General features: G+C 44.3%; 3 protein-coding genes across 3 annotated transcripts in view; 2 read left to right on the top strand and 1 right to left on the bottom strand.

Moving 5' to 3' along the window:
* Positions 1 to 26447: 26447 nt before the first annotated feature.
* Positions 26448 to 27365, bottom strand: LOC142312637 (olfactory receptor 2B6-like). The gene has a single exon (XM_075351634.1). It carries the CDS (start codon positions 27363 to 27365, stop codon positions 26448 to 26450), a length of 918 nt encoding a protein of 305 aa, XP_075207749.1.
* Positions 27366 to 49659: 22294 nt separating this feature from the next.
* LOC142312638 (olfactory receptor 8A1-like) lies at positions 49660 to 86641 on the top strand. Its single transcript, XM_075351635.1, has 7 exons — positions 49660 to 49664; positions 49863 to 50050; positions 85153 to 85226; positions 85333 to 85399; positions 85842 to 86047; positions 86144 to 86327; positions 86421 to 86641. The coding sequence occupies exons 1-7, from the start codon at positions 49660 to 49662 to the stop codon at positions 86639 to 86641; spliced, it is 945 nt and encodes a 314-aa protein (XP_075207750.1).
* A 54000-nt stretch (positions 86642 to 140641) lies between these two features.
* The window catches only part of LOC142313299 (uncharacterized), a 4728-nt gene continuing 1190 nt past the window's right edge, over positions 140642 to 144179 (top strand). Inside the window, exons 1-3 of the mRNA XM_075352298.1 lie at positions 140642 to 140794; positions 143397 to 143773; positions 144089 to 144179. The exon at positions 144089 to 144179 is cut by the window's right edge and continues 78 nt beyond it. Of these exons, the coding sequence (XP_075208413.1) occupies positions 140731 to 140794; positions 143397 to 143773; positions 144089 to 144179 (532 nt within the window). The 5' untranslated portion in view covers positions 140642 to 140730. The remainder of the gene's footprint in view (positions 140795 to 143396; positions 143774 to 144088) is intronic.

Genomic DNA, 144179 nt, shown 5'->3' on the forward strand with positions numbered 1-144179 from the left:
TCATCAGGATTCAGGAACACTGTCCCCATTGGGGCTCACAATCTAAAGTCCCTATCTGTATGTCTTTGAAGTATGGGAATAAACCGGAGTAAACCCACACAAACATGGGGACAGCATACAAACTCCTTACAGATGTTGTCCTTGGTGGAATTTGAACCCAAGACCCCAGTGCTGCAAGACTTCAGTGCTAACCAATGAGCCACTGTGCCACCTTCTTTGTTTGTTTCTGCAAGGAAAGTCCATGAAGGATATTCATGGTGATATGTCGCAGACATTGGGGGATCAATGCCCTTCATATTTTACAGTTAAGAACTGGGTTGCAAAATTTAAAATGGGCCACTTCAGCACCAATGATGAGGAACGAACTGAACGACTGAGAGTGGTTGTTGTTCTGGAAATCGTTGATGCTGTGCAACAACCTCATACTACAGAATCGACAAATTTCAGCTAAAGCAATAGCAGACATCATGAAGATTTCCCATGAATGTGTTTGTGTCATTATCCATGAACATTTGGACATGAGGAAGCTATCTGCAAACTGGGTCCCCAAATATTTGACAACAGATCTAAGAAGCATGCAAGTGAAAACTTTACAGCCCAGTACTCAGCATTCTGGACTGAACAACCTGGATCGACTGGTCACTATGGATGAGACCTGGATTTATTTGTAGGACCCTAAAAACAAGGAGCAGTGAAAAGAGGGGAAGCACAGTGGTTCTCCTCATCTAAAGAAGTTCAAGGTGCAAAAATCAGCCACTACAGTGATGGCGTTTGTGTTATGGGATAAGGAGGGCGCACTGCTAGTGGACTACCTTCAAAAGGGTTCCACCATCAATGCAAGGTATTACATTGAACTTTTGGAGCAATTGAAGGCATCTCTGAAGGCCAAGAGGTGTGGCAAGCTGTCCGAAGGAATCTTGTTCCTGCAAGACAATGCCTCCGCTCACACTGCACAAGCGACCACGACAAAACTAGAAGAGCTAGTTGACCACCCACCTTGTTCACCAGATCTAGCTCCCTTTGACTATGATCTGTTTCCAAACCTGAAGAATCACCTCAAGGGTACTAAATTTCACACCATTTCTGATGCCTTGGCTGCTACGGATGCCTGGTTTGAGGCACAACCAAAATCCTTCTTTTTCCTAGGCTAACAGAACTTGGAATACCGATATAAGAAGTGTGTTGACATCAGTGGATAATATGTAGAATAAAAGTAAAGTGTTATCATCCTATCTCGTTTCTCTTTCTGGGTAAAACCAAAGACTTATCAGCAGCTCCTCCTATATCTATTAATGTTTGACCAACCTTAAGCAGGCTTTACACGCTGCGATATCGTTACCGATATCGCTAGCGTGCGACCCACCCCCATCGTTTTTGCAAAACAGGCATATCGCTGCCCGTTGCGCACACAATCGCTCACCCCCGTCACACATACTTACCTGCCTAGCAACGTCGCTGTGACCGGTGTACCACCTCCTTTCTAAGGGGGTGGTCCGTTCGGTGTCACAGCGACATCACTAAGCAGCCGCCCAATCAAAGCGGAGGGGCGAAGATGAGCGGGATGAACAGCCCGCCCATCTCCTTCTTTCCGCATTGCGGCCGGCAGCAGGTAAGGAGATGTTTCTCGTTCCTGCGGGGTCACATACAGCGATGTGTGCTGCCGCAGGAAGGAGGAACAACATCGCCCAAATATCAGTAACGATAATTGGGAGGAGGGGGGCATGTCACCGATGAGCGATTTTGAATGTTTTTGCGACGATTCAAAATCACTCATAGGTGTCACACACAACGAGATAGCTACAGCGGCCGGATGTGCGTCACAAATTATGTGACCCCAAAGAGATCGCTGTAGCGAAATCGTAGCGTGTAAAGCCACCATTACTTTAACCACTTGCTGATTCAGGATGCAGTCACATGTGGGAGTATGCCATGGGCTTAGTAACCAAGCATCCTTCATACACAGTAGGTGCTGGCTGCATTATATATTCAGCATCCTTCTGTAACAGCAGCAACCAGAGTAAGATCCAATCTCTGTTGTTTATCAATTTAAATATTGCTGGCAGTCTTTTACAGTAGAATGAAAACACTGGAGAGCAAAGGGTGAAAAAATAGGGTTTAATCTGGTGGAGCAGTGAGGAACAAACGAGAGTACGCTCACCTGTGTTGTTTGCGTGTCATACAACAGTACGTGGGTTTATGAGGTCAAGTTGCTACAGATCCACATATGTGAAATAAGTACACTGCAATGGATGGATAAACGTTAAATGTCATAGGTGTGTCATGTATCTGTTTGGCACTCTTATTCAAACACCAAAGACGTATACATTGGAACCTTGGTTTATGAGAACAATCCGTTCTGACTGTGCTCGTAAACCAAGTTACTCGTCTAGCAAAGCAAAATTTCCCATAGGAAATAATTGAAACTCAGCCAATTCATTTCACAACTTGTAGCAATGTCCCATCCTGGTCTCTTATTGTGCCATTGCACACACGCACAAACACACAAGCACACACACATATTATGCTCACCTATCCCCGTTCTCTTGGTGGCCTCTAGCCTGGTTCTTGTAGTCCATAGTTATGTGTATCTGGTAACCATCACGACCGATGCAGGAGCTTCTATTGTTAGCGCTTCAGCAGCAGACGTCATACACATGAGTCGCTTGCCTTTGAAAAGAGCTGACAGTGGAAGTTCCTGCATCGGTTGCGATGGTAACCGGATACACATAACTGCGGACTACAAGAATCAGGGAAGAGGCCACAGAGGGAACGGGGATAGGTGAGCATAATATGTGTGTGTTTGTTCGGACTGCAAGAGCGAGTCAGAGCGCTATTAAAGTACGGAACCGGAAGTGTGTGCGGTGAGTCTTTGCTCGTACAGCAAAGCATTGCTCAAAAACTGAGTTACAAATTTACAGCAAGCTTTGCTCGTATAGCGAAATATTCACACACCAATTATTTGTAAACCGAGGTTCCACTGTAAATCTTAACACACCTGTAATGTCATTCTGATCCTGAAAAAGAAACTGGATAGCTTTGAAACGTATAGAATTAAACTGTATATCTTTCATTGATGTGTCCTGGATTCTTCTATATTAAAGTCTTCTACAGCAGTGCAGGAAAACACATTTATTTCGTCACCCAGTCTTTGACAGTGGCATTTAAATTGACTGGTTACTGCTCCACTACCATTGCCCATCGATTTTCTCCATATGTTTGCAGGGTGCTAATAGGAACTTGTGATAGCTGACCGAGGCCTTCTATGAACCGTCAAACCATTTTTGTTTAAGTTTCCCAAAAAATTTCAACACACAAGTTTGAAACTTATACAAGTTTTTGTATAGTTGGAATCAAACCGACCTGGAGAATTGTGTAAACAGGAACTCTATAAAATAAGAAACCAAAAAAACACAATAGCAAAAGGGCCTTTTTTTCCCCATTTCACTGCCATTTTTTTTATTATGTGACAAAATAAGCGGTGTTAATGAAAATAAGTTATGACACTTTGAAGAAAGGGAAGAAAAACAAAAGTGCAAAAAAAAAATTGGCCGTGGTGGGAAGGGGCTAAATAGATATATTATAATAAAAAAAGGAAGTCAAACGTATTTATTATTTACAATAAGGAAGAGCTTTTTTTTTTTTTGGAAGAAGTTAACTTACCAGCAATTACTAGTTAAACTAGAACAGCAGTGAGTGTAGAAACGTAATGTGTTTCTGAAACTGCATTACAATAAGCAGCCAACCTATTTTATAAATCCTTTCCCTTGCCCATTGGGGAAACTAGTAACCATTACACACAGTCTCTGGGGAAATCCTACCAGAATTAATTATAAATTGTGGTAATCATCATTGGGTAATTTTAAGTAACCTCAGCAAACATTTACAATGGAAATCATTAAAATGACTAGTGCAATTGATTATTACAAAGCTGCTTATCTGAATGCTATTAATAAATGAAGCATCTTACAAAGTCAAATCAGATGTCCTGTTTTGCACTTATGAGGGGCAAACAACCTGAAATAAATGGCTACAAAGGGAGTTTGTAGTTTGTAGTTTGGCTTCCTATCGATGATCATGTGACAAAGCTATTTAAAAGGGTCGATACTAAAGTTCCTATCCTGCAATTGTCTATTTGCATATATTGTTGCCCAGAGGAGCAATGAATGGCCTATAAATTTCTCTATACCAACTTTGCACTCTCCACAATCCACAATGGGAATTGTTCCCAATTATATCCCCAATTAGAAGTCTCTCACCCCTCCTCCCATCAAATCATATTTCCTGCTTTACATTGATATGGGGCAAACACCCCAAAACATGTTTACAAATTAAGTTTCTGGTTTGGCTTCTTATCTTTAACCCCTTCAGCCCCCGGGCACTTTCCGTTTTTGCGTTTTTGTTTTTTGCTCCTTTTCTTCCGAGAGCCGTAACTTTTTTATTTTTCCGTCAATCTTGCCATATGAGGGCTTGTTTTTTGCGGAACGAGTTGTACTTTTAAATGAAACCATAGGTTTTACCATATATTGTACTGGAAAACAGCAAAAAAATTCCAAGTGTGGAAAAACTGCAAAAAAAGTGTGATCACACAATAGTTTTTGGGATGTTTTATTCACCGTGTTCACTATATGATAAAACTGATGTATCTATGTGATGCCTCAGGTCGGTGTGAGTTTGTAGACACCAAACATGTATAGGTTTACTTGTATCTAAGGGGTTAAAAAAATTCACAATTTTGTCCAATAAAAGTGGTGCACGTTTTGCGCCATTTTCCGAAACACGTAGCGTTCTTATTTTTTGGGATCTATGGCTCAGTGATGGCTTATTTTTTGCGTCTTGAGCTGACGTTTATAATAGTACCATTTTTGCGCAGATATTATGTTTTGATCGCCTGTTATTGCATTTTGTGTAAAACTTGCGGCGACCAAAAAATGTAATTTTGGCGTTTGGAATTTTTTTGCCACAACACCGTTTACCAATCAGATTGATTGATTTTATATTTTGATAGATTGGGCATTTCTGAACGCGGTGATACCAAATATGTGTATATTTATTTATTTTTTAACCCTTTAATTTTCAATGGGGGGAAAGGGGGGTGATTTGAACTTTTAGTTTTTTTTTTGTTTTTTTTTAAATTTTTTTTTTTACTTTTTTTTTATTTTACTAGTCCCCCTAGGGGGCTATAGCGATCAGCAATCCGATAGCTATTATCTATCTGCTGATCACAGCAATACAGCTGTAAACAGCAGATTCAGTCACTTTGTTTTTCCCTCTGCTCTCGACCGAGGGAAAATGAAAGGGAAACATCATAGCTGCAGGCATCATCACATGACCCTGTGCTACGATGGCAACCACCGATAGTCACGTGATAACACACGCATGCACTTTGACACCGGGGTTGACCTCTGACTTATCCGGGATCAACTGGGGCCCATCACGGCAGAAGTCGGTACTCCGAGGGTGGCTATTATAGAGTGAGTAAAGACCTTGAACTGCAACCACAGTGTCAGCCCGTCCTTGCCAGTGTCATCGCCCAGTGCTTCGGCGCCAACGGCCACTACCACCATCATCATCCTCCCTGGGGCCTAGCTCTACCTGTGGGAAGCCAAACCATCTGAGTTGCATTACCACCTGCCCCAGAGGACATCACCACCAGCGGCGGCTAATCCCTGGCCGCACACCACAGGTGGCGTCACGAGACAACTACTTCCAACATCCTCAACCCCTTCATCATCATCATTCCCATCTTTCATCTCTTTTATTGACTCCGAAGGGGTAACGAAACTGGGCAGGGCCACCCATGATATCCCCTGACCCTTTTCGGCCCAATGACGAGTATTCCCAAGACCCTGTGGAGCCCATCACCTAGCTACCACGGTTTTGGATGTGACCATCTCTCTTCTGATTTTGGAGGATCTGCTCCCACCTTGACTTACTTGTTTTTTTCCTGTCTGGCAAAGGATGATCATGACTTCACAACATACGCTGCCCAGTCTCTGCAGGATCCATGACAAGAACACATGAATAACCCAGTCCATATTTTAGAATCTATATGAAGAGTCACCAACAAAAATGCAAATTCCTACAAAAGACCTCCATAGTTCATTATTATATAGTCAAATGCAATATCAGTCTGTATAGTTAGTTAGAAAACACAAGATGTGGACGTGCATATATAAAACTGCACTAATAACAGGGAGGTGTGTCTGAAGGGTCAGAGCCTAGGGGGTGCATAAAGGCATCCACAGATATAATCACAGTCCCTCATGAGTTAAATACAGATCAGTGCATAGGGAATACAGGCATATCAATCAGTTAGGTTCATAAAGAACCATTAGTAAGGTGCACCTATACAAATAATCTGTCTAATCAATAATCAAGTAAACAGTTATGGGTATCAGAGTACAGATTACACAAAGATACAAAGTTTGTACCAAAGTAAAGGTCCAGTAACTACAGAATACATAGAAAAATTGTCATAGTAGACAGTTTGCAGACCCTCTATATACCAGTGAACCGTAACACATGGAGGGATAAGAACCAGGTGACCAAGGACAAAGTAAAGGTTTAATAACCTACCCAGGTACCTCCTCAGACCCCACACAGACACACCACCCTGCACCTCATGGACAAAGTAAAGGTTAAATAACCTACCCAGGTACCTCCTCAGACCCCAAACAGACACACCACCCTGCATCTCAAGGACAAAGTAAAGGTTAAATAACCTACCCAGGTACCTCCTCGGACCCCAAACAGACACACCACCCTGCATCTCAAGGACAAAGTAAAGGTTAAATAACCTACCCAGGTACCTCCTCAGACCCCAAACAGACACACCACCCTGCATCTCAAGGACAAAGTAAAGGTTAAATAACCTACCCAGGTACCTCCTCGGACCCCAAACAGACACACCACCCTGCACTGCAGGATCCATGCCCTGTCTCTGCCAGACACGCCATTGAAGCCACACCCAGTCTCTGCCAGACCTACCTCCTGCTGCAGCCTCTCCATGTAGCACACAGTGCAGGAGGCATTAGGGTATGTGCGCACGTTGCTTTTTACCTGCTTTTTACCTGCTTTTTTGCTGCTTTTTCTTCTGCGCTGTTTAATGCCAAAATGGATGTGTTCTTCTATTCAAGCAAAGTCTATGGGAATTTGGGTTTCTTGTTCACACTATGTTGTTCAAAATGCTGCCTTTTTGAGGCAGAACTTTGGTCAAAAATTCAGCTTTTCAAAGAAGCAACATGTCAATTGTTTTTGCCATTTGGGTTTTGCACTGCAAAGCTGAGTTTTTGACCAAAGTTCTGCCAGAAAAAGGCTGCAGTTTGAACTGCATAGTGCGGACAAGAAAACCAAATTCCCATAGACTTTGCTTGAAAAGCAGAACACATCCAGTTTGGCATTAAACGCTGCAGTTGAAAAAGCAGCAAAAAAGCAGGTGAAAAGCAGATAAAAAGCAACGTGGACACATAGCCTTAGAGTGATTCAGCTGATTGGACTAACCAAACCAATCAGCTGTTAGCAGAGACACTGTTGAATTAAATAGTAAAACATAAAGGTGAATGATTTGAATGTTTTTTTCCAGGATTCAATTTTAGAAAAGCCTGAAGATCCTGCCAGGAGCTTAGTTAAATTGACAGTCTCATGTGACTGGAAGAAAGAAATAAGAAGGTGCCAAATACCCAGTGTTCTACTGAAACCCCAGGAAAGAAATTCTACATAGATGAGTATAATGTGCTGTATGTATCTATCTATCTATCTATCTATCTATCTATCTATCTATCTATCTTTTAGATATGTACAGTGGCATGCAAAGGTTTGGGCACCCCTGGTCAAAATTATTGTTATTGTGAACAGTTAAGCAAGTTGAAGATGAAATGATCTCTAAAAGGGATACAGTTAAGGATGACACATTTCCTTTCTATTTTAGTAAAAAAAAATGGCATCTTTTACATTTTAAAATTTACAAAAAGGGCAATGGGTTGATACAACAGTATAGATACGGGTTTAACACTGCATAGTTCACATAGATAGGATAGCGATAGTTTACAATAGGGATGTGCAGTGTAGGGAAAGTTGTGTGTGTGCCCCATACTGTATCGGCACATTTCATGATCGAAATAGGGATTGGTACTTGTAGTGCCGGCTAAAGAGTTGCCAGTGAAGCATGTAAATAACTATTGCTACGTGTTACTGGCTTCTGAAATGTATGCAAACACAGTCATGGGTCTTGTTACGTGAGAGTGTGCGGCCTAAAAAAATAGCAAGTGAAGTATCTAAAAAGTGGTTCTTGGCAATTTTAATTGTTTGGTGAAAAATCTGCAAACACAGTTAGGCTGTGTGCACACGTTGCAATTTTTCATGCGTTTACACAGCGTTTTAAACTGCAGCATAAACGCATGTGTTCTGTGTCCCCAGCAAATTTTATGACAATTAGCAAATTCCGTGCGCACGTTGCGTTTTATTTGTCACTCCAGAACCCAACATGCATGCATACCCTTATAGGTCTTGTTACTTGAAAGTGTGTGGCCTAAAAAATTACAAAGGAAGTATCTAAAAAGTGGTTCTGGGCAATTTTAATTTACTGCTGAAAATTACTAACACACATTTATAGGTAGAAGTAGTTAGCCATTTGTGGCCAAAAAAGTTGATAGAGAGCAATCTAAAAAGTTGTTCTTGCCAATTTTAATTGGCTAGTCAAAATTCTGCAAACAGTTATAGGTATTGTTACTTGAAAGTGTGTGGCCTAAAAAAATTGTCATGGAAGTATCTAAAAAGTGGTCATGAGCAATTTTAATTGCCTACTAAAATTACGCAAACACATTTATAGGTATTGATAGTTAGCCGTGCATGGCTGAAAAAGTTGCTAGGGAAATATCTAAAAAGAGTTTCCTGCGAAATTTAATTGCCTGCTCAAAAATCTTCAAATAGAGAACTGTGGAAAGAAAAGCACAATAGGGTCTTACCCCAATAGGAAAAGGGGTTAAATAACGTGGTTCAACTCACCAATGGAAGTTGTGACAGTCAGAACTCCTATATACGCATGTAACTCCAGGTCACGGCAGCAGTCCCCACATCGGCTGATAACAGAAAGTAGTAGAGAAGGGTTTTTCAAAAGCCACGCCAATGACTGAAGGACGATGGAAATATAAGATTAATGTTGCTTTATTTTCATATTAATTATTATTAATTATTAATAATTAATAATTATTAATTATTTTCACCATTAATCTTCAAACACAGTTATATGTATTGCTACTTATTAGTGCCTGGCCATATAAGATGAAAATAAAGCAACATTAATCTTATATTTCCATCGTCCTTCAGTCATTGGCGCGGCTTTTGAAAAACCCTTCTCTACTACTTTCTGTTATCAAAAATCTTCAAACACAGTTATATGTATTGCTACTTATTAGTGCCTGGCCATATAAGATGAAAATAAAGCAACATTAATCTTATATTTTCATCGTCCTTCAGTCATTGGCGCGGCTTTTGAAAAACCCTTCTCTACTACTTTCTGTTATCAAAAATCTTCAAACACAGTTATATGTATTGCTACTTATTAGTGCCTGGCCTAAAAAAGTTACTAGGGAAGTATCTAAAAATTGTTACTTGCCAATTTTTAATTGCCTGTTCAAAATTCTGTAAACACAGTTATAAATATTGTTACCTATTAGTGCCTGGCCTAAAAAAGTTTCCAGGGAAGTACATTATTTATAGTAAAAGTGGTTCTTGGCCATTTTAATTGCCTGCTCAAAAATCATCAAACACAGGTATACATATTGTTACTTATTAGTATCTGGCCTATAAAAGGTGCTAGGGAAGTATCTAAAAAGTGGTATACTGTAGTATACAGACACTGTTACATGTCTTTCTTTTTCTATTTCTAATGCCAGACAAAAGGCCTGTGTGTTGAATGCACTGTCTTTCCCTGGTCTTTTAACACCCCAGGGGAGGGAGGAAATTGATTCTACTGTACCGCTGTGTCCCTGGAAGAATTTTTAATGTTGAGACTACTATATAGGTCTCCAAGTTGTGTCTTGTCTGTACTGCTAGGGGTATGGGAGCACCAGCCCTATATGTGTCTCTCATCCACCTCTATATTTCTTCTGTCAATAGCCTAGGAAGCTAATTGTTATGCCAAAACAGTGGAGTTGCACTGTAAAATGTATTTTTGCTGATTTGGAAGCTTTTTGACCCACTAAAGGTGTTTTCTATGCCTCATGTTTAGTCTCCCATTAAATGTAATGGGCTTTGGAAAGGTCCGATAAAGGTTTGAAGTATTGTTTGATAAATTTTCGGAGAGCGTACCCTTTGTTTGGTTTGGTGAACCAAACCGCGGGGAGGGGTTCGCTCATCTCTAGTAAAGCCACAACATTTTTTGTTAATTATTTTTTTTATTATTATGACAGCTCAACTTCATTTCGTTTCAAGGGGCTATCCACACCTCTACATCAATTCCTTAAGGGGTCTACTTTACAAAATTGGGTGATTTTTTTGCGGGGTTCCACTGCTTAGGCACATCAGAGGCTCTGCAAATGCTACATGGTGGCTGTACTCAATTCCAGCTAATTTTGCTCCTCAAAAGTCAAATAGCACTCCTTCCCTTCCGAGCCCTGCCGTGTGTCCAATTAGTAGTTTTCCACCCCATATGGGATATCACTGTACTCATGAGGAATTGAACAACAAACTATATGTTTCTATTTTTCCTTGCTACCCTTGTCAATATGTAAAAGATGTGGCTAAAGCAATATTTTTGTAGGAGAAAATTAAATTTTCAGTTTTTTTAATCCACATGGCTTTAATTCCTGTGAAACACCTAAATGGGTAAACATAAATTCATTCAATGTGGTCTTGAGTACTTTTAGAGGTGCAGTTTCTAAAATTGTGTCAATTTTGAGTATTTTATGTCACATATGACCCTTCAAAGTCACTTCAAATTATGTTGGAAAAAATTTGACATTTATGATAAATGTTTAGCTCTTATAATGTCCTAACAAAAACAATTATGTTTCAAAAATGATGCTTATGTAAAGTAGGCATGTGGCAAATGTTTTATTAATGATTTTGCATGATATAACAATCTTGCTTAATGGCATAAAAATTCAAGGTTAAAAAAATTGCAACATGTTCACATTTTTTTGTTAAATTATTTATATTTTCATAAATAAACACAAATAATATCAACCAAATGTAAACACTACTGTGAAGCTAATGTGTATCGAGAAATCTGTAAAGACACTTGTCAGTAGAGTTGAGCACGGTTCAAGGTTCATGGTTCTCCAGTTCGTGGTTCGCGTGATTTTGGGGGGTGTTCTAGATACAACTAGAACTCAAGCTTTTTGCTAAAAGTTCGGCAGCTTGAGTTATCTTCGAGAACGGTTCTATCAGCAAAAAGCCTAGCTAATTACTAGCTGGCTTTTCACTGTAATAGTGTGAGTCACTCTGTGATTCAAACTATTATCAAATTTCAGCGTATATTGTGCGGGGGGGGGGACGGGGTTTAGATCTGTATTGCTGAGAGAATGCCGATCGCCATTTTTTTTTTCTTCCTTCCCTAAGCACGCGTATAGTGGGGCGGGCCAGCATGTCAGCCAATCCCAGACACACACACAGCTAAGTGGACTTTTTGCCAGACAAGTAAGGGCATGTGTCATAGGCTGTCCATGTCACATGTCCTTGCATTATAAATATGGACATTTTCCCTCAGGACGCTATTATGTGCCTTCTGCATTTGGGTGTCAGTAATCGCTCACGCAGCTCCTGTTGCCAGTCCTGCTGTGTACGCTATACACACAGCGCTCTACTGATTAGGGACAGGAGTTTATTTCAGCCCTTTTCAGGGCTAATTACATCTGGCTCAGAGCCATAGGTGACAGTCAGGTCTGTGGAAATGCTGTATTTAGCTTCAGATAACAGTGTCTGTGTAGCTAAGCTAGGGGAATTCCTTGCTGCATTGCACCATTAGGAGGGATAGAAAGTGAGGCTTCCTTTCCTCTACACTGACCCACAACCCAGCCACTGTACCCTCCTGCACATTTTTGCAAAGCCATTTAAATTGAAAAGAGTGCTGCCAGTTAGTGCCATCCAAAGAGTGGCTGCTATACTCCATTATTGTGCCACTTGTGCCAAGCAAGTCCCACCACCTCTGCATTCTCCCCTCCTGCACATTTTTGTAAAGCCATTTTAATTGAAAAGAGTGCTGCCAGTTTGTGGCATCCAAAAAGTGGCTGTTGTACTCCATTATTGTGCCACTTGTGCCAAGCAAGTCCCACCACTTCTGTATTCTCCCCTCTTGCACATTTTTGCAAAGCCCTTTTAATTGAGAAGAGTGCTGCCAGGTAGTGGAATCCAAAAAGTAAGTGGCTGTTGTACTCCATTAGTGTCCCACTGGTGCCACGCATTTTCCAGCACCTCTGCATTCCACCCTCCTGCTCATTTTTACTAAGTTATTATAATAGCAAACACAGCTGACACTTAGTGACATCCAAAAAGTGGTTGTTGTACTCCATTCCTGTCCCACTGGTGCCAAGCAATTTCCAGCACCTCTGCATTCCACCCTCCTGCTCATTTTTACTAAGCTATTATAACAAACACTGCTGAAACTTAGTGGCATCCAAAAAGTGGCTGTTGTACTCCATTAGGTTTCTACTGGTGCCAAGCAATTTCCAGCACCTCTGCATTACACCCTCCTGCTCATTTTAACTAAGCTATTATAATAGCAAACACTGCTGAAACTTTAAGGGCCATAGTTGCATTGTCAGGGATAGTCAGTGTTGTTTCTTCAGCTGTCAATAAAGCTAGACCACCTCTGCAATCTACACCACCTCTCAATTTTTACTACCACATTTTAAGTGGCCAATCTTGTCGCTATCAAAATGAGTGGCAAAATGACAGATGCTGGTGGGAAGGGGAAGAGGCGTGTTGGAAAAGGAAAAAAAGTTTTTGTCCGTGGGGAAGTTGGCAAAGCTACATTAACATCTGCTGAAGATAGGCCATCTTTCAGCAAAAGTAAGATGTCTACTACTATCCATGGACAATCCGATGTGCTCCTTTTTTTACGGACCCGAGCAACTGGAACAAAGGTAGCTGATGCACAAAAAAAGCACATGCTTGAATGGATCTCAAGTGCTCCAACAAGTCCCCTCTCCTCCACCTCAACTACCGCATCCAAAAAAAACCAGTCCTCTGAGTTGTCATCCCAATCACACTTGCTTTCTCCCAGCTTTCAAGTCTCCATACACCCTGCACAGTATGGTGGAACAGAGATAGCTGAGCCTGCAGAGCTGTTAAGTCACATTATAGCCTGTGAATCAGAGGTCTGCTCCCAAGCTACAAAGAGTACAGACCAGGAAATGGTCTGCAGTGATGCCCAGATCCTTTGTGACTCAGATTCAGGCCGTGATGACCAAGTTTCTGAGCATAATGTTGACCCTTATTCACAAACTGTAACACCTCTTGTTATAGACAATGAGGAACATACTGATGACGATGAGACGCAGATACCAGATTGGGATGACAACTTAAATATTCGGTCAGGGCAGCAAGAGGCTAGGTCTGAGGGTGAGGGGAGTGCAAACACAACGCTTGATGAGGAAGTTCTAGATCCCACCTTCTGTCAACCCACAGTCAGGCACTCGAGGAGGTCAACAGAGGCGGTGGAGGAGGATGCAACTGACGACGAAGTTACCGTGCGCCCTCCTGGACAGAGAAGGAGTACTGGTAGCACGTCTACAACTGCATCTTCAGCCACCACTCTGCCTCTGAGCACCAGTCGGGGTGGCTCAGCAGGTCGCATGCCCTCTATGCCTTGCCTAGCCAGGTCCTTTTTTGACATAGCAAAGGATCGCCCAAATCATGTGATCTGTAAAATTTGTCTGGAATCTGTAAGAAGAGGCAAAAACCTCAGCAGTTTAACAACATCTTCCATGAATCGTCACATGAATAAATATCATAGGTCCCAGTGGGAAACTCACCGTGCTGCTATGCGGCCTAGCAGAGCGGACCATCCACCTCCTGCCACTTCCATTGCGTCTGCGCGCTCTGCATCTTCTAGGAATGGGGGGACAGCTGTCACACCTGGTTTTCCACGCACACCTTCCACCACTGTAACTGCAACAGGCAGTTTGCTTGGTAGGTCATCAGTTGGTTTGGAAGGGGAAACAAGTGCGTGTGTACAGCTCTCTCAGACATCGATAGCACCAACGTTGGATGAAGGCAACAACATGTCTACGCCTGCACTTTCCTCACAAACCTGCATTTTTCCAGGGACACCCTACTCACCACCGTCTCCACACAGCAGCAGATCTCTGCCCCTCAGATGTGGACAAATAAAAGTCCTTTTCCTCTTAGCCATGACAAAGATAAGAGGTTGACTTTATCCCTCTGTAAACTCTTGGCTACCGAAATGCTGCTTTTCCGCCTTTTGGACACAGTGGATTTTCGAGACCTTATGTCCGTTGCAGTGCCCCAGTACCAGATGCCCACTCGCCACTACTTCTCAAACAAAGGTGTGCCTGCGCTACACCAGCATGTCGCACACAACATCACCGCTTCCTTGAGAAACTCTGTGTGTGAACAGGTGCATTTCACCACCGATACTTGGACCAGTAAGCATGGACAGGGACGTTACATGTCACTGACTGGGCACTGGGTAACTATGGTGATAGATGGTGAAGGGTCTGCTGCACAAGTATTGCCGTCCCAACGACTGGTGCGTCAATCCTCTGTATGTCGAAGTTGCACTACTGCCTCTGCCTCCTCAACCTCATCTGGGTCCTCCACCTCTGCCCCAAGCCTGCCTGGTCAGGCCACCAGCGTTGTAACTGCGCACAAGGAATCACGCACACCTCATTACTATGCTGGCAGCAGAGCGCAACGGCATCAGGCGGTCTTTATCTTGAAATGTCTTGGAAACAAGAGTCACACAGTGGCTGAGTTGTGGGCAGCTCTGGAGACTGAGTTTGGTAAATGGTTGTCTCCACTCAACCTGCAGCCTGGTAAGGCTGTGTGCGACAATGCTGCAAACCTGAGTGCAGCCCTTCGCCTGGGCAAGGTGACACACTTGCCTTGTATGGCTCACGTGTTGAACCTTGTTGTCCAGCATTTTTTAACACACTATGCCGGCCTAGATGGCTTTCTGAACAGGGCACGAAAACTGTCTGCTCACTTCCGCCGTTCAACCGCCGCAGCTGAGCGACTTGCATCGCTCCAGAAGTCTTTCGGCCTGCCGGTTCATTGCCTGAAATGCGATGTGGCGACACGCTGGAATTCGACTCTCCACATGTTACAGCGACTGTGGCATCACCGCCGAGCACTGGTGCAGTACGTCATGACGTATAGCCTGGGCCAACGAGATGCTGAGGTGGGGAAGATCACCCTCATGGAGTGGTCTCAGATCAAGGACCTATGCACCCTTCTGCACAGTTTCGACATGGCGACGAATATGTTTAGCGCTGACAATGCCATTATCAGCATGACAATTCCAGTCATTTACATGCTGGAGCACACGCTAAACACTATTCGGAGTCAGGGGGTCGGACAACAGGAAAGGGAGGAAGTACAGGAGGATTCATATGCGCAAGGGACAACAACATCACCAAGGTCCAGACGTTCATCATCTTCAAGGTGGCAGGCATGGGACCATGGGGGACAGGGATCAATAAGGGCGCATGGTAGCAGGCAAAATGTTGAGGAAGGTGCAGGAGAACATGAAGAAATGGAGGACAAACTGTCCATGGACATGGAAGACTCAGCGGATGAGGGAGACCTTGGTCAAAATTCAGTTGAAAGAGGTTGGGGGGAGATGTGTTACACGTCGTGGCTCTCTTATTGCAAGGAATGAGGTGGTCCCCCATTCCTTGTCTGCCACGAGCCCTCCTGCTCAGCAGCGCCAAAGGTCTGCGAGACTGCAGGAGTTGCCTTCTCAGAGACACAGCAGAAGGGTGACACCTAGTGGTTCTCCCCTTGCAGGGAATGGAGCGGTCTCTCATCCCTTGCCTGCCACGAGCTCTCCTGCTCAGCATCATGGAGGCTCTGGGAGGTTGCGCAGTGTGCAAAGAATAGATGCTCAGTGAAGCAGCAAGACTTCCCATGTCTCTGCACATTGTGAAACCGGGGATCCCGCCTTTATGACCCAGAGGCAGGAAGATGAGCATGTGCTCCACGTGACGTCTTCTGATTCGCTCACTGATATCACACGGCCCGATGACGAGGCTGGTGATGTGCTGAATCCTGACTGGCTGGGCCAGGACGTCACGAATCCTGATTGGGTCACGCCCGTCTCGCGCCCACCCTTGGGTGGAGCTACACCTCCTTAAAAGCTCCCCCTGCCATCATGGCGGCGCGCGACCATCCTTCTATGTTTGGATGTCTGGCAGCGTGCTGCCACGCCACTGCTCAGGCATTACTGTCTTTTGTGGGCTTGGCCCTTGCTGCTTAGGCAGTACCTCGTTTGCAGGCCGTGTTCCTGCCTTGCTGCTCCGGCAGTATCCCCTTCAACAGGCCGTGTTCCTGTCCCAGGTGAGCTCCTCAAGTCTCCACCGGACTCACCTGGTTATTGAAAGCACACATGCGTGGGCACCTCTGTGCTACCCTCGTGCCATATTCTTGTGACTTCCACTGGCACACGTGCGTGGGCACCTCTGTGCTTCCCCGTGCAACAGGTACACCGAGCCGTGAGATCCATGCCATACAACCCTCACGGGTTAGGGCAGATCGGTGTACATAGATCGTCTGTGACATTCCAGATGATCGCTAGCAGCAACCCGCTCACTCTTCACCCACCATAGCGGCGGTCCCTTACACCGCACAGTGGACCTTGACCGGCGGAAGCTGTCCATTTCCCATCTTGGCACGCTTCCCCCTCGTAACAGATGTCAGAGGAAGAAAGAACGGTTAGCACCTCTACGCCATAAACACAGCGTGGACTTGGTCCGCATGGCTGCACAAGACACATGAGCGCCTTCTTGCTGCACTACCTCCAACATGACCCTCGTATTGTCAAAATTAGAAGTGATGATGACTACTGGCTTGCCACACTATTAGATCCCCGGTACAAGTCCAAATTTTGTGACATAATTCCAGCCATAGAAAGGGACGCACGTATGCAGGAGTATCAGCAGAAGCTGCTACTCGATCTTAGATCCGCTTTTCCACCAAACAACCGTGCAGGTGCAGGGAGTGAATCTCCCAGTTGTAACTTGACAAACATGGGATGGTCTCGTCATCTTCAACAGTGTAACCATACCAGCAGCACCTTATCTGGTGCTGGTAACAGCAATTTTATTGAATCTTTACATAATTTTTTTAGACCATCCTTTGCAAGGCCACCAGAGACAACAAGTCTGACACATAGTCAACGGCTGGAGAGGATGATACACGAGTATCTCCAAATGAACATCTGCCACTGAAGGGGTGTCTGTGTGGCCCAATTTTTGGAAAAAAGGGAGACTCCGCTTGGAGTAACCCTTGCTGTGTTTTTTTAAAAAAAAGTCAAGATGAACAAGTCATGGTTCAGCAAAGATGTTGATCTCCCCGAGGTCAACCATCCTTACCTATGTAGTAAGGTGAAAGCAGGTGCAAGAGTGAAGGGTTTAAGTGATGTTATGGTCTCATTGGTGGTTGGGGTTTAAATATATAGGTTGTATATTGTTACAGACATGGTTTGCATAAGTTATACATAAAAAAAGAGATCATCAATACTATGTTACAAGTAGTATAGGTAATGATTCTAGTGCCTCCTATACAGAATAAGTGTCTAGTAATTAAGGTAACAGTAGCTTCTCTAAATATCAAACCTAATACCAATGAAGGGCACATAAAGGATAGTACAGCAATTAAAATTGCTTAGTTCCACATTAGATACATAAATTTTATTTGACACAACCCAAATCATACACAGGTTAGCTTAAATTTCTCTTCACTAACGCTTACAGCCTGCAAGGACCCCACTTTCTCCTCGCCACTGGAGAAGTCACAACCTCCCCAACATACTTTCTGCTCCCCATTATCCTGCAGAAAGTAAGCCCACAGGGGCAGGGTCCTCTCCCCTCCCTGTATCAGTATGTGTGCTATAATTTATATCTGTATTTTATATGTAACAGAAAATAAATAATAATAATGTTCAGGTGTCATACATGACAGATCCAAGAATATAGTCCGCAGATGAGATTACGGTTTGAGAGATGTCATACATCAAAAGTCAATGACTATAACTCATAGGTGAGATTAGGTTGCAAGATCGTACTCCGAGCAATCATTCATGTGACTGTCGCAGTGCATAGAGTGTTCCGGCTGGTAGCGATGCTGAATACACGTGATCCTGGTGTGTGTCATCACTGAAGAAGACTACAGTTTACCGAGGTGGCCAAACAGCAACTTGTTTCAAGAGAACACAGTCCTTCTTTTTAAAGCAATCTTCTTTTATTCAATATTTGGAGCAATGCCAGTCTTCTCTTTATTGATTTAATTGTTAGAAAAAGACCTACCTATTTACTGAGATGAAAAATGTTGCTTGTCTCCTCTGTATTGGAGAAGGAAAAATAAAGGATTTTTTTGTACCATAAATGCTGTCACCATCATTACCTGTCAGTTGGATCTCACAATAACATTGTGATATTATTACCCGTCTTGTAATAGCAGACTAGTCGACAGCAGGACAGTTGAGCAGCGAGATTTTTTATTCACCCTTATTATGGCTTTCCCTATGTCATCAAAATAGTGGAAAGCTAAATGCATACAAATAGAGTCACAAAAAATTACGATTCAGGAATATTCAATTTTTTTTGTAAAACTCTAGGCTGTCATTTTTCCTGAAACAGATTAATTCATCTCTGTCCATAGAAAAATGAAGATGGCTAAATCCATTTGTAAAAATGAAAAAATCTTTATTTTTCTACCCATTAAGAAGGGAATTTTGTTTACTTACCGTAAATTCCTTTTCTTCTAGCTCCAATTGGGAGACCCAGACAGTGGGTGTATAGCTACTGCCTCTGGAGGCCGCACAAAGAACTACACTTAAAAGTGTAAGGCCCCTCCCCTTCTGGCTATACACCCTCCCGTAGGAGTACGGATTCCTCAGTTTTAGTACCAAAGCAAGAAGGAGGAAAGCCAATAACAGTTTCAAAAACAAATTCAATCCGATAACAAGATCGGAGAACTTAAGAAACAACATGAACAACATGTGCACCCGAAAAACGAAACCCTAAGAACAAATAGGGCGGGTGCTGGGTCTCCCAATTGGAGCTAGAAGAAAAGGAATTTACGGTAAGTAAACAAAATTCCCTTCTTCTTTTTCGCTCCTAATTGGGAGACCCAGACAGTGGGACGTCCAAAAGCAGTCCCTGGGTGGGTAAAAAGATACCACATGAACGGGCTGTCAGACAGCCTCTTCCTACAGGTGGGCCACCGCCGCCTGAAGGACCTGTCTACCTAGGCTGGCATCTGCCGAAGCGTAGGTATGCACTTGATAGTGTTTGGTAAACGTGTGCAGACTCGACCAGGTAGCCGCCTGGCACACTTGCTGAGCCGTAGCCTGATGCCGCAATGCCCAGGACGCACCCACGGCTCTGGTAGAATGGGCCTTCAGTCCAGATGGGATCGGAAGCCCAGCAGAACGGTATGTGTGAAGAATTGGTTCCTTGATCCACCGCGCCAGGGTGGATTTGGAAGCTTGCGATCCCTTATGCTGACCAGCGACTAGGACAAAGAGCGCATCAGAACGGCGTAGAGACGCCGTGCGAGAAATGTAAATCCTGAGTGCTCTCACCAGGTCCAACAGATGTAAACCCTTTTCAAATTGGTGAACTGGATGCGGACACAAAGATGGCAAAGTGATATCCTGATTGAGATGAAAGGAAGAAACCACCTTGGGAGAAAACTCTGGAATTGGACGCAGTACTACCTTGTCTTGGTGAAACACCAGGAAGGGAGATTTGCAAGATAACGCCGCTAGCTCGGACACTCTTCGAAGAGACGTGACCGCCACAAGAAAAACTACCTTTTGTGAAAGCCGAGAAAGGGGAACCTCTTTCAAAGGCTCGAAAGGCGGCTTCTGGAGAGCAATGAGAACCTTGTTCAGATCCCAGGGTTCCAATGGCCGTCTGTAAGGAGGAACGATATGACAAACTCCTTGGAGAAACGTGCGTACTTTAGAAAGCCGTGCCAAGCGCTTCTGAAAGAATACGGATAGCGCGGAGACTTGACCCTTAAGCGAGCTAAGCGACAAACCTTTTTCCAACCCAGACTGCAGGAAGGAAAGAAAAATTGGCAATGCAAATGGCCAGGGAGAAAACCCTTGAGCCAAGCACCACGCTAAGAATATCTTCCACGTCCTGTGATAGATCTTAGCTGAGGATGGTTTTCTAGCCTGTCTCATTGTGGCAACAACTTCATGAGATAAACCTGAGGCCGCTAGGATCCAGGACTCAATGGCCACACAGTCAGGTTCAGGGCCGCAGAATTCAGATGGAAAAACGGCCCTTGAGACAGCAAATCTGGACGGTTTGGTAGTGTCCACGGTTGGCCTACCGTGAGATGCCACAGATCCGGGTACCACGACCTTCTTGGCCAATCTGGAGCGACGAGTATGGCTCGATGGCAGTCGGACTTGATTTTCCGGAGAACTCTGGGTAACAATGCTAGAGGTGGGAACACATAGGGGAGTCGGAATTGCGACCAATCCTGAACCAAGGCGTCTGCCGCCAGCGCTCGGTGATCGTGAGACCGTGCCATGAAAACTGGGACCTTGTTGTTGTGCCGTGATGCCATCAGATCGACGTCCGGCGTCCCCCAGCGGCAACAGATCTGCTGAAACACGTCCGGGTGAAGGGACCATTCTCCTGCGTCCATGCCCTGGCGACTGAGAAAGTCTGCTTCCCAGTTTTCCACGCCTGGGATGTGAACTGCGGATATGGTGGACGCTCTGCTTTCCACCCACGTCAAAATCCGCTGGACTTCTTGAAAAGCTTGGCGACTGCGTGTTCCCCCTTGGTGGTTGATGTACGCCACCGCCGTGGAATTGTCCGACTGAATCCGAATCTGCTTGCCTTCCAGCCATTGTTGGAAGGCTCGCAGGGCAAGATAGATTGCTCTGATTTCCAGAACATTGATCTGCAGGGTGGACTCTTCCTGAGTCCACGTCCCCTGAGCCCTGTGGTGGAGAAACACCGCTCCCCACCCTGATAGGCTCGCATCCGTCGTGACCACTGCCCAGGACGGGGGAAGGAATGACTTTCCCTGTGACAATGAGGTGGGGAGAAGCCACCAACGCAGAGAGTCCTTGGCAGTCTGAGAGAGGGAGACAGTCCTGTCGAGGGACGTCGATTTCCCATCCCATTGGCGTAGAATGTCCCATTGTAGAGGGCGCAGATGAAACTGCGCGAACGGGACTGCCTCCATTGCTGCTACCATCTTTCCTAGGAAATGCATGAGGCGCCTCAGTGAGTGCGACTGGCTCTGAAGGAGAGATTGCACTCCACTCCGTAGCGAGCACTGCTTGTCCAGTGGAAGCCTCACTATCGCTGAGAGAGTATGAAACTCCATGCCAAGATAAGTCAGAGATTGGGTCGGGGTTAGATGAGACTTTGGAAAGTTGATAATCCACCCGAAACTCTGGAGAGTGTCTAGTGCCACCTTCAGACTGTGTTGGCATGCCTCTTGAGAGGGTGCCTTTATAAGCAGGTCGTCTAGATACGGGATGACCGAGTGACCCTGCGAGTGCAGAACAGCTACTACTGCTGCCATGACTTTGGTGAAGACCCGGGGGGCTGTTGCCAGACCGAAAGGTAACGCTACGAACTGTAGGTGTTCGTCGTGTATGACGAAGCGTAGGAAACGCTGATGCTCTGGTGCAATCGGCACGTGGAGATACGCATCTTTGATATCTATTGATGCTAGAAAATCTCCTTGAGACATTGAGGCTATGACGGAGCGTAGGGATTCCATCCGGAACCTCCTGACTTTTACGTGTCTGTTGAGCAACTTTAGATCCAGGATGGGTCGATACGATCCGTCCTTTTTTGGGACCACAAACAGATTGGAGTAAAAACCGTGACCTTGTTCCTGAAGAGGGACGGAGGTCACCACTCCTTCCGCCTTTAGAGCGGCCACCGCCTGCAACAGAGCATCGGCTCGGTCTGGTGGTGGAGAAGTTCTGAAGAAACGAGTTGGCGGACGAGAACTGAACTCTATCCTGTACCCGTGAGACAGAATATCCCTCACCCAACGGTCTTTGACGCGTGACAGCCAAATGTCGCCAAAGTGGGAAAGCCTCCCACCGACCGCGGGTGTGGGAATCGGAGACCGCAAGTCAGGAGGACGCCGTCTTGGCAACGGTTCCTCCGGCTGTCCTTTTTGGGCGTGACTGAGACCTCCAAGAATCTGAGCGTCTCTGGTCTTTTTGAGTCTTTTTTGACGAGGCGAATTGGGACCTGCCCGGTCCTCGAAAGGACCGATAACCAGACTGACCCTTCCTCTGTTGGGGTTTGTTTTGTCTGTGTTGCGGTAAGGATGAGTCCTTACCCTTGGAGTGTTTGATGATTTCATCCAAACGCTCTCCAAACAATCGGTCACGAGAAAAAGGCAAATTGGTTAAGCACTTCTTGGAATGAGAATCTGCTTTCCAATGTCTCAACCACAGGGCCCTACGCAAAACAACGGAGTTGGCTGACGCCACTGCCGTGCGGCTTGTAGCGTCAAGAACAGCATTAATCGCGTACGACGCGAATGCCGCCATTTGCGAGGTCAATGGTGCTACCTGCGGGGCAAATGCACGTGTGACTGAGTCGACTCGCGCAAGCCCGGCTGAGATAGCTTGGAGTGCCCATACGGCCGCAAAAGAAGGCGCTAATGACGCTCCAATCGCTTCATAGATGGATTTCAGCCAGAGCTCCATCTGCCTGTCAGTGGCATCTTTAAGTGCCGCTCCATCTTCAACTGCAACCAAGGATCTAGCTGCAAGCCTGGAAATTGGAGGATCCACTTTTGGACACTGGGTCCAACCCTTGACCACCTCAGGGGGAAAAGGGTAGCGTGTATCTTTAAGCCGTTTAGGAAAACGCCTTTCAGGATAAGCGTGGGGTTTCTGGATTGCGTCTCTAAAGTCAGCGTGGTCCAGAAAAGTGCTTAATGTACGCTTAGGGTATCTGAAATGGATTCTCTCGTGCTGCGAAGCTGACTCCTCTACAAGAGGAGCTGGTGGGGAAATATTTAACATCTTATTGATGTTAAATATAAGATCATTAACTATGGCGTCACCATCTGGTGTATCTAGATTGAGAGCGGTCCTAGGATCAGAATCCTGATCAGTTACGTCCGCCTCATCACCCATAGATTCATCTCGCTGGGATCCTGACCATTGAGATGAATGTGAAGGCCCGTCATAGCGAGCCCGCTTAGGCTGCCCGGGGCCATCGTCCGAGTCAGAGTCTTCACCCTGAGGTGTATGTGCCCGTCCCGGAGCTTGGAGGTAATTCAGCTGAGGGGGACCAGGGGGCAATGATTGCACAGTGTCCGTGGCTTGAAGTACAGGCCTAGCTCGCAATGTGTCAAGAATTTGTGACATAGTGAGAGACATTCTGTCAGCAAAAGCTGCAAACTCAGTTCCTGTCACCTGGACAGCATTCACAGGTGGTACACCCTGGGTCACGTCCAGCGGAGGTCCCGGCTGTGCAAGCGCCGCAGGGGCCGAGCACTGCACACAATGGGGGTCCGTGGAGCCTGCCGGTAGAAAAGTCCCACATGCGGTGCAGGAAGCATATAATGTCTGTGCCTTGGCACCCTTGCGTTTTACGGACGACATGCTACTGGCTCTCTGCAATGTGAGAGAGTCTATAGCCAAAGGGCGACCAGCGCTATGTAATACCAAGTATTTGTAGAAACAAAATACTAAGAATACTACTGGCACAAGAGGGGGTGAGCCCTGAGGGCTGCTTACCGCCCGCTGAATAGCGGGTAAGAGGCGCAGAATTCCTTGTCTGGGTCTCCCCGGCTCCCCTCTGCAGCTCAGCGTGTCAGCAGGAATGGCTGCCGGCGTCTGTGGAGAGGGGCGGTCCGTGGGAGTTTCCAAACAAAAGTGCGGGAAACAGTGTCCCCTCTGTGCCGATTGTGAGGGCTGGAGTATGTAAAAACGACTCCAGCCCTCGGCGCTGATGCACTGGCCAGCGTCCCGCCCCTCTCCTGACTGGCAGGTCTGGGGGCGGGAACGAACGGAAGCAGGCCGCAAAAGCCGGGGACTCGAGTTATCAGCGCGGCCGCCGTAAAAGCGCGGGCCGCGCTGAAGTCCCCGGCGCACCACAAGTGCCAGCCGCGCCGCAGTCCCAGCGGCCGGCGCGACCGATTCCCAGAAGTGGCCAGCGTCCCGCCCCTCTCCTGACTGGCAGGTATGGGGGCGGGAACGAACGGAAGCAGGCCGCAAAAGCCGGGGACTCGAGTTATCAGCGCGGCCGCCGTAAAAGCGCGGGCCGCGCTGAAGTCCCCGGCGCACCACAAGTGCCAGCCGCGCCGCAGTCCCAGCGGCCGGCGCGACCGATTCCCAGAGGTGTGCCTGCTTCAGCGAAGCTGAATGAGGCCATGGCACAAGCGCCGTAGCGCTGATGTCCCCCGGCGCACTACAACACCCAGCATGCTACGGTGTGAGCGCCAAATGCACGGGGACACAGAGTACCTTGAGGAAGCAGGGCCATGTCCCTGATGTACTCCGCTCCATCCAGCATCTTCTCCAGGGGCTGTAGATGGAGCACGGTCTCAGTGCCTGGAGACCAGTAAATCCCACTTCACCCAGAGCCCTGTAAAAAGGGATGGGGAAGGAATCAGCATGTGGGATCCTGCCGCCGTACCCGCAATGGGTACCTCAACCTTACAAACACCTCCGACATACAGTGGGGTGAGAAGGGAGCATGCTGGGAGCCCTGTATGGGCCCTCTTTTCTTCCATCCGACATAGTCAGCAGCTGCTGCTGACTAAAAACAATGGAGCTATGCGTGCGTGTCTGACCTCCTGCGCACAAAGCTAAAACTGAGGAATCCGTACTCCTACGGGAGGGTGTATAGCCAGAAGGGGAGGGGCCTTACACTTTTAAGTGTAGTTCTTTGTGCGGCCTCCAGAGGCAGTAGCTATACACCCACTGTCTGGGTCTCCCAATTAGGAGCGAAAAAGAAAATATGTTAATGTGACGTAATTTATCTCTGAGATAAACTATGCTAAATAAAAATATTTTAATATTTTAATTGATAAAAAATAAAAAAAATAATTTTTAGAAGTGGATATATCCCTTCTAATTTCTTCTTTATCCCTTCTAATTTTACTGCTGAAGCGGGATCCACAATGAAACTTCATAATGATTTGTAGTCGATGTGGTGAGTTCATACACTCTTTCTGTGTTTATCTCATCTCTAGTGGTAACCAACAAGAGTCAGAATACAACTCAAGACTGTAATACAGAGAGTAACTTAAGAACAGTGCAAAGTATGTATCACACATTAATTGCAAAGTTACTCATTATTTTTTTATGTTATAGCTATTTATTAGATGGAAGTGGCTGATTATGTCAACAATTAATTTCAGATAATCCACTAAACACAAATGGCTCAATTAATCAAATCTAAAAGTCCAAAAATTTGAGCTCAATTCTGCATTGTGACAAAATTTTTATGCTTTTGACTAAAGATAAGTGAACCCTAGACTCGAGGCTTGGGGTTTGGGCTCAGAAAATGACATGAAAATCACCAAGAGGAGTATAGCGCTGTGCTTGTGTGGGAGTGCTGCTCAGCATTGTGCGCACTGTGATTGGTGTTTGATCAGCTCAAATTTGGCTTACATTCAGCATTCTAAGATGCATTGTTCATGGAAAATAAAAAAAATCAAAATCAAAATCAAAACACCTCCCACCCACCTTCGGAAATGTTTTGCTATAGGCCAAAAGCAAAACATTTTAGGAGGTGGGTGGGCTGTGTGTTTTTTTCTTATTCTCCATGAACAATAAATCTGAGAACACTGAATGTAAGCCAAATTTGAGCTTATCAAACACAAGCACAGCTCTATAGTCACTTTGGTGTTTTTCCACATCTTATCTGAGATGGAGCTCCAAGCCTCAAGCCTATGGTTCACTCATCTCTACTTTTGATGTTGTCCACCTGCTTTTTCAGCTGTGGAAAAATGTGGGTAACTAGTGTGGGACTGGATGGGACAGGGAAAGGCAGAGTGGTAGGCCACAGCTGGTCTAATCCATGAAAAGCTGAGGCATTCCAAACACCAAAAATCTCACTACAGTCATTGACTGGAATGAGATTTGAGGCATAGCAGATGGAGACCCATACTGCTCATCAGATGCTCCAGATTTGTGAAGAGGTGTGCACCTCTTTATGAAACAGGAGCATCTGACTCCACTATGCCCCCTCAACAAGACCGGAATATTTTCCCTTAGAGGTGGCAATACATTACTTAGTTGAAATCTAGTTTTGTTTTATAAGTTTCAGAAATGCATTTTTCACATCTTTGTTCCGGAGGCTGTATAAGACTGGGTTTAGCATTGGAATAAGGACTATATTTAGAAGTGAAACTGTTTTAGAATCATTGATAGATTGACTTGTTGAAGGCAAAAAATACACACAAGTCAGAGTCACATAGAGCATAGATACAACTGTTAGGTGGGATGAGCAGGTGGAGAAAGCTTTAAGTCTTCCTTTTGCTGTTTGGATCTTCAGAATGACGGAAATGATAGAGACATACGTATATAATGTAAATAAGAAGGCTGGTAATGCCAAGATGAGACCCTCGATAAAAATAACAATTCCTAATTTAGTGATGCTTCCACAAGAGAGTTTCAGTAATGGAACAGAATCACAAAATAGGTGGTTAATCTTACGTGACTTGCAGAATGGTAACTTGGTCACTAATCGCATGATGGGGGCTGGATCTACGAAACTGATCAGCCAGGTGACAACAGCTAGAATTACACAGAACTTTTTATTCAAAATAATATTATAGTGGAGAGGATTACAGATGGCCACATAGCGATCGTAGGACATGACTGTCAGTAAAAGATACTCCAAGCTTTGGAATGCAATGTAAAGATAAAGCTGGCCCATGCATTCATGGAAGGATATTGATCTCATATTCAGAAATGTCAGCAAGAATTTTGGATGAATGAGAGTGGTCAGGCAAATGTCTAAGAACGACAGGTTACAAAGAAAGAAATACATAGGAGAATGAAGCTGAGAATTAAGACAGACAAGAATAATGAGAATTATGTTCTCCAATATGCACAGGAAATAAGCAGTCAGAAATGCAAAAAAGAGTAAAAACTGGGAATTTGGGAATTCGAAAAAGCCCATCAGGGTAAATCCTTCTGATGAATTTTCGTAGACCATCTTTCCTCGATACAAAAAAAACACATTGTGTAAATTAAAGATGCTGCAACTAAGTTGTATCTGTGAGATGATCTAGTAGTTAAGTTTATCGGATTTCAGAGAGCATTGAATGTGAGTAAAAGAGAAAATACCAGAGACCCTAAAACCAACCTAATTGAAACCCAATGAATATCAATGGGGTCCATAAAGCACCACTGGGAATATACAGTAGATCTTGGTCATGACTTGTTATAAATGACCACTTAATAGATTTAAGAAGAAAGCTTAAACGATAAGCCAAATTGGTGGAAACATGTATGTAGTAGACCATACTGTTGGCACTGCCACCACCATCCATCAGCTGGAGTTACAATTACAAGCATTAAGTGGTTTGGTTGTTTTTGTTTGTTTTTTTTACAGTGAAAGGTGTCAGCTCTTAAAATAAGTCCAACAATGTTTTCCAGGAAAAAAAAAATATGCGACACTCACCAAGAAGCAGTAAAATCCATGAAGATATTTATTTATTCCATGGATCAAAAAGTCCAGAGACAAAAAGCAATAATGAAAAGCAGGTTGCTCTTTTATATATATGTTCATGGATTTTATTATTATGCGGTGTGTGCTGTGTATTTATTCTTTTTGGAATAACCAATATTGGAAAACCCTCTTAAGGTGGAGTAACAAATCTAACCAACAGATGTAATATTTTCCAATTTGCCCCATATTCTGCAAAATGTGCAGAAAGTGGTAACTTACGACTAAAGCATCATTAAGATTTGGTTTTGGCTTGATTTTCACAGATGGCACTCGTACCCATAATAGTGAATGGGGTCATTTACATGTCCGAGATATTCCTTTGACCAAGTGGTCCAAAGAGTATTGCAGTGAGATGTATGATTTTGATCTAACCATTGGATAATGTCAGCAATGCATGTCTATGGGTTCTTGAAAAAGATTGGGCAGCACTTAGATGCCACTCGAGTGTGGTCTAATTTTCATAAACTTTTGGATTGGAAAATAATGAAGAAACGTTTAGGGTTTTTTTCACGTAGAAGAAAGACTAAAGAAATTTGGACCAAAGTCTAATAAAATACAGGTGATACTTTGATCGAAATCACTCATGAAACTTGGCCAGTTTTTTCTTCCCTATATGAAAGAATGGTATGAATAAAGCCTTAACTGGTCATGTTAATAGGCTTGTGCTTTGTTAATTCTCAGCATCATGATATACATGTTACGTGCTAGGTAAAAAAAAGAATGATTCTCTATATCAAGGAGTTTTGGAGGTATGGCTACTTGGAAAATCAAATTTGAGGTAGTTTTTATTTGTTATCTTGTCAGGTTTTTAATAGGACACTGTTGTTTAACCCCTTCAGCCCCGGGGCACTTTCCGTTTTTGCGTTTTTGTTTTTTGCTCCCCTTCTTCCGAGAGCCGTAACTTTTTTATTTTTCCGTCAATCTTGCCATATGAGGGCTTGTTTTTTGAGGGACAAGTTGTAATTTTAAATGAAGCCATAATTTTTACCATATGGTGTACTGGAAAACAGCAAAAAAATTCCAAATGCGGAAAAATTGCAAAAAAAGTGTGATGGCACAATGGTTTTTGGGATGTTTTATTCACGGTGTTCACTATATGGTAAAACTGATGTGTGGGTATGATGCCTGAGTTTGGTGCGAGTTTGTAGACACCAAATATATATAGGTTTACTTGTATCTAAGGGGTTAAAAAAAATTCACAAGTTTGTCCAATAAAAGTGGCGCACGTTTTGCGCCATTTTCCAAAACACGTAGCGTTCTTATTTTTTGGGATCTATGGCTCAGTGACAGCTTATTTTTTGTGTCTCGAGCTGACGTTTCTAATGGTACTATTTTTGCGCTGATGCTACGTTTTGATCGCCTGTTATTGCATTTTGCGTAAAACTTGTGGCGACCAAAAAACGTAATTTTGGCGTTTGGAATTTTTTTGCCACTACGCCATTTACCAATCAGATTAATTGATTTTATATTTTGATAGATCTGGCATTTCTGAATGCGGCGATACCAAATATGTGTATATTTATTTATTTTTTAACCCTTTAATTTTCAATGGGGGGAAAGTGGGGTGATTTGAACATTTAGGTTTTTTGTTTTTTTTTAATTTTTTTAAACTTTTTTTTACTTTTTTTTTTATTTTACTAGTCCCCCTAGGGGGCTATAGTGATCAGCAATCCGACCGCTATTATCTATCTGCTGATCACAGCTATACAGCTGTAAACAGCAGATACAGTCACTTTCTTTTTCCCTCTGTTCCGTGCCGAGGGAAAACGAAAGTGAAACATCATAGCTGCAGGCGTCATCACATGACCCTGTGCTACGATGGCAACCACCGATAGTCACGTGATCACGCACGTGACTTCCGGTGGGTGCGGCGGTAAGTAAAAAACATGGCCGCGCGCATTTAGATCTTGCTGACAGACTTTGGCAGCAAGGTTTAAGGGGTTAATGGCCGCGGGTGGAAGCGATTCCACCCGCGGCTAGGAGGCACACATGTCATCTGTTTAAAACAGCTGATATGTGTGCCGACCGCCGCCGCCTGCCCGCGGCAGGGGGCGGGGCTTAACGGGACACGCTCCATGACGGATATATCCGTCCATGGTAGTGAAGGGGTTAAGAGCATAATATATGATTATCTCACAGATACAACTTAGATACTAATATAAGTATATGGAAGTATCTCTGACAATTTTACACAATGGGTTTTAAAAATGTTTAAAAAAAATACATACAGTTGTGCTTGAAAGTTTACATACCCCGGCAGATCATTATGATTTAAACAGAGAAAACACAGTAGTTTGACAATAAATGGCTTCACCCAGCCACTAACCATGAGTGGAAAAAAAATGTTGTGTTATCATTCATATTCTCTAAAAAAAAAAGGCTAAGAAAGAAAAAAATCTGCCGCAGTATGTATACTTTGAGGACAACTGTATATCATTATTTGACCAATGTTCCTTTCACTACTTTCTTATGGAGGATGCAATTGAAAATCCTGTTAGTTATGGATGTATGCAGTGTGCTGGCTGCGTTATACAGTCGGCATCCTCCTGTAATAGCAGCAACCAGAGTAAGATCCAATCTCTGCTGTACCATTTAAATTTTACTGACAGTCTTTGACAGTGGCATTTAAATTGACTTGTTACTAGAGCACTACCATAGCTATTTCCTCCCTCCATGTGATTTAAGGGCACTAATGGATTATGATTAGGGATGATCGAATACCTCAAATATTCGGCTTCGTGAATATTTTCCGAATAGGCCGCCGCTATTCGACTATTCACGAATATTCGATGCGCAATGTAAGTCTATGAGAAACCCGAATAACAACTATTCGGAACTATTCGTGCTTCCCATAGACTTATACTGAGCATCGAATATTTGCATATCGGAAACCTATTCGGAAAATATTCGCGAAGCCGAATATTTGAGGTATTCGATCATCCCTAGTTATGATACCTGCCTGGAGGCTTGTTGAAGCCCAACCATCAAAATAATTTTTTTTTTATTATTACTAATATAAGGTTCAAAATTTTCGCCACCACTTAAATAAACTAAAACTATACAAGCTTCTAAAATTCATACTCATACGGGCTGGATAAATACGTTAACAGGTCATTTTTACTGCACAAGGAACTATAAAAATTAGAAATTAAAAACATTAGAAGAGTAGTTTTTTTCACTATTTCACTGCACTTTGAATTTTTTTTCCTATGGTAAAATGAATGGTGTCAATCAAAAAATACAACTTGTCCTACAAAAAACAAGCTGTCATATTGCTATTTTTATGGGGGAAAAATGTATGACTCTTTAAAGACAGGGAGGAATAAACAAAAGTGCAATAATGAAAATTGGCCATGGAGGGAAGGGGTTAAATAGATATATAATACAGCATTAAGACATTATTTACAAAAAGGAAAATAACTTCTTTTTTGCAAGAAGCCAACTTACCAGGAGTTCCTGGGAAAATTAGAAGGTCAGTGAGTCTGGACACGTAATGTGTCTGAAACTGAATTACAATAGGCAAGCGAGCTGTTTTATGAATCCTTTACGTGGCCCATTGGGAAAACTAGAAACCATTACAAAATATTTCCCCCTTTAGTCTTTCTCCCATGTGTTCTGGGCACAGAATTCCTACCAGAATTGATTCACAATTGTAATAATCATCATTGGGTAATTATAACTAACCACTGCTCTAATTTACAAAAGAAGCCATTAAAATAGCTTGTGTGGTTAAATATTACAAAACAACAAAGCTAAATGATATGAATTTATCCCATATAAGAAGCTTTTCACCCAGTCAAATCATATTTCTTGCTTTGCACTGATGAAGGGCAAACAAAATAAATGTCTTGGCTTTTAGGATTGCCACTTCCAATAGGTGACATTACCATTCCTATCTGTGACAAAGTACTACTAAGTGTCACCAGAAGCAACTAGTGATGGGGAAGTCAAATAAACCGAAGGTTAGGAGCCAGAAGGTCACGTATCGAACAAGGATGAAGAAAAGCTGAGGTCAGGTCAGAAGCCAGGAAGTCACGTAATGTACACTGTGGGAAAGCTGAGCCAAGGTCAGGGTACAAACTGGAGGTCAGAAGCAAGGAAGTCTCATAAGGTAAACTGGGGAAAAGCGGAGCCGAGGTCAGGGTACAAGCCAGAGGTCAGGAGCTTGGAAACAACATCAGAGTCAGGGACATGGGAGGAAAGGAATAACAACCGGTTAACAGGGTAGGAGGACAAAATCAAAACACAAACGGGAGCCAAAGCACTTACTGCAGGCAGGAACTACGACTAGCAGCGTTGTTCCAGGTGAGGTTGCTTCCTAATGAAGCAGGACAATCATCTGGAACAAGGCACCTGAAGAGAGGCCCCTCCCAACACCAGTGCAGGAACTAAGGATGGGAAACACCCGTCCACCGGTGCCAAATACAAAACAGAACACCAGCTGTTTTGGAGAGCAGAGCAGCACGGATCAGAACCATGACACTATCCTTTTCTTTTATGTATAGGCTATTTGCATATAATATTGCCCGGAGGAGCATTGCATGGCCAGTAAATGCCCTATTAGACAGAAACCTTTTTTAACGCTAGCGATTGAAGAGAGAATATTTATCATGTCATTATCATACATACAAGCTCATTATTACTAAAGGAAATGTTAACTCTAAAGATCATTGTTGCGGTTGGTGTAAAATCCCTAGTTGTTCATAAAAACATGTTTACAAGGTGGTAGTGACTTATTACGTGGGGAAATTTTATTCCGACAAGCAATTATTTTTAAGAAAGTTGAAAGATCGGGTTTTGCAAGAGTCAAAAGATATTGCTAGTAGCTATTACAAACTGCAAATATTGCTCTGTTTTGAACAATATTGTGATTCTCGATACAATTTTTGCCCTTTCCAAAAAAGCCTTAAGTCACGCAGTTATTTCAGATCTCTTGGTTTACACTGATAGGAGCTAAAAACTCCAAAATACGTCTGCAAATGAAGTTTCTAACTTGGTCTCTTACCCTTAATTATGGGGCAAGGCCCTTTAAAGCAACGATATTGACTTTTAGGATAGCTACTACTAATAGGTGGCACTAGAGTTCCTGTCCTCTTCCTTCTAAAGAGACAATTTGCAGATCAAATTTCCCAGAGAAGCATTGCATGGTCCATAGGTCTCCTTATGTTAGCTTGGCACTCTCCACAAGGAGAAACATTCCCCATTAGACCTCTAGTAGTCAGAGGCCTTCCACTCAGCCAAATCAAATCTCCAGCTTTGCACTGATAAGGGGCAAAAAAATATGAAACACTGCAAATACAGTTACTTGTTTGACTTCTTAACAAAAGTCATGTGGCAAGGCCCTTTAAAGGCTCAATATAAACTTCCTCCATAAAGATGCTATTTGCATGTTTGCAATTCCGATACATTGTATATGAAGAATTTTGTATTGGTGATTTGGAAGTGGGGGGTTCTCACGAATATTGTACACCTGATTAAGACCATTCTATTGTTCACTTTAACCATAGTATTGAAGTAAACAATATGCTTCCAAAAGATATACATAAAACTTAACATAACATAACACTGAAGACCTATAGTAACAAATGAGGGACTGATTTTGTTTTCTGCTTGATTACATATAGGGGTAAAAAAAAAAAAAAATCTTATAGTCACCTCTCCTTACCCTCCTTATACCTGGTCTGTTGACTTTGACTCTTCTATCTTCTATTTCCTTTTTCCTATTTTCTATACGACTGGGCTTTTCTCTAACTAGGCCCCATATAACTGCACATGAAATATCACATATCAATGACATGCATCACACCACAACATGACAACATGAGGCCTTGCAAATATAAAAAAAAATGATAGAAAAAGAGGATAGAAGAGTTGATAGGGGGACCAGATGTGCTGGAATAGGAGAATAGAGGGCTGAGGACAGGTAAGTATAAGATTTTTTTTATTTTTTTTTTAACCTCCTCCTGGATGATTCAAATGTCACTGATTGTATCCAATTCAAAACTAAACCTCTCCCCTTACTTTAACAATTCTATATTTCAGAAGATTCACTCAACTCTAAAAAGAACATACTGTTCTAAAAATAAAAATGAAAAACCATGTTGAAATTATAATACAGTTATAAAGGTATTTCCATGTTAGACATTTACTGTATTTTCCATATTATAAAACACACTTTTTTCACCAAAAACTGGGGGTAAAATGGGGGTGTGTCTTTTAATCCGAGTATGGTTTACCAGAGTAGCGGTGGTGGAGTAAAGTTACAGGAGGCAGGGTCAGCGATACTGAGGGCTTGACGGAGGGGGTTTAACTGCAGTGAAGCAGCTCAGAAGGGTCACAGGACAGCATTGATCTGACAGCGGGTTGCGGGCTCCATTGAATCGTCCATGGTTGATGCGATGAACTTCAAGAAAATGGTCACAGAGGCAGCGCATGCGCACATTGACACAATGGACTTCAAGAAAATGGCTGTAATGTCCTATCTGTGGACGTGTTGCATCCACGGCCATTTTCTTGAAGTTAATCTCGTCAACCTCGGGCGATTTAATGGAGCCCACAGTTCACTGGCAGATCATTGGCACCTGCCGCTACCACACTCCCTGGCCCACAGTATTGCCGACCCTCCATCCATTGACTCTTCTGAGACACTACACCCCCTCCTCTGTGCTGGCAGCATCGCCGACCTTGCCTCCAATGACCCTCCTGAGCCGCTCCACCACTGCCCCTTCGCAATAGTGAGATATTATAAGACACACTAGGATTATAAGACGAGCCCTCATTTTATCATTAAAAGGGTTTTTTTTCCTGTTTTCCTCCTTTAAATTTGGGGTGCGTCTTATAATCTAGTGTGTCTTATGAAACAAAAAATACGACATTTAGATGGTTTTGTTCCTTTCTTGAACAGCAATTCATAAAGCTTAAAACTTTAATGTGTTTTTTTCTGTGCTGTAATGATTGGATTTCCTTTCATACAGTGCTACACGCTTTGACAGCTGGAAAACAGTGTGAATGTGTTGAATTATTTATCAATCTCAAAACTCAGTATATTGTGGTGTTATGTAAAAATTGTAAGATGCAGAGTACAGATTTTAGTGAAAAATATATTACCCCATTGCACTTGCATCCATGTAATGCGCAAGTGAAGTGTGTGTTATAACTAGAGATGAGCGAACCGGTCGCGGTTCGGCTCGAGGTTGGCTCGCTGAACGGGGGTCCCGTTCGAGTTCGGTTCGTCGAACGTTCGACGAACCGAACTTGAACCTATAGGCTATAATGGGAGGCAATCACAAACACATAAAAATGCATGATAAATGTACACAAACAGTTAATAAACATTGCCATAACACTTACCGGTCCCCGCGATCCCTTCTGCACTCTGTCTCCTGCCGCTATTCCATCCGATGATCGCTGAATCCTCCCGTGACCGGCACTGCCAGCAGAGATGCAGGACCTATCGTGACGTCAAAATAGCCATGTGACCAGTCACGTGGCTATTATCTCATTGGCTACAGACTGGTCACATGACTATGACGCGTCATGTAGGACCTGCGAGTGCATCTCTCCGGTACACGGTGCACATATGTGTATCGCCGTGTACCGGCGACATGCTCTAGCACACGGTCGACTCCCCGTTCCGTTAGGGACCGGCTGACACAGCCGGTCATTAACGGAGATCACCGTTGCCATAGCAACGCAGTTAGCGGTGACGTCACTGCTAACCGCAGCTCCGAGAGCACCGTTGCTATGGTAACGCGTCTGTCAGCGTTACCGCTATTACCGCTGACAGCCAGTACTGATCACTCACGGAGTGAAGGTTGCACGCTGCTTCCCGATTGTAGTGAGGATTGTACTGAGGATGAGGTTCCCCAGCCCCAAGTGATGGGCTGGTGAACCTCATCCTCACTACAATCGTCACTACTACTACACTAGAAAGAAAGAAGACAGAAGAGCAGGATCGTGGAGGGCTGACAGGGGGTAATAAAGATGGAGTCTCTAATGTGTCTGTGTATTTATTTCTATTAAAGTATTTTTTCTCTGTGTGGTGTCTTTTTTTTAACCCTTTATTGGAGATTCTTAATGGCCGGGTCAAACGTGCCTGACATTAAGAATCTCTGGCTTAATACTGGCTAGTAAAACAAAGCCAGTATTAACTCATGATTACCCAACAAGCCACCCGGCTCCAGGGCTATTGGAAGAGTTGGATACAGCGCCAGATGATGGCGCTTCTATGAGAGCGCCATTTTCTGGGACGGCTGCGGACTGAAATTTGCAGCAGAGGCGCCCAGAAACCTCGGGCTAACCTGTGCTGCGGATTCCAATCCCCAGCTGCCTAGTTGTACCCGGCTGGACACAAAAATGGGGCGAAGCCCACGTCATTTGTTTTTTAATTATTTCATGAAATAAGTGAAATAATTAAAAAAAGGGCTTCCCTATATTTTTGGTTCCCAGCCGGGTACAAATAGGCAACTGGGTGTTGGAGGCAGCCCGTGGCTGCATGCTGTACCTGGCTAGCATACAAAAATATGGCGAAGCCCACGTCATTTTTTTTGGTGGGCAAAAAACTTCTGCATACAGTCCTGGATGGAGTATGCTGAGCCTTGTAATTCTGCAGCTGCTGTCTGCTCTTCTCCATACAGACACACAGCAGCTGCAGAACTACAAGGCTCAGCATACTCCATCCAGGACTGTATGCAGAAGTTTTTTGCTGAAAAAATTATGTGGGCTTCGCCATATTTTTGTATGCTAGCCAGGTACAGCAGGCAGGTACGGCTGCCCCAACCCCCAGTTGCCTATTTGTACCCGGCTGGGAACCAAAAATAAAGGGAAGCCCTTTTTTTATTATTTCATGAATTTCATGAAATAATTAGAAAACAAATGACGTAGGCTTCCCTCCATTTTTGTGTCCAGCCAGGTACATCTAGGCAGCTGGGGATTATAATCCGCAGCACAGGTTGGCCTGAGCTTTCTGGGCCCCACTGCTGCGAATTGCAGTCTGCAGCCGCCTCAGAAAATGGCACTTTCAGAGAAGCGCCATCTTCTGGCGCTGTATCCAACTCTTCCAGCACCTGCCTGCTATACCTGGCTAGCATACAAAAATATGGCGACGCTCACGTCCTTTTTTTGTAGTTTTTTGGCAAAAAAAATAAAAAATGCTTCCCTGGATTTTCCATTGCCAGTGAAGGTAACACCAAGCAGTGGGGGTTAGCAGCCAGTAGCTGCTTGGATTACCCTTAGCTAGCAATACAAAAAATGCAGCGGGAGCCCATATATATTTTTTTTAATTATTTATTTAAATAACTAAAAACAAAATGGGCTTCCCTGTATTTTGATTGCTGGACATCACAGTGCTGTAAAAATAAATCTTTAAAAAAAATGACATAGCGCTCCGCGGTATTTTTGATTTTCAGCGCAGATAAAGCAGACAGCTATGGGTTGCCACCCCCATCTGCCTGTCGTTACCTTGGTTGGCAATCAAAATACAGGGAAGCCCATTAATTTTTTCTATTTAAAAAATAGTTAAAAAAAAAATGACGTTGGGTCCCCCCATTTTTGATAGCCAGCTAGGGTAAAGCAGACGGCTGTAGCCTGAAAACCACAGCTGGCAGCTTTATCGTGGTTGGGGATCCAATGTGGAGGTCCCCTCAGGCTCTTTTTTATAATTATTTTATAAATATTAATAATTACACAATAAAAGTAGGGTCCCCCTCAAATTGGATCACCAGCCAAGGTAAAGCAGACAGCTGTGGTCTGGTATTCTCAGGGCAGGAAGGTCCATAGTTATTGGGCCTTCACAGCCTAAAAATAGCAGGCCGCAGGCACCCCAGACGTGGCACATCCACTAGATGCGCCAATCCTGGCGCTTCACCCCAGCTCATCCCGTGCCCTGGTGCAGTGGCAAACGGGGTAATAAATCGGGTTGATACTAGCTGTAAAGTCACCTGAGATCAAGCCCAGCAGTTTGTGATGTCATGGCGTCTATTAGATACTCAACATCATAAACTGTCAGTACTAACAAAAACAAAAAATCGACAAAAGAAATTTATTTGAAAAAACAGTCCCCAAAACATTTCCTCTTTCACCAATTTATTGTAAGAAAAAAAATAAAGGGGTCCCACGACGACTCTGGACCGTCTAGAATATGGGGGGGAGACACTCAGGGAACGTATCCCCCATTTTCTAGGAGTGCGGACCCTTCATGTGAGGAGTGTGGGTGCAATGAATCTGCACTCACTCTCCCCGGGTCCACAGCAGCAGAGTCCATGTTGTAATGGTTGCTACCAAAGCTGCAATGCCCTGCTCATGAGGTAAGGGCATGCCTAATCAGGAGAACTACTGTAGAGGAAGCTCTGCTCACTGGTATATAGGTGCTCAGAGGTAATAATAGATAAAATTAGTGAGTAACCTCGGCACTCTAAATCTCCCAGACTAAGTCAGTTAGTCACAACGGATAGTAATGCAAAATCACTCTTTATTGGTCCGTATTAAGAAACATTTTTTTTTCTTAAGCATATATGTTTTTGTCCAAAACAAGTTACAAATGACGTTTCCGCCTGAGCCTTCGTCAGATTGGACTTATCTGCATGTAATCATGAAAAATTACAATAATCAGTATCACATAAGACTGAGAGAACAATAACATAAACTCGAACAATGTAGAGGTACAATTGGGATGCAGCAAAAAAATTGCAACACAGCAAGAAATGAAACACATGATACAAATGTCATAATACAGTACAAGGACAATATAGTAATGACAAATATGGGGTCAGAGTAGGCTTAGACAGCTCTGGTACGAAAGAGATGTCAATCATAAAGTAACATGTGCAGTAGGTGTAGAGCTACACTATGCATGGCAGAGCTAATGGGTAGACCGACCATAGAAAAAGAACGGTGAAAAAGTGGAGAAAAAATGTAGAAAAAGTGGAGAAAAAGTGGAGAAAAAAATGGAGAAAAAGTGGAGAAAAAGTAGAGAAAAAAATGGAGAAAAATTGGAGAAAAAGTGGAGAAAAAAATGGAGAAAAAGTGGAGAAAAAGTGGAGAAAAAAATGGAGAAAAAGTGGAGAAAAAATGGAGGAAAAGTAAAGAAAAAGTGGAGAAAAAGTGGAGAAAAAGTGGAGAAAAAAATGGAAAAAAAGTGGAGAAAAAGTGGAGAAAAAGTGGAGAAAAAGTGGAGAAAAAATGGAGAAAAAGTGGAGAAAAAGTGGAGAAAAAGTGGAGAAAAAATGGAGAAAAAGTGGAGAAAAAGTGGAGAAAAAGTGGAGAAAAAAATGGAGAAAAAGTGGAGAAAAAGTGGAGAAGAAGTGGAGAAAAAGTGGAGAAAAAATGGAGAAAAAGTGGAGAAAAAGTGGAGAAAAGTGGAGAAAAAGTGGAGAGAAAGTGGAGAAAAAAATGGAGAAAAAGTGGAGAAAAAGTGGAGAAAAAATGGATAAAAAGTGGAGAAAAAACGGAGAAAAAATGGAGAAAAAGTGGAGAAAAAGTGGAGAAAAAGTGGAGAAAAAGTGGAGAAAAAATGGAGAAAAAATGGAGAAAAAGTGGAGAAAAAGTGGAGAGAAAGTGGAGAAAAAAATGGAGAAAAAGTGGAGAAAAAGTGGAGAAAAAATGGATAAAAAGTGGATGAAAAAGTGGAGAAAAAGTGGAGAAAAAAATGGAGAAAAAGTGGAGAAAAAAATGGAGAAAAAGTGGAGAAAAAGTGGAGAAAAAGTGGAGAAAAAGTGGAGAAAAAAATGGAGAAAAAGTGGAGAAAAAATGGAGAAAAATTGGAGAAAAAGTGGAGAAAAAATGGAGAAAAAGTGGAGAAAAAGTGGAGAAAAAGTGGAGAAAAAGTGGAGAAAAAAAATGGAGAAAAAGTGGAGAAAAAGTGGAGAAAAAGTGGAGAAAAAATGGAGAAAAAGTGGAGAAAAAGTGGAGCACCCTTTGGTGCCTTTCATGTGGCACTAAGGGGTGCTTAGCTTTGTATTTAGCCAAAAAAATGAAAAAAAAAATGACGTAGGGTTCCCCCTAGTTTTGTAGCCAGCTAGGGTAAAGCAGACGGCTGCAGCCTGCAGACCACAGCTGGCAACCTCACCTTGGCTGGTAATCCAAAACTGAGGGCACCCCACGCTGTTATTTTAAATTAAATAAATAATTAAAAAAAAAAACACATAGGGGTCCCCCAAAATTGGATCACCAGCCAAGGTAAAGCAGACAGCTGGGGCCTGATATTCTCAGACTAGGGAGGTCCATGGTTATTGGACTCTCCCCAGCCTAAAAATAGCAGGCCGCAGGCGCCCCAGAAGTGGCGCATCCATTAGATGCGCCAATCCTGGTGCTTCGCCCCAGCTCATCCCGCGCCCTGGTGCGGTGGCAAACGGGGTAATATATGGGGTTAATACCAGATGTGTAATGTCACCTGGCATCAAGCCCTGGGGTTGGTGAGGTCAGGCGTCTATCAGATACCCGACATCACCAACCCAGTCAGTAATAAAAAAAATAGACGACAAACACATTTTTATTTGAAAAAATACTCCCCAATACATTCCCTCTTTAACCAATTTATTAGAATGAAAAACAAATCCAGGTCTGCTGTAATCCAAGGGGTTGCCATGACGATCCACACTGTCCCAGTCAATGAAGAGCAGGATGTTCCCCATTGGCTGGGAGAGCAGTGCAGTGACCTGAGCTAACATCAATGGGTCAGCCCAGGTCACTGCAGGGGATGACAAGTGCTGCTGTCAGTGAGGTACATTACCTGCGCTGATCTCCAGCACACTGACAGCCCCTGTCACTGAGTTCAATGACCGGCGCCTTCACACCAAGTATCGCGAGAGGCCCGTGACGTCACCGCTAGTCAGTCTCGGGTCGGAAGCGAGAGGTGATGTGACAAGCGGCGGCCATGGAGGACAGTGACAGCGCTGAGGTCGGGATGGCGGGACTTCATCACCGCAGGTAAGCCGAGCGGGACCATGTGTGTGTGTGTGTGTGTGTGTGTGTGTGTGTGTGTATGTATGTATGTGTACATGCCACGGGCAGGAGGGGGCGGAGTGAGCTGAGCGGGGAAGTGTGGGCTTCCTGCACGTAACTAGGATAAACATCGGGTTACTAACCAAAGCGCTTTGCTTGGATACCCGATGTTTATCTTGGTTACCAGCTTCTGGCAGGCTGCCAGCGATGGCTCCTGCACACTGTAGCTGTAAAAAGCCCTGCTTTTTGCTGCTAGAACCGTTCTCGAACGTATCTAGAACTATCGAGCTTTTGCAAAAAGCTCGAGTTCTAGTTAGATCTAGAACAGCCCCCAAAATCACTCGAGCCTAGAACTGGAGAACCACGAACCGCGAACCGCGCTCAACTTTAGTTATAACATCAGGCTTTTAAACAAAGGCAAATTAAAAAAAGTAAAGGAAAAACATACTGTAGATACAGTAATACATATTAAAAAATATATACCAGCAATTCCTTCTCTATACTCCTGTGTGTAAAGAGATTAGTCATGTACCTTTGCTCGTTTATTAGTTGATCGTAAAATTTATTAAAGAATTTAAAAAGGGAGAAAAAGAAGATACTTGTTTTAGAGATGTGGGTTCAAAGCGTTTGAGATTGTCTCTGGCACAGATGTCCAGTCTTGTCATACAGGTATCCCTTAAGACTAAGGGGTACTTTAAATGTTACGACATCGCTAGCATTGGCTAGCGATGTCCAGCGCGATACTACCTGCCCCCGTCGCACATGCGATATCTTGTGATTGCTGCTGTAATGAACATTATCGCTATGGCAGCATCACACGCACATACCTGAACGACGACGTCGCTGTGACTGCCGAACAATCCCTCCTTCAAGGGGGAGGTGCGATGGCGTCACCGCGACATCACTAAGTGGCCGGCCAATAGCAGCAGAGGGGCGGAGATGAGCGGGACGTAACATCCCGCCCACCTTCTCCCTTCCGCATTGACGGTGGATGCAGGTAAGGAGATGTTTGTCGCTCCAGCGGGTTTATACACAACGATGTGTGACGCCGCTGGAGCGACAAACAACATCGTACCTGCAGCTGGAGCGACATTATGAAAATGACCGACGTGACACAGATCAGAGATTTTTGACTGTTTTGCGCTCGTTCATCGTCGCTCTTAGGCTTTATACATTGCAATGTCGCTACCGGCGCCGAATGTGCGTCACAACAACCATGACCCCGACAATATTTTGGTAGCGATGTCGAAACGTGTAAAGTACCCCTTAGTTTGGTGTTCCTTGTACACCTGCATTTGTTTATTCAGGTTCTACCTTGAATCTTATTGATCATGACTTGACTCAATACTGTGGTTATGATTTCTCCTCTCTCATCCTACCCATTCAGATCTCTATTAGTGATAATTTTACTCTTTCTTAAAGGTTGAGAATGTATGAATTTAGGAGGATTACACATGGAATCCATTTCATTTATTGTGATACTTTTTATACTTTAAAAATTGGTGCTTGGTCTGCCATGGTTATTTAAACACATTCCAGTCATCAATTGTGAGACTCAATAAATTAGGTTATGGGGTCACTCCTGCTCTTCTGGGTGTCTTTTGAGATCATTGGCTCCTGTAAATCCTTAAATCCTTGATCCTTAAATGATCGCAAAAGAGGCAAAAATCGTTGGTCTGCGATACGTCGTTCATTTACCAAAAATCGTTGTCTTGTCAGTAGCGAGGTTGTTTGTCGTTCCTGCGGCAGCACAAATCGCTATTTGTGACACCACAGGAACGAGGAACAACCTCGTACCTACGGTCGCACGCAATAAGGAGGGAAGGAGGTGGTCGGGATGTTCGTTCCGCTCATCTCCGCCCCTCGGCTTCTATTGGACGGCTGCCGTGTGATGTCACTGTGACGCCGCACAAACCTCCCCCTTAGAAAGGGGGTGGTTCTCCAGCCAAAGCGACGTCGCCGGGAAGGTAAGTTCGTGTGACGGGTGTAAGCGATGTTGTGCGCCACGGGCAACGATTTGTCCGTGATGCACAACAAATGGGGCGGGTACGCTTGCTAGCAATCTCACTTGAGAGATCGCAGCATGTAAAGCACCCTTTACTGAATCTAAAATTGCTAGGTCTGATATTTTGTCTAGAAGCATTGCCCTAGAATTGTGGAACAAAGAACCAGTCACGGTTCCTATTGAAAACGTGGTACTGAGTACTTTCAGGGCAGATCTCAAACAACACATTCTGAATGCTCAGGATGGTGCGCCAGAAGATGTACCTATATACAAACTCTATGTACCTCTCTCTTTGTGAGTACGTCTGCTTAAAGAAATGGAAGATATTGTTTTAGAGGTGCATTCAGATTTTTCTCCCATGTGTAAGGGCGGCTTTGCACGTTGCAACATCGCACGTGCTATGTCGGTGGGGTCAAATCGAAAGTGATGCACATCCGGCGTCACTTTCGACATTGTAGTGTGTAAATCCTAGATGATACGATTAATGAGTGCAAAAGCGTAGTTTTCATATCATCGGTGTAAGCTCCGACTTTTCGAGAATTACGCTGACATGACAGGTACAATGTAGTTCCTCGTTCCTGCGACAGCACACATCGCTGTGTGTGAAGCCGCAGGAGCGAGGAACATCACCTTACCTGCCACCGGCGGCTATACGGAAGGAAGAAGGTGGTCGGGATGTTTACATCCTGCTCATCTCCGCCCCTCCACTTTGATTGGCTGCCTGCCGTGTGATGTCGCTGTGATGTTGTACGACCCACCCCCTTAGGAAGGAGGCGGGACGCCGGCCACAGCAACGTCGCAGGACGGGTGAGTGCATGTGAAGCTGACGTAGCGATAATGTTCGCTACGCCAGGAATCACAAGATATCGCTGCTGCGACGGGGGCGGGGACTATCGCGTGCGACATCGTAGCATCGGCTTGCGATGTCATAATGTGCAAAGCCCGCCTAAGTCTTTTTCTACATCTTTTTGTTGCCAGAATGCTCATAAGGATGCTAAATACTATGTCCATAACTGCAGAGTATGTGCCAGGGCTAAGACCTCTCTTCTAGTCCAAGCATCTAGTCTAGATAGGTTCCGCTTTGACCTGGTACGCACTTGACAAGTGAACAGGTCAGAACAGGTGCCAACCACAGATGTATTCTTATTGGGCCTCCAGCCTAAAAATAGCAGCCTGCAGCTGTGGTGCCCCTGAGGCTTCAGGAGCCACAGGGTACTGCATCTCCTTTAGGGTGTAGTACTTATCCCGTGTCCAAGGAAGGTCGGCACCAATTACACCAACACATACATACATAAACAGTGTGTTGCCCTCCCCAATGGGGAGCGGGCCAGAGTCGGGTCAGAGAAGAGGCTTATCACAGCGGTTGGGTTTCAACAGAGCGAGAGATGGCGGTACAATCCAAAGAGCATTTATTCCAAGCAAAGCAAATGGTCCATAACATAATCCACAAAGCAGAGGGTAAAATTAGTCCAGTAACACAAATATAGTCCGGTAACCGATAAATGTCCAGGTCTGAGAAATCTCAGCTTCTCCCAGAGGATTAATCCTTCTCCCTTCAAGTTCCCAACAGACTGCCTGAATCTCCCAGGCCCACCTCCTCCTACACCCAGGGAAGGAAGCGTGTCAAGAGGCTATGACCTTGCACTATAGGGGGTGATTACTTAAGAATCTGTACAGCAAGATACACCTCAGCCTATATCCCACCATCACAACCTCTCCCTCCTTCTGAATAAGTGAGTATGCCATGAGATCTACACAGACCTCTGGTCATCTCACTTAAGTCCATGTTGCTCAACTGTGGATAGTCTATGATTCTTCTTGCCGGTACAGTCCATCAGCATTCTGGTGTTGGCTTCCACGCTTGTATTGGATAGAGAAGCTGTAGATAGTCCCTTGTACAGCAATAGTTTTGGAAGGACAAGCTTCCCTTTGTGTCCTCCTGCAGTCAAACTGTGTTTTCTGCATCCACAAATCGGCATTGTAGATCTTCCACATTATTTCCTAGGAGAATATCTGCAGGCAGGCCGCTCATCACCCCAACCACACATTGCTTGACTCCAAAGCCAAAGTCCAGATCTACAGTCGCCTTTGGGACATTTCTCCTTTGTCCTCCAGCCAGTTCAATAACAATCCCTGGTCCATGATGTATTGCCTCTGGCCGAAAAACTCGGGAATCAGCTATTGTCATAAATGCCCCAGAATCACAAAATCCAATGACTCTATGTCCATCCAGCATAATCTCCTGTAAGTGCTTACTTTGATGGTGAGAGGAACTCAATCGACTAGCAGGGCAAATGTTTTGAAAATGCCCAGGCTGCCCACATCGATAACATCTCCTCTGCATCGGACTCCTTCTAATGTGCATTCTGGAGAAGGCAGTAGCAGAACCTGGTGACAAAGGCCGGAGGCCATACACTCCAACAGGGGCATCTATGGTGCAGGGGTCAGTGGTACACTCCGGTGGAGGTGGTGGTAACTCTTCCTCAGGTGGAATGGAATGCACAAAATGTACTGGACGAGATGGAGGTGCGTGGGGCTCCCTCCGAGTCCTTGTGGGACAACTGGATTGCAGGGACCTAGGTTGTCCACACCCATAATATCTCCTCTCTGTGATCCTCCCAGGGGGTGGTCGGAACTGTTGGGGCCCAGGATTGGGAGCCGTGGTTGTCATCGGCCTGCAGCTGGGTAGAGGGGCAGATATAACCAGAGAGGGCAGGGGTGCAGGAGCATCAGAATGTGGCTTATTGTCCATAAGCCTCTTCCATTGTGGTCGGATAGTAAGGGCCTCAGCAGCCAGGGCTGCAGCTCCATCCAAGGTGCACTGCGTGCGCTCTCTGACCCATTCCCGTATTTTTGAGGGACACTTGTAAAGAAATTGTTCTATGAGAAATACCTGTATAATGTCTTCCACAGTGAAGGTGTCTTCCGCTTCCAGCCATCTTTGACATGCCTGTGACATCTTATGGACATGCATCCTAAATGATCCCCCCGTGGTTCATGTAAGGTCTTGGAACTGTGCCCTATGTGAGTCAATAGTGCGATGAGCCTCGGCCAGGCTTCCGTTCCAAAGTCCCACTAACAAACGCACCCAGCCAGAGTGGGGAACCTCCATCATGACACACTGCTGCTCAAAGTCCTTGAAGAACCCTTCCAGATTTCCGGAAGCCTCAACAAATGGCATGAAGCACCAAAGTATTTCTCTACGTTGGGGTCCCTAGCTAGTGTGTGTACTCTCATGCAGTTAAAAAACTTACCATGTTGGGAAGCTGAGACCCAGGCTATATATGCGTATAATGTGGACTGGCAATAGGTGACCCCAACGTAGAGAAATACTTTGGCGTAGTGTTGGGGCTCTGTTGCATTGATCAATTCAATAGCTAAATTTCTCTTTATTCATATGTTCATGGCAGTAATGCAGATTCCATTTTCATATTTTCATTCTTACATATAGCTATTGGATTTTTCATGTCAGTATTCACACAGCAGTTTCTGCTTTTCATATATTCCCCTTATATAGTCACTGGTCTGCATACCTTCTCTCCATATAGTGTAGATTGTTTTAGGTTTTTGCACCCAGTTCAGACTCAGAATGATGTTCCAGACGTTATTTCTTGATTGATTTGTAGTCTTTCGTTTGTGAACCCGGCCCCACCACACCTATTGCCAGTCCACATTATACGTATATATAGCCTGGGTCTCAGCTTCCCAACATGGTAAGTTTTTTAACTGCATGAGAGGACACACACAAGCTAGCGACCCCAACGTAGAGAAATACTTTGGCGTAGTGTTGGGGCTCTGTTGCATTGATCAATTCACTAGCTAAATTTCTCTTTAGTCACTGGTGTGCATACCTTCTCTCCATATAGTGTAGATTGTTTTAGTTTTTTGCACCCAGTTCAGACTCAGAATTGGTGTTCCAGACGTTATTTCTCAGGTGATCATGAGGGGACTCTTTATGTGCCTGCATGATCGCCTTGACGTAATTGTACGTCATAGCAAGGGAACCCCTTCCTTTCATGATGTTTGAGAACGTTAAAGGTAGTGAAGGAGTTAAAGTGAACCTGATAGCTAATTCATGCTGCCCAATCCATGCCCAATACTGCAGCATTTCATAGAAAAACATACTTTGATAGCTGCTGGGGACTGAGACCATGCTATAGATCACACAGACTTGCGGGTCCAGCAGCCTCTCTCTTCACCCGCTGCCCTGTAGTGATAGATCTCTGCCTACCTGAAGGTGTCTCTGCCTACATTTGCATCAGTTACTGGCAGTGGGTGAGATGAAGCTGCCAGGGACCTGCCTGTCTGACTAATCTATAGCATGGAATCAGTCTGCAATGGCTGTTAAATTATGTTTCTGATACACTGCAGTCTTTAAGAACCAAAAAAACCTGGCTGTGCTCATACAGCCTAAACCTAGTACATTCTGCCCACGGATTGAGCAGCATGAATCAGCTGTTAGATTCACTTTAAGGCTATGTGCCCACGGGGGAAAGTGTCCTGCGGTTATATCCGCAGGACATTCCGCAGGATCTCCCAGAAAACCGCAGCACAACTTTGTCTGTTTACATGCTGCGGTTTATTTGCGGAATGTCCTGCGGATATAGTGCGGGCATTCTGCATTGAGGATACAGTACCATGGCTTCGGCACTGCATCCTCAATGCAGAACAAGTACTGAGTGATCGGGGCGTTCATACCTCCATCATGCAGCACTTCTCTCCATCTCTGGTTGTGTTTACACTGTGAAGGAGAAGGTGGGCGGGCCTGAACTAGCTCCGGCTGTCACATGACCGGAGCTCGTACAGGCCCCGCCCACCTCCTTTTTCCTGCTCCTGTGTACCGAGGGAAAATAACCAAGTGTCTGCTATCAAGGCAGGTAAGTATTGGCCAAAGCAGGGGATTTCCGCAGGTAATGCCGCAGGAATAATTGACATGCAGTTATGTGCGGCTGCGGGATATCCGCAGTATATTCCGTAACCGCACATTCCGCAACGTAGACACAGCACTCCCCATGTCCCATAGGATAACATGGGGAGTGTCTGTACATGCTGAAACCTGCGGCTTTATCTGGAAAATCCAGATAAATGTGCAGGTTTTCCGCAGCAAAATCCGCAGAAGCAAGCTCCCATTGGCACAGGGCCTAAGGTTATGCAAACTTACTATTTCAACTACATTAATCTATCTTTCTATATATCATCATCTGTAAAAAGTCCTATATTGACAGTTACACCAGTCTTCTAAAAGTTAAGTAAAAGTTTAGACTTGTTAACTTTGATAAAGCATCAGAGGATTTTTATTTCCCTAGGGTCAAAAATATGTATAAACTAATAGCTGCAGTTCTTTTTCCGTCTTCTCTGTTGCATAAATATGTGATGCTTTACATATAACATGGCGATTTACACCATCATACTCTAACGAAAGATGTGGAAATCATTTTGAAGAATTTGTAACTGTAAGTTATGCTTTTTCTTTTAAGAATTATTGACATCATATCATCATTATTTCTTTTTTGTAAAATTTCACTCCAAATATTTTATTCTTGAATATTGATATTTCAAGGTTTAGATATAAAAGTTTAAGCCACTGGAATGATGCCAATGCATTTTAAATCCTCTCTTACCCTATGAATTCATCAGTAGAAAGTTTACCCTTTACCTCGCTCATGATCAATTGATTCAATCAATTTTTATATAAGGCAATTGGCTTAATATGGATGCTAAAGAAATTATTTAATAATTTTTTGTTCATAATAAGAAGGCAAATTTGTTGTCTTTCTGGGGAAGTCATCTAGATAATGGCACTGATTTACTACAATATAAAATCAAATAGAGCCTCGCATTGTTCCTCTTCAACCCTCAAATGGTAGTATGGTCCCTTACTAGATAGACTGCCTTTCCTTTTAGTCAGATTCCCAACTAGCCAGAGCTACATGATGAATACAGAAATGTAGGTCAGGATAATCAAGAATTACTACTAGAATGGCAGTCAGGGATGGGTTAAAATTAGGGATGATCGAATATCACAAATATTCGGCTTTGCGAATATGCGACGAATAAGTCGCCGCTATGTGAATTTTCGATGCGCAATGTAAGTCTATGGGAAACCCGAATGGTTGCTATTCAGCAACTATTCGGGTTTCCCATAGTCTTACATTGAGTATCAAATATTTGCAAATAGTTGAAAAGCGGCAACCTATTTGGCGAATATGGGTGTTGCCGAACATTTGAGGTATTCGATCATCTAGTAGATAATTCTAGTAGAATTGACTGGGATGTTGCCAGATGCTGTCAGAGGACAGGGCGTTGGATAATGAAAATGTCATATGTAAATACAGAGGGGCAAGGAAGGAGCAATGTCAGATAAGGCCAAAAAGGGACAGCGGGAGTTTATAGCAGCACAAAATCACAGAGAGGGAAGAAAGCTGCCAGAAAAAGCAACATAGCTGGTTTGTGGATAGTTAAGTTATATTGCAATTTTCTGCATAATAATATAATTCATTTTTAAGATTGTGGCACTTATAGCTCTATATTTCATTGTTAAAGGGTTATTCCCAGATCCTATCCTGATATGTAGGAGGTATACTATTGTTATTATTATTATTATTATTATTATTATTATTATTATTAATAATAATAATAATAATAATAGCAAATATCTCCAATTTGAAAAATAGTATAGTTCTTCTAATTCACTTTGTCACTTACCTCGTTTTCAGGGCACTGCAGGACCTTAGATAGCAATGGTTACGACCACACATGTAGTCACAGTTAGGTAATTAGTTAGTTGCTAGTGGTCATAACCATGGATACCTAAGCTCCTGTAATGCCCTGAACATGAGGTAAGAGACAGTGAATTAGAGGAACTATACTACATTTCTAATTAGAAGTATTTTCTATTATTATTATTATTATTATTATTATTATTACACCAGCTACATATTAGGATAAGATCTTAGAGATGGGACTACCCCTTTAAGATACTCTATAGAACAGTGAAGTTAGCTTGTTTTTCTGACTTTGTATTTTCTATTCATTAGAATGCTGGTCAACACAACAGAAGATGATGGATTTATCCTGTTGGGATTTTTTGAATACCCAAACCTAAGAATTCCACTATTTGTCATCTTTCTTCTTTCCTATATCCTGAGTGTGGTAGAGAATGTAACTTTGGTTGTCCTAATTTACCTGGATTCTCATTTACACAAGCCTATGTATTTCTTCCTATGTAACTTGTCATTTATAGACATTTCATTCACTTCACTAATTATTCCCAAATTCTTATGCACTTTTTTGAACATAAGAAGGATATCCCTTTTGCAATGCATGGCGCAGGGCTATGTCTTTATTGCTTTGCAATCAGCAGAACTTTTCACATTAACAGTAGTGATGAGCGAGCATGCTTGTAACTACTCGGTACTCGCACGAGTATCACTGTACTCGGGCTGCTCGGCGGGTACCGAGTAATTTTGCAATACTCGTGCTTTACTCGTGGTCTTCATCCCTGCATGTTGGCGCTCTTTTGAGAGCCAGCCCTCATGCAGGGATTGGCTGGCAGACCACTGCAATGCCACAGCCCTGTTAGTTGTGGAATTGCAGTGATTGGCCGGCCTGCACAGCGTGACCGAGCCTTTATACCGGCCGGCGCGCTGTGCTCTGTACACAGCCATCTCATATTCCCTGCTTTCCACGCCCACAGGCGCCTATGATTGGTTGCAGTGAGACACGCCCCCACGCTGAGTGACAGGTGTCACACTGCACCCAATCACAGCAGCCGGTGGGCGTGTCTATACTGTGCAGTAAAATAAATAAATAAATAATTAAAAAAACGGCGTGCGGTTCCCCCCAATTTTAATACCAGCCAGATAAAGCCATACAGCTGAAGGCTGGTATTCTCAGGATGGGGAGCCCCACGTTATGGGGAGCCCCCCACCCTAACAATATCACTCAGCAGCTGCCCAGAATTGCCGCATACATTATATGCGACAATTCTGGGGCTGTACCCGGCTCTTCCCGATTTACCCTGGTGCGTTGGCAAATCGGGGTAATAAGGAGTTATTGGAAGCCCATAGCTGCCAATAAGTCCTAGATTAATCATGTCATGCGTCTATGAGACACCCTCCATGATTAATCTGTAAGTTACAGTAAATAAACACACACACCAGAAAAAATCCTTTATTAGAAATAAAAAACACACACATATACCCTGGTTCACCACTTTAATCAGCCCGAAAAAGCCCTCCTTGTCCGGCGTAATCCAGGATGATCCAGCGTCGCTTCCACCGCAGCTGCATGGAGGTGACCGGAGCCGCAGCAGACACAGCCGCTCCGGTCACCTCCACACAGCAAATGAACACAGCCGCGCGATCAGCTGCTGTCACTGAGGTTACCCGCTGTCACCGCTGCATCCACCGGTGGCCGCGGGTAACCTCAGTGACAGCAGCTGATCGCGCGGCTGTGTTCATTTGCTGTGTGGAGGTGACCGGAGCGGCTGTGTGTGCTGCGGCTCCGGTCACCTCCATGCAGCAGCGCTGGATGCGACGCTGGATCATCCTGGATTACGCCGGACATGGAGGGCTTTTTCGGGCTGATTAAAGTGGTGAACCAGGGTATATGTGTGTGTTTTTATTTCTAATAAAGGATTTTTTCTGGTGTGTGTGTGTGTTTATTTACTGTAACTTACAGATTAATCATGGAGGGTGTCTCATAGACGCCTGACATGATTAATCTAGGACTTATTGGCAGCTATGGGCTGCCAATAACTCCTTATTACCCTGATTTGCCAACGCACCAGGGCAAATCGGGAAGAGCCGGGTACAGTCCCAGAACTGTCGCATATAATGTATGCGGCAATTCTGGGCGGCTGTTGGCTGATATTGTTAGGGTGGGGGGCTCCCCATAACGTGGAGCTCCCCATCCTGAGAATACCAGCCTTCAGCCGTATGGCTTTATCTGGCTGGTTTTAAAAATGGGGGGAACCGCACGCCGTTTTTTTTAATTATTTATTAATTTTAATTATTAATTTTAATTATTTATTAAATAATTAAAAAAAACGGCGTGCGGTTCCCCCCATTTTTAAAACCAGCCAGATAAAGCCATACGGCTGAAGGCTGGTATTCTCAGGATGGGGAGCTCCACGTTATGGGGAGCCCCCCACCCTAACAATATCAGCCAACAGCTGCCCAGAATTGCCGCATACATTATATGCGACAGTTCTGGGACTGTACCCGGCTCTTCCCGATTTACCCTGGTGCGTTGGCAAATCGGGGTAATAAGGAGTTAATGGCAGCCCATAGCTGCCACTAAATCCTAGATTAATCATGTCAGGCGTCTCCCCGAGATTCCTTCCATGATTAATCTGTAAATTACAGTTAAAAAACACACACACCCGAAAAATCCTTTATTAGAAATAAAAAACACTAACAAAGTCCCTCATTACCAATTTATTAACCCCGACAAACCCTCCATGTCCGGCGTACTCCACGGACTCCGGTGTCGCGTCCAGCTCTGCTGCATGGAAGTGACAGGAGCTGCAGAAGACACCGCCGCTCCGGTCACCTCCACGCAGCTAATGAAGACAGCCGTGCGATCAGCTGAGCTGTCACTGAGGTTACCCGCTGTCACTGGATCCAGTGACGGCGGGTAACCTCAGTGACATCTCAGCTGATCGCGCTACTCACCTCATTTGCTGCGTGGAAGTGACCGGAGCGGCGGTGTCTTCTGCAGCTCCGGTCACCTCTATGCAGCAGCGCAGGATGCGACGCTGGAACATCCTGGATGACGCCGGACATGGAGGGCTTTTTCGGGCTGATTAAAGTGGTGAACCAGGGAATGTGTGTGTGTTTTTTATTTCTAATAAAGGATTTTTTCGGGTGTGTGTGTTTATTTACTGTAACTTACAGATTAATCATGGAGGGTGTCTCATAGACGCCTGACATGATTAATCTAGGATTTAGTGGCAGCTATGGGCTGCCATTAACTCCTTATTACCCCGATTTGCCAAAGCACCAGGGCAAATCGGGAAGAGCCGGGTACAGCCCCAGAACTGTCGCATATAATGTATGCGGCAATTCTGGGCGGCTGCTGACTGATATTGTTAGGCTGGGGGGCTCCCCATAACGTGGAGCTCCCCATCCTGAGAATACCAGCCTTCAGCCGTATGGCTTTATCTGGCTGGCATTAAAATGGGGGGGACCGCACGCCGTTTTTTTTTAATTATTTATTAATTTATTTTACTGCACAGTATAGACACGCCCACCGGCTGCTGTGATTGGGTGCAGTGTGACACCTGTCACTCAGCGTGGGGGCGTGTCTCACTGCAACCAATCATAGGCACCGGTGGGCGGGGAAAGCAGGGAATAGGAGATTGTTTAATGAGCGGCCGGCTTTTTCAAAATAGTAAAAGCCGCCGGTCACCTCCACGCAGCTAATGAAGGGAATAGCGCGATCAGCTGCTGTCAGTCAGGTAACTCCCGGCCACCGCTGGATCCAGCGGTGCCGCGATTAACCTCAGTGACAGCAGCTGATCGCTATACTCACCTCAGTTGGTGCATGGAGCTGACCGGAGCGGCGGTGAGTAGCGCGATCAGCTGAGCTGTCACTGAGGTTACCCGCGGCCACCGCTGCATCCACCGCTGGATCCAGGTAACCTCAGTGACAGCAGCTGATCGCGCTACTCATCTCATTAGCTGCGTGGAGGTGACCGGAGCGGCGGTGTCTTCTGCAGCTCCTGTCACTTCCATGCAGCAGAGCTGGACGCGACGCTGGAGGACTGTGGAGTACGCCGGACATGGAGGGTTTGTCGGGGTTAATAAATTGGTAATGAGGGACTTTGTTAGTGTTTTTTATTTCTAATAAAGGATTTTTCGGGTGTGTGTGTTTTTTAACTGTAATTTACAGATTAATCATGGAAGGAATCTCGGGGAGACGCCTGACATGATTAATCTAGGATTTAGTGGCAGCTATGGGCTGCCATTAACTCCTTATTACCCCGATTTGCCAACGCACCAGGGTAAATCGGGAAGAGCCGGGTACAGCCCCAGAACTGTCGCATCTAATGTATGCGGCAATTCTGGGCGGCTGCTGACTGATATTGTTAGGGTGGGGGGCTCCCCATAACGTGGAGCTCCCCATCCTGAGAATACCAGCCTTCAGCCGTATGGCTTTATCTGGCTGGTATTAAAATTGGGGGGACCGCATGCCGTTTTTTTTAATTATTTAATTATTTATTTCACTGCACAGTATACACACACCGGCTGCTGTGATTGGTTGCAGTGAGACAGCTGTCACTCAGTGTGGGAGCGTGTCTCACTGCAACCAATCATAGGCGCCGAAAAGAAGGACAGCAGGGAATAGGAGATTGATTAATGAGCGGCCGGCTTTTTCAAAAGAGGAAAAGCCACCGGAGTTTGAACAGCAGTGCAGCGCCGCGCCGGAGATCGGGGAACGGTAAGTAAGAGAGATGGGGGGGGGGAAACTGACCGACAGACTGTGAGAGGGGGACAGACAAGACAGAGAGAGACAGACCGACGGACTGAGGGAGATAGAATAAAAAAAAAAAAATGACCGACATCGCTAGTAAAAAGCACAAAACGTGCGTTTTGGACATCGGAGTGCCACACAAGGTTTTCATGTAAAATCTTTCATGTATTAATCTCAAAAAGTAACATACACCAGCTCTATCTCACTATTGAGTATGTGCCCTTAACATTTCCGCCATGAAAATTCATTTTGGTGTCATTTTGGAAGGTTTTCTGGTGAGTCCGTAAAAATGGCGTAAAACTCGGACAAAATTGTTCACATCTGTGACTTTTGAGTGATAAATGCTTCAAGGGGTCTTCCCCATGCTGATGCCATGTCATTTGAGCACTCTTCTGAGACTTTTGTGACATTTTTAGGGTTTCTCCATGCTGCCGGGGGGTCATTTCACAAAAATACTCGGGTCTCCCATAGGATAACATTGGGCTCGGTGCTCGGGCCGAGTACACGAGTATCTTGGGAGGCTCGGCCCGAGCTTCGAGCACCCGAGCTTTTTAGTACTCGCTCATCACTAATTAACAGTGATGTCCTATGATCGCTATGTGGCCATCTGCAATCCTTTTCACTATAATTATGTATTAAACAAGAAGACCTGCATTCTTCTTGTGGCTTTGACTTGGCTGATAAGTCTTCTAGTTCCGGCACCCATTATTAGTATGATATCACATTTTTCATTTCGTAAGTCTCGTGTTCTTGACCATCTGTTCTGTGATCTTGTACCCTTATTGGACTTGGCTTGCAGTGATACTTCTACGGTGGAGTCTCTAATAATTTTGGAAGGTGGAGGAGTAGTGATTATTTCTTTAGTTTTCACAGGTATATCTTATATTTTCATAATCAGGGTCATCTCAAGAATACCATCTTCAAGTGGCAAACATAAGGCTTTTTCAACATGTTCATCTCACCTCATTGTCATTACAATTCTCTACTTGACCTTAATTTTAGTTTACTTGAAACAGCCAAACAAAAACAATCCTCATGACACAAAACCAGTATCTATATTAAACACAGTCATTATCCAAATTCTGAATCCTTTATTATACAGTTTGAGAAACACTGAAGTCAAAGCAGCTTTTTATAGATGTTTTACAAAGGTCATTATGACCCATCGACATTTGTAAAATGTTATCTATATCCCTCAAATCTAAAAATAAATAAGATCCAAGGAGAGATGGAATCAGGTGGCACTCAGCGGCATCCAAATAGTAGATTTATTCAAACATTTTCATGCTAAAGGGTACAGGTGGTGGGAGAGGGTGAGGACAGGTCACAACGCCAAGCCGTTTTGCACCTTTGTGCTTCCACGGGTCCAGTTACTGGACCCGTGGAAGCACAAAGGTGCGAAACGGCTCGCCGTCATCCAGCGCTGTGACCTGTCCTCACCCTCCCCCACCACCTGTACCCTTTGGCATGAAAATGTTTGAATAAATCTGCTATTTGGATGCCGCTGAGTGCCGCCTGATTCCGTCTCTCCTTGGATCTCACACATGGTCTATGCCCTAGGACGTGCATCCGGCTTTTCTGCTTTCCAGGAATGAACTTACAGCAACACCTTGGTTTGGATTAGCATTGCCATTTTTTCTCTTAACTCTCGCTACTAAAAAATAAATAAGGGAATGCAAAAACAGGTCGTTTTCTGAGTTATCATCAAATCAATATTTTGGGGAAGAAGAAATAAAATAATATACTATGATCCAAATTAAAGACAATGCATAAAATATGCGTTAATAACTAATTCAATAGTATAAAGATTGCACAATTTTTTTTTAAGGGGTTTTACTTCTATAAACAGTTTTTGCATTTTTTTGGCTCCCACACCTCCTTCTATTACAGAAAAGTCACTGCCCACAATTTCCAAATACACATTGAATGAAGAGATGGCTTCCAATGTGCAGTACTGACAATATTCAAGTCTGTGGCAGTAATGACATTTATTGCATGAATATAGCATACAGTATATTGGGTTAAGAAAAACCCTTTATATATGACCTTGAAGATGACATATATTTATATATTTTTCATTACAAAACAATAACATATTAATCTACAATGTGATGTCATCCTGTTAGAATGGTAGTATGGCACTCCTGGAGTTATGACTAGTGCAAGGATAGGGTCCAACCCCATAAAACATAATACAAAGACTCCGGCACTCAACGTATTGAATTAAAAGAAAAGATCCCTTTAATGGATAGCCCTATGCGTAGTGTACAAAATAATATTTTGATGTTTCAGTCTCACCTAACCTTTTCAAAAAATACACTGTCAGTAGTGCCCACAGTGGACGACGGATCTGGCTGTGGATGGAACACAATATGGGGATCACTGTAGCGCTGATGAAAATGTGATGATGCCAAGGTAATGTGACTGATCGCAGGGAATGTGGCATATCACCCGGTTACTCCCCCACTTCCCATAAATGATCAATAAATTGGCAAGTGGATTTTTATACTGTCATTGGTGTATCATAGGGAGGAAGGAACAGAACAGTTGTGTTGGGAACAATATTTTTAGGGATGCCAAACTTTAGTCTACTTTTTTTTATTAAAGAAGTAGTTTCATTAGTCCCAATATACTTGGGCAAGGTTTTTTCCCTAGACTTTCAGCTGGGTGCTCCAGATCTCCTTGTGAGCTGTATAACCCTCAGCATGGTGCCCATACAGTTTGATCCTGTTTCTTTCACAAAGACCACACTCCAATTATGTCATCTAACAAAGTCTTACATCTCACTCAAAATTTTCACCAGTTATCATATCTTAGGTCTCTTTTGAAAACCCTTCCATACTGATGATGTTATCTCTGCACTCACAGACCTTGTTCTCATGAGTCTTTACTCTTCACTGTCTCTCTATATCAGGGCTTTCATTTTACAATGGCTTGGTCCCATTTCATAACTAAGTGGTCCCAGGCTGTGTGTATCTACCTGTTAACGCACTCTCATTGGAATCCCTCCATTGCAAACAAAATGTTGAGGCTATTATAATGAAAACTATGGTACTGTATGAATAAAAATATTGTGTTAATAGCCTCAAGTACCTGTGGGCCCCCCAAAAATGGGCTTATGGATTTAGACCGGACAACCCCTTTAACTTTTCTTCAATTGTGTTGAGCTACACAAATTGTTGTGTAACAAATTCAATTCAATCTCTTCCATACAGTAAAAAAAGTACAATATGTTTTAATGAGAGCCTACAGATGAAGGATGGCTGATCTGAGCACCCAAAATTCAGACAGCTCTATATTTTTTTGTTACTAAACTACACATTTTTCTTTCCTTTAGGATATTTACAAAGGACAATAATATTCAAGTTCTCAGTAAAATGAGTTTTTTCTTTCATTTGGGGCTTTGTAATTATTGATAGTTTACTTCTGCAAAGTCTATTGTGTTTCTATAGTTCAGTTGGAGGACCTATCAATATTTTCCAGGTAATAGGGCATAATTTACAGCAGTCCTATCCATAAAACTAACCAAATCAATCACAAAATAGTTTTACTGTGACAAAAACTTTACTACATTGCTTATTTTTTTATGAAGACAATCTTAGTAAAACTAAATGTTCCCACTTCTACAGATTCTAACCTGGACTACCAGTGGTGCACCCATTTTCCTCTTCCCCCTTTTTTTTATTCCTTGGGGGCTCCCTGTGATTACCTCCACACAACTATACAGGACTCATTTTCAGGGATATTCCCCTCTCTTTACCATCCTTCCACAAACTGGGTACAACTATTATCTTGAATACCACATTTGTGGTTTAAACGTATTCCATGCTCATCTCTGTGGAGTTTTAGTGCCATTTTTTACTCCCCTGGTTCATTGAACTTTGATTACTGGCTTTCCCCATTATTGCAGGGCTTTTTCTTCTGTGGCGGTTAGGGTTATTTTACTACAATTGTGTTCGATACTATGCTTGTGTACCTCTATCCATCTATGACCCTGTGATTTCATCCTTGCTTATTCAATATTACAAATACTGTGACTTTTGTGAGATTAATATTTTTAATGTTATTCTCAATAAAATTTATAATCTTTTTTGCAATATTCTTGTGCTATAATTTCTTCTTTGTCCTCTTTGTTCATAATGTTTTTTGAAGTTGGCACCCTCCCTGTGGGAATTTTTTTGGAATTTCCCCCCAGTGTATATACAGACTAGCCATGGAATTTTTGTTTACAATATTCTAACCTTCGCATGACCCGCTGTACCCTCACCTACTGTATCCTGAAGCCCTTCCCTGTAAACTGTGAGCCCTAAGGGGCAGGGTCCCCTCTCCTCCTGTAAACTGTGAGCCCTTGGGGGCAGAGTCTTCTCTCCTCCTGTAGACTCTGAGCCCCAGCGGACAGGGTCCTCTCTCCTCCTGTAAACTGTGAGCCCTCGTGGGCAGGGTCTTCTCTCCTCTTGTAGACTGTGAGGCCTCGGGGGCAGGGTCCTCTCTCCTCCTGTAAACTGTGAGCCCTTGGGGGCAGGGCTCTCTCTCCTCCTGTAGACTCTGAGCCCTCACGGGCAGGGTTCTCTCTCCTTCTGTAGACTGTGAGCCCTCGAGGGCAGGGTCCTCTTTACTCCTGTACCAGTCTGTGCCTTGTAATATTCACCATTACTGTACTTGTTTATGCATGCCCCTTTTTCACATGTACAGCACCTTGGAATAAATGGCGTTATTTTAATGAATAATAATAACATTCGATCATTTTTTTTCCTAACTACTAGACAAAAGTGGGAGCAATGCTGAACAATTACTTGATTGACATTATTTGTCTTATAAAAATAAGGCAAAATGATAACAAAAAAAAAAATAAATAAAAAGCTGGCTTTCATAAAAAGCAGAAATAAATACATTGCAACTTTCCCCAACCACAATATAAAGTTATACAGTATGCATTAACCACATATTGCTGCATAATGAGCTCTGGAAACAACTACATATAATAGTAGCTGCTATTCTTGTGTGGAAAGGTATAAGAGCCAAAGAGATGTTTATATTTTCTTTAGGAACTACTTCATGTATCAACTTTCATATACTGCAGTTTTCAGGGCATACAGTGAAGGAAATAATTATTTGGTCCCTTGCTAATTTTGTAAGTTTTCCCACTGACAAAGACATGAACAGTCTATAATTTTAAGGGTGGGTTAATTTTAACAGTGAGAGATAGAATATCCAAAATATAATCCAGAAAATCACATTGCATAAATTGTTTCATTTTTTTTTTCATTTTGCAGCGAGTAAGAAGTATTTGATCCCTCTGCCAAATAAGACTTAATACTTTGTGGCAAAACCCTTGTTGGCAAGCACAGGAGTCAGACATTTTTTGTAGTTGATGATGAGGTTTTCACACACGTCAGGAGAAATTGTGGTCCACTCCTCTTTGCAGATCATCTCTAAATCATTAAGATTTTGGGGATGTTGCTTGACAACTCGAAGTTTCAGCTTCCTCCATACGTTTTTTATAGGATTAAGTTCCAGAGACTGGCTAGGCCACTTCATTACCTTAATGTGCTTCTTTTGGAGCCACTCCTTTGTTGCCTTCTATATGTTTTCGGTTAGTCATGCCGGAAGACCCAACCATGACCCATTTTTAATGTCCTGGTGGAGGGAAGGAGGTTGTCACTGGGTATTTTACGGTACATGGCTACATGCATTGTCCCATTGATGCAGTGAAGTAGTCCTGTGCCCTTAGCAGAGAAACATCCCAAAACATAATGTTTCCACTTCCATGCTTGACAGTGGGCCATAGGCAGCATATCTCTTCCTCCAAACACAGAGAGTTGAGTTAAGGCCAAAGAGCTAAATGTTTCTCTCCTCTGACCACAGCACCTTCTCCCAATATCATCCAGGTGTTCATTGGCATAGTTCAGATGGGACTGCATATGTGCCTTCTTGAGAAGTAGGACTTTGCGGAATTTTAATCTATTATGGTGTAATGGGTTACCAATAGTTTTCGTGGTGACAGTGATACCAGCTGCCTTGAGATAATAGCAAGTTCTCCCTGTGTAGTTTTAGGCTGATCTCTCATTTTCCTCATGATCCCGGATACCCCATGAGGTGAGATTTTGCATGGAGCCCCAGATTGATGTCGATTGAAACTCATTTTGTATTTTTTCCATTTTTTTACTATTGCAACAACAGTTGTCTCCTTCTCACCCAGAATCTTACTTATGATTTTGTAGCCCATTCCAGCCTTGTGCAGGTCTATGATCTTGTCCCTGACATCCTTCGAAAGCTCTTTGGTCTTGCCCATGTTGTCGAGGTTAGAGTTTGACTAATTGATTGAGTCTGTGGAAAAGAGTCTTTTATACAGGTGACAATTTAAGACAGCTGTCTTTAATGCAGGTAACGAGTTGATTAGGAGCGTCTAAGTGGTCTGTAGGAGCCAGAAATCCTAATGGTTGGTAGGGTATCAAATACTTATTTCTCTCTGCAAAATGCAAATACATTTTTATAAATTATACAATGTTATTTACTGGATTTTATTTTGGATAATCTATCTCTCACTGTTAAAATTAACCTAACTTTAAAATTATAGACTGTTCATGTCTTTGTCAGTGGGCAAATTTACAAAATCAGCAAGAGATCAAATAATTATTTCCTTAACTGTACAGTCTTCCCTACTGCTTAGCACATGTATAGCTCCTATAAAAGTAACTCATATAATGTTTCAATTGCTGTCACCATGATGCAGAAATGGAAGTTTAATCAAACATCCTAATTAACATGTTTGGTGCACTCTTGATGTAGCTAAACAGCTCAACGTACCATTCTGGCTGAGCTTGAGTGAGTACTATCTACCGTAAAAGCTCAGGCAGGCTAACACTGTTAATCACCAATGAGGAATGTCCACCAACCGCTTGTAAATACCAATACCCATTCAAGACACAGCAGAGATGGCCTTTGTCTCTACTAATGAAATGGGAAAACGTAGTCCATCAAAGAAGAGAGGTCACTCAAACGAGATCCCAATAGGTTGCTCGTAAATAAGTGATGATAATACACAAAATTACAAGGTGCTGAAAATATAGGTGCTGCAAAAAAATGAGCAATATGAAAAAAACGTATTTATAAATGGAAAACACTTCTGCAAACAAATGACATGAAATGTTCAAAAAATCTCCACAAGATGGCATTAAAGTGCAAGTAGATGGTAAAAGTAAAATGCGAAAACCTATAATGGCCAAGAATAAAGAGTAGTCTCTACTCCAATTGAATAATAACCTACATAGGAAAAGAATATTGAGCCAAAAATTAGAACAAAAAATCTAATAAAGCACAACTTTATTAGAATAGAATTAAAACAGAGAGGTCACTCAAACCAGATCCCAATAAGTTGTTCATAAATAAGCTATAATAATGCACAATGCAGATGAACAGGAAGTGGTCAGTGTACCAATCACTTTTGAAATACTAATACCCATCTAAGACACTGTGGAGATGTCCTTTGTCTGTGATGTGCCCATGGGGTCAGGGGTTACTCATCGCCGGGCCACGGTGCTTCTCCTGGGACACTGTGGTGGCCTTGCATGGTTCCGTGACCCTGGGTGTCAATAAAATGGCTGGGCATGGGGACGAAGGGGATAGTGGTTGTTCGTGACACCACCTGTGGTGTGCGGCCAATATCAACTGCTGATGTGGGACTTCTCTGCTGGGGCAGATGACAACGCAGTTCAGATGGTTCAGCTCTCCACAGGCAGAGCTGTGGCCCCAGGGAGGATGGTGGTGGTAGCCTCTCAGACGCTGATAGCACTGGGGGCTCAATGGCGTTGGCACCGGTAGTAACGGGATGATACAAGCGTTGCAGTTCAAGGTCTCTTTACTCACTGCTCCACATTCAGCTTTTGGAAACTGCCGATCCCCGCTGTGATGGGCTCCTGCCGATCCCGGATATTTTGGAGGTCATGACCGGCGGTCCCTTCTGTTAGTCTCCTTTCCATGGTTTCCCTCCACCCCAGCTCCTGGGCTGTGGAATGGTTCACAGGTGCCTGCTGCACTCCCCGTGAACCCAGGGATTCCCCTTCTTTTCCCAGAACCCGGGTCGAGCCTCCAGCTCCAGACCACAGGCCCCAAACTGTTTGTAGTCTCCTGCTCCTCCAAAGTGAGACTTCACACGGACACTGTCTAGTGCCGATTGCCTATTGTGTGTCGGATGGCTCCTAACTTGCCCCTGTGGGTGCCCTGCCTCCCAGGTTTTTGACTAGTGGGCATGAGGTCCCATATCTCGTGATGGCTACCCCAGCACCTACTCTAGCCCGGTCACAGTGACAGAACACCCTTGTTATGTATTGGTGAGTGTGGTTGTGGTTGTTACCAGCGACAACCTCCTCCGTATCCAAGATGAATACTGCACCTTAAGTGAGGTGCAGTACTCTGTGGCGACTAAAGCCGCAGGGGCACCACATCTGCACTAAAGAAATGGGCAAACTTTACTGATAAAAGGCTCATTACCCAGAAGATTGATGAGACAGTCCTAGAGGCAATGATATGGAAGAATTTGTGCCCTTCATTTAACTCCTTCGCCACAGGTGAGTTTCCATTTTTCATTATCTTCTTCCATAACTTTTTTATTTTTCCATCAATATAGCCAAATGAGGGCTTGTTGTTTATGAGATGAGTTATACTTTTGAATAATATAATTCATTTTACAATTTATGCATATAAAGCGCTATGGAGTTAATAGCGCTATATATACATAAATATAATTATTATTATTATTATTATTATTATTATTATTATTATTTTACCATCTATTGTAGGGAAAAATGAGAAAAAAAATTCCAAGTGCGGTGAAATTTTAAAAAAAGTGCAATTCCACAATTTTTTTTCAGGTTTTTATTTAATATGTTGACTATATGGTAAAACTGACCTAGCAATATGTTTCCCCAAGTCAGTACGAGTTTGTAGATACAAAACATGCATTTTTTTTATTATTTAAGTGGTGAAAAAATTTCAGAAATCTGTCAAAAAAAGAATTGAACTTTTGTCGCCATTTTCCGAGACCCGTGCTGTCTATTTTTAATCACAAAAAAATCCTTAATTTTGCCGTTTTTAATTTTTTCCATTACGCAGTTTACCATTCGGATTAATTTAGTTTATATTTTGACAAATCGGACATTTCCGAAATCAGCATTACCAAACGTGTATTTTTTATTATTATTGTTTTATTTTCAATGAAGCAAGATGGGGATGATTTTAACTTTTGCGTTTTTTCTATTTTTTATTTATTTATTATAAACTTTTTTTTACTTTTATTGTTTTTTCTAGCCCCTTTAGGGAACTTGAAGCTTGCACTATCCCATTGCTTCTGCTGTTCAGAGCGATGCATCAGGATCCCTCTGAACAGCAGAAATGTTGATCTCATGTGAGTATCGGCACTCAGCCGGCATTCATGGGAACTTTATCATGACAGCGACAGCAGCCATCAGCTGATCCCCGGCTGTCATTACAACCCGTCAGAGCCTCGAGATCACATCACGGGGCTACCGATGGGAGTGGGGAATGGTGCGCTCCCCGTTGCCGCATGTTAGATTGCGCTGTCAGAGTTTGAAAGAGTGATCTAACTAGTTAATGGGTGAGAGCAGATCTCCAATCTACCCGAGCCTGTTAGCTGCACATTGGCTGATCAGATCAGCCGGCATGTGCGCATGAGCTCACATCCAAGTCAAGAACACGACCAAGGACATATGGGTACATCCTTAGTCATGAAATAGTTAACACATTGGTGTTAAGGCTGCTTTACATGTTTCAATTAATCGTGCGATTACATTTGCGATTGCACCCGCCCCCATCGTTTGTGCGGCATGGGCAATTTCTTGCCCGTGTCGCACAATGCTGTAACCCCCAGTCACACGTACTTACCTTCCAAACGACCTCACTGTGGGCGGCGAACATCCACTTCCTGAAGGTAGAGGGACGTTCGCCGTCACAGCGACTTCACACAGCAGCCGGCCAATAGAATCGGAGTGGCGGATATGAGCGGGACGTAAACATCCCGCCCACCTCCTTCCTTCAGCATTGCCTGCGGCCGCAGGTAAGCTGCAGTTCATCATTCCTGGGGTGTCACATGGAGCTATGTGTGCTGCCCCAGGAACGATGAACAACAGGACGTGCGATTTTTAGAAAATGAGCGACGTGTCAGCGATGAACGAGAAGGTGAGTATTTCTGCTCGTTCATAGCTGTCACATGCTACGATATTAGTGATGAGCGAGTATGCTTGTTACTACTCGGTACTCGCACGAGTATTACTGTACTCGGGCTACTCGGCGGGGACCGAGTATTCTCGCGATACTCGTGCTGTACTCGTGGTCTTCATCCCTGCATGTTGGCGCTCTTTTGAGAGCCAGCCCTCATGCAGGGATTGGCTGGCAGACCACTGCAATTCTACAGCCTTGTTAGTTGTGGAATTGCAGTGATTGGCCGGCCTGCACAGCGTAACCAAGCCTTTATACCGGCGGGCGCGCTGTGCTCTGCACACAGCCATCCAGACAGTGAGTGCAGGGAGAGTGTTGCTGCTTCAGGGAAAGGTTTGCGGCCCTTTATAGTTATTTCCGTAGCAGGGCTGCAAACAGTGTGACCAGAAGTCCTTCTCAGGACTATTGTAGTTGTATACAGGCAGGCAGGGTATAGCCAGGTCGGAGTACAGTAGCAGAGTCCTTCTCAGGACTATTGTTGCTGTATACAGGCAGGGTATAGCCAGGTCGGAGTACAAGAGCAGAGTCCTTCTCAGGACTACTGTTGCTGTATACAAGCAGGGCAGGCAGGGTATAGCCAGGTCGGAATACAGGCTAGTGACCAGAAGAGTCCTTCTCAGGACTATTGTAGCTGTATACAGGCAGGCAGGCCGGGTATATAGCCATTCCTAGTGGTGACCGTATACCAGCCTTCATCATATCTGGGGCTGGTGTACACAGTCTAAAACAGTCCTGATAGTGTCAGACTTCTCAGTAATTGTCGCTCCTAAAAAGCTGTTAGGTTCTTAGTGCGTCCGTGCGTGCATTTAAAAATCCGCACGTGTGTGCCTGTCGGTGGCAGCGTAAAGGTGCACTTGTGTGCATTTTGCACAAACTAGTATATAACGCTTAAGTCTAGTTAATAATACACGTCAGTCAGCAGTGTCTGATAGTGTCAAACTTCTCAGTAATTGTCGCTCCTAAAAACCTGTTAGGTTCTTAGTGTGTCCGTGCTTGCATTTAAAAACCGCACGTGTGTGCCTGTCGGTGGCAGCATACAGGTGCACGATTTGCACAATCTATTATATAACGCACAAGTCTAGTGTATAATACACGTCAGTCAGCAGTGTCTGATAGTGTCAGACTTCTCAGTAATTGTCGCTCCTAAAAACCTGTTAGGTTCTTAGTGCGTCCGTGCTTGCATTTAAAAACAGCACGTGTGTGCCTGTCGGTGGCAGCGTACAGGTGCACGATTTGCACAAACTTGGATATAACGCACAAGTCTAGTGAATACACGTCAGCACAGCATTGCAAAATGTGCAAGGGCGTTGGCAAGGAACAAGGAAGTGGACGTGCTGGTGGTGCAGGCAGAGGCCGAGGTAAAGGGCAAGCTCTAATTTCGCCACAACAAAGGGCCACATCTAGTCGCTCGCACGTCCTGTCCCAAATTCTTGGGGACCGCAGCAGTACACTGCTCTTGAACCAAGACCAGTGTCAACAGGTTGTTAGTTGGATAGCGGATAATGCTTCCAGTCAGATTGGCACCACCACAAACACTCTGTCTTCCACACGGTCAAGTGTCAGTAGCGTGATACTGCACCGCACATTTCAGAACCTGATCCTCCTTCCTACCACAAGGCTGAGTACACGTCCTCGGACATTACTGATCCCACACTTGGACACTCGGAAGAGCTGTTCACGTTTCCATTCGCACATTCTGGCCTCTCGCCAGCTCATGTTGAAGTGGGTCATGAGGAGATCGTATGTACAGATGCCCAAATATTTGAGCAGCCACGTTTTCACGAAGTTGGCAACGTGTCTCAACAAGGGGTGGACGATGATGAGACACAATTGTCAGGAAGTCAGGAGGAGGAGCAGGGTGCGGAAGAGAAAGACGACGTGGTGGATGATCCAGTAACTGACCCAACCTGGCAGGAGGATATGCAGAGAGAGGACAGCAGTGCACAGGGGGAGGGAGGCGTAGCATCCCAACAGGCAGTAAGAAGCAGGGTGGTGGCTCCAGGCAGAAGTCAGGCAACCGTTCCCCGGAACAACAACATGACACAAGGTGCCTGTACAAATGTTAGGTCTCCCCGAGTCTTTTAGTTTTTTAAGTTGGCTCCAGATGATTCTAAAAAGGCCATTTGCAACACCTGCCGTGCCAGCATCAGCAGGGGTACCAAAACTAGCAGCCTGACCACCACCAGCATGATCAGGCACATGTCAGCCAAGCACCCGACTTTGTGGGAAGTACAACAGAGTCGAGGAGCAGTGCTTGCTGATGTCACTGCTATGTCTTCGCTTTTTGTGCATGCGAGCCAATCCCCTGTCCATGCTGCCTGCGAACAAGCCTCCTCCGGTCCTGCACCTGCAGTTGCCTATGCAGAAATAACACCATCATCAAGCACATCCTTGTCCCAGCGCAGCGTTCAGTTATCCATTCAGCAAACCTTTGAACGCAGGCGCAAATACACTGCCAACGCCCCACATGCCACAGTTCTAAATGCTAACATTTCGCGACTGCTTGCGCTGGAAATGTTGCCTTTTAGGCTGGTGGAGACAGAAGCATTCCGCGACCTGATGGCGGCAGCTGTCCCACGTTACTCGGCCCCCAGCCGCCACTATTTCTAGTGCCGTCCCCGCGTTGCATAACCACGTGTCACAAAACATCACACGTGCCCTGAACAACGCTGTTTCACCCAAAGTCCGTCTAACCACAGACACGTGGACAAGTGCTTGTGGGCAAGGCCGCTACATCTCGTTGACGGCACACTGGGTTAATATTGTGGAAGCTGGGACCCAGTCTGAGCGAGGGACAGAACACGTCCTTCCCACACCAAGGTTTGCAGGCCCTACCTCAGTCAGGGTTTCACTCACACTCTACAGCTCCGGAATGTCATGTTCTTCAGCCTCCTCCTCCTCCTGCACATCCTCATCCACTTTACCCTCCACATCAGTCCCAAGCTGGAAGCACTGCAGCACTGCCTCGGCGAAGCGGCAACAGGCTGTGCTGAAGCTAATCTGCATATGTGACAAACCCCACAATGCAGAAGAGGTGTGGACAGCTCTGAAACAGCAGGCAGATCACTGGCTCACACCTCTGAACCTAAAGCCAGGAAAGGTCGTGTGTGACAATGGCCGGAACCTGGTGGCGGCTTTGAGGCGAGGCCAGCTGACACATGTTCCATGCGTGGCCCATGTGCTCAACCTCGTAGTTCAGCGGTTTCTAAAGTCATACCCAGAGCTGTCTGATCTGCTGGTAAAAGTTCGCCGCCTGTCTGCACATTTTCGAAAGTCACCTACTGCTTCAGCCGGCCTTGCCGGCTTTCAGCGCCGTTTGCATCTTCCGGCTCACAGACTGGTGTGTGATGTCCCCACGCGTTGGAATTCAACTCTGCACATGTTGGTCAGGATATGTGAGCAGAAGAGAGCAGTTGTTGAGTACCTGCATCACCTAAGCCGTCGGGAAATGGGTCAAACTCCACACATAACACCTGAGGAGTGGAGATGGATGTCCGACCTATGTACCATCCTCCAAAACTTTGAGGACTCCATCAAGATGGTGAGTGGTGATGACGCCATTATTAGCGTCACCATACCGCTTCTCTGCCTTCTAAAACGGTCTCTGCTCAAAAACAAACATGATGCATTGCAGGCGGAGCGCGATGAGTTGCAGCAAGAAACAGTAGTGGGTGTGGGTGATAACACACAGCCCAGCCTCGTCTCATCACAACGTGCAGTGGAGGACTATGACGAGGAGGAGGATGAAGACATGGAGCAACTCTCCGGCCAAATTGAGGATATGACATGCACACCAGTCATATCCTCGGTTCAGCGTGGCTGGCCAGAGGACAGGGTAGATGAGGAGGAGGAGGAGGAGGACAGAATGTTCAGTCATCGTGTTGGTCAGGATACTGAAGTACTGGCTGTTAAGAGTCTGGCGCACATGGCTGACTTTATGGTAAGCTGCCTGTCTCGTGACCCTCGCGTTAAGAACATCTTGGCCGGGGGCGTGGCCTGCTTGCTAATGGCACCGGTCACCTAGCTGCTGAGCTCCAGCCACCTCGACTCCTAACCGGCTCACTGCGGCTCACCAGTGGCACCAATCTCTCTGCACACGGGGGGAAAGTGCTGCGGAGGTACCCAGGAACGTGGCATGCCAAGGGGAAAGTCCCAGAAGAAGCCGTCCCCGGCGAAAGTTACAGACTTCTTCTCCAGCACGGGACGAGGGAAAATGGCAGCAGCATCCTCCTCCACAGCTTCCTCACGCTCATCCAGGAGGGGATCCACAGCAGGCCCAGACTTGGACACAGACGCTGCAGATATACCGCTTACCAAAGGTACCATGCAGAAACTGCTCAGTGCCCTCCGCTCTTCACTGCAGCAGGATTGGAAAGATATGGTGGCTGAGCTGAGGGGAGATATCACTGCCATAGGCAGTCGCACAGCACACATTGAAACTAAAATGCAGGAGCTGACAAAGTCACACAATAGCCTCATTGATGCTAATGCAGCACTGGAGGAACAAGTGCAAAAGCTCCATACCAAGGTCTTGGATTTAGAGGACAGGTCCCGCAGAAACAACATAAGAATCAGAGGAATTCCAGAGGCCATACCAGACAAGGGGCTGCAGAGCTTTCTAGGCTCCTTGCTGCAGGAGCTGCTCCCAGACCTGTCTGCAACTGATTTCCTGTTGGACAGAATACACAGAGTCCCTAAGCCTAAATCCCTCAGTGCTGATGCCCCCCGGGACACTTTGGCTCGCCTGCACTTTTACAAGATCAAAGAAGCCCTGCTGCGAGCCCTGAGAAGGAGGCCGCCTCTGTCTGAGCAATTCCGGCACCTGTCCATTTTTCCGGATCTGTCTGCAGGAACCCTGGCAAAAAGGAGGGAATTTGCCCCTTATACCAAAATTCTCAGGGATGAAGCTATATCCTATAGATGGGGTTTCCCTGTAAAGATCCTGCTTTTCTGTGCAGGAAACACCCACGTCTGCCATTCCCCACAACAGTTGGCAAAGCTCCTATCCTCATGGAACATGGCAAATCTCCCGGCCAGATCTCCAAGAGCCACAGGATCATCCCAAAGGGATAAAGTGAATGAAGATTGGTCCGTCGCGTGAGTTATGTGATATGTCTGAGTCGCGGCTGAGACTTAGTTGCTACTTTTAAGGTCCGCTGGTTCTGTTCAACCAGGACCCTGAGCCCCCATGGCGGTACATTTCCACCATACCGCAGGCCCCCTTTTTGGGCTTTTTTCTATGTGGACTGATGCTCCCTACATCAGTAATGTTAGTGATGTTAATGTTGTCAGTGTTATCTCTTTCCTGCCTAACCTTCCTTTCTCCCCCCGCAGCTCTAGGCAAGAGACTTTTTTTCATGTACAATGGTACTGAACTGTATGTCTATAAATGTTAGGGGCCTGAACTCGCCGGCCAAGAGATCCATGTTTTGGCGGGAAGTGGTTAAATCCAAATGTGACGTGATTTGTGGTCAAGAGTCTCATCTCCTCCAGGGGGACTCGCACAGGTTAAATAATGCTAAATTTCCTTTCATACTGCTGGCTTGTGGGAAAAAAAAAAAGGCTGGAGTATTCATTTGTGTAAAAAATACTGTTGCGTTCACACTACATTCCCAACATTTAGACCCTGAAGGTAGATACGCCATTATTAATTGCTCCATAAATGGCTCTAAGTATACTATTGCAACCCTTTACGCCCCCAACTCTGGTCAGATCAGCTTTCTGCGGAGGTTTCTTTCCAAGCTTTCATCCGTTACAGAGGGTAAGCAAATAATCTGCGGGGATTTTAACATGTTAATGTCCAGCACTCTGGATTGCTCCAATACTGCTGTAAAGAGGAAGGAAATGAGCACAATAATTTCAGAAAGGCATCTCCATGATATATGGAGATACCAACATGCAAATGAGAGGGACTACACATTCTTCTCACCTCGGTTCACCTCATACAGCAGATTGGACTACTTTCTGGTTGAAAGCTCACTTATTTTGGATTGCTCAGATTCAAAAATTGGACTTATAGCTTGGTCGGACCATGCCCCCATATACCTGACAGTCCAGGAGCAAAGCCGCACGCCCGTTTTTACCCGGTGGCGCATGAATGACTCCCTCCTGGCCTGTAGACAAATCTCTGAGGAGTTGCAGGCCGACCTCGCAGAGTTTTTTAAATTTAATGACAACAAGGAGGTGACAGAGGAAACGCTATGGTCTGCACACAAGGCCTTTATTAGGGGGTCATTCATCAAAATTGCCACTAGGGAGAAAAGGAGGCGTCAGGCAACTTCCAAAGCTCTACTGTCCCACATAGCGCTTTTAGAAGCCCACAATAAATCTGCCCCAAACATGTCAACATCTGACGAACTCAGGAAACTAAGAACACAGCTCCGCCAATTGCTGATGGTAGACTATGAGAAAAATTTAAGATCCCTCAAACAGCGGTACTATATGATGGGTGACAGGGCGGGTGCCTTACTAGCCAGGAGGGTTAAAAAACGAGAAATGCAAAACAAAATTGAATACCTCGTGACGGGTTCTAATGCCACAATACGCAACCCAACGGAAATAGCCAATGCATTCGCTGATTTTTATCAGTCTCTCTACAACCTTAAAAATGACCCCACTGCCCCAAAGCCTACCCAATCGGCAATTAATTCCTTCTTAAACAATATTAATCTTCCTCGGTTATCTACAGTACATCTAGAGCAACTAAATTCCCCTTTCTCCCTGGAAGAGGTTCGCCAGGCGGTGATCACAGCCAAAAGAAATTCAGCTCCAGGCCCAGACGGCCTCACTAACTCCTATTATAGGCAATTCACTGAAACCCTGTCTCCTTTCCTCCTGAGACTTTTCTCCTCTTGGCGAACCACAGCAGATATTTCACCAAATAATCTAGAGGCCATTATAACTACCCTGCCAAAGCCAGGAAAACCCCCTACATCACCAGGAAACTTCAGGCCAATATCCCTCCTAAACTGCGACTTAAAATTGTACGCCAAAATAATCTCAGCTAGAATACATAAAGTCCTTCCATCACTGATTTCCCCGGATCAAGTGGGGTTTGTGGCGGGGAGGCAGGCGAAAGATGGGACGAGACGTATGCTGGACCTGATTGCGGTGGCTGAGGGGAGGAAAATCCCCAGTGTATTCCTGTCCTTGGACGCAGAGAAGGCGTTTGACAGGGTGCACTGGGGATATCTGAAATCTGTACTGGCCAAGTTTGGATTTGAAGGCCCCATACTTACCGCCATAATGGCACTATACTCTAACCCTAACGCCAAAGTTCTGGCATCCGGATTTATATCTCGGAGTTTTGAATTATCCAATGGGACACGCCAGGGGTGTCCGCTCTCCCCTATCATCTATGCCCTTGCTATAGAGCCTCTGGCGCAGACTATCCGTGAATGCCCTCGGATCTCGGGGATTCGAGTGGGGAGTACAAACCATGTGATCAGTCTATATGCGGATGATGTGATTTTATCCTGCACTAATGTAGAGGTGTCCCTAAAACACGTAATGGAGATCCTGTCCTCCTTCGCTCAAGTCTCGTATTACAAGCTTAATATTACCAAGTCCTTAATTTTTCCGCTCTTCCTGCCCGCCTCAACTAGAGCCACTCTTTCTCATCTTTACCCTTTCAAATGGGAAGACGAGGGTATCCCCTACCTGGGTATTATACTGGCCCCGCTACACTCCGTGATCCGGAAAAATCTGCTGACCCTGCACACCTCACTGGATAGAGAACTTACTCGCCTTTCTCTTCTCCCGCTCTCTTGGGTGGCGAGAATGCAGACCTTTAAAATGATCTGCCTCCCAAAAATTATCTACTTACTTCGGTGCCTGCCCCTAACAATTCCGCAACGGTATCTCACCAAAATTCATTCGCTAATGAGTAAATTTATATGGGCTGGGAAAAAACCTAGAATAGCCCTGAGATGCATGCATGCCCCGTTAAGTGGTGGAGGAATGGGTATTCCTAATATTCTAACATACCACAGAGCCGCTATCCTGGAACCGGCTCGAGATTGGTGGAGGAATGATTCAGACTTAAGATGGTTACAGATTGAGTACACCTGGGCACAGGTCCACTCCCCTAAACAATTCATAGACTCCCTGCTCCTAACCCCTTCGCCCCCCGGCGATCTTCTACCCACCACAGCAGCTCTAAAGAAAGCTTGGTCCTTGTGGAGCAAGCCAGTGTCACATGCTTTAGGTCCCAGCATTCCCCTTAGATCGCTAGAAGCCTTCATTCCGAACTTGAATCTTGCCGCCTGGACACGTGGAGGTCCAATCACCCTAGCAGATCTCTATAGAGAAGGCGTCCTACTCCCGTACTCAGAAATGTGTGATAAATTTAACCTTCCCCGACACAGTCTATTCCAGTTTTTTCAAATACGTCACTTTCTTCAGTCCGCTCCTCATCTCCCGGCTCCCACGACAGCTGACCACGCCTCAATTAAAAAATTCTTTCAAAATAGCAAAATCAAAGGCCTTTCATATATCCATAATATGCTAAACTCCCCACAACCGGACAAACAATTGCCGTATATGCTCAAATGGGAAAAAGATCTAGCTTCTCCGCTTCCGCCGCAAGAATGGTTTGCGGCCTCAAAATGGATCCACAAGTTCTCTTCTTGTCTCAATCATATAGAGCAATTAAAAAAGGTTCATCTGAGGTGGTACAACTCCCCTACTAAACTGGCTTCTTTTTCCCCACATGTGTCACCACTGTGCTGGAGGGGCTGCAACCACAGGGGCACCTTATGTCATATGTGGTGGTTTTGCCCTAAGTTATCTAACTTCTGGCAGGAGGTGTTCAATCTAATCCATGAGGTTACTAGTCTCCGCCTTTCTCCAAACCCAACCTTAGCGGTGCTACACATTGGCTTAGATGGGATCCCGGATCTTTTAAAAAACATCATTTCTCACATTCTCATAGCTGGCAGGTACTGTGTGGCATACAAGTGGAGGTCGGTGAGCCCCCCTACAAAAAGAGATCTAATTGAGAGGATCAACCTACACTGGCTATACGAAACCAACTTGGCCCCCAACCTAGAGAAGAGAACGGCGAGACTTAAACAATGGCACCCGTGGGCCACTTCCCTTTATGCAACGGCCCTCCCCCAGATACCGACACCTACACCATAAATAAATTGATTATGCCTAAGAATGTCTTGTAGAGCTGCTTCCCCCACCCCCTCTCTTTCCCCCCTCCCTCCCTGCTCCTATGTTCAGGTTGTTGTTGTAAGGGGTATTTAATGTCCCAGATTGATATTCTGATAATGGCTCGAGGCTATTCCACCTCTTGCTACTCAATGCTCCTGTTCTGAGAAGAACTGAGAAGTTTGTATTTTTCTGAAAACTCAATAAAAACCTTTATGATAAAAAAAAAGAACATCTTGGCCGACAATCATTACTGGTTGGTAACACTGTTAGACCCACGCTACAAGGAGAACTTTATGTCTCTTATTCCCGAGGCGGAGAGGTCAACCAAAATGCAGCAGTTCCGGAAGGCCATAGTCACGGAAGTAGGCAAAGCATTCCCCTCACAAAACGCTAGCGGCATAGGTCAGGAATCAGTGGACAACCAAGGCGTACAGCCGAGAGAGGCAGAAGTCCAGAGGTAGGAGAACAGTCTTTAAGATGTGGGACAGTTTTCTCAGCCCCTCATGTACCACAGCCCCTGAGGTGCGGGGTAGTGCCACAAGAAATCCTAAGTTTGCCCAGATGCTCAAGGAGTACCTTGCAGATTGAACAACTGTACTCCGACATTCCTCTGTGCCTTACAATTATTGGGTATCCAAGGTGGACACGTGGCATGAATTGTCTCTCTACGCCTTGGAAGTCCTGGCCTGCCGCTAGCGTTTTGTCAGAGCGTGTTTTTAGTGCCGCAGGTGGAATCATTACAGATAAACGCACCCGCCTGTCAACTGAAAATGCTGACAGGCTGACTCTGATCAAGATGAACAAGGGTTGGATTGGGCCAGACTTCACCACACCACCAGCAAATGAGAGCGGAATTTAAAGTTTGAAACGGGAATTTGCCATGTACCTCCACTCACCCATGGGTACACACTTCTGGACTTTGGATAATCGCTGGACTGCTCCTCCTTCTCCTCATGCGCCACCATGATGACCGTTACAATAGTTAGGCCTTTGTTTCAGGTATACCCCCAGTGGTACATTTTTTCGCCCATTCTTTCAGAATGGACATTACAACGACAGGAGACCCGCTCCTTTGCAATGGGAACAATGTTTTGAGGCCCTCATGCACATCTCTATCTAGGGACAATGTGGAGCCTCCCAATTTTTGACTGCCCTGCCTAAGGGCTATACTACAATAGACCCACTTCCTTACAATGGGCACTTCAGGTTTACAGGCCCTCATGCACGTCTCTATCCAGGGACAATGTGGAGCCTCCCAATTTTTGGCTGCCCTGCCAAAGGGCTATACTACAATAGACCCACTTCCTTACAATGGGCACTTCAGGTTTACAGGCCCTCATGCACGTCTCTATCCAGGGACAACGTGGAGCCTCCCAATTTTTGGCTGCCCTGCCTAAGGGCTATACTACAATAGACCCACTTCCTTACAATGGGCACTTCAGGTTTACAGGCCCTCATGCACGTCTCTATCCAGGGACAACGTGGAGCCTCCCAATTTTTGGCTGCCCTGCCAAAGGGCTATACTACAATAGACCCACTTCCTTACAATGGGCACTTCAGGTTTACAGGCCCTCATGCACGTCTCTATCCAGGGACAACGTGGAGCCTCCCAATTTTTGGCTGTCCTGCCAAAGGGCTATACTACAATAGACCCACTTCCTTACAATGGGCACTTCAGGGTTACAGGCCCTCATGCACGTCTCTATCCAGGGACAATGTGGAGCCTCCCAATTTTTGGCTGCCCTGCCAAAGGGCTATACTACAATAGACCCACTTCCTCAAAATAGGCACATTAGACTCAAGAGGCCTTCATGTACGTCTCTTTTCAGGGACATCGGAGTGCCACACAATGTTTTCACGTAAAATCTTTCATGTAATCTCCAAAAGTAACATACACCAGCTCTATCTCACTATTAGGTATGTGCCCTTAACATTTCCGCCATGAAAATTCATTTTGGTGTCATTTTGGAAGGTTTTCTGGTGAGTCCGTAAAAATGGCGTAAAACGCGGACAAAATTGTTCACAGCTGTGACTTTTGAGTGATAAATGCTTCAAGGGGTCTTCCCCATTCTGTTGCCATGTCATTTGAGCACTCTTCTGAGACTTTTGTGACATTTTTAGGGTTTCTACATGCTGCCGGGGGTCATTTCATAAAAATACTCGGGTCTCCCATGGGATAACATTGGGCTCGGTGCTCGGGCCGAGTACATGAGTATCTTGGGATGCTCGGCCCGAGCCTCGAGCACCCGAGCTTTTTAGTACTCGCTCATCACTATACGATATCACTAACGATGCCGGATGTGCGTCACTTATGACGTGACCCTGCCGACATCTCGTTAGATTTATCGTAGCGTGTAAAGCCCTCTTTAGAGATTAGACAATCAATTTTGGGAGTTTTGAAATTCTGTGTGAAGTAAGAATAGTTCGTCATCTGATTAAGATGAATTTCCTAAAATGGCTGTTGATATAATACAGACTGGTTTGAATAAGTGGTAGATGTGGAGTAACCAGCGTGACCACTATACAAATGATGAAACTGTGCAGCTTCACATCTGAGCACTTCTGGCCCCTGCCAGCATTGGGAACAGACTATCTATGGGGGTATGGGATGGCGCACTCCCACCAATCACAAATTTCATGTTTGTATCACATATGTTTCTACAAAGACTGAGTTGAAGTCGAAACTTATCAAGACTATGTTGCTCTCTCCTTCATGTGTCCATGAAATTTTTAATGAAGGCTCAATAAAGGATTCATACAATTTTATATGAAAATCCACTGGTGTACTTTTCACTATTTTAAAGTTTGCTAGTAGTTGAGATGAGGGAAAATAATCAAGTGGAATTTAATTCTACTCAAATTTTACAATAATCCCTTTTGGCCAAAAATTGGATATTTTTGTAGTACACTTCTGTGTGGATTCAGCAATGTTGCGGCATTCTGGTTCTTTATTTTGCTTAACCATAAAGCGCTATCAAGAGGTTAAAATAAAAAAAAATCTTAGGCTATGTGCGCACATAGCGTTTTTTTTGACGCTGCATTTTTGTGCGTTTTTGGCCGAAAAAAAACCCCGCACCCGCTGCAAAAACTCACCGGAAAAAATGCATGCGTTTTTACCGCATTTTGGTACATTTTTGGCTGCATTTTGCTGCATTTTTGATCACTGCGTTTTGCTGCGTTTTTCCAATGCATTGCATGGGTGAAGAACACAGTAAAACGCAGGGAAGAATTGACATGTCCATTTTTTTTAGCTCAAAAACGCAGCTAAAAAAAAAGTTGTGTGCGGACAGCAAAAATGAAAAATCATAGACTTTGCTGGGGAAGCAAAGTCATGCAGATTTGAGCCCAAAACCGCACAAAAACGCACATGAAAAATGTGCAAAAACACTGCGCAAAAAAACGCCTAGTGCGCACATAGCCTAATACTCACTTTACTGCTCTTCTCGCTGTCCCGCCGTTCTTTATCTTCCCCCATACGGTCTTTGTCATATCTTCTATTATGGATTTGGTTATATTTTTCACATGTTTGAGGGTTTTTATGATCTTTGGAAATGCTGCCATCAGCTGCAACTATAAAAGTATAGCCAACGATATGTGGTGCAATAAAACTGAAGAAATAAGTTGCAGTATCTTTTCAGTGAAAATTACTTCCAACAACTAAGTTCCATCTAGAAGTTAATAAAACAAATAAATTATTAAGTAAATGGTTGAGACTGACTTATTCCCAAAGGGCTGGGATAATGAATCTATGATACTTGTTCTGGATAAGCTGGCATTATATATTGTGGATGCTGAGATGTTATATACTGTCGGTGATGAGATATTAGACTTTGAGCAGGGGTCTCTACGCTATAATTTCTCACTGTAAGTTTTATTTTTACATTTTATTTTCAGAATCAGAAATAAAATCCCAAAATGTTTTAATTTTAACACCATGATTTAGGAAAAAAATCCAAATAAATATTCTGATTTTAACACCACATCTGTCTTATACTCCTTATACAGTAGGTGTTTCTGTTAATAACATTTCAGTTTTCATTTTAAAGATGTTATTCATGACAATTTTTTAAAATTTTACTAGAGCTTTTAAGATTTATTTATTTATTATGGAGTCCAGGTTTTGCTGCCAGACAATAGAGGAATATGTACTGTTTGTTTTACGGGAACCTTCAATCAACTTCACCTCCCCCCAACACAGCATATGTAATATATAAGGCCTATAATATATATATATATATATATATATATATATATATATATATATATATGTAATATATAAGGTCTGAAACACACTTCCGTTAAAAACACGCAAGTGCCGCGAGACACGTATTTTCCCTGCGTGTTGCGTGTGGTAAGTACGTGTCTCGGATACGTGCGGTCCACGTGTGTTCTACGTGTGCTATCCACGATAGCACACGTAGAACCGGTAATTTGCATACTCACGTGGTCCGAGCTGCTGTCTGTGGTGCTGATCTTCGGTCTCCAGCCCTGCCGTCTCCCCGCTGCTGCTGCTGCCGGCTGCAGTGAAGTGAATATTAAATGAGCACAATGAGCGGCGGTCGGCAGCAAGTGGCAGCGGCAGAGACAGGAGGGCTGGAGAAGGTGAGTAAATGTTTTTGTTTTTTTTCCACTGACATGTGTGTTTTCTCCGGCGCGTGTCACACGGGACCGCATCCACACTACATCCGTGTGATACGGGTGTGGGCCGTGTGACACCCGTGCTGCCGGAGAAAACGTGGACATGTCAGCGTGTAGAAAAACGCACACACGTACAAACGCACACGGACACACGTTCCGTGTGGTTTTACGTGTGTGTACCTGCTACAATAGGGTAGCATTGCTGAACGTGTCTCCGTGCCGCCGGTACGTGCAAAAAATGGCAAACACGTACCGGCGGCACAGATGTGTGTCAGAGGCCTAAGAATGTGTAGCCCTTTGAAAAATCTCACAGTTGATCACAAAGAATTCACATTTTGAAGTGCAGCCTATAAGTGCATCGGAGTGTGACGATGCACTTACAGCTGCTCAGCCTCTGCTGTATTCGCTGAACTTGCAGAACCTTTCCCTGTATGATTGACATGTTAGTTTCCGGTATCTCAGAGCAAATTTCCTGCCAATCAACCAGAGATCAGTGCTAGTAGTTTAGGGATAAATTAAAAGCTGAGAAGCTGTAAGTGCATCGTCACATCTCAATGCACTTTCATACCGAACATGAAAATAGGATTTCTCATTGCTGAAGCAGCACTTTGGAGCCATATAGAGATTGAGTGACTAATCTTTTAAAGCACTACACAGTCAAATATATTGTTTACGAGGGTAGAGGGGTAAAAGTGGCTGACAGATTCCCTTTAGGGCTTTGATAAAATTATGCTCTGGGCAGATGTTTAGCATGAAAATGTATTTCAGGTATGTGTCAAATGTATAAATTAGAAACAATACACTACAGCGCTCACAAAACATCACTAAACATTCTAATGATAAGTAAGGGTTAAAAACTTGCCTATAGAGAGTAGCAGGCCAGACGAATGAATAATTAACTGTCCTCAGTGGGAAGTCCGTGATGCACTACAGGCACTAGAATGGTGTGAGTGCCTGCACTGAAGGTGTCCACCACGGGCTGGCAACAAATGCACGTTATGCAAATGTGCATGGAGCGGGCTTTAGGAACAGAAGAATCAGGGCTTCCCTTTGCCCAGCAGGATGAGTGGCATGCGACAGGAAACTGATGCAGGTATCCAGGAGCCCCGGCCGGTGGCTTGCCTGATTACCTGACAGCATGCGTGTGGAGTAGTGATGGGTAGTTCGTGAGTGAGTAGTTCAAAATGAACTAATCTTCAGAGTGAACTAGTTCATCTAGTTCACCATCCTGACAGAGATTAGTTCATTATGAACTAAACAGCAGTGTGAGGAGACAGAGAGTGATCCTCTACAGCTCCAGGAGGCTCCTGCTCTCACACTTGAAGGTAGTAAAACACTAGCACACATCAAATACAAATATAATAGTAATAATAATATTAATAAAAACTGAAATTGCACAGTAGACAGACACAGCTCATATGTGTGTATGAGAGAGAGTTTTTCTGTGTGTGGTTCATGCCACTCACCTGTCTGTGTGATAGGATCAGCCTCCTGTAGAGGATCAGCCTCCTGTAGTCTAGAAGATCAGTCTTGCTAAAAACTTTACCACTGGCTCCTGTTCTGTTCTCAAAATGGTGAATGCTGAACTGCTCCTCAGCTCCCTCATACACATTCATTATGGGTCAGTACTCTACACTACCACAGGGGGCGCTGCTGGGCTCAGTGAAATGCATCAGATTGAACTAGACTGTCCTGATTCATTCTCAGTAGAACATTTAGTTCAGCATATCATATAGTTCATTTAGTTCACAGGTCACATGATGCATTTCCTGTCAGCTCATAGGACAGGGTGGAGAGAAATACTGAACTAAATGAACTAATCTTTTGAACTAAACAGCAGTGTGAGGAGACAGAGTGATCCTCTACAGCTCCAGGAGGCTCCTGCTCTCACACTTGCTCTTTATAGCCCCTGATGCTGGAAAAGAAGGTAGTAAAACACTAGACCACACATCAAATACAAATATAATAGTAATAATAATATTAATAAAAACTGAAATTGCACAGTAGACAGACATAGCTCATATGTGTGTATGAGAGAGAGAGTTTGTGTGTGTGGTTCATGCCCCTCACCCGTCTGTGTGATAGGATCACCCTCCTGTAGAGGATCAGCCTCCTGTAGAGGATCACCCTCCTGTAGCCTAGATCAGCCTTGCTAAAATCTTTACCACTGGCTCCTGTTCTGTTCTCAAAATGGTGGCTGCTGAACTGCTTCTCAGCTCCCTCATACACATTCATTATGAGTCAGTACTCTACACTCTACACAGGGGGCGCTGCTGGGCTCAGTGAGATGCATCAGACTGAACTAGGCTGTCCTGATTCATTCTCAGTAGAACATTTAGTTCAGCAGCTCATATAGTTTATTTAGTTCACAGGTCACATGATGCATTTCCTGTCAGCTCCTCACAGGATAGGGTGGAGAGAAATACTGAACTAAATGAACTAAATGAGCTAATCTTTTGAACTAATCTTTTCAGTGAACTAGTTCATGGTGAACTAATCACCAAAATGAACTAGATTTCCCATCACTAGTGTGGAGACCGTGTGACATCACAAAAACTCAAGACAGGCTACAGGAGGCTGTGAGGGGCAAAAAACGATCCAACGCGTTTCAAAGGCTCAAACGTGCCTTCTTCATCAGAGTCCCCGAGAACACCAATGCCATAAAAATATCTCCATTCAGCCTTTATTGTCTTTTACATCGCAATATTTATATCAGTGATTTGCATTAGTTTTTTGAAACCAAAAGACATGGATCCAAGATATACAAGTAGTGCAAATATTTCACCTTCAGATATCTTTGTTTATGTTTTGTCTTACTAATACTGCTACAAAATACTGACCAAAATACCAATGTGTGAAGGTGACCGTCAGAATGTGGGTTTCTTAGCTTCCAGAAAATTGGCCAGTTATTGTCTGATGTCTGTGGGTTTCAGAGGTTGGACCCTGAATTATAAGGTAGGAAAGTCATTTGATATTTAAGTTTTTGTATAAAACTTAATTGTATTCACACACTTTTTTTTCTTATTTTTGCTTCATGAGCAGAAAGAAATTAACACAGGCTTATATGATATACAGCTGTAATGTGTGGTTTTAGAAGATCGAACTTCATGTGACAGCTTCAATTATTTAATTAAAACAATAAACAAATACAGAAAGATATGACAAAAGTTATGTATTTACTGGGTATCCATATTATATTACTGTAATCAAGATCAGGTGTATAAGGAGAATTAAAAACTAAGCCAACATTTCATAGATGTTTCCGGATTAAAAACACTTGTGGAAAAAAAGAAGAGCTGAACTAAATCTATTTGTTAATGCATTTTTAGATGTCTTTTTAAATTTGCATGTGTGTGCATGGGCTGCTTTTTGGCTTTTTTGAGTCAGTAGTCTAATTTGGACCATTTTTTCATTTAAATTTTTTTATTTTAAAAGAGGAATTACAACTGGGTAATGGGAAGAATAAGGTTCTTAAGGCACATTACAATATTTGAGGAATACTGTACATTGTAAACATACATAGTAAAATAATATAGATAATGGGTATGGGAGAGGGATGGGGAATTTGGAAAGTAAACTTTTATTCTGAAAAGAAGTGAAGAAAGGAAGAAAAAAGAACGGGGGAGGAGGAGGAACATATTTATATAAATTACAAAAATATAGCTGTTAAGATGCAATATAAATTACAACTGTATAAAGTACAATCTTGTAGAAGGAAAAGCTATATACAAACAATTAATTGAACGTAACAATTATATTGAGAATAAAAATATTAGAAGTGAGGGTGCGGCAGAAGAAAGAAAGAAAGAAAGAAAGAAGGAAAGTAAGAAAGAAGGAAAGAAAGAAAGAAAGAAAGAAGGAAAGAAAGAAGGAAAGAAGGAAAGAAAGAAAGAAGGAAAGAAAGAAAGAAGGAAAGAAAGAAGGAAAGAAAGAAGGAAAGAAAGAAAGAAAGAAAGAAAGAAAGAAAGAAAGAAAGAAAGAAAGAAAGAAAGAAAACGAAGAAAGAAATAAAATAGTATAGCAGATGGTCTATCTAAAGAAATATTAAAATATAATTCAGGCATTACCCTACTCCAAAGCATACCCCTGACACGTATGCAACGTACCTAAGCAACCTCTCTGGCAATATCTAAATATCTTCACACTGGTCTGATATCAGCCCAAAGAGAACCCCAATAATTGTGCCCAAAATGTCAATATTTTGTGTAGCCACCATTATTTTCAAGGACTGTCTTAACTCTTTTGGGTATGGAGGTCACTAGAGCTTCACAGGAGCCACTGGAATCCTCTTCCATCCTTCATGACGACATCAGGGAACTGGTAGATGTTAAAGATCTTGCGCTCTTCCACCTTTCAACTGAGGATGTTCCACAGATGCTCAATAGGGTTAGGTTTGGAGACATGCACCTTTACCCTCATCTTCTTTAGTAAGGCAGTGGTCATCTTGGAGGTGTGTTTGGGGTCATTATCATATTGGAAATATGCCCTAAGGCCAATTTTCTTCTAGAAGGGGATTATGCTCTGCTTCAGTATGTCCCAGTACATATTGATATTCATGATTCCCTTAATGAACTATAGCTTCCCAAAGCTGGCAGCACTACCACAGCCCCAACCATAACACTCCCACCACCATGCTTAACTGTAGGCAGGACACACTTGTATTTGTACTCCTCACCTGATTGCTACAACACACAATTGACATATATATGACATATAATCAGACCACAGAACAGCTCCAGTAATCAATGTCCTTGTCGTCAGCAAACTGTTTGTGGGCTTTGTCGGCATTATCTTTAGAAGACTCATTCTTCTGGGATGACAGCCATTCAGATCAATGTAATGTAATGTGCGGTGTATGGTCTGAGCACTGACAGGTTGACCCCCACCCTTTTAAGCTCCGAGTCAATGCAGGCAGCACTCCTATGTCTGTTTTGAAAAGAGAATGGCTTTAGAGATTAACCGCTTCATGACCTTTGACATACCTGTATGTACAAGGCCATATTTATTCCTTTAATGCTGGCTCATGTGGCGAGCACGCATGTTTTCCTTGCACATATCAACTGATCTGATAAGCCGAAATGTGCAGCTAACAGGCGCAGGTGGATTGGATATTCACTCAAACCAGTTAACCAGTTAAATCCTGCTGTCAGTCTCTAATAGTGGATTTTAATGTGCTCACTGCCATTGGTGGCCCCGTGACATGATAATGGGATGCCATTGGGTAGTTCTGACAGTCAGGGATCAGATGATGACCCCTGCCACTGTAATGACATAGTTCCTGTGATCTCTGCTGAATGGCGGCATTAAGAGATCAGCATTTTTGCTGTTCAGAGTGATGCTGAAGCACCGCTCTAAACTGCAAAAGTAATCGGACAGTGTTAGCTTCAAGTCCCTAAGGGGACTAGTAAAATGAATGAAAAGTGGAAAAAAAAATGTTTTTAAAAATATAAGAAACACCATAAAAGTTCAAATTTCCCACTTTTGCCATGTTCAAAATAAAACAGTTATACACTATGTATATACATATATATATATATATATATATATATATATGTGTATATATATATATATATATATATATATATATATATATATATATATATATATAAAAAAAGCATATATATATATATATATATATATATATATATATATATATAAAATTGCTGTCACTACATTCACAAATTCCTGATCTATCTAAATCTTAAAAAAAAAATAATATGATTGGTGAAGGGCATAGTGAGATAAAAAAATCAAAACGCCAGATTTAGAATTTTTGCGTTGCCACAACATTACAATAAAATGCAACAAGAGGCGAATAAACCATCATATGTACCCCAAATTGGTATAATTAAAATTTTCAGGTCAAGATGCAAAAGATAAGCCATCACTGGGCCCCAGATCTTGAAAAATGAGAACGCTAAGGGTCTCAGAATATGATGACAAAAGCGCAATTCTTATTTTTCCCCCCACATTTCTTTTTTTTTCATTAATTAAAGGAAAATAAATATATACATATTTGGTATCTATGAACTCATACTGACCTGGGAAATCATACTGGCAGGTCAGTTTTACCATATAGTGAACATGGTAAATAAAAAAAAAATTGTGGAATTGCACATTTTTGCTTTCAAGTACATGTGAAAGAATAAATGGTGTTATTCAAAAGTACAACTTGTCCCACAAAAAAAACCCCTCATATGGAGGAAGGGGAGGAAAAAAATAAAAATGGAAAATGGAGAAGGGGGTAATGGCTGTGTGCTGAGTTATTTAGGGAGAACACCAAATGTTTCACAGTTACCGTATACAAGCTGTACACTGACTACTTTACATTGTATCAAGTCTCATATCTTCCAAGTTGTTCCGTGAAAAGATTTAAAAAAGTATTTTCAAAAATCTGATATACTCTTGTGATATACTGTTTAGCCCAATCATTTTAACTCTTTTACTATTGCTGGATTGTAGCGAAATGATTAGAGATGGGATAATAAATTAAAGTGCAATTGAATTTTACTGGACTTGTATAACAGTCTGCATTCACCAAAGTGTGTATTTTTTCTTTAGGGGTCAGCAAAATGGCGTCCATTGGCTGCGATTTTTCTGAACCATAAAAAGGCCATGAAAATGTAAAAAAAAAATATGTCCACCCCACCACTTATCACTCTGGCTCTCTGATCCTTGCTGTCATCAGTGTTATCATCATATTGCTACCACTTGTGTTGAATTCCCCAGGCCTCTCACGCTGATCTAGGACTTCCCAGTTTGATTATCCCCTGGGTGGTTCTGTGTATGCTTGAGCAGAACTCTCCTTTGTCTCATCAGACCCAAAATTCCAGTTCCAGCCTTTTGGGAAGTTCAGCAAAAAATGGTGGCAAGCTGAAGATGCGACTGGATGGGTAATGGTGAGGTGTGGAGGGACCGGAGAGATGAGCTCAACTAAGTTGAGCATAAGTTTTTCTCTCTTTTTTATTCATTACATCTATTATGTTTTGGGGTCTATAGATACCTCAGAGCATAATAAAGGACATTAAATTTGTTGAGAATAACTGGTCAAAATTAATACTAAAAGGTAAATTCTAATTTTTCCTGATCCGCTCATCTCTTCAAATAAAAATGATATGGCTTTGGAGTTTTGGAATGGTTTTATAACATTTAAGGTATACACATATAGTAAGGTACCATCTATACCCATGAAGTTAAAAAACACAGTCACTGATATACTAAAGTTGATGCAGATCTACATCATATCTTCTGAAAGGATACTTTTCTGGACAAGCTTGGTACAGTTTATGATTGGAACCAGATGAACGTATTTAACAGGTCCCTTGAGAATGCATTTATCTTATTGGGATTCTATGAATATCCACACTTACAAATTCTACTATTCTTTATTTTTCTGACTTTGTATATTCTCTGCCTTGTGGAGAACATCATCCTCATCCTTATCATTTATGCTGATTCTCAACTTCATAATCCAATGTATTTTTTCTTATTCAACTTGTCCTTCATAGACATTTGCTTCACATCATTTATCTTCCCCAAGTTTATTCTGACATTCCTGGACATGAGATTAATATCTTATGAATATTGCTTGGCACAGATGTACCTGTTTATTGCCCTTCAAAGTAATGAAATCCTCATTTTAACAGTAATGTCATATGACCGCTACGTGGCCATCTGTAACCCGCTACGCTATCATCTGATCTTGAGCAGAAAGGTAACTACTTTGCTAGTCATTGGGACTTGTCTTCTGAGTTTTCTAGATCCCATACCTGCCTTAAGTATGTTATCTTCCTTTTCCTACTGTAATCAGCCCATTGTCGACCATCTCTTTTGTGATCTAGAACCTTTGTTACAATTATTGTGTGGTGACGTGTCAGAAGTGGAATACTTTTTACGCTTTGAAGCTGCTTGTATAGCTGTCCCGAGTTTCTTCCTAACATTGATATCATATGTTTTCATCATTTTGGTAATCTCAAAAATTCAGACCACAGAAGGTAGATTTAAGGCTTTTTCTACTTGCTCCTCTCACCTCAGTGTCATTATAACACTTTACATGTCTTTGTTTTTTGTCTACTTGATGCCACAAGGTCATCTTCATAACACAAAATCAATATCCCTTCTAAATACATTAGTGATTCCTATGCTGAATCCTTTGTTATACAGTCTAAGGAATAAAGAGGTCAAAGGAGCTTTTACAAGAAGTATTAGTAGAATAATTCAAGGTTCTTCTGAGGTTGCAGGTTCAAGAAAGTTCAAGCGCTCTACAGAACCATTGGTAGCAGTTTTAAACAGGTCCAGGAGAGAGTGAAGACCAGAATCAATGAAGAACACAGTTAGTTATTATTTATAGACTATGAATTTCCACAATTTCCATTTCCAACATTTTATCCATCCCTGCAGCCTTTAACTTTAGAACTTTCCAGCATAAATTAAATAAAAGGGATATACACTAAAAACAACCTGTGCGGCATTTGGAGAGAATGTTGAATGTTGCGGGCAGGGGCCGCTGCCGCTTCTCTCTCTGAGGGGCCTGCTCGGATCCGGGTTCGCTGCTGCGGCTCGAGTGATGACCGGACCCGGGCTCTCACAGCCGCCCATCCTCACAACCGTCGGGAAAGGGGATATTTACAGGGGAGGTGTTGTGTCTGTGATGCCACCCGTGGGTTGTGGTGAGGGATGGTGGCACCGCCACTGCCTGGTGATGGGGCGCCCAGGGCTGATGGAGCGGGGAAGCAAGGTGAGATCCCCTCCACGGGTCCCAGGGCCCGAGGGTGGAACACGGGAGTGATGGCTGCTGGAGGTGGCGCGCAGGGCTGGACCGGGGGACACTGGTGTACTGCAGTTCAGTAATTTCACACAAGTCCAGTAGTAAACCAAGTTGTCAGTGGCCGGCTGCCTTAGGAGGGTGCATTCGGGTCCCGCACCCAGGTTAATGAATAGGTATCCCTTCCTCCTGCACTTTGTTTTTCTTTCCTTCTGAATGACTTCACATGGAACGGAAAAGTTCACTCCCGGTTCTGTATGTATTGGGAGCTGTGGCCTGCGAAAGCTGACCCTTGGGATTTCAGTGGATTCTGACGGGCACCCTATCCCGCGCGTTGGACTTTCGTTTGCTCTATCTGGGCAGTTAATGGGACAAAGTCTGGAACCTCGTCCCCGGCTGGTTAATTGGAGAGGGGCTTGCAACCTTCCTCGTTCTAGGGTCCAGGCACCTCGACTGTGCACGGCCTCTGGACCGAATTCCCGCTGTCGGCACCGGCGGGCTACAACCCTGCCCTGGTCCACTTTAGGTCTCCTGCGACTGGATCTCCGTTGCCTGTGGCCCTGTTCACTGTCTGCCAACCTAGCCAAGTAGTCCCAGGGCTACTACCCCGGACCACAATGCTGTCAGCTCTCCACACTTCAACTGTCAAAAGTCATCTGCTGTCTACCCACCCCTGACACCTCAGGAACCCTAGGTGGGCATTCTCATCCGCCTGATCTTGCCCACTGGTGTGTCCCTATTATCATGAGGGGGTGGCTAGGGTTTAATGGCTGTGTGTTATGCCTAAGTGTGGGTTTCTGGTGGTGACAAGGAGGATGTAACTTTTGTGACTACCTGGTTTTGCCAGGACGTCACAAGAAGATGATCCAGCCAAAGTTGTAACTTGAAGCTTACAAATTATGTACCCTTTATAATAAGTGTTCTCATTTTTATAAATGAGGTTTTTATTTGTGCAGTCAACAAAAAAGGAAATCTTTTAATAAAATCAACCTTCCTAAGCCATCGTCATGTGAAGGAGACGAAAAAGACAAAAGGCGCTAATAGGGTACTAACGTTACAATCATTTATAGAATAAATATCAGATGCGTTCACCTGATACAGTTGTGAAAATAGGCACAACTGCTATTGAAAGGGTGTAGTTTATGGCTGCAACAGGCACCATGAGGAGTTAGCGTCAAAATTTGAAATAGAAGTAGACTTCCGCGCTGTTGTAAGAAGATGGTGAGCAGTAATGGTTAACGTGATTTTATTACGTGTTTCAGAGATCACATCTCCTTCCTCAGATAAATCAAACATGTATATGTGATTCAAGCATATGATACTCGTTCAAACGTACCTGTGGTAAGTGACAGGTGTGGGCAATATGAAAATCACGCCTGAAACCAGATAAACAGGGAGAAGTTGACTCAATCAAGAAAGAGGAAAAGAGAACTGTCTGAGGACAATCATAACCAAAATTGTTGAAAAATATCAACAATCTCAAGGTTACAAGTCCATCTCCAGAGATGTTGATGTTTCTTTGTCCTTGGTGTGCAACATAATCAAAATGTTTACAACCCGGTTATTTACTCTTGGTTGTATTATAAGTATATTAATGACTGGTACTTTACTGAGTTACTGTAGCTAATCTCCCTGGACGTGGATGGCACGGAAAAATTGATGAAAGGGTGCAATGTTGGATCATCCGAATGATGGATAAGCATCCCCAATCGAGTTCCAAAGAGATTCAAGCTGCCCTATAGGCTCAGGGTGCATCAGTGTCAGCAGAAACTATCCATAGACATTTGAATGAAATAAAATGCTAACACAGAGGCATTAAAAAGCTAGACTGCAGTTTACCAAAATGTATGTGAGCACAACACAATCCTTCTGGGAAAGCATTTTGTAAACAGATGACACCAAGATCGAACCTTTTAATAAAGCACCATTCTACTGTTTACTAAAAATGGAATGAATCCTACAAATAAAAAAAACCCCAGTACCTACAGTCAAATATGGTGGAGTATCAAAGATGTACTGGGGTTGAGTTGCTACCCCTTGCACTGAGTACATTGATTGTGTGCAAGGCATCATGAAATCTGAATATTACCAAAGGATTTTGTGTTGCAATGTGGTGCCAAGTGTGAGAAAGCTGGGTGGTTTGCATCCAAGGTCATGGTTACAGGAAGCAATTGATTACAGTTATTTTTTCCAAAATGTGTGCAATGTAATGTGGATCCAGGTGGTAGCCGTGTGCGAGGGGCACCTTTTTGTGCAGGCCTGCCAAGCTGTTTATGGCATCCAACTCCTTTATTACTAGTCTAATGAAGCCAGACAAGTGGGTAAAAACAAATTTCTCTTTTCTTAACAATTAACTCAGGGAAGCAGGCATTGGATGCAGAGGCACAGCTTTTTTAGCCAGTACCCTCTTTATGTTTCCACAGCTGGGAAATTTCTTTTGCTTTCTAAAGTCCCCTCACATCTGGATGAAACTGGAATAATTTCTCTTGTAAGTTTCTCTAGCAAGTCTCACCCACTGGCCTGTGTGCTGGATCTCTGTCTCCACTTAGGTTACTTTCTGGACTTGCTGTCTTGCACAGAACGCACCCATATAATTGTCTTCTTTGTGAAGGTATCCACTACATACTAACTAGCTGGAAAGAAGTCTCCTTCTCTGCCCTCTAGCTCCTCTCATTGGGGGCTAATCCAAACTGTTAACTGTTTCTGTCCCTGCGGTCAGTTGCTGGGCAGACTTAACCTTTCATGCACTTTTATACAAACATAATACCTAACCAACACTGCTATGATTTACACCTTACATTATACATTCCTATATTATTGCTATACATAACTTTATTACAGCGTACATTATACAGAAACACAATACATTTCACATGGCAATGCACAGCATTATGCAGGCAAATATTAACTCTATCTTAACCTATGTCCAGCAAACTCAAGTAAACATTAGACTTCACAATTCACATTACATCAATATGATTAATGTTTTCAGAGGGAACGTGACAGCCCATCCACATCATTACAGCAACCAAATATTAGATTGAGGGTGCTAATAATTTTGTCCAGACTATTTTGGGGGGTTTTGTGTGAAATCATGTCCAATTTGCCTTATTTTCTCATTTTTTTGTGTTGTTGCACTACACGCAAAGGAAATAAACATTTGTATAGAAACACATGTGTGTTGCAATAATTACACATGTTTTGCAATACTTCATTTTCTGGAACAATTTCAAAGGTGTCAACACTTTTGGCCATGACTGTATGATCACTTGCATGACAACAACTAGGGGCAATTCCCTGGTGAGAGCAGCCTCACAGTTTGATAAATACTGCCTTCAATATTGTCAAGAAATGCATGAATCTATTGCTAAACACTATCAATACAACTCTGAATCCAGTTTCAAACTCCTTATGAGAATAACATCACAAGTTTCCGAGTGAGGGAAATCCCTCCTGATATCAGAAAATATAGAGATCCGCTAAATGAGAGTGTCAGCGTCGCCCACCCATCTGAACACATAGGTCTCCGACATGGCGTCTGTCTTGTGCATGCACTGTGTGTTCAGGCGAGTGGGCGGTGCGGATGCTCTCATTCAGCGGAGCTCTGTGTTTTCTGACTTCATGAGGGATTTTCCTCACTTGGAGCTCACTTGACTGCTGAGATGCCCTGCAGCTGACAAATCAGACACTACGGCGCATGCGCTACTAATTAAAGGGACAGCTGTGGACACTACTTTATGAGGGTATATAAGATTGCTAGGACAGAGCTCAGTGTGATCCCCTGAGGAAGCCCACGCAAAACGCGTGTTGGGGTTACAGGGGTACCTCTTGCCAACAGGGGGTACTATGGATGAGTGCTGATATGTATCTTGTGCAATGTATGGTCTTAACTAATTAATTGTATTTAACATTAAAGGGTAAGCACTGAGTGTGTGCACACCCTCTTGAAGGTGTAGTCCTCCTCCATAGGACTTTGGCTTGTGGCACCTTAGCTAGTTTGTACTCTGCTCCATGGACTTTCATTTAGTATGTATCTTTTGTATTTTTGCAAATTTTTTTAATAAAGTATATATCTTTTACCTTACCACTTTGTGAATCTATGGCTCCATATCGCTATAGGTTTAATGCTTTCATGGGAGCTTTTCACAGCTCATTAAATAGTAGTGAGGATCCTAGTCTCTGGCCTACACTGTTAGTTGCTGGGGTAACTTGTGCAGGTTTTCAGATGCGTTTTCTACTTCTCCAATTTTAGGAGGACTTGGCTAGGGCACACTCTAACAAGTCTGGTGGATCTGCTCCAAAGGGCTTCTTTTGGTTATTGTAATGTGGCTGTCAGCAGATTTTTGCTATATAAGCTGAGGACAGCATGCTGCAAGGGTTGAAAAGCAAAAAAACAACTGTGGTTTTCTTTTCTGTTTTTGAGCTATTGCTTGCTTACTCTAAAGGGTTTATTACTTGGTGATTAACATTGCTATGGCAAGATGGCTCCTGCACAGGAGTCCTGCATGCCCCATGCTGTGATTGACACCTCAGTAATGCACAATATCTATTGAGAGCCTGGTGTGGGCGTGGACAGCTTAATCAGCTCTGATGTTTTACTAGATCTAAATTATTTTGAGAACTGCTGAACCCTGTAATCTATGTGATACACGTTGGATTCAAAATCTTCTTGTCTATATTATGTTACTGTCAGATGAGGTAGCAAAAGCCTGCTGACAGATTCCTTTGGGCTCGTATAGAGAGTCTTACCACTAGCCACTCCACTTGGTCACTGAGAACACTTTGGTCTACAGTTTAGGTGAAGGTTGTAAGGAGATTTTTCATGGGGGGGGGTGTAATACTTTCACCTTCTTTCTAGCTACTAGAATTATGATAGGTATAGAAAGTATGTAGGATCTACTCAGATCACCTGAAAATTAATTTTGTCTTGAATCACTGTCAGTGAAAATGTTTATATCATTCTTCAAAAAAGGGATGAAAATACCACTATACAGATAGAGGGTCAGAAGATGCCCCATCCAAGCTGTATAGCAGTGCTAGGCTCTCAAGACATTGCAGCTGAATAAACTAATTATGCACTTAAAAGGTACGACAAGGCAAAGCTTAAAGGGAACCAACCACCAGGATTTTGCTATATGAGGTAAAGGCAGTGCCATACTGGCACTAGTATGTTGAATCCAGACATACCTGTTGTTGAAAGATGGGATGCTTGGTTGGTGAAATATTTGTAATCAAAGTTATAGAAATGCACTGCACCTTTGATTGGCGTGTGCAGCAGGTAGGCCTTTGTTGGTCGGCTCCTTAGTGTATACTCCTCCTCCTTCATCCTCTATGGCATGCCCCCTTTTCTTTATTTTAATTTTGCCCGAAACCGCCATTGACGCTGTTGGCAGCACTTGTAAATTGCCACAGTAATCATGTCTTCATTAAAATTATTGTTAAATACTATATTGTCTCCTTATTCTACCATATTGTATGAAAATTAGCAGTATTGACTCATCTTTGTTCTTACACTACCAGGAAACCATTAAATAGTAGGACACGTTTTGTTTTTGGGTTTTTTTTTCTGCTATCTATGCCTAAGGTGGATCTCACAGTGAAAAAAAGAAAAAACAAAATTGAAGAGATAATTGAATTGCGATTAGTCAATCTTCAACCACCAGAGGGCAGTATCATATCGCTCAGTTGTAATTGTATTGCTAACACAGGTACACAAATGTGATCTAAAATGATAGTTATCAAGTCTAACATTTATATATTGCACAGCCCCAAACACAAAATTACTATCCTAAGAGAATTAAGTGCATAGACACATAGATAAATCTTCAGCATGATACCAGGAAATATGACTATTGGCACAACAATAAGGGGAATAAACCCCTAACCCTCCAGTTCCAATCGCTTACCTAAATAAATAAGTCACCATACTGCATGACATAGGATGTAAAGGCTACAGCAGTCACATTTATTAAATAACCACAAACAATAAAATAACATTAAACACAAATCAATATGCATAAATAGCATAATGACCCGAAAAAGAAGGGGGTGGGAACAAAGGTTCCATTCCACTTTATTTCAACAACTTCTCCTTCAACCTGCCCCCAGCTGCACCATAGCTGCTGGAGGGTACCTGACTGAATGTTGGGGATACCAAATTTCCCTCTGGGTTCTGAGCCCAGTAGGAAGCCACGTATAATGTCAGTAACAACATTGCACCACATGGGGGGGTCACACGTCCTTGCACTGGGTTCCCTTTGTCCTGTGCAATCCACCCCCTTCAAAGACCCCCCTCCTTTTCAGCCACAGTGAGCACACATGACACCTTATGTATGCGAGTCCTGCCACAAACACAAAGCTTTCTCATCCCCTTTCATTAATGGCAAGGACCAGATAACTGTACCAATTGAGTTAACATTAACTCCCACAGAAATCAAGAATTCTCGAGAAGGGGTCTCCAAATTGTGATGTTATACCACCACCCCACCAAGCCGTGCGATGAAATGAGACACCTCACAATTAACTTTATTGCGCTCTCTATTGATCTTTTCCATTGACCGTGCATGTTTCCATGTGAGGCATGCCACAATATCAGACCAAAAAAATAAAAAAATGCAGATACGATGTAAAGACCCTAAGGCATTCATAGTTGGTGTCACGGATCAAGTCTCTTGAGGCCCTAAAACTCAAGTCATTCCTACCAGCGTGAGGCACCAGGATAGCAAGTGGTCTATCTAAAGCAATATGAAAATATAACTCATGCATTACCCTACTCGAAAGTATACTTCTGAGAGCTATCCAATGTACTGAAGCAACCTCGCCCGGGTGATATCCAAATATCTTCCCATCAGTCTCAAGCCAGCCTAAAGAGAACCCCAATAAACTTAAGAGTGTCCTGATACCCAGCTCAAAGGAGGGGCTCATGAAATACAGAAAATGGAGAGGGAAATAAAAGAGATTGGGGTATGAATTCAAAGGAAATACCATCCACGAACATCCCCATCACAACAGGTATGGTCTAACATAAGACCGATATCTAGCTGCACAGCAGGTCACCCAAAATCGGAAAAGATATCAGACACCACAAATCCTTCACAATATGGCTTTTCTGAAAAGCTTTTAACTCTTGACCCACCAAGAAACCCTTGGTAACATCCTTGTAGTCCATCAGCTTAAAGACAATTGCTAGACCAGCTAATCTGCAGGAAACAACAATGAAGGAATAACCTTCCTCAAATGTCTATCATAAAAAAACAAGTAAACCTTGCCACCCTCCAAAACATGTCACCTAATTGAGTCAGCAAGCTCCTACAACTGATGCCAAGCTGACATATACTTCACTCAAGTGCTGGAAGTGACCAAAATACTAACCAATTTCATGGATAAATGTACCGCCCCATGCTCGGCAGCCGAGCCGCTCGGATCCGGACCTTCAGTGGGCGGCTCGAGGGTCTCCGGACCCGGGGGTCTGGCGGTCACTTCAACTGAAAGGGGGGTTGTGGTTTGGGGATGTAGGTGTACGGCCGGAGCCGTGTTTAGTTCGTGACGCCACCCAGGGGATGTGGTGAAGGTGGAAACCACCGCTGCAGTTACAGGGCACCCGGGGGAGATGTTTGGCAGCAAGTTGTTAACCCCTCCGTGGGCAGGGATGGTGGCCCCGGGACCCGTTGGGGAGGAGATGTTTGGCGGTGCAGGGAGATGGGCGACCGGAGGGTGCTGTTGTACTCACTATTAGTAAACACATGAGTCTCTGGTAAACCAAGGTGATGGTGGTCGGTGCCCGCAGCCGGCTGCAGTCTGGTCCCCCACCCGGCTGGTGGTCTCTGTCTTTCTCCAGCACCTATGTTGGATGGTGGACTGCCTGTGCTTGCCACTTCAGGAGTCCGCTCCCGGCTTGTGGTTGCCTAAGGAGCCCTTTGCCCGCAGACGCTGGCCCTTGGGATCTCTGAGCCGTGGCGGTGGTCTTTTATCCCCCTCGTTGGGCAGTTGCCTTCAGTCGGAACTTTGGGTGGGACAGGACCTCTAGTCATGGCCTCAATCAGTTAATTAGCTAGCCCCCAGTAGCTTCTGGACCTAGCTTCAGGGTCTGAGTACCCCCTTTGTGCACCGGTTTCCGAGTCGGTTCCCCGCATCGGTATCAGCGGGCCATTACCCTGCCCCGGTCCACCTCGGTTCCACCAAGCCGTCTTCCTGGCTCCTACAGACGGAGACCGCCGTCTGCCTCCTAGCCAAAGGTACCAGGGCTCCTACCCCGGCACCTGCTCAAATTGGTTTCTCTCCTCTGCTGGAGCTGCACGCAGCTCCAGCCCACACACCTCTCCAACTTGAACTCTGAAATTGCTGTGTTTACTTTCCCGCCTCAGGCTGTCTGAACTCCTCAGTGGGCGTCTTCCAACCGCCTGGTTCCGCCCCCTGGTGTGTCCATCAAGCACTGAAGGGGGTGACTAGGGTTTAAGTGTTTGGCTGTATGTTACCTATGAGGGGCAGGTGTAATGTGGGGCCCTATCTGTCACTACATGGCCCGGCCAGGGCGTCACATAAATGGAATCCAGATCTCACAGCTGATGATGCCATATCGTTTCTTGCTGCTTTGTGTCTGGCAATAGCTCCTGGAATCAGTTCTACTGGAAGCAAAACAAAGGGTCAGCTATTGAGTTCTGCACACCTGGCAAATGGGCAGCACAAAACCAGACATTAAGATTCAAGCAACTCAAAACCAGATGACATAGCAAAGCCACAACCGGCGGTGATCCGGGCTACATCTAATTGATTCAGTGAACCACATCCAAGTTTTCACATATAAAACGCATTTTTTTATTCCATAATTCTGAATCACAAACATCCTCTGAGCTAGGCACGTCATCTAAATAGTTTCCCATGGACAGGTGGCTGTAGTCAGAGCAAGGCAGTTTGTCAGACTAGAGTAGGACCATCCCGATCTTGTCGCGATGGTATGACTTTTACACTTTTTGATTAAGCACTGTTAACCAAGTACCCTACGTTATTTAAATGTGCTACCACCATTTATATGTCTGTGACGCTCTGGCCTATCAGGTCATCATAGGGTATTGTGCAATCTGCCCTTTTGCACAGTATCCAATCCTCCTTGTTTACAGGTCCTGGGCCTTTGGTGTTGCTAAGAGCTTAGCCAGTCAAAACCCTAGAAACACTTTACATCATACCCACCAGACACACCATTTGGGGCCTGAAGGGAATAGGGCCGCCCACTTGGGGGGGTTGGTAGGGGAAGGTGAAAAAGTGAAAGGAGAAATGAGAAAGTAGTGGAAGGAGTGGAAGATAGAGTGGTGACTCTCTGAGAGGGAGAGGTCACCGAGTTGGAGCAGGGCCCCTTGAGTACTAGGTGGCAGACGCTGGTCTGGGCCTGGTAGGAGCTGGAACCCCAGTCACAGGGGATCATGTTAAGGGGTACGGATTGCCGAGGAGGGCAGCCGGCGGTTTTGAGCCATCTCCGGGCAGGGGCCAGGGCACAACGGGGTACGCGGACCTTAGGCCGGGAAGTAGCTTCAAGCGTCCTGGTAATTTACCTGATGGGGGTGAAGCCTTGAAGATTCATCCCTCACACGCTCCAAAATTGGGGTACTAGCGCACCGATGAGATAGGACTTTCCCTGACACAGTCCACCAAATCTCAGGGTGAACCCTGAGAGCAAGCTCACTCCGTTAGCCATACTGGTGAGCGGGACCCGACTAGTTCCACACTACAGGGTCCAAAAAGTGAACAAGGTGCCACGGAAAAGGTCACATCCTAACAAGCAACACCAAGGACACGCACCCAAGCATGCTCCCTCCTGGCTGCAGCGGTGCTCAGAATTCTGGTATACAAGCTGTCGGTGTAAGTATTCTTGGACTGAGTGAGTACGCAGAAATCCTTCCTTTTCCCAATGGCACCCCACACCTGCACTACCAACACCGGGCCCCGGGGCACAAACCCCCTACCCACGGAGGGGTTAAACACCTTTCTGCCGCACCATCGCCACCGGGTTTTCCTTTTGCCCAACAGCAGCGGTGGTATCCCACCTTATCACGCACCGTGGGTGGCATCATGAACTTCTAACTCCCCTGTACATACTCCCCTTTTCAAACTCGAGTGTCCGCACGAACCCCCAGGTCCGGAGACCCCCTCGAGCCATCGCGATTCCGGATCCGAGCGGCTCGGTTGCTGGCACGGGAGCGGTACATGTGCTTATTTTGTGTTTTTCTCTGAGAATTTGTGTGTGAAATGGCCACCACGTAAACATACTCCTATTGCACGTATACCAACTTATGCTCTGGCTCATTGTATTTATTTCTTTTTTTTTCAATATAACCAAGAGACTGAAACTTTCAAAATAAAAATATTAAATTAAATAACTGGAGACTGCTACATTCTTGGAATAAACACACTTACTATACCGCAATCTGCTTATCATAGTATCATAGTCATAGTATCATAGTTTTTAAGGTTGAAGGGAGACTCTAAGTCCATCTAGTTCAACCCATAGCCTAACATGTTGATCCAGAGGAAGGCAAAAAAAACCCAATGTGGCAAACAAGTTCCAATGGGGAAAAAATTTCCTTCCTGACTCCACATACGGCAATCAGACTAGTTCCCTGGATCAATACCCTGTCATAAAATCTAATATACATAACTGGTAATATTAAATTTTTCAAGAAAGGTGTCCAGGCTCTGCTTAAATGTTAGTAGTGAATCACTCATTACAACATCATGCGGCAGAGAGTTCCATAGTCTCACTGCTCGTACAGTAAAGAATCCTCGTCTGTGATTATGATTAAACCTTCTTTCCTCAAGACGTAGCGGATGCCCCCGTGTTCCAGTCGCAGGCCTAGGTGTAAAAAGATCTTTGGAAAGGTCTCTGTACTGTCCCCTCATAAATTTATACATTGTGATTAGATCCCCCCTAAGCCTTCGTTTTTCCAAACTAAATAATTAATTAAGCTTTACAAGTTGAGGGCAGTCAGCACAGCCATGAGATGGGTTCAATGTAAACATTTACCTTGTGTTCTTTTTGCATAAACAGACATGATTTGATAGTACGTTTTTTACTTTAACACCAAATTCAATAGGACATTTATAGAAATGTGGAACATGAGTGGTAATGATCTTGCCAACCACATGCAGTCAAATAATTTCTATTTACACAAAAACACGTGGTCAACCATACGTGAGCATGACCACATTGAAGCCTTGTCATGGCCACACTGTCTGCCTTAACCATCCGGAAGCAAACCTAAACCTAATCATCCAGATATAAACAGCAAGAGACAAGAATCTGACCTTGATGTTACTTCTAGGGGTCAATTTGTGGGCCCTACATGTCCTGAGCTTTGTGTTCAAAATGTCCATGTTATCGGCTTAACCAAAACAGTCAACTCTTACACACAGAATTCAGTAAATCTGGGCAGTATGTAAAGCAGCAAGCCATACAGTTAATGACAAATGTACACTCACTTTGAGTCATTGACAATGTACACTACCAATGTAAAAGCACTAAAATAACCAAAAATACTGCCATACAATGACTTTATTATGGTCACATTTTAGGTCTGTCATTATTTAGAACTGTGTGCACAATTATTAAGCAATTAGTATTTTGGGGAATTAATTTTACAATTTTGTGTTCAGCATGGTGGCTCAGTAGTTATCACTGTTGCTTTAAAGGGAACCTGTCAGGTCCCATTTGCATTCTACTCTACAAGCAAGGTGATGTGTGGCCTAGTAACCCCTTCCTACCCATCCCTGTGTTGTAATAGTGTGTAATATGAATGTACAAAAATATGCTTAATTACTTACATATTCCTATGTAAATTATAAGTGGCTCTAGCCCTCTGGGTGTCACATCGCCCTGTGGGCGTTTGCATGGTTTCCGTGATATCACGCCCCTGTGGGCGATGTCCCCGTCACTCCTTGACATCCCGTTCGCACGCGCTTACCATTCCCGCAGCCTTGTTATCTGGGTGCTTGCTTCTCGTCTTTAGACGCGCTATGCACATGGTCGGAACCGCAGGAGTCTTCTGAGCATGCGCAGCGCACGTCTGAAGCCGAGAAGCAAGCACCCAGATAACAAAGCTGCAGGAATGGTAAGTGCACATGCGCGGGATCTTCAGAAGCGATGGTGATATCACTTATGTAAATCCATGGTATCATGCCCCGAGGGGTGTGATACCACGCAAACCATCCAAACGCCCACAGGACGATGTGATGCCTATGGGGCTAGAGCCTCTGCTCATTTACATAGGGTGCACATAAGTAATAAAACATATTTTTATAGTCATATTACACATTATTACAACACAGGGATAGGTAGGAAGGGGTTACTAGGTCACACATCAACCTGCTTGTAGGTTAGAACACATATGGGACATGGCAGGTTCCTTTTAAATCACTGGAGTTTTAGGTTCATATCTCACTAACACCTGCAAGAAGTTTCTATATTCCCTGTGGGTTTCCTCCAAGTTCTTTGGTTTCTTCTCACTTTCCAAAAACATACTGAGAGGTAATTTAGATTGTGATCCCCAATAAGGAAAATGATGATCACGTTTATAAAGTGCCATGGAGTTAATAGTGAGGAACATAAATAAATAAATAAATAAATAAATAAATAAATACATAATTGAACAACTACAGAGTTAGCAATCCAAAAAAGTTAATAAACTTGAAACCTGAACATTTAGGAAAGTAAAAGTGTTTTTTTTGTTTTTCCCAGGACATTATCTATGTGTGCAGAATTATTGGGAACTGTTAGAGTGCAGAATTATTATGCAACTAAATGAAAAATGTCAATGTTCTTATCTAAATTGTTTATTTTTATTTGTTAAACAAAACAAAATGTCCAAAAATACATTTCTGACATTTAAAAAAAAAAAAAAATCTCAGTGACCAATATAGCAGTTTTTGTTTTAAATAGCTGACTAGAGTTGAGCGGATTGCTAACAATCCAGGTCCGGCGGATCCGTCGCGGGTTGCTAAAGAAGTCCGGATCCGATCCGGCATCCGGCCCCATGTAAGTCAATGGGGAGCAGATCCGGGATGAGAGAGAGAAAGAGAGAGAGAGAAAGAGAGAAAGAGAAAAAGAAAGAGAAAGAGAAAGAGAGAAAGAGAAAGAAAGAAAGAGAGAGAGAGAGAAAGAGAGAGAGAGAGAAAAAAAAAAAAAAACTAGCCCAGATCATGCACCTGGATTCCCGGATCCAGGTCGGACCCAGATCGGACAGTGAAACCGCGCGGATCCGGACTTTTATAGTTCGGGTCCGCTCAACACTATAGCTGACATAAGCCGTCCATCCATGGAGTCTGCCAGTTTCTTTCTGTTGATGATCAGCTTTTTGGGTAGCACCGACCACAGCCCTCTGGGCACTGATCAGAGAGGTTACTGTCTTCCTTCACCGTAAATCTACAGTTTAAGAGGGGCCCACAAGTTCTCAAACGGGTATAGGTCAGCTGAGGAAGGGGCCGGGTCATTATTCTTTAATATTCAGGCCTTTACAGGCAGACACGCAGTGGAAATTTCTGTAGACTGTGTACCCTAACATACAGTGAACCTGAACGAGTAAAGCAGCCAACACTAAATTTGCCAAATACATTTTTACTGATTAATTTGGTTCAAATACTTTTCCAATCACAAAAAGAAGGTGAAAAAAATTAACTCACACTCACCCAGTCAAGACTTCTTAGAATCACTGTGCTCCACAATGCAGAAGGTCTGGAAGTAGTACCTACAATGCTGTAATTTACCTAGTCGTGCACCCACATAGTGCAGTCACTGAGCGTTTAACTGGAATTCTGGAATGATCAAATGAATGTAACAGATGGCCAATTGGTGGTGCAGCACAGCAGTTCACAAACCTATTGAAATCACTCAAAGCCCACTGCACCCCACCTCATGAGTAATATCCTACCAAGAATGATTTCTATACCATGGGGTTAACTTGAACAACCATGTAAGCCCAGTGGGTGCTATTTCCGAAAATAGCTTTGTATGCTCTGGAAGATTTTACTTTTCTTTTGTAGTCTTTGTAAGGCTTGTACAGTATTAGCACAGTGAATGGAATTTCTAGAAATCCTGTGTCCACTGTGCTTGCTTTTTCCTCAGCAAACACTGACCTGTGGTACGTCTTTCCAGACCGCTGCATGCCAATTGTTTGCTGCAGAATCGCATGCGTCCTCAGTAGGGAAAACACAAGCGAGAGACCGCTTGTACCCTGATAGTGGGTACAAGCAGCTGCGGTCTCCTGCATTCTCCTTCGGAGGAGACTCATGGCCCTGCAAGTCAGGACCCACTGCATCCAGGATGCAGTGATTCCTGATTGTGAGGACATGCCCTAAAGGCCGCTTTAAACGCTGCGATCTTGCTAGCGAGATCGAAGGCGTGCGTACCCGCCCCCATCGTTTGTGCGTCACGGGCAAATCGCTGCCCGTGGCGCACAAAATCGCGTGGACCCATCACACTACTTACCTGCCTAGCAACGTTGCTGTGACCGGCAAACCGCCTTCTTTCTAAGGGGCCGGTTCGTTCGGCGTCACAGCGGCGTCACTAAGCAACCTCCCAATAGAAGCGAAGGGTCGGAGATGAGCAGGACGTAACATCCCGCCCACCTCCTTCCTTCCTTATTGCGGGCAGTCGCAGGTAAGATGAGGTTCCTCGTTCCTGCGGTGTCACACATAGCGATGTGTGCTGCCGCAGGAACGACGAACAACATCGTACCTGCAGCAGTAACGATAATTGGGAATAGGGGAGCATGTCAACGATTCACGATTTCGAACGATTTTCCGACCTTTCTTGATCGCACGTAAGTGTCACATGCAACGACATCGCTAAAGCGGCCGGATGTGCATCACAAATTCCGTGACCCCAACGAGATTGCTTGAGCGATGTCGTAGCGTGTAAAGCGGCCTTTAGGCTATTAAATCTAATTGTCCTGTTCTCATGTTTTTGTGAATAGGCTTAGTAGTATATATTTATGGCATTTAACCCTTTGAAGATCAGGATATTTTTGGCCTCAAAGAGCAATAAACAGAAGAAAATCCTCTCTGAAAAATCAAACTTTGAATCCAGATGTAAAATTGCTTGTGAGTGCACTGGGGTGTGTTTAGCCCACTAGGCCCTTCAAGGCTAATTTGCATGTGGCTATAATGATTCTAATGATATGTTATTGTTTAAAATGATTTATGTCATAAAGGTTTGCAAATAAAGAAGCTGCTCGGGGCAGTCTGGTATGTTCATGTCTTTTATTTGGGTAAGTTGATATTGGGGCATGGAGTCAAGGCTTGTATTCAGTACCCTAGTCACGGAAATGGCAGAAGCCTACATAGTTTCTAAGTACCTAATGATTGTGTCTCCCAATGTAAAGTTCCTGGGGGGTAACATGGCAATGAAATCCATATAAGAACAAATATTATTTCACAATCTAGATGTGACTAGTAAAAGCAACATGACTATTTTAGGCATAATGTCTCCGAGCCTGAAGCATGCAAAGCATTACAGGTAACACACAATCTGGTTACAAAATCTCACAGGCAAATTCCAAGAATGCAATGACACTGTGCACATGTTTGTTCTTTAAAAGGTTAAAGGCCACTTCACACATAACGAGATCGTAAACGAGATCGTTACTACGTCACAGTTTGTGACGCAAGAACGACTTCAATTGCGATCTCGTCACGTTTGACACGTACCAACGATTCACCCCCTGCTGCGAAATGGCTGATCGATGCCGAACAGCTTGGGCCATTTTTGGCTCGTTGGAGTCCTGCTGGGCTGCATGAATCTGTATGTTTGACACCCTATTAACGATTTAGTTGACGACCTAGATGAGATGCACGAAGGCGTGTTGTTGCGTCCCCGTTTCCACGCCCCTTCTGCACCCATTGGTTGGCGCTGAGAACAATAGTGTGTAGTTACGTCACCATTTCCGCGCCCCTCTCTGCACCGATTGGTTAGCAATGAGAACACTATTGCATTCTGATTGGGTATCGCTTCATGCTTTGTTCCCTTTTGAGTTATCTAGGAGCAAACCTGTGACTACACCCAGATTCATTCGTGCTTTGTTCCCGCTTGCTTGGTTTTCGGATCAAAGCCGCATCTTCCCTCATTCGTTCCCGAGCGTGTCGCTGTATTCCAGATTCATTCGTGCTTTGTTCCCGCTTGCTTGGTTTTCGGATCTAAGCCGCATCTGCACTTGGATATCCCTCATTCGTTCCCGAGCGTGTCGCTGTGAGGATTGAAACTGCGATTATTAATAGATAGCATAGACGGCTGCATTTTCTGGACGTGGTAAGTCATTTTCGAAAAGTCTTTGTTACTTGTTCCATGTTTTTGTTATAGTATTGAAAGTATTTGTGTTTATAGATAGTAATTATTTTTGCGGATAATGAAAGTGGTTGGTTGTTATCTGTATACATATTGCCTTTTGTGCGTCCATCGTCCTTTTATGTGTCCTTATCTAGTATTGCTGGCTATTTTGTCTCTCTGCTACAGCCGCCTTTTTGTTTCTCTGACACAGTTACAGCCGCCATTTTGCTTCTCTGACACAGTTACAGCCGCCATTTTGTTTGTCTGACACAGTTACAGCCGCCATTTTGTTTCTCTGACACAGTTACAGCCGCCATTTTGTTTCTCTGACACAGTTACAGCCGCCATTTTGTTTGTCTGACACAGTTACAGCCGCCATTTTGTTTGTCTGACACAGTTACAGCCGCCATTTTGTTTCTCTGACACAGTTACAGCCGCCATTTTGTTTGTCTGACACAGTTACAGCCGCCATTTTGTTTCTCTGACACAGTTACAGCCGCCATTTTGTTTGTCTGACACAGTTACAGCCGCCATTTTGTTTCTCTGACACAGTTACAGCCGCCATTTTGTTTGTCTGACACAGTTACAGCCGCCATTTTGTTTCTCTGACACAGTTACAGCCGCCATTTTGTTTGTCTGACACAGTTACAGCCGCCATTTTGTTTCTCTGACACAGTTACAGCCGCCATTTTGTTTCTCTGACACAGTTAGAACTGGTGCACTTCTATGGGGGCGGCCATTTTAGTGTCTCTTCTACATCCCCCCAAAAAAATGTGATTGGTTTATAGCAACTTTTCTCATCTTTACATGTTTTTTTGCAGTGTGGACAACATGAACGACATGCAGCGTGTTGTGCTGGGTGCTGCATTGATGTTTGAGGCCAGTCGGCTACGTGAAGGGGAACAGAGGCGTTCCAAACGAAAGCGCTGCATGTGGACCAGAGAGTGGCTGCAGAAGAGGTACAAATACTCCCACATGCAACTGCTAAGAGAGCTGCAGGAAAATAATCCTCAGGATTTCCACAATTTTCTGCGGATGTCAGAAGAATCATTCAGCCTTTTACTCGAAAGAGTTACGCCAATTATTCAGCGCAAGAATACAGCGATGCGTGCTGCCATCCCGGCAGATGAAAGATTGGCAGTCACGCTGCGTTTCCTGGCCACCGGACGCTCCCTGCAAGACTTACATTTTTCTTCTGCAATTTCAAGGTCCCTGCTCAGTGTTCTTATTCCGGAGACATGTAGAGCAATTTTCCACAGTCTGCGTAACTACATTGAGTTCCCCAAAACTGTGGAGGAATGGGAGAAGATTGCCTCCGATTTTGAGCACCACCTTAGCCCATGTGATTATTGAAATGTGACTGTAATACAAGACAGCAATCCAGCTTTAGAGATGAAAGTTCCTAGTAGTTAAAGGAATATTCCTAACATTACAAAAAAAGTCCAAAACAGGATTTGATTTGATAAGATAAGAAGGGTCAATACTCACCTGATGCTGTTAACATTCCTGCAGTGATTATGTGTCAGCTACCCACTCGACTGCTGCAGTTAATCATTGGCTGCAGCAGTCACATGGGATTATGGCATGTAATCCCTGCAAAGATATAAACAGAAGGGGATAGAGACCAGTCAGTAATGGTTCCTGCATGTCAATACATGCTACTGGACAAACAGAAGTCGGTAGCTTTCAGCTGCGTCCCTGTGACTGAGGCGACGCATGACACATGACAATGACATCATGTGTTCCAATAGCACAGACGCCGATGTAAGATATTGAGGAGGATGTTGAGCAATGTCGGAGTCGGGGAGGGTGAGCACAGTATATACCAGGAGGGGGATAATATATACCAGGAAGGGCCTAGGAGAGGAACATATATATCAGGAGAGGGACAGTATATACCAGAAGAGGGAAAGTATACACCAGGAGGGGCACAGGAGAGGAACATATATGCCAGGAAGTGGACAATATACACCAAGATGGGGACAGAATGTACCAGGAAGGGGACAGTATACACCAGGAGGGGGACCTTTAAACATGAAGGGCAACAGGAGAGGAATATATATATACCAGGAGGGGAACAGTATATTCTGAGACGGGGACAGTACACACCAGGAAGGGCACAGAAAAGGAACACATATAACAGGAAGGGGACACTATATACCAGGAGGGGGACAGTGTATACCAGGGTGGGGGACATATACAGTATACCAGGATGGGGGACATATTTACCAGGAAGTTGCCCAGAATGGGGGACCTTTACCTGGATGGGGGACATATTTACCAGGAAGGAGGCCAGGATGGGGTACATTAGAACAGGATAGAGGTCATTACCACATAATGGGAGAGAGCAACTCATATGTCTTTATTGGATTTAGAATACTAAATGTATACATACATATACATGCATCTGACCAACATGTGGGGATGGGGGGCCCAGGTGCAAATATTGCACCAGGCCCATTAAACTCTAGTTACGCCACTGCCTGTGCATATAGCTATGAATAGGCATAAAATCTGACATATGACATTACACACTAAACAGGTAGAATCTAAAAATAAAGGTTTAAAGAAATTCACAAAATCCTTTAATAAGTAATGCAAAAAAACTGTTTAGTAAAGTCACAGCAAAAAAATGTAAAAAATAAAACTGGGAAACAGATTTTTAGCTCACAAATTTAATAAAGATCTCATGCTGCCATATACTATACATACCCCAAGATGTTGGATAGAGATAGATAGATAAATAGATAGATAGATAGATAGATAGATAGATAGATAGATAGATAGATAGATAGATAGATAGATAGATAGATAAAAACTATCTATGTATGAGCTTTATGGTATATAAATTTTGTGTGATCATAAAGATCAAAACTGAAGTATTCACTTACGGTACACTAATGCTTAAGGAGGGAGTTTGTTTAAAGAGAATTACACAGACAATTAGGGCTAAGCCACACGGCGAGAAAATCGGTGCGAGTGGAGTGCGATAAAACATCGCATTCCCCTCGGACTAATTCTAGCCTGTGTGTCAGCACACATGGGCGATTATTTTCTCAGCCCTAATCGGACCGAGAAAACAATCGCAGCATGCTGCGATTGTAATCCGAGACTCTTTCTCTCGCACCCATTCAAGTGAATGGGGCGAGAGAAAAATCGCACTGCACTCGCGGTAGACCGGTGTACTGCCAGTGCAATGTGAGAATGGCTATAGCTGACTACGCAGGAGAGAGGGAGAGAAATCCCTCCCTCCCCTCCTGAGTGCCGGCCCGCCCCCCGCAGCTGAGGTCTGCTCGCACGAACGGACCTCAGTTGCAAGGACACAAGCATGAGACTCGGCTCTGCTGTACTGCCAGCACGAGCCGAGTCTCATGCAAGGGGATCGCAGTAGTCCCCGTGTGGCCCCAGCCTTATAGGTTGACTAATCTTGTTGCAAAGTCAGATCAATTTTCTAAATTGTGAGTCATTTCGTCAACATTTTAGATCTTCAGTCTTTTCTAAATATTTCATTTTTTTTTTTGCAGAAGGCTGAGAAGAACGATTTCAGAGTTTAAAAAAATTATCATGACTCCGTAATGGCAAACATTAGAATTATATACAAATAAAACGGAATTAAAATAACATCTCCATGAAGTTCATTATTTAAATGAAATATGTTTAAAAAAAAAATTAAATTCAATTTTGAAGTGAACTGAAAAGACCGAGGTGCAAAAGCAGACACAATCTGTCTGTGGGAATTACAGTCTCCATAAGTCTCATAGAATTCAATTCAGTTTTTGTGGCAGTATTAATGCAATTTTTAAGCTCAGCACATGAGAGTATTTGACTTTCCTTAAACCTGCATGTGTAATTCCAAGCTAAAAAAATATTCCACTTATCATTCAAATTTCTCTGTTATTTCCATACACTGCAGCATTTCCATCAATGGAAAACTATTTAAAGCTGTGCTCATTTGCTTCCACGTTCACAAATAGATTGAAAGAACTAGAAACATGATTTTTCCATTCATAAAATGTATCAGTAAAGATATATATATATATAAGGAATGTAACTGTTTGTAGAACATATTTACATTACATGCCCTTTAGGGTACGTTCCCATGATCAGTGTTTCTTCAGATTTTTACGCAGCTGATTTTCAGCATGAATCCCACACCTCAACTCACTTTCTTTTTTTGTGTGTTTTTGTTTGTATTTTTGTAAGCTCTTTTCCACTTTTTTGCCACATGCATTTTTGTCTTAATAATGTTGGTTGAAATACAGGAAGTAGAACAAACAAGAAGATGATCAAAGCAAAATAATATCCCATTCCCCTACATATTATTAACTTACACTCTAAGTGCCTTTCATGTGGCACTAAAGGATGTTTAGCTTGGTTTAACCTAATAAATAAATTAAAAAAATACAACATGGGTTCATCCCTACTTTTGATAACAAGACAAGGTAAAGCAGGCAGTTGCAGGCTGATATTATCAGGCTTGAAATGCCCATGATTATTGGGCCCTTCTCAGCCTAAAAATAGCAGCCCGCAGCCACCCCATAAGTGATGCATCACATTAGATGCGCCAATTCTGGCGCTTCACCTTAACTCTTCCTGATATCCCTATTGCAGTACAAATATGGATAATGGTTGTTTGGGTTGATTTCAGCTGTGTAGTGTCAGCTGGCATCAAGCTCCATTTTATTATGAAAAAAATAACCCCCCACAACCCCAACATAGTCCATGGTGATCCCACGATGTCTGCCAAATCTGTGACCAGCGATGATGTCAATAACGTTAATGCTCATAAGCGCTCTCACCAGGTCATACAGAGGGCAGAGTGAGAACCATAATGTCTGATGAGGGGTGATGTTACTGAGTTACTAATGTCACTGCTTGTGTGACATTCCTAATCTTGCACTGCCCTCAGTGTGACCCGGAGACAGTGGTGATGAGCTGTAATCTTACTGATGTCATGATTGCTCGTCTCAGTCGCCATGTATCGCAGAGTGCAGCCTTACAGGGAGTGACCTAGGAAGCATCATTCCCAAAACAAGGCTCCAGAGGCTTTACTACAGAATCAGTTGACATTGTGGGAACGCCATAGACTATGTCAGAGCTGAAGACATTTTTTTTAATATTAAATTGGTAGATGAGAGGCATTATCTTGTCTTTCTTTCTATCAGGTTTCCATTTGATGGACTATTTCAGATGTGTATTGCTTTAAAAAAAAAAAAATGGTGAATTGTGGCTAGATTCGCAATGTATTTTTAAATTAAAATATTTTTATGTGTATGTGTTATTTTTTTTTCATTTTTTTCTTTTAACTTACTGGTTTAGTAATGAGGATGTCTGATAGACAACTCTCCATTACTAAAACCAGGGCTTGATGCCAGCTGAGTACCAGGACAATCGGGTAGAGCTGAGGCACAGCACCAGAATTGGGGCATCTAATGTAATGTGGCACTTGGGGTGGCTGAGAGTTGCTATTTTTAGACTGGGAAGGACTCAATAACCATGGACCTTCCCAGTCTGATAATACTAGCACGCAGATGTCTGCTTTACTTTGGCTGGTTATCAAAAATAAGGAGGACCCCACTTTTTTTTCATTTATTTATTATCAAGCACAGTATATTACACATGCAAAGTACATAGAGATCTGTCAGACATTAGTGCCTTGCTTGTATAGTTTACATAGCTATGTGAGGTCCCCTTTGTTTTCTATAAAGCAGACAGCTACAGGCTGGTATTATCATCCTGGGAACGTCCATGGTTATTGGACCCTTAAAAGCCTAAAAATACCAGCTCGCAGCTGCCCCAAAATAGGTGCATCCATTAGATGAGCCAAATGTGGCTCTTTGCCTGGCTTTTCCCGATTGCTCTGGTGTGGTGGCAATCAGGGTAATAGTTTTGGGAGTTGATGTCAGCTGCATAATGTCAGGTGGTATCAAGCCCAGGGGTTAGTAATGGAGAGGTTTCTATCATATAGTCCAATTACTAACCTAGTAGTCCAAAATAACACAAGAAAAAAATATTTTTTTAACATATAAAAACATTTTTATAACATATAAAACAATGAATAATGTGTACCTCAGTGCTATACCAAAGTTTATATGTTTTAAACGTGAAGAAGGTGCTATTAATAGAGCCAAAACGCGTTGTTTTATTATATACAGACTTTTTTTTAAAAATAATCTGTCAAGACAGACCTTATCAAGGTTGGACATATTGGAAGCGCCACATGTGATCTATTGCTTCTTTTTAGAATGCAAAGTTCCTTCTGAGCCTCACGAACTGTCCAATAGGGATATTATTCTGAAGATGTTATGAATGTGCAGATAAGGCATGGAGAGGACTATTAACTGCTGTTTCCTTTATGAAAACCTTTAACTGTAAACATTTCTTATCATACTAGAAATTGAGAATGTCCAGAAACCCAACTGAAGTTCAGCTCTGCTTCAATGTTGCTCAATTCAGAGATTAAGGGGCCCTTTGCACACTACGACATCGCAAGCCGATGCTGCGATGCTGAGCGCGATAGTCCCCGCCCCCGTCGCAGCTGCGATATCATGGTGATAGTTGCCGTAGCAAACATTATCGCTACAGCAGCTTCACATGCACTCAACTGCCCTGCGACGTCGCTCTGGCCAGTGAACCGCCTCCTTCCTAAGGGGGCGGGTCGTGCAGTGTCATAGCGACATCACTCGGCAGGCGGCCAATAGAAGGAGAGGGGCGGAGATGAGCGGGACGTAAACATCCCGCCCACCTCCTTCCTTCCGCATAGCCTTCCGGGCCGCAGGTAGGAGATGTTCCTCGCTTCTGCGGCTTCACACACAGCGATGTGTGCTGCCGCAGGAACGAGGAACAACATCGTAACATCGTTATTTCCCAATTAATGGAAATGACCGACGCTACTCCGATGATACGATTACGACGCTTGTATGCTCGTTAATCGTATCAAAAATGCTTTACACACTACGATGTCAATAGCGACGCCGGATGTGCGTCACTTTCAATTTGATTCCACTGACATCGCACCTGCGATGTGGTAGTGTGCAAAGTGCTCCTTAGTCCTTCAGATCAACTTCTGTTCCCTGCCAGAAAAGAAAGATGTCATCAATATACCTGGACCATAGAAGTACTTTTTTAGCATCTTATAGGGGTTTAGATAAAAAACACTCCCTTTACCACAGCTACAGAACAAATTTGTATATGAGGGCATGAAAGCCGCTCCCATTGCTCTTTCCTGGAGTTGTAGGTAATAGGTTTCTTTGAACAAAAAAATGCATCAGATTAAATTCCATTGCTCCCATAATGAATTCTATAAGTGAGGTCAGGTTCCAGTGAGATCATAGAAAGTATGTACCTGACTGCTCGTAATCGATCTGTGTGCTTGATTGAAGAATAGTGAGCCTCTTGATTTAATGTTACCAGCCACATATCATCATCACAGACAATATCTTCAATATTTCTAAGGCAATTGGTTGAAAGTAACTTTTCAACCATTGATTTCATATGCCAATCAAGAAACTTACATAAGGGTTCATACAAACTCCCTTTACTTGAGACAATTGTTTGCCCAGGCGGTTTGGTTTTGTTCTTATTTACCTTTGGAAGCAAATACAAGCATGGTTTCCTGGGATATTCCACAGTCAGATAATCCTTCAGCTCCTTGGTGATTGTTTTATCCAACAGAGCTTGTTACAATAGGTCCTATAAAGAAACATGGATAGATTAAAGGGGACTATATGTAAAGGCCACTTCACACATAACGAGATCGTAAAACGAGATCGTTACTACGTCACAGTTTCTGTGACGCAAGAACGACTTCAATTGCGATCTCGTCATGTTTGACACGTACCAACGATTCACCCCCTGCTGCGAAATCGCTGATCGATGCCGAACAGCTTGGGCCATTTTTGGCTCGTTGGAGTCCTGCTGGGCTGCATGAATCTGTATGTTTGACACCCTATTAACGATTTCGTTGACGACCTAGATGAGATGCACGAAGGCGTGTTGTTGCGTCCCCGTTTCCGCACCCCTCTCTGCACCGATTGGTTAGCTGCAGGTGCGGCTTCGATCCGAAAAACACACCAACAAAGCGACCGGGTACAATGGACGAAGGAATCAGGGTGGAGACGCAGGTTCTATCTCAAAGCAAAGCGCAAAAGAAGTGACAAAGGGTGACGCGATCCAAAATTTAACCGCTAGATACGCCCCCAATCAGAACGCAGTATTGGCCGCCAATGAAAGCGGAGGGGGGTATGGAAAAGGCGACGCAAATGCACGCCTACGTGACTCACTGCATTTTACTTCGCCGCTAATGGGATTGGAATCGTTAACATAGTTGCTGTGTGACAGGGTCCCAGCGATTTGAAAGATCGTTATACGGGACGCATGCTCGTTCATAAACTCGTTATGTGTGACACCCAACATGCGATTTCAACAACGACTCATAAACGATCCAGAAAGTGTGACGTAGTAGCGATCTCGTTCACGATCTCGTTATGTGTGACTGGACCTTAAGTCTTACATAACAAGAGATGTTTGTCAACTGGCAGAAAACCTTTTTCATACATCTTAGTTGGCTATACTACAATGTTTCTGCTTTTATTGGCTGGCTTAATAATCACACTCTTTATGTAATGCCTGCCTGGAGCCACTGGCTGTAAAGGGAAGCTAGAGGAAAGCCTTCACAAAGCAGGACCCCAAGAAATCTGCAACCCTTTATCCCCTATACAGGGATTTGGAATTACACAGAGCTCCAGAGATCACCACCTGTGGTAGGCTGTAGTCCGTGGTGGTAAAGCGGGGTCAAAAAACAGGAAATGCAATACAGGAACAGAATTGGCAGGCAAGGGCATAATGAGGAAACAAAGCAGAAGTTAAATCCGGGAAAGAGAGAAAGGTGGAGGGTAGTCAGGAAACAAGCATAAGCCAGAACACCAGAATCAGTAAACAGAACAGGGCGGGGAAAAAAACAGGAATACAGAACTATCTCTGGCAGTGGTCAGATGACAGGAGGGGGAATAAGAAGCGTGTGGAGTCTTCCCATTGGCCACAGCCGAATGATGGTGAACCTCAGCTGGAAGACACATGCCACTCACAGTCAGCAAGTGGAACTGCAGGTCCCAGGAAAACGCAGCCTAGTGGATGAGTGGAGCTTGCACAAAGTAGAGCCACTGGCACCAACTCCTCTCCCATCACCAGCACTGTACACGGTGGGAACATGGCATTACCTGGAGATTGGAGTAGAAGTCGCAGAAGCGGACTGCAGGGGGGTCATGACACTTTATTTGTTTAAGTTCTGTCAGTGCCTGTCTATAGTCTGAAGTAAGATTTTCTTCTCTGAGTGTTTTCTGTAATTACTCAAATTCATTAGTGACCATTTTCACAAATTTATCCATGTTAGAGTACAGGCTCAAAGAGGGATAATTCTTGGATTTGGGTTTCAACAAATCATATTATTTACCTTCTTGTGTACAGGTTACTTCCAAATTTCACAATTTCTCCAAGGTGCTGCTTTGTCCATATGGGTAAAGATGAGCAAACCTTTGGAGGTTCAGCTCACTGGTAGCAAACGAACCAAACTTCCACATGTCCAAACCTTGCCCAAGGAGGATTGGAAACACTGATTAGCAGTTTGAGTCTCTGCCCACATACATCCAGCTATAAGCAGAACACTTCCGAAGGAGGGTGGGCGGGCATTTTCAAATATTTTTTTTTGGTTGGACACTACATCCAATCACGCTGTTGTTATTCCCAATGTGCGCTATTCAAACACTGCAAGTGACTTGCACAGGGCTGAACACCAAGCGCAACGTGAGCATAGTTTTGCTTGTGAGAGTTAAGTTTGCATGTAAAGCATCCAAACTCCAAACCCGAGCCCTATTTGCAATGCCCTGCACATGAGGTAATAGACATGACTATATCAGTAGAACCTTTCTAATTGGAGGTATTTGCTAATATAATTATTCCTACTACATATTAGGATAGGTTCTTGGAGATGGGAATAACCCTTTAACATCAGATACGTTTAATACCTGTAAGTTTTTAGAAGACTGATTCAAATAAAGATTCTTCTTTTTCCCACTCCTTTGTACTTGGCATGAATCAAATGTCCTTTTTTCTTTTCTCAGACTATATATGTGGTGTCTCCCCATTAATGTGACACTGTCAATTGAAGACACAGAGGATACTAATGGTGTCCTTGAGAGGCCTTGTTGTTTCCTCTGTTGCCATCTATAGACTCTTTGCAACTGGTAGTCCAAAAAAATCTCTTGTGAATTTTTTTGATTTGCTTTCCTATATCTCCTTTTCTCAATTAGGTTTCAAAATCTATTTTGAAGGCTTCTAGTTTGTTCTGAGTCAATGTATTCACTGATCTTCTGGAATCGATCTATTTCACCTTTCATTGTTTCAAGGTTATTTTCATTCAATTCAATTAGTAGTTCAAGCGTGGAGCAGGAAGAGGTATCACAGTTTTGCTCTCATTTGATATGAAAGCTTATATCGTCAATAAAAAAGAGAGCATCATTTTTAGTATTGTATATTTTTTTATATAATATTACTATTATTATTATTATTATTATTATTTGCTTCGGCATATATCGCTTATTTATATATTTTATGTATTCGCACATAAATGCATTTATTTTATTCTTAGTTTTTTAATACATGCAACTCAGCGGATGTCCTCTTATTAAATATGGAATATGCCACCTTGTAACCTTTGGTTTTTAATTTATATAATTTAGTTAATGTAGCATACATGTTACTTCCCTCCAACCATTCCCTTTCAAACCTTTAGGCGCACGAGACCTTTATGATGGATGCACGCAGAAGCGCTTATGTTTGGTAACCACTGGCAGGCACATCATGCTCACTTCTGCATGGTGCTGACCAGGATACCTGGTCAACTCGTCTCAGTGGTGATGCGGTGACTGGCTCTTCTATGGTGCATGTCGGGAGAGGAGCATAACGTTACTAGGTGCCGAACCCAAAACGGCCAAGTCATCTATACTTCAACATAAGCACCACATACATGTGTCTGACCAAACATTTATTATTTATTAGAGTATTTAACTCCCACCACCATTGTAGTTAACCCCTTCTGAAGAAGCATGATGCGCTGTGTTGTTTGTTTTTTCTCTTAGGTACTCCATGGAATAGCGCTAGGCACTTTGCTGATATTCTAAACTTTATTTAGCTAACACCATACTCTTAATTATTTACTAAACTCTTTTGCATAATGCAACTTTACTGGGACATATAGAGACGAGGACAAAGAGTTATTACGTGCAAAAAGTAGACAATTTTTATTAAATACAGTTGATGAACATCCGTATTAAAAACACATAAAATCAGCAGAGTGACAGGACCATGGACTGGGTTCCATATTGCCTCAGTGTAAGTGACAATCAGTGTCTATATATAGAGCTACCCATCCAAGCAGGTACATGTTTGTCAAGTACATTCTATCTCAATGCCAGCAGTATAAGGAACCCTTCAGGGTCACAACCACATTTCAGCATATATACAGGGTCACTAAATATCTACCCGGAATGAATGGCAGCAAGAAGCCAGGTCAGGTCACAGGAGCAACCTCCAAACACAGACGTACGTTTCGAAAAAGATTTCTTTATGTCTTCATCAGGGCAGAGGCGTTGTGTGAAGGCAATATGGAACCCAGTCCATGGTCCTGTCACTCTGCTGATTTTATGTGTTTTTAATACGGATGTTCACCAACTCTATTTAATAAAAATTGTCTACTTTTTGCACGTAATAACTCTTTGTCCTCGTCTCTATATATTATGTGTGGCGCCCCAGGACCTGGTCGCCACAACAGCATTGCCCTCCCAAAAGGGTTAATGCTGAGCCTGGAGGTAATTGGGAGATCTATTGGCCAGTAAGTTAACACTCAACACAGTTCTCCCTCCGGCCAGCAGGGGGAGCTCTGAACCTGGAACTTCAGGGAGCATTCCTTAAGTCTGGCTGGAAGGAGGAAGTGTTAGTTAGTCTGGACACAGGAGTGAAGAGTGCAGACGCAGAGTAGTGCTGCCTTGTAAACTGGGGCCTAGAGCTGGGATAGCTTGGCCCAGTGAAGCAAGGGGAGCAGAGAGGCACAGCAGAGACTCGGACATCGGAGTCTGTAGTTGCCAGGGCATAAAATCCATCCCTGGTAGCTGAATCCGGAGGGCAGGAGAGCTGTAAGCCCCCTGCCCCAGAAGCAATCTGAAGGTACAACTGCATCCCAAGGGCCTGGTGTGGGCTCCAGCAGAGAAGCACCAGAGAGGGCCTGCGCAGTCTACCACACAGAAGAGGGGACGAACAACAAGTCCCAGCAGCAAGAGGGCAATTGCGAACCCAAAGTGCAGTGTCCTAAAACAGCAGAGAAAGATTAAGGAGTAGGCCTCATACTCAACTGGCCAAAGATCACCCCAGGCACTTCCAGGCCGGCCGGATCATCTTTACCATCTGTGACGGTCTCCCTGGACTAAGTTTCTGCCGAGTAAAAGAGGAGAAGGTAAAGAGACTACTGTTTGTGCCTGTTTCTTTCATTGCTTGTCGGCCCTGCACCGTGTTAGTCACGCAGCACCATAGACTTCCACAAGCACCAACTGTGCCCCGGGCATTGCTCCACCTGTGGGGAGCAGTACCAACATTGCTGCCATAACATCACCCCGGTGGCCTCACACAGCAGCGGCGGCTTAATAGCCGCATACCACAGGTGGCGTCACGAACACAAACATTAAAGTCATCAGCCACATATTCAACTGACACCCACCAGGGCCACGGAGCCGGGCCCAGCCACCACTGACTACCACCGGACTAGTCCGGCCCGGCACCGGGTGTCCCATAGCCCTGGGGTGGGCGAGTCAACTTTTGGCGTCACGAACAGGATTTCGTGCCCGGTCACACCGGGTACTGTGCGCCTGAAGAACTGTGTAAAAGACTGTGTACTGGTTGTAAATTGCCGCCGCCATTAGCCGCGCCGAGCGCAGGAAGAAGGGGGGCGTGCCTGACAAAGAGCGCGAAGGAAGCGCGCCATCAGAGCAGAGCGCTGTTAACCCCGCGCGACCCGGAAGAAAATTTGAAAAGTGAACGGAGCCTGGTAAGGTTCACTAAGGGGGAGGAAGATGTCCGACTCCGAGGGAGAGCAGGTGGCTGCCATCGCCCAGGGCGCCGCAGCACCGGCCGAAGTAGTCCCAGTCGCCGTCGCCCCAGCCCCCACTATAGCGCCGGTAATGCCGATCACCATGCCGTACATACCAGGAGCAGAATGGCTGCCGCAGTACTCCGGGGAGTCCCATACCTTGAGTGACTTCAGAGAAAGCCTGCACAGCTTGTTCCGGGTGTATCCTCTGACTGAGAGCCAGAAGGTGGGCATAGTAATGGGACAGCTAGCCGGCGCAGCCCAGCGTGAAGCGAAGTCCTGGCCTGATACAGATAAAGGGACAGCAGCCCAGATACTGGCCAAACTAAAGAGCACTTTTGACACCCGCACCGCAGCAGAGATAAAGATGAGATTCTTTGGGTGCAAGCAACGGGCCACAGACAGCATAAGGGACTATGCCTTAAACTTGCAGGAGGCCCTGAAAGCAGTTAAACAGGTGGACCCAGAGAGTGTACGTGAAGAAGACAAACTCCTAACTGAGCAGTTCATAGAGGGGCTCCTGTCAGACGCCCACAGGACACAGCTGCGTATAATGGTCCTGCAGAACCCTGCTCTGGACTTTGCAAAGTTTAAGGACCAGGCCATCAGGGTACTGAGAGAATCTACACCGAATGACCCAGTACCCCTCCGGCCTCTTGCTATCACGTACCCCGGGGTGGTGCCTGCAACACGAGCCACTGCAGGGGCTGAGGCGCAGTCCCTGGATAAGGATCCCACGGCAGAGCTCAGACAGCAGTTCCAGGAGCTGACCAAGACTGTGGCTGCCCTTGCCAAGACCGTGCAGTCTCTACAAATGACCCCCTCGCCTGCAAAAATCGAGTTGGCCTCCAGCCCAGAAGACGTCCCATGGATGCGACAGAGGAGGATTCCGCCGACCCGAGGCAGAGACACAGACCGGTATGATTCAACAGGACAACCGATCTGCCGCCACTGCAACCAGGCGGGCCACATTGCACGACGCTGTCCTTTAAACGGGCTGAGCCTGGGGCCAGGAGCCAACCCCCAGGTGTGAGGAAGCCCGGCTCAAACCCCAGCCGCAGCAAGTATGTGGGAGGACGACCGGTCCTTCCCATTGTGCTGGATGGGATCCCTTTGAATGCCCTCCTGGATACGGGGTCCCAGGTAACAACCATCCCCCACAAACTGTACAAAAGATATTGGGCTGATTCAGACATTGACCATGGCCCAGATGATGATTTAACGATTGTGGCCAGTAATGGTCAGCCCTTACCTCAAATTGGGTACAAAGAAGTAACCATTAAAGTGGGGCGGGTGGAATTGCCATGTCAGGGGATGATAATTGTAGATATTGATCGCAAAGAATCTGACCCACTGCTAACCCTTGGTACAAATGTGATAGAAAATTGTATTGCCGAAGTGATAATTTTGTTGCAACAGGCGTCTGAAACTGCCAGCTCCGGGCAGCAGCGTGTCCTACAGAGGGAGATCAGAGCCCTGATGAGGAGGCAGCAAGTAGAGCTAGCCGGAGGAGAAATTGGCAGTGTGAGGGTAAGTGACCCCCTCCCCATTGTAATACCCCCAAGAAGTGAAATGTTGATATGGTGTCGGGCAGCAATAGGCCTCAAGGGTCAGGATTACCATGCCTTGGTAGAACCAGTGTATTCAGACAGTAGGCCTGGAGTCCTGATAGCCAGAGGGGTAGCGGACGTCCGCAAGGGGAGAGTGCCCGTCCGTGTCCTGAATTGTGGGGAGGAGGAGGCCAAATTGCCCCGGTACGCCACTGTAGCAAAACTGTACACTGTCAGTAACAATACCATTAAAGCAGTGGAACCCTTGATCCCGTCCGACCAGGCGGAAGACAATGGCTCCAAGGGGCAGCCGGAAGACTGGTGCCAAAAATTACATGTAGGCACCGACTCCACCCCCTCGCACCAAAAGCATGGGGTTTACCGGGTGGTACAGGAGTACGAGCGGGTCTTCAGCAAACACCCCCTAGATTTTGGGCAGGTGAAAGGGGTTAAACATCAAATCCCCACGGGTGATCATCATCCCATTAAAGAGAGATACCGCCCTGTACCCCCCGCACAGTATCAGTGTGCCAAGGAAATGTTACGGGAAATGAAGGAGGCTGGGGTTATCAGAGATAGTTGTAGCCCCTGGGCAGCTCCACTAGTGCTCGTAAAGAAAAAAGATGGTACAATGAGAATGTGTGTAGATTACAGGCAAATTAACCGCATTACACATAAAGATGCTTATCCACTGCCCAGAATAGAGGAGTCACTAACAGCCTTAAAGTCAGCTAACTATTTCTCCACCTTGGATCTCACCAGTGGGTATTGGCAGGTTCCCGTGGCAGAGGCGGACAAAGAGAAGACTGCATTCACGACACCAATGGGTCTCTGTGAGTTCAACTGTATGCCATTCGGGCTCTGCAACGCCCCAGGGACATTCCAAAGGTTGATGGAGTGCTGCTTGGGCCATCACAACTTTGAAACCGTGCTGTTGTACCTGGATGACGTAATAGTCTACTCCAAGACTTATGAGGACCACCTGAAGCACTTAGCAGAAGTGTTTGAATCCTTGTCGAAATATGGCCTGAAGATCAAGCCGTCCAAATGTCACCTCTTGAAGCCAAAGGTACAGTACCTGGGTCATGTGGTCAGCGCAGAAGGTGTGGCACCTGATCCGGAGAAAGTCACTGTAATCAAGGACTGGCCAAGACCCACCACAGTGAAGGAGGTGCGGCAGTTCCTTGGACTGGTGGGCTACTACCGAAGGTTCATTGATGGTTTCACCAAGATAGCAGCGCCCCTTCAAGATCTCCTGGTGGGCCAGCCAAAGCAGGCTAAGAAGCAGAGCCCTCCATTTGAATGGAGCAGCCAACTGGAAACATCCTTTGTCCGGCTGAAAGGGGCTCTCACGGGAGAAGAAATTCTGGCCTACCCTGACTACAGCCAACCGTTTGTACTGTATACAGACGCCAGCAACGTGGGACTGGGAGCAGTTCTGTCCCAGGTACAGGGAGGCAGAGAGAGGGTGATAGCGTACGCCAGTAGGAAGCTTCGGCCCACAGAAAGGAATCCAGAAAACTACAGTTCCTTCAAGCTGGAGTTCCTCGCTATTGTTTGGGCAGTGACTGAACGCTTCAAGCACTATCTGGCATCGGCCAAGTTCACCATCTTCACGGACAACAATCCGTTGACACACCTGGCAACAGCCAAGTTAGGTGCGATGGAACAGCGATGGATGGCCCGGCTGTCTAACTTTGACTTTACCATTAAGTATCGGGCTGGCAAGAAGAATAACAATGCTGATGCGCTGTCCAGAATGCCTCACTTGCCCGAGTCTGGAGAAGACATGGATGAACTCGAAGAGATAGAGTTACCGGCTTTCCATCACCAAGGTGTGTCCCAGTGTGAGCATGCTGTAGGAGTGAAGCGCTCAAGCCAGCACGGGGTCTCGGTCAACCCCTTACTCCACCATAATTGGGAAGAAACACAGAACGGTGACCCGGCCGTGCGATTGGTCAAAGAGAAGCTAGCGCAAGCTGAGACCCATCTTGGCCCAGACGCTCCAGAGGAAGCCCAGCAGCTGTGGAAGGAGAGGGGACGACTGTTCACCTACCAAGGCAAGCTCTGCAAGAGATATGTCAACTATCGAACAAATGAACTTGTCTGGCAGATAGTGGTTCCGCAGAGAGATGCTCCAATGGTCCTAGCAGCGTATCATGATAACGCAGGACACTTCGGGTGGAAGAAGTTGGAAGCCCTACTCCGTGATCGGTTCTATTGGGTGCACATGAGAAAGATGATCGAGAAGTGGTGCCGAGACTGTGGCCCGTGTAACCTGAGGCGGAAAGACGATGCCAGCCAAAGGTCTCCCCTACAGCCAATTGTCACAAAGCAGCCCCTGGAGTTGGTGGCCCTGGACCACGTGAAGTTAACACCAAGCCGGTCAGGCTATGTGTACGCCCTCACCATTGTGGACCATTACTCTCGTTTCCTGGTAGTAGTGCCTGTGAAGGACCAGACAGCCAGGACAGCAGCTAGAGCGTTCCAGGCATCCTTTTGTCGACCTCACGGCTATCCGGAAAGGGTACTGACTGATCAGGGTCCTGCATTCGAGGCTGAAGTGTTCCAAGAGTTCTGTAACATGTACGGTTGTAAGAAAATCCGAACCACACCGTACCACCCCCAAACCAATGGACTGTGCGAGAAAATGAACCATGTGGTTATTGATATGCTGAAGACCCTACCGCTGGAGGAAAGGAACCAATGGCCAGAAAAGTTGCCAGATCTGGTAGACCTGTACAACCACATCCCAGTGAATTCGACCAACTGCAGCCCCGCTTACCTGATGCGAGCCAGACCAGGCAAGTTGCCTGTAGACTTTGAGATGGGGACTGTGTCGCCTGAGGCGGTTCAAGAAATAGAGGATTGGGATACAGAACGGCAGCAGCGGTACCGTAAGGTCCAGGAGTGCGTAGAGAGGAGCCTGTCTCAAGCAAGAACGAGGCAAGAACAGCATTACAATCAAACAGCCCCAGCAACTCCCTTAGCACCTGGAGAACAAGTCCTCAAGAAGAAGCGGAAGACGCATAAATTGGATGATCAGTGGGAAAACGAGCCCTACACCATTATCCCCTCCAACTTTGACAATAGTAAGGTATGCCTCATAAGCAAAGATGAAGGCAAGACCTATCAAGCAATTTCCCGAGACCGCCTGAAAGCGTGCCCTGAACGGTGCAGAATCCAAAGAGAAATGGAAGGAGTACAAGGAAGTCCCCAAAGTCAAGAGAAAGGAGGGGAGATGATTCAAACCATCCTTGGAAAGTTCCCCAAAACTTGGACCCGAATAAACAATGCCATAGTGGTACCAGTTTTGACGTTTCCGCAGTTGGTCGAGCCAGAAACAGAAAAGGTTCCGGATCCACCTAAAGAATCGTCCGCTCCGGCACGAGATGACACGCCAGCAGTGGAGCAGGAGGATCAACCCCCTGTCAGTGGTGAACCTGTCATACCCTTGGCGACTCCTAGATCACAAAGGCAACCATCACGCTTACCTATGGGGGTTAGGCCCACCTGTAGTGCTGAGATAGAAGACGCACCACGTAGTCAGGGGCAAACACCAGAGCTACGTAGGTCCCAGCGCAGCACTCGGGGACAACCCCCTCTAAGGTATAGGGAGTCAACTGTATAAGGGAAAGAGTACTTATTAGGATGTAAATAGTTATGCAAAATGTCTGCCATGTTGTGTACAAAATGTTTTCTTTTTCTTTGATTGCGAAAATGGACAATTGGGCCACTGGACTATGGGTGGCCAACACCTAAATTGTTCATAGTTAGCACCAGTGTGCTCAACACCCCTGAAGAAAAACCCGTCCGGCGTGCATAGAGTGGGGTCATCAATGCTCTGACGCACGCCCAGAGCCTACGTTGGGGGTTTGAACGCGGCGGGTCCCCCATGGAGCAGTGTAATGGACACCCGGCAGGGAGCCACACTGGACTCTTATAGTAATGTTTAAGGTTGTAACGTTAAAGTAATTGCGCCTCCCATAATGGGATGAAATGTTCTAACATGTCATGTTTGTCTCTACAGTCCGGGAGTACTGAATTTAACTAAGGGGGAGTGTGGCGCCCCAGGACCTGGTCGCCACAACAGCATTGCCCTCCCAAAAGGGTTAATGCTGAGCCTGGAGGTAATTGGGAGATCTATTGGCCAGTAAGTTAACACTCAACACAGTTCTCCCTCCGGCCAGCAGGGGGAGCTCTGAACCTGGAACTTCAGGGAGCATTCCTTAAGTCTGGCTGGAAGGAGGAAGTGTTAGTTAGTCTGGACACAGGAGTGAAGAGTGCAGACGCAGAGTAGTGCTGCCTTGTAAACTGGGGCATAGAGCTGGGATAGCTTGGCCCAGTGAAGCAAGGGGAGCAGAGAGGCACAGCAGAGACTCGGACATCGGAGTCTGTAGTTGCCAGGGCATAAAATCCATCCCTGGTAGCTGAATCCGGAGGGCAGGAGAGCTGTAAGCCCCCTGCCCCAGAAGCAATCTGAAGGTACAACTGCATCCCAAGGGCCTGGTGTGGGCTCCAGCAGAGAAGCACCAGAGAGGGCCTGCGCAGTCTACCACACAGAAGAGGGGACGAACAACAAGTCCCAGCAGCAAGAGGGCAATTGCGAACCCAAAGTGCAGTGTCCTAAAACAGCAGAGAAAGATTAAGGAGTAGGCCTCATACTCAACTGGCCAAAGATCACCCCAGGCACTTCCAGGCCGGCCGGATCATCTTTACCATCTGTGACGGTCTCCCTGGACTAAGTTTCTGCCGAGTAAAAGAGGAGAAGGTAAAGAGACTACTGTTTGTGCCTGTTTCTTTCATTGCTTGTCGGCCCTGCACCGTGTTAGTCACGCAGCACCATAGACTTCCACAAGCACCAACTGTGCCCCGGGCATTGCTCCACCTGTGGGGAGCAGTACCAACATTGCTGCCATAACATCACCCCGGTGGCCTCACACAGCAGCGGCGGCTTAATAGCCGCATACCACAGGTGGCGTCACGAACACAAACATTAAAGTCATCAGCCACATATTCAACTGACACCCACCAGGGCCACGGAGCCGGGCCCAGCCACCACTGACTACCACCGGACTAGTCCGGCCCGGCACCGGGTGTCCCATAGCCCTGGGGTGGGCGAGTCATATGCCTTTGAGTTTGTGCCAATTGTGGGGTTTTATGTCCTGTTGTCCCCACAAAAATTTACATTGGGCTTTTTGGAGCTTTTTCTTAACATATTTACTGGGACATAGTGTAAATATGATTTTAAATATATTGATATTAAATGTTTTGTTGGTCTCTTATTAAATAACACAAATTATTTGTATCTATTTATTTATTAAATAATGTCATATGCATTACACTCAGCAATTATGTTGAAATTTCTGTGCTTTCAGTATAAATAAAACCATTGTTGCTCCCTTCCGCCACAATAACTTTCATTGCTGCTATAATCCTGTATAAGCTCTATGTGCTACTGCTGTGGCTATTCATATAATTGATTATTGCCTTTTATCGAATCCTGTTTTGAAAGTATCACTTGTAATTCCCTTCCTGATAAAGTATGTATTTTATTCTCACTAGTTTGTTTATGTTTTTTCAATCAAGCAATAAAGAATGCTTTCTTTAAATGAGACATGTCACTCATTTTTTTGGATTACTGTTTGCATATGACTTCTTTACATTTGTAGGCCTTTCCTTGGCTACACATTTTACAGTATAATAAGGATAAAAGGAAATGGTACACTTGCTAACAAAGAAGAAGGAGGATGGTTAGCTGAAAGTTGGGGTGATGGGTATTTAAATGGTTCCAAGCCGCCAAATGCAATAAAGTACGTGGCTGGAAGTTCATGGTGGCGTGCTGGAATTGGGATGAGCAGAAACCATACACCTCCATCGTTACACAAGATAAGAACTGTGTTGCATTATCAGCTAACATCCACTAGAGGGCATAAAGACAAAAGAAAGGGACAGGTCATAACTAGGAGTTGTGGATAACATCAGGTGGCAAAAGAAGCAGATGTAGGATGAAGATATTAGTGCGGTAAAGAAATGAGGGATAAATAATAAAATAGTGATAATTGAAAATAAGTTTAAAGAGAGGGAAAAAGCTGGGAGGAGATAGGAGGGAATGGGATGCCAGTGCACTCACCATTAGAGATGAGCGAACCGGTCCCGGTTCGGCTCGAGTTCGGTTCGCCGAACGGAGGTCTCGTTCGAGTTCGGTTCGTCGAACGTTTGACGAACCGAACTAGAACCGCATAAAAAACAATGGCAGGCAATCACAAACACAGAAAAACACCTAGAAAACACCCTCAAAGGTGTCCAAAAGGTGACAAACAACTCACAACACAACACAAACACATGGGAAAGTGACAAGGACATATACTCATGCGAAAACAAAAGAGCTGGACAAGGAAAAAGAGGAGGAGACACAGATATAGGCATAGAGGAGGATAAGTTGTGCTCAGCTGCTATAATCCTGGTGCTCGGGAGAAAAAATGTAGTCAATCAAAAAGGTAGTCCCGGCACACAGTGCATGAAAAAATTAGGACAAGTCCAGGTATGGTATGCTTGAACAAGGTTTTTTTATTTTTCACCAAAAAACTGTACTGCCCGCCCAACGTTGCGGCTCACACAGGAGCCTTCACCAGGGGCCAAGAGTACCGAGGTAAATGGTTGTAATAAGAGATCTTATAGGTGCATCAGGGCCTGAAAACAGGAGGGAAAATTTAGGAGAGTCAACTTAAGGAACACTTCGGTAAGAAGGTATTGTTGCTACATGTGAAGTAGACAAGGGGAGCGCCAATAAAAGGCTAGCATACAATGTGAAGGGGCTCACACGGTAGGTTGGGGTAGAAGATGAATGCAATCTCACCTTTATCCTAGTACTTTTAGTACCACTGATGTCACCTTGGCAACTTATTTACCATACCACATATGATCAGTAATTCTATTACATATATGACAGTGTCTTATTGCATTCATCTTCTACCCCAACCTACCGTGTGAGCCCCTTCACATTGTATGCTAGCCTTTTATTGGCGCTCCCCTTGTCTACTGCACATGTAGCAACAATACCTTCTTACCGAAGTATTCCTTAAGCTGACTCTCCTAAATTTTCCCTCCTGTTTTCAGGCCCTGATGCACCTATAATATCTCTTATTACAACGATTTACCTCGGTACTCTTGGCCCCTGGTGAAGGCTCTTGTGTGAGCCGCAACGTTGGGCGGGCAGTATAGTTTTTTGGTGAAAAATAAAAAAACCTTGTTCAAGCATACCATACCTGGACTTGTCCTAAATTTTTCATGCACTGTGTGCCGGGACTACCTTTTTGATTGACAGATATAGGCATGGCACGCCCTTCTAAAATCATGTAAAACACCACAAGGTGACTCCAAGCGGAGTCTCCCTTTTTTCCAAAAATTGTGCCACACACACACCCACCCATTCAGTGGCAGCACTTGTGCCTCAGTTGTACACTTCACAGCTAGATTTGCATCAACCACATTCAAAAATACGCCATTCTTAACCGTCCCCAGGATGACACCGGGGTAGGTAGCTAAGTCTTTCCTGATCCCAGCTCTGTTCATCTTGGCTCCTTTTTAAAAACACTGTAAGCAAGGGTTACTCCAAGCGGAGTCTCCCTTTTTTCCAAAAATTGGGCCACACAGACACCCTATCAGTGGCACCACTTGTGCCCTAGTTGCAAACAGGATGTTTTGATTTGCATCAAGCACATTCCAAATCCACAAGCATTTACTCTCCCCAGGATGACACAGGGGTATTAAATTCCTTGTGGATCCATGACTTGTTCATTTTGATGAACGTTAGTCTGTCCACATTGTCACTGGACAGACGCGTGCGCTTATCTGTCAGCACACACCCAGCAGCACTGAAGACACGTTCAGATACAACGCTGGCAGCTGGACACGACAAAACCTTCAAGGCGTAAGTGGGGAGCTCTGGCCATTTTTCAAGATTTGAAGCCCAAAATGAGCAAGGCTCCATTTGCAAAGTCATGGCATCGATGTTCATTTGGAGATACTTCTGTATCATCCTCTCCAGCCGTTGACTATGTGTCAGACTTGTTGTCTCTGGTGGCCTTGCAAAGGAGGGTCTAAAAAAATTATGAAAAGATTCAATAAAATTGCTGTTACCAGCACCAGATACGGTGCTACTGGTATGGGTAGACTGTTGAAGATGACGAGACCGTCCCATGTTTGTCAAGTTACAACTGGGAGATTCACTCCCTGCACCTGCACGGTTGTTTGGTGGAAAAGCCGAGCTAAGATCGAGTACCAGCTTCTGCTGATACTCCTGCATATGTGCGTCCCTTTCTAAGGCTGGAATTATGTCACAAAATTTGGACTTGTACCGGGGATCCAATAGTGTGGCAAGCCAGTAGTCATCATCACTTCTAATTTTGACAATACGAGGGTCATGTTGGAGGTTGTGCAGCAAGAAAGCACTCATGTGTCTTGCGCAGCCATGCGGACCAAGTCCACGCTGTGTTTGTGGCATAGAGGTGCTAACCGTTCTTTCTTCCTCTGACATCTCCCCCCAACCTCTTTCAACTGAAATTTGACCAAGGTCTCCCTCATCCGCTGAGTCTTCCATGTCCATGGACAGTTCGTCCTCCATTTCATCATGTTCTCCTGCACCTTCCTCAACATTTCGCCTGCTACCATGCGCCCTTGTTGATCCCTATCCCCCATGGTCCCATGCCTGCCGCGTTGGTTATGATGAACGTCTGGACCTTGGTGATGTTGTTGTCCCTTGCGCATATGAATCCTCCTGTAGTTCCTCCCCTTCCTGTTGTCCCATCCCCTGACTCCGAATTGTGTTTAGCGTGTGCTCCAGCATGTAAATGACTGGAATTGTCATGCTGATAATGGCATTGTCAGCGCTAAACATATTCGTCGCCATGTTGAAACTGTGCAGAAGGGTGCATAGGTCCTTGATCTGAGACCACTCCATCATGGGGATCTTCCCCACCTCTGCATCTCGTTGGCCCAGGCTATACGTCATGACGTATTGCACCAGGGCTCGGCGGTGCTGCCACAGTCGCTGTAACATGTGGAGAGTCGAATTCCAGCGTGTTGCCACATCGCATTTCAGGCGATGAACCGGCAGGCCGAAAGACATCTGGAGCGATGCAAGTCGCTCAGCTGCGGCGGTTGAACGGCGGAAGTGAGCAGACAATTTTCGTGCTCTGGTCAGAAGGCCATCTAGGCCGGGATAATGTGTTAAAAATTGCTGGACAACAAGGTTCAACACGTGAGCCATACAAGGCACGTGTGTCACCTTGCCCAGGTGAAGGGCCGCACCCAGGTTTGCAGCATTGTCGCACACGGCCTTACCAGGCTGCAGGTTGAGTGGAGACAACCATTTATTAAACTCGGACCGCAGAGCTGACCACAACTCCTCAGCTGTGTGACTCTTATTCCCAAGACATGTCAAGCTAAAGACCACCTGATGCCGTTGCGCTCTGCTGCCAGCATAGTAATGAGGGGTGCGTGATTCCTTCTGCGCAGTGAGAACGCTGGTGGCCTGACCAGGCAGGCTTGGGGCGGAGGTGGAGGACACAGATGAGGTGGAGGAGGCAGAAGCAGTGGCAGAACTTGGACAGACAGAGGATTGACACACAAGTCGTGGGGATGGCAAGACTTGTGCAGCAGACCCTTCACCATCTATCACCATAGTTACCCAGTGCCCAGTCAGCGACATGTAACGTCCCTGTCCATGCTTACTGGTCCAAGTATCGGTGGTGAAATGCACCCGTTGACACACAGAGTTTCTCAAGGAAGCAGTGATGTTGTGTGCTACATGCTGGTGTAGCGCGGGCACACCTTTCTTAGAGAAGTAGTGGCGACTGGGCATCTGGTACTGGGGCACAGCGAAAGACATAAGGTCTCTAAAATCCTGTGTGTCCACCAGGCGGAAAGGCAGCATTTCGGTAGCCAACAGCTTACAGAGGGATAAAGTCAACCTCTTAGCTTTGTCATGGGTCGCAGGAAATGGCTTTTTATTTGTCCACATCTGAGGGACAGAGATCTGGCTGCTGTGTGTAGACGGTGTTGAGTAGGGTGTCCCTGGAAAAATTCAGGTTTGTGAGGAAAGTGCAGGCGTAGACATGATGTTGCCTTCATCCAACGTTGGTGCTATTGATGTCTGAGAGAGCTGTACACACGCACTTGTTTCCCCTTCCAAACCAACTGACGACCTACCAAGCAAACTGCCTGTTGCGGTTACAGTGGTGGAAGTTGTGCATGGAAAACCAGGTGTGACAGCTGTCCCCACAGTCCTAGAGGATGAAGAGCGTGCGGATGCACTGGAAGGGGCAGGCCGTGGATGGTTCGCTCCGCTAGGCCGCATTGCAGCACGGTGAGCTTCCCAATGGAACATATGATATTTGTTAATGTGACGATTCATGGAAGAAGTTGTCAAACTGCTGAGGTTTTGCCCTCTACTAACAGAATCACGACAAATTTTACAGATCACATAATTTTTTCTATGTCAAAAAAGGACCAGGCTAGGCAAGGCTTAGAGGACATGCAACCTGCTGAGCCCCCCCCCGACTAGTCCTCAGAGGCAGAGTGGTGGCTGATGATGCAGTTGTAGACGTGCTACCAGTGCTCCGACTCTGTCCAGGAAGGCGCAAGGTAACTTCGTCGAGGGTTGCATCCTCCTCCACCGCCTCTGTTGACCTCCTCAAGTGCCTGACTGTGGGTTGACAGTAGGTGGGATCTAGAACTTCCTCATCAATTGTTGTGTTTGCACTCCCCTCACCCTCAGACCGAGCCTCTTCTTGCCCTGACCGAATATTTAAGTTGTCATCCCAATCTGGTATCTGCGTCTCATCATCATCAGTATGTTCCTCATTGTCTATAACCACAGGTGTTACAGTTTGTGACAAAGGGTCAACATTATGCTCAGAAACTTGGTCCTCACGGCCTGAATCAGAGTCACAAAGGTTCTGGGCATCACTGCAGACCATTTCCTGGTCTGTACTCACTGTAGCTTGGGAGCAGACCTCTGATTCCCAGGCTATAGTGTGACTGAACAGCTCTGCAGACTCAGCCATCTCAGTTCCACCATACTGTGCAGGGCGGATGGAGACTTCAGAGCTGGGAGAAAGCAAGTTTGATTGGGATGACAACTCAGAGGACTGGTGTTTTTTGGATGCGGTAGTTGAGGTGGCTGAGAGGGCACTTGTTGGACCACTTGAGATCCATTCAAGCATTTTCCTTTTTTGGCCATCATCTACCTTTGTTCCAGTTGTTCGTGTCTGTAAAAAAGGGAGCACATCGGATTGTCCACGGTAAGTAGTAGACATCTTACTTTTGCTGGTAGATGGTCTATCTTCAGCAGATGTTAATGGAGCTTTGCCACCTTCCCCACGGACAAACCCTTTTTTTCCTTTTCCAACACGCCTCTTCCCCTTTCCACCAGCATCTGTCATTTTGCCACTCATGTTGATTGCGACAAGATTGTGCACTTAAAATGTGGTAGTAAAAATTGAGAGGTGGTGTAGATTGCAGCGGTGGTCTAGCTTTATTAATAGCAGAATAAACAACAATAATTATCCCTGACAATGCAACTATGGCCCTTAAACTGGCAGCATAAATTGCTAGTATAATAGCTTTGCAACAATGAGCTTGGATGTTCAATGCAGGCAGACGTGCTGCAAAAATCTTGGCACTAGTGGGACAATACAGAAGTCCAACAGCCACTTTTAGGATGCCACTAAGTTCACTCAGTGTTTGCTAGTATAATGGCTTAGTAACAATGAGTTTGAGTGTGCAATGCAGGCAGACGTGCTGCAAATATCTTTGCACTAGTGGGACAATACAGAAGTCCAACAGCCACGTTTAGGATGCCACTAAGTTCACTCAGTGTTTGCTAGTATAATGGCTTAGTAACAATGAGTTTGAGTGTGCAATGCAGGCAGACATGCTGCAAATATCTTTGCACTAGTGGGACTATACAGAAGTCCAATAGCCACGTTTAGGATGCCACTAGGTTCACTTAGTGTTTGCTAGTATAATGGCTTAGTAACAATGAGTTTGAGTGTGCAAAGGGCAGGAGGGTACAGTGCCAGGGTTTTGGGTCTCTGGGTAGAGGAAAGGAAGCCTGCCTTTCTATCCCTCCTAATGGGGAAATGCAGCGAGGAAATCCCTGACCTTAGCTACACAGACGCTGTCATCTTGTGTAGCTGTTAAACTCTGTTTTCACGGACCTGTCACCTATGGCTCTGACTCTGCCGGTATTAGCCCTTAAAAGGACTGATAGAAACTTCTATCCCTATTCTGTACAGCGCTGTGTATGGAGCGTACACAGCAGTATCGGAGATAGGAGCTGCGCCAGTGATGACTGACACCAAGGACGCAAGGCAGATAATGGCGTGCTGGAGGAAAATGTCCGTTTTTATAATGCAGGGACATGTAACATGGACATCCTATCACACATGCCGTTGCTTCTCTGGCTAAAAGTCGACTTAGCTGTGTGTGTGTCTGGGATTGGCTGACATGCTGGCCCGCCCCACTACACGCGCGCGCTTAGGGAAGGAAGACAAGGGAAAAAAAAAAAAATGGCGATTGCCATTATCCAAACAGCAGTGATCTGAATGCGCTGTTCCCGCACACTATACACTGAAATGTCATAATAGTATGAGTCACAGAGTGACACTATTACAGCGGAAAGCCAGCTAGTAATTAGCTTGTCTTTTTGCTGCTAGAACCGTTCTCGAACGTATCTAGAACTATCGAGCTTTAGCAAAAAGCTCGAGTTCTAGTTCGATCTAGAACAGCCCCCAAAATCACTCGAGCCGCGAACTGGAGAACCTCGAACCGCGAACCGCGCTCAACTCTACTCACCATTCTCAGATGAGAATATCTATCCATCTATCTATCTATCTATCTATCCATATATATATATATATTTTTATATATATATATATATATATATATATATATATATATATATATATATATATATATATATATATATATATATATAAATACACAGCACAGACCAAACGTTTGGACACACCTTCTCATTCAAAGAGTTTTCTTTATTTTCATGACTCTGAAAAGTGTAGATTCACATTGAAGGCATCAAAACTATGAAATAACACATGTGGAATGAAATACTTAACAAAAAAGTGTGAAACAACTGAAAATATGTCTTATATTCTAGATTCTTCAAAGTAGCCACCTTTTGCTTTGATTACTGCTTTGCACACTCTTGGCATTCTCTTGATGAGCTTCAGGAGGTAGTCACCGGAAATGGTTTTCACAGGTGTGCCCTGTCAGGTTTAATAAGTGGGATTTCTTGCCTTATAAATGGGGTTGGGACCATCAGTTGTGTTGTGGAGAAGTCTGGTGGATACACAGCTGATAGTCCTACAGAATAGACTGTAAGAATTTGTATTATGGCAAGAAAAAAGCAGCTAAGTAAAGAAAAATGAGTGGCCTTCATTACTTTAAGAAATGAAGGTCGGTCAGTCCGAAAAATTGCGAATACTTTGAAAGTGTCCCCAAGTGCAGTGGCAAAAACCATCAAATGCTACAAAGAAACTGGCTCACATGAGGACCACCCCAGGAAAGGAAGACCAAGAGTCACATCTGCTGCGGATGATAAGTTTATCCGAGTCACCAGCCTCAGAAATCGCAGGTTAACAGCATCTCAGATTAGAGACCAGGTCAATGTCACACAGAGTTCTAGCAGCAGACACATCTCTAGAACAACTGTTAAGAGGAGACTTTGTGCAGCAGGCCTTCATGGTAAAATAGCTGCTAGGAAACCACTGCTAAGGACAGGCAACAAGCAGAAGAGACTTGTTTGGGCTAAAGAACACAAGGAATGGACATTAGACCAGTGGAAATCTGTGCTTTGGTCTGATGAGTCCAAATTTGAGATCTTTGGATTCAACCACCGTGTCTTTGTGCGACGCAGAAAAGGTGAATGGATGGACTCTACATGCCTGGTTCCCATCATGAAGCATGGAAGAGGAGGTGTGATGGTGTGTGGGTGCTTTGCTGGTGACACTGTTGGGGATTTATTCAAAATTGAAGGCCTACTGAACCAGCATGGCTACCACAGCATCTTGCAGAGGCATGCTATTCCATCCGGTTTGCATTTAGTTGGACCATCATTTATTTTTCAACAGGACAATGACCCCAAACATACCTCCAGGCTGTGTAAGGGCTATTTGATTAAGAAGGAGAGTGATGGGGTGCTATGCCAGATGACCTGGCCTCCACAGTCACCAGACCTGAACCCAATCGAGATAGTTTGGAGTGAGCTGGATCGCAGAGTGAAGGCAAAAGGGCCAAGAATCATGAAAATAAAGAAAACTCTTTGAATGAGAAGGTGTGTCCAAACCTTTGGTCTGTACTGTGTGTGTATATATATATATATATATATATATATATATAATACATTATATCGTTGGAGCGAATAATATAATAACTGATAACCATCATGGAGTCATGAAAGATAAGTTGTGCCTAACCAAAATGTTGGGCTTCTATGAGAAGATACGTGCAAATCTGGATATTGGCAATGCAGCTGATGTGATTTATCTGGACTTTGTAAAGGCATTTAATACTGTGCCACATACTAGTCTTGTAATGTAACTCCAAAAGCAAGGACTAGGGGAAACTATAAGCAGATGGGTAAGGAATTTGCTAAAAAAAATAGGAAACGAGGAGTCGTAAATGATACAGTCTCTAATTGGGCTATAGTCAACAGTGGTGACCGCAGGGATCTGTGCTAGGACCGATTCTTTTTAATCTATTTATCAATGACCTTGAGGATAGGATTGATAGTAAAGTGTCAGTCTTTGCTGATGACACCAAACTATGTAAGATATTAAAAACTGACCTTGCTAGTACAATATTACAAAATGACCTGGATAAGATGTCAGAATGGGCGGACACTTGGCGAATGAAATTCAATGTTAATGAATGTAAAGTAATGCACCTAGGATGGAGTAATCCTATAGCTGCATGTACATTAAATGGAAGTAAACTCTGGACTACATAACTGAATATGCACTGTTTTCCCTGCCCACCAGCACCTGTGATTGATTGCAATCAGATGCACCCCAAAACTGAGTGGCAGCGTGTCTGCTGACTGCTACAGGCACTATGCACGTCTATATCGTAGGCTTGGGTCACACTGGCATATGGCATCTGATGTGAGAGCATCGGATGCGAAATGCTAATAACTCTTGGCTCAGGCTCTGCAGAGAGCGCGAGCCGAGTGTCATGTGACTGTGATCCGATCCTGCAATCGGATCACAGCTGCAGAGGAAAGGGAGGGATTAGTCCCCCCATCTCATCTATTGTCAACCGGTGCATATATTGCAGTGCACTTGCATGTCATCCGAGTGCAGTCCGATGTTTCTCTCGCACCCTTAGACTTTTATGGGTGTGAGTGATAGGGGACTCGCAGACAATCGCAGCATTCTGTGATTGTTTTCCTCAGTTCAATTAGGGCTGAGGAAAAACTCGTAGATCTAAGCTGCAGCATTGACTTACACGGGGCCAAGTGAAATGCGAGATTTTCTCGCATTGTACTCATGCAAGTCATCCGCCAGTGGGACTCTACCCATACAGTAAAAATAAATAAATAAAAAGATTGGTGTAGGGTCCCCCCATATTATAATACCCAGCACAGATAAAGCCAATGGCTGCAGCCCCCAGCCATGCGCTTATCTTGGCTGTGTATCAAAACTGCATGCGGCTTTTTAATACCAGCTGGGGGCTGGTATTCTCAGACTGGGGAGGGCCATGGTTATTGGCAGCCCCCTAGCCTAAAAATAGCAACTTACTGCTGCCCAGGATTGCCGTATCCATTAAATGTGACAAACCGGAACTTTATCCAGCTCTTCCCGATTGCCCTGGTGTGGTGGCAATTGGGGTAATAAGAAGTTAATGGCAGCCCATAGCAGCCACTAAGTCCTACATTAGTGATGGCAGGCACTTATGAGACCCCCCCATCGTTAGTCTATAAGTGAAAGTAAATAAACATCAGCTCTGACGTGGGGGGTAACATGCAGCTCTGGGGTATACAGCTCTGCAGTTGGGGGTGACATACAACTCTGGGGGGTATACAGCACTGGGGTGGGGGGATATACTGTCATGCTCCCGGTGTCCCGGCACCGCTCCGTACCTACTGATCCAATCTCGGTGTCCTGGCACCGCTCCGTACCCACTGATCCGGTCTCAGTGTCACGGAACCGCTCCGTACCCACTGATCCGGTCTGTGTCATGGCACCACTCCGTACCCACTGATCCGATCCACATTCTTACTGATCGCAGCCGCTGCTCCCGCTCCTGCTCCCCTGCATCCCCCGTGCTCCCTGCTCGACGGTCCCTCCGGGTGACTGCTACTCAGTAGTTTGCCTCCGGTTCCTGTGCGTCCTGTCCCCGGCCTCCTGTGCTTGCCTCTGGCTTCCGGGCTTCACGCATGCACGTTAGGGCGTGGGCGCACTCAGTCACCTTGTCTTAAAGGGCCAGCATCCCTGGAACAGGATGTGGCTGATTGCAGGTGCAGGGTATAAAAGACTTTCTGTTACTTACGGGCGGTGCTTGTTCAACAAGTTCTCTCAGCTAGTATCTTGTGATAGTGTTCAAGCCCTTTGTGTTCAGTCATTAACCCTGTTCTGTCCTCAGAACCTGATACCCAGTTTGCCTCAGCTGGTCCGGCTCCCTGGAGATTCCCCGGTGTCCGTTTGCAGTGGATCTCTCCATCGCCCCCCTGCTTCACTTTGCCACTGGTTCTGGATTCCATCTGAAGTCTCCAGTCCACCCTCGTCACTGGTCCCGGACTCCGCCTGCGGCCCTCACCCGGCTCCGGTCATCCGTTCCGATTCCCTCCAGACTTTCCTAGGACGCTCCCGGTACCCCGCCTGTGTTCCGGCCACTGTGCATCTAGGCCCTCTGGGGTGGTTGCCAGACAGTCCCTGTATAGGGGTTCGCTCCTGGTGGCTTCCCTGTGGGAGTCCGATGCACGGCCCAGTGGGTCCACTCCTGGACTGATGCATAACACATACTAGGTTCTGAAGGGGTATACAGCACTGGGGGTATAGTAGTATGCAGCCCCCATATTCCTCTATATAGTGTTATGAAGCCCCCATAGTCCTCCATATAGTATTATGTAGCCCCAATGTAGTATTATGCAGCCCTTATATTCCACTATGCAGCCCCCATATGGCATTATGCAGCCCCCATATGGCACTATACAGCCTACATATGGCCCTATGCAACCCCCATATGGCACTATGCAACCCCCAGATGGCACTATGCAACCCCCATATGACACTATGCAATCCCCATATAACATTAAGCAGCCCCGATATAGCACAATGCAGACCCAGATAGCATTAGGCACCCTAATGTAGTATATAGCCCGTATATAGCACAGTGCAGACCCAGATAGCATTAGGCATCATCATGTAGTATACAGCCCGTATATCACACAATTCAGACCCAGATAGCATTCAGCACCTTCATGTAGTATACAGCCCATGTATAGCACAGTGCAGACCCAGATAACATTAGGCATCCTCATGTAGTATGCAGCCTGTATATAGCACAGTGCACACCCTGATAGCATTAGGCACCTTCATATAGTATACAGCACCCATGTAGCACAGTGCAGACCCAGATAGCATTAGGCACCTTCATATAGTATACAACTCTTATATAGCACAGTGCAGATCCAGATAGCATTAGGCACCCCAATGTAGTATACAGCCCATAAATAGCACAGTGCAGACCCAGATAGCATTAGGCATCCTCATGTAGTATACAGCCCCATATAGCACAGTGCAGGCCCAGATAGCATTATGCACCTTCATGGAGTATACAGCCCCCATAGTTGTCTAGCCACAGTGATTAATATATACTCACTTCTCCTTGTTCCCCTGCTGCTCCGGTCTCTTCAGTGTGTCCACTGCTGTCGTTATAACCTCACTGCAGGCGCACAGTGATTACGTTCACTGCTGAGCTGTCAGAGGCTGAAAGCACTGACACTGCAGACACAGCGGGAGAATGATAAGAGAGGCAGCGTGCTGCTCCATCTCATTATTCATTGCTTTCAATTGTATCGGCAACTGCGATGCCGATACAATTGAAATGCGATCCTCGGCGGGGGGAGGCCAGTGACAGCATGGGCACCAGGCCCCCCTGAGTAGTGGTGACTTGTCCTGCCACTGCGAGTGGGTCTCCCCAGCAGCCCAGGGCCACAGCATTTGACCAGGTTTGCCGGGTGCTGATGCCGGCCCTGTACAGATTTCACAGCGAGATACCGTAGCTCATCGGACCGGACCACCCTAATTTACATATAGCGCAGAAGCATATCAAATGGTGATTTGGGGGCACACAGAGGGAGTCCGGCACTGATATACATGTTTTTGGAATGCCACAAAGAAATAGTTAAAGGAGGTGGCATTTGTTTATAGGGTTAAAAACTTGTGATAGGTTCCCTTTAATGGTTTTACTGGGAAAGATCCAAAGGCTTAGACTTTAGCGCATGCATAATATGATGAAACTACATGTATTGTCATCCTGAGATGAGTAGTAAACTGTACATAATGCTGTAATCAGAAACCAAGGATATCATCACAAAAGCATAATAATAAAGAGCGATAATGGCCCATTCAAGGCATAAAACATTACCAACTTGTTGATACCCCATTTCTTATTATAAGATATCAAGTTGTTTCTTTTTAGAGCAAGTGGGTTTTGTGTTCTTGTTTTAAACCTCAAGAAGATCACTTGAGACTGGGAAACAAATGACATAATGGTCGGGCTCTGAAAATGGAGATGATCTAATAATAGCAAGACAAGAACAAAATACATCTTTATGATCTTACTTAGAATATCACATGACTATGATGACATTGTTTTCTGAGAAAGTTCTCAACCTTTAGGTGCTCTACTGTAGAATAATATTGATGACCAAGAAACCTATGTGCTCTTATCAAAAGATTTCATAAAAAGGAGAATGTGGTTACTCTTGGACCTAGAAAACTGGGGGTTTTCTTTCTATTTTAAATATACAGAAATTAATCATTTGTAATTGCTAACCAGACTCTTCTGGAATTCAGGTCTTCCCTGGAACCAGGTCAGGCGTTGCCTCAAAGGTCAGCAAAAAGTCCTCCAAATTTTATACTAGAGATGTAAAACTTATTTTAACTTGCAAAAAGATACTTGTTGTGTAGACATGAAAACATCACAGAATAAATTTTGACCAGAATCTAAAATTATATAATGCTTTTTCCAGTTTTATACCTAGATTCTTTGTGGAAACCTTTTGTAAATATCCCTTGATTTTCTGGACCTTAAAATAAGTTTAGTATGCATCCCCAGTTTAAAATGGTTGATCATTTTGAATTACATTGTACGTTTCTTCTTATTGGTTCTTTGATTGGTTTAATAAATGAAAAAAATAAACAACTTTCAGGTGTTGAAATAATAAATACTGGTTTCCTTGGTCCAGGAATCAGCATGTTCCCCTGGCATCTATGGCCTAGTATTGTGAGCACCGATGGCACTTTCTAGATCTGTGAAATCATGCCATCATTTGAAGCTTTGTCACCTGGTCTCATGTTACAACCTGATGTCATGGTCATGAAAGCCAGTAAAGGGTGCTTTACATGCAACGATATCGTTAACGAGATATAGTTGGGGTCACATCGTTAGTGACGCACATCCGGCGTGGTTAGCGATATCATTGCGTGTGACACCTAGGAGCGACGATCACCGATCGCAAAAGCATAAAAAAATCGTTGATCGTTGTCACGTCGTCCTGCAGCCGCCCACAATGAGGAAGGAAGGAGGTGGACGGGATGTTCGTCCCACTCATCTCCGCCCCTCCGCTTAGTGACTTTGGCAGCCGCTTAGTGACGTCACTGTGACGCCGAACGAACCGCCCCCTTAGAAAGGAGGCGGTTCGTCGGCAACAGTGACGTCCCTAGGCAGGTAAGTATGTGTGACGGGTGAAAGCGATGTTGTGCGCCATGGGCAGCGATTTGCTCGTGACGCACAACCGATGGGGGTGGGTACCCTCGCTAGCGATATCGATAGCGATATTGCAGCGTGTAAAGTGCCCTTAAGTCTCAGACTGAGCAATGCCCCAGGGCATTAAAAATGAAATCTTTCATCTCTGCTCAGAGGACAGATTCACTAATAGCAATAGAGAAAAATAAATATTTTTATGGATAATATAAAGATTTTAGCAGGACCAACCAACTTTCCAAAGTCTATAAGAGTTCGATGTCGAAAGAATGATCAGTTTGGATTTCAACATGCTAGTACTTTAATTCATAGGGTAGAAATACCAAAGTCAATGTGTTTGGCAGTGGCTTACTCGCCCCCCTGTATTAAGGCCAAGTGTGGATACTTATGGGGTGGCTTGGAAAGATAGCAGTTTGGTTTTGAATAGTTAAGACCAGTAATTAACTGGGACAATGTGCCTCCTGGCTGGGTCTCAGATATTTAGCCCAGTGAAATCCAATTAAATCCTCAAAACTAAAGCAAAAACTTTCTTGACTGCATAATTTTGGGCAGGGATGACAACTATGGTCCACCGGCTGCAGGATAATCTAATGTCTCTAAAGCATCTGGGCCCCAGTCACTGCCAAATCCACCCCTATTCTAATAAGAATATTAGTCTAAGGTGAATATGCTGAGAGCAGAAAAATAATATAGTTTAATAGGTTAACAAATTAGAAATTTCATATCTGTCATTGTGTGCAGGGCCGGCTCCAGGTTTTCGTGGGCCCCAACCGAAAGAGTCTTAGTTGGCTCCATGCATATGCAGACTCACACATACATAAACATATATACCGATATGTACACATACAGGAATACATATACATACCGCGTTTCCTCGAAAATAAGACACCGTTTTATATTAAATTTTGCCCCGAGAAATGTGCTAGGGCTTATTTTTGGGGTAGGGTTTATTTTTGGGGAAAGATGGGTTGAGGGTAAGTTTACCCCCAAAAATGCAGACCCCCCCTTCTCAGGAGACTCATACTTACCAGATCCCAGATGTCTGTGTTGCCTGCGATCTTCGACGGGTGCTCCCAGCAGGTATCATCCGCAACGATCCTCCTCCGGCCGGCACTCACACACACATCAGATTACACACAAACACACACACACACATCAGATCGCACACACAATCACAAATCAGAATGCACATACACACACACCACATGCGGTCATACCTATTGCTTCCAGCTGGCAGCGGAACCAGGGACGCAGTGCAATGAAGCGCAGGGACCTGCGGTGGAATGCATTGATAACCTGCAGTCGAACGCATTGATGCATTTCACCACAGGTCATTCATACTTTCTCTTGCAGGATCTCACGCTTCACTGTACTGCATACCAGGTTCCCCTGCCGGCCAGAAGCAATAGGTATGACCGCATGTGGTGTATGTGTATGTACGATCTGATGTGTGATTGCATGTGCGCTCTGATCTATGATTGTGTGTGTGATCTGATGTGTGTGTGTGATCTGGTTTGTCCACGATCTGATGTGCGTGCAGGTGTGTTCCATCACAGGCCTTTGTGTGTTCCCCTACAGGTTTTTCCATTCCAGGTCTGGTGAGTATGATTGTGGGGTCTTCTTTCTTGTTTCATCTCTCTTTTTGGGGTGTCCGCTGTCTATAATGAAGTGTCCTGCAGTATTCTTTAATTTTTTTAGCATGCGCAGTTACCATTCCCCAGCCTTGCTTGCTTCTTGTCTTCAGACGTGCTCTGCGAATGCTCAGAAGGCTCCTGTGGTTCTGACTATGCGCAGAGCAGTAGTCTGAAGACTACTTGGCATGCTGCTGGTAGTCCAGCATATTCATGAGTTCTGTATAACTGCTAGATCTACAGCAGAGAAAAAAGTGATTTTTATCAAAATGACAGCAAACAGCTCAGTAAGTGACACATCACTGGAATCAGGGTCTCTGTCTCTACATTATACTGCTCTCAGATGGGGGAGCAAAAAACTGGTGACAGATTCCCTTTAAATATGCATTTTCTCAATCAATACTTACTGTAAGAAAACAATTATTTTCTGCCTTAGTGTGTTTACATTTTCATTTACACATGGAATATACACTTTGTTGTATAATTACATTAAAACTCTTGAGTACATGCAATTCAAAGATTGCACACTTTACAAATAGTATAAAACAAACTATATAATTATGCATTACTATAACACACAAAAAAAAATTAAATAAGTAAATGATGTAGAAGAAATCATGTGAAAATGATATAGTAGACCAGTATTACATGATGATCACATGTGGAGTGTGGCTATAGATTACTAGAAAATAAAAGCACTACATGATCTTGGTTAGGAAAATCTAAATATAGTAATGTCTTTGCGTTCATTCCCGGACAATATCATATATACACTCTCGTCATCCGTCTCGTGAGTGCAATTGTTGTTTTAACAAAATGATTTTGCAGACTCATGTTCTCCTCTCCTACCTGCTCACAACTGTCTACAAATCAGAAAACCTTATCTACAAGGGGAGGATCTGAAGAAGGACTTTAAATACAGAGTGAGAGTCTGTTCTCATCCCAAGCAACTCTGGTTCTTCTCTCCTCGGAGAACTTAGAAGCTTTCTGCAGCCATGAAATACCTCATCGTCTTAGCCCTGCTGGTTCATGCACTTGCTGGTCCTGCTAGGAAGCCAGGTGAGAATATTTTGACTTGTAGAATGTATGAATAGATGTTCTTCTCTTATATAGATCTATATTTGCCATCAAATTTATATCACGAGGACCACGCCATGTCCATAGATCCTATTAGGAAGTGTATGGAGAACTTATGGCTGCCATGATAAAACCACACTGCCTCTATGTGCTTCTGTATTTTTGATTTCGTTGGGTATAGTACTGTAGGTATTGGAGGTATTTTCCTGTAGAATAATTACACAAGGAATACTATAGAGGTAGTACGGTTGAAGCCTAGTATCCCTCTATAAGATCTCAGGAAAACCTAGGAAATGATGCCTGAACTAGTTATATTGTAAAAAAAAGACTCTGAGGAAGGGTTATTCATAATTTTTCATTGAATTGATATATTATTAATGAAGAAGTCTTATGTTATGATTTTTGTGGTGACTTTGTGTCCGTGGGGTGGCATGGCCTGGAGTCTTGGGGACTCAGCCTTGCAATATGGGCACTGTGAGGCGCCAGGTCACCTGCCCTTTTGGTACATTGTCGTTGCAGTGGTGGTTGGAGCATGACGCCGCACCTTTTAAGGCATAGATTAGGGACAAACTCAGAGGTTTGCCATGACGTGGCAGTGGCTTCATATACTCTGATCAGAATGTTAAACCAAAAACCTCATGTTCAGGTATTTAAATTTTGCCTAGCGGCTTTAGATCAACTTATGATTTTTGGATGTGCGGCCATCTCTTTTTTCTACTATGTTGTTATGTTATGATAATATTACCTATGCAGAGGTTATAGAGGGTCACAACCTTTGGGGAATTTGTTTCTTACTTTACTGTAATGCATGTATTTTTAGCTAAAAAATATTTTTATGATTGGTATCCATGAAAAATTTTCCACCATTTACCTTCCACAGCCTGTATGATGCATTGTCCATTACTGGCTGCAGGAGGGGTCAGTTGAGAATATATCAGTAAGCTCAATCTGAAGGTCCATTTGGAGAATTTATAATTCTTTTGTCTTTCATTTGTACGCTCCTCTCAGCTGATTTATGACCACAGACCACATCAAAGTTGAAAGTATAAAAGCGTAAAGAGTCTGTTAAAGCAAAACGGTACATCATAAATGTAACTGAATTGGAAAAATTATTGCTAGCCCCAAATAAATGCATTTAATTAAATAACATATCCTCCGAGGAAGACATAATAATAATAATAATAATAATAATAATAATAATAATAATAATAATAATAATAATAATAATAATAATAATAAAAAAATAGGTTGATTTGATTGATGCTCAGTGTTAAAATGAGAGACACAAGTTCAGTAACACATACACAGAGCACTAAAATAGCACCCATAGAACCAAAAAGCCATACAAGATTATGGGGCCATACTGTATACCTGTATGACTTTGAAATCAAATAAAAAAAACTCCTAAATAAATAAGTAAAAAAATCCCATGTTCTATCATTTGTGATACTTTGAAGAAATAGATCATAGAGCTATATAGGACTCAATACTACAGAACTGCTGCAATTCCACATGGTGACAAAAATTACTAATATTATTATTATTATTATTATTATTATTATTATTATTATTATTATTAATAATAATAATTTTATTTCAATAGCGCCAACATATTCCACAGCACTCTACAATTGAATAAATATGTGTTTTTTGTAAGTTAGACAATTACTTGAATGTGGCTTACATTTAGTTTCTTTAAGAGTTAATTATTACACACTAATTGAATCTTTTGACTCTTTAAAAATGAATGTCAATTTTAAGTGTTTCTTCAACATTATTGTTCTGCTTTTTCAACTAGCACAGTTATTTGCGTTGCAGGGAGTCCTCGACTTACGAACATCCAATACGTACATACAACCCTTAATTTTGAATGTTGGATGTTCAAAAAAAAAACACCTCACCACTGACCTCTCCAGCCGTGATGCTCTACTTTCCTTGAGATTAGTATCTGCGACGGCTGGATCTTACTGTGCGCCATAAGAGCGCATCATCATTACAACCTTATGACTTGTAGTATGCTCTGCCTTGTATGGGGCCAAAAGTCTTGACCTCTAGTAAAGAGGCCAGAAATGTGGTGTGCCCGATGATGGAAAGGAAAGGACAAGATAACTAGGTGAGTAATGATTTTAACAAAAAACAATCCTCACCTCTCCAACCACCCCATTGTTCACTATCTGGTTCTCTTATTTGCACTGTCACACATATGTGTATAAAGACGTCTGGACACATCCAAGCCCCAGAAGCGACTGTGTATCATAATGTCGCAATGTTAAGGTTGCAGTCATGGGACTTGCTGTAACCTTCGAGTGCCTGGATGCAGCAGTATGTCCTGGCCTTTCATGGAGAGACCCTGAGATGTGATTCACCTGACTATAAAAAGAAGAGGGCCATATGGCTAGCGGAGAGCAGTAGGGTGGCTATTTTTTTCCCAGCCCTGTTTTAACTTACATATTGTACATGTCCAGGTTACAAAAAAAGCTATAAAATGTATCTAGTTCATGACTCGAGGACTAACAGTAATCAGAATAAAACATGTAATTTGTTGAAGAATTGTAAAATAATTAAAACATTGTTTTTGTTCCAGAAAAACACCCTGGAGGTCCACTTGGTCCTAAACCCACTGGCAGTCCCCATCTATTTGACCATAATAATGTAACAGGACTACCCCCACATGATAACTCTTCCAGACCACATCATCCAGAAGATACAGAAAATTCAGCTGAAGATTCATTTGACCATAACAATGCAACAGGACATAATAACTCTTCCAAACCGCCTCATCCAAAAGATTTGGATGACGATCACCATCGAAGGCATCGCAGACAAGCTGGAGATGAATTTCATTCAGAAGCACCCAAAACGGGCAATCCTCCACCAGCCAATGGTCCCAAACCTGCTGGAGGTCCGCCACCCTCAGGCAAGCCACCAGCTGAGCCTGCAGCACAAGCCAATCCTGGACAGGTAAATTGAATAATAAGTGATCAATAATGTTCATGATAGTCATTTACCACTTTGTTAGTTGTATTTTTTACTGGAAAAAGTGGGAGATAATCAATGGGACATTCATTACTTCTTATAAGGAGATTGTCATTCATGTATGCTTATTAACTGCTTCATTCAGAAGTCTAGGAATGGGGGATCAGAGTTTATATCGGAATGGAAATAGCAGTAAAATTGGTTGTCCCTTAGCTTTTCAAAGCACATGAATGGCAAAGGGAATGTTTTGCCTATAAATGATGTGTGATATGTATTTATATTTGTTAACATCTATTTCAGAATCCTAAACCCAGGCCCAAACGACATCTGAGAGGTGCTGAGAATCATCCTACAGGAGCTCCACATGGAGATCACACACACTCAGCTCACA

The sequence above is a fragment of the Anomaloglossus baeobatrachus genome, chromosome 5 (genome assembly GCF_048569485.1).
Source record: "Anomaloglossus baeobatrachus isolate aAnoBae1 chromosome 5, aAnoBae1.hap1, whole genome shotgun sequence".
NCBI lineage: Eukaryota > Metazoa > Chordata > Amphibia > Anura > Aromobatidae > Anomaloglossus > Anomaloglossus baeobatrachus.

Bases quoted from the DNA above. Each gene is read 5' to 3' on its own strand.
- LOC142312637 (XM_075351634.1), bottom strand. From the start codon at position 27,365: ATGGTCTACGAAAATTCATCAGAAGGATTTACCCTGATGGGCTTTTTC.
- LOC142312638 (XM_075351635.1), top strand. The intron at 50,051-85,152 runs GTAACTTGTCAT...TTGTCTCATCAG, and splicing joins GCCTATGTATTTCTTCCTAT to ACCCAAAATTCCAGTTCCAG. The intron at 86,048-86,143 runs GTAACTACTTTG...TACTGTAATCAG, and splicing joins ATCTGATCTTGAGCAGAAAG to CCCATTGTCGACCATCTCTT.